At 40.0% G+C, this 144,179-nt stretch overlaps 2 protein-coding genes across 3 annotated transcripts in view; both read right to left on the minus strand.

Annotated features, from left to right (window-relative positions):
* The window catches only part of NMT2 (N-myristoyltransferase 2), a 33,069-nt gene extending 31,721 nt beyond the window's left edge, over nt 1-1,348 (minus strand). The window contains exon 1 of one of the 2 annotated variants that reach the window (XM_018075479.2): nt 1,159-1,348. In XM_018075479.2, the coding sequence (XP_017930968.1) occupies nt 1,159-1,277 (119 nt within the window). In that variant the 5' untranslated portion in view covers nt 1,278-1,348. The remainder of the gene's footprint in view (nt 1-1,158) is intronic. The other variant, XM_018075478.2, reaches the window with a different exon arrangement.
* A 10,220-nt stretch (nt 1,349-11,568) lies between these two features.
* Nucleotides 11,569-99,832, minus strand: FAM171A1 (family with sequence similarity 171 member A1). Its single transcript, XM_018075163.2, has 8 exons — nt 99,652-99,832; nt 48,806-49,033; nt 42,874-42,966; nt 37,698-37,856; nt 32,542-32,718; nt 18,913-19,029; nt 16,310-16,424; nt 11,569-15,673 (listed from the first exon to the last, which is right to left on the minus strand). The coding sequence occupies exons 1-8, from the start codon at nt 99,830-99,832 to the stop codon at nt 13,972-13,974; spliced, it is 2,772 nt and encodes a 923-aa protein (XP_017930652.1). The 3' UTR covers nt 11,569-13,971.
* Between the last annotated feature and the right edge of the window lie 44,347 nt (nt 99,833-144,179).

A 144,179-nucleotide genomic window follows, 5' to 3' on the forward strand; every position in this document is an offset into this window, starting at 1 on the left:
ATCAATCAGAAATTCACGAGGAAGATATTTGTGTAGCAGTGTATAGATTAACCTAGTTCTATTTTGGGTTACTCCAGCCACTCCTAGTTGCGACAACAAAGCACTTTCTCTGCAATCACGTTTTCTTAACCTCTCAAAAAAGCAAAAGAAGTAAATTTAAAAGAATTCGACCCTTAAAACACGTTCCTTCCACTTCCCAGCCCCGAAAGCCCGCAAAGCAAGCCAGACCTTTGGCACCCTGCGCCCGGACAGACGACACTGCAGGCAGCCCAACAGCTGCCGGGTGCCAGGGGCCGCATCTATGCCGGATGCCTCTCTGTCAGCTCCCCAGGCAACTGGAGACACCGCCTGATCCACAGCGTGGGAAGATTTAAGACGCAAGATTAGCGGAGATGGAACTACAACCAGACAACGGCGTTTGCCCCGGCTAATGCCGCGGTAAAACACGCACTCTGCTCTCCACAGCGTGTGGATCTGAAGGTACCATCTCCTTGTGGACAATGGGTGACGGCGAGGAGGAGCGTCTGCAGGGCGGGCTGACACAGGCGATGCCCGGACAGGTCTCCGGCCGGGAGGGGAGCGGGGGGTGGATGTGGCTGTGGATGTGCGCGGAGCCGCTCGGCTGGAACCACCCGGAACGAGCGAGGGGCACGGGGGCATCTCCCCCGCTACGGGGAGGCGGGGGAGGGGGGTTTCCTTGACGGCCAAAAATACCCAGAAACGCCCCCAAGCCCTGAAGCGCCGACAACGAGGCAGGATTCACCCTCCCTTTCACGACACAATTTCAAGGCGGGTCCGGCGGGAAAAGCGCCAGTCCCGCCGCCCCCTCACCACGGCCGGGGCTCGGCCCCCCGCCTCTCCCCTTACCCAGAGGGGCCACGAGGCGTCCCACACCCGCTGCTGCGGGCGGGAGCGGCCCGGGCAGGGGCGGCGCTCGGCCGCAGTCTGGCCCAGCGCAGGCGCCGCGGAGCAGCCGGGCCGGGCCGGGCCGGGCCGGGCCGCGCAGGCCGCCCCAGGCGGCAAGGACCGCCCGGCGCCCCCGCCCCGCGAGGGGCCGCTCCGGGCACCGGGGGGAGCCCGGCCCGGCACCGCCAGCCCGGCCGCTGCCGCGGCGGCGGACACGGCGCTGTCTCCCCGAGCCGTGCCCGCCCGCCCAGCGCGCCCCTACCCCTTGCGTGCTCGGTCTCCTCCTCATTGTCGCCGTCTATGCCGCAGGTGTCCTGGTCATCCAGCTCCAGGCTCTGCTGGCTGGCCGCGGACTCGCTGTCCTCCGCCATCACGGGGGAAGGAGGGAGGGGAGGGGCGGGGAGCCTGTGAAAGAACCGGGGCGCACGGGGCAGACGTGGTCCGGAGCAGCTCCCTCTAGCTGCGGTCCTTCCCCGCGCTGCGCTGCACCAGGAGGAGGCGGCCGCCGGGGCTGCCCGCGCTCTCACCGCCGCGGGGGCCGGGGCGGGGCCGTGCAGGGGGAGCTTCCGCGCCCTGCGCTGCCCTGCCCTGCCCTGCCCTGCCCTGCCCGGCCGACCACCCGGGTGGTGCTGTCCATCGCTTTCGGTCCCGCTCTGGCCTTCTCGTGTCGACATCCAACCCGCCCCCCGGCCTTCCACGGGCCCCGGCTCCCCGTCCCGTGGGCGCTGCCCCGCAGCGCGGGAGCCTCGAGGAGCGGCCCCGGCGTGTCCGTCCCGCGGGCCCCCTGGGCCGGGCCTGCAGCCGCCGGGCCTCGGCAGCATCGGCGCGAGTTCTGCCGGTCCCCGTGTTTCCTTCCCACACCATAAACACTCGGACAGCCAAGTTATTTTCATACGTCTCCTTAGAGCCTTCCCAGTGACTCTACTCTTGCTGCTAGATGTAGACAAAATATCCAGTTGCTTATGGCAACAAACTGGAAGAAAGGAAGAGAAAAAGGCACATAAATTACTTCAGATGTAGCTCTGCCTACCTGCTCCCACTACTGTCAGCCACCAAGGAACAGACCAGTGTCTACACCATAAATCCCAGCTTTCTGGATCTTTCCCCATTCTACTTCTCCTTCCAAGTTCTCCTCTGCTTTCCATAACAGAATATGATTGTGGGTCAGTCATGGCTAAACAAAATTATGAGGTGACTGTAAGTATATGAGTATAGGCCCAGATCCACAAATGGACTTCGCTGGTGCTATGTTTCACTTTTCCTAGTTGACTCCCAGAGCAAACTCCAGGACTTAAAACAAAGCCCTACAAACACAAGTTGCTGCTGGTGGAGGCTGCTGAGACCGTCAGGGTGATCCCAGCACGGTGGCCACTGGCCACCAGCTCTCACAGCACTTGCTGTTTTCCATAAGCCTTTTGTATTTCTACAAGCTCCATGCTAGAAAAACTGGAGTTGAATGGTAATGATTTGAACCCAGGAAAAGAAATAAAGAGCCACTTGTGTTAATTATTTGAACTATCCTGATTTTCAGGGTCATATCAAACTTTCTGGATGAGATTCAGAATTTCTGAATGCTTGCTTTGGCAGTGCTGCCGAACATCACATTAAAACATAAAAATAGTGTGCATCAGTTGTGATTTCTCCTAATCTCCACTGCCCCCTGGAAAGTAATTTAATATGAGGAGGCTATTGCTTCCTCCCATTTTTATTTAAGGTGGTGTTATATTTTGCTCTATCATGTATTGCAGGTGACATGTCAAGTAAGAGATCTTACTGGCCAAGCAGAAGACAGCTGGATGTCCCTCCTACTGTCAAACTCTGAGGCCTTGTGTACTGTGGACCAGACTGGGGCTGCTCTGTGTCCCACTGCACTTGGTCCTTTACAACTTGTGAGTTGCCACAGGAACTTCTAATTCAAATGCATAAGGTGGAGTCTGTAATTTACACTCGGCCAAGTATGACCTCCCAGTGTCAAGCTGTCACTGTAGTTCAGGGGGGAAATGTGCCTACCATGTTATTACAGTTTGAAATGATCTTTAGGAGTAAACCTTCATTCAGTTGTAATGCATAGGAGAGGAAGGAAATCTCAAAACAAAGGCACAATACCCAATAGTTTTCAGTAACAAAAAGCAATTGTCCCTTGGCCCAGAGAGAAGTTAATCCAGTGATTACTAATGACTTTTTTCTCTCATAATAATGTGTAGGAGAAAGCGAAGAACAGTATGTCAATGACTAAACAGCTATATTGAATCACTGTGCTGGAGAAGCTGTGGGTTTAACCATCTTCTGTTCTTTACCACATTTTTCTTCACTTCATTGAGACAAATAGAGTATAGGAAGCCTGAATCCTGACTCTCATTGCAGTTCATAGTGACAATAAAAGAGGCAATGTGAATCTCTCCCAGCAAGCTACCTGTTGCTGTCTCCTGCTAAGGGGTCTGCCTGGAAGGGGGAGTATAGCTGCAGTATAGCTATTCTATACTTCACAGCATGCATGAAGAATATCCTTATGGATAGTAGCTTATATCCCGAGAGGCACAACCGAGATTACTATCCAGATTTGACTGTTACAAGGTCAAATGACAACACCGAATTGTGCTTTGTGTTTCATGAATATGCGACTTTTGCTTATACCACAAGTAGAAAGGTTGACTAGAAGCGAGAGTTATGCATCTGTCCTGCAATAAGGATTTCTAATGTAGCTTTGCATTTCTGAAATTACCAGACAGATCCACAGAGCATTTAAATTCACTTTACAGAAGCTGCTCAGAAGTTACACTACTTGATAGATGTTGGCTATCACATTAATGATGTCTTCCGAAAATTGAGCAGCAACATAAGAAAATGTACCTCTGAATTTCAGGACCCCACATGGCTCAACCACAGAGAGTTAAAGGAGTATGTACCATTAGGACAGTGAGCAGCAAGAATGGCTTCTGCTGTGCCCAAACAGTCTCTCTGTGGGGATCTGTACTTCCAAGATCTCTGTTGCTGTATGTGGATATGTCCAGGAACTCTCCAAAATGCTGCATATGAATACTGCAGACACAGCCCACAGACTCACACCAGTCTAAGCACACCATCAAAAGTGATCAGAAATGCTTCATTTTAAATTTACCAGGTAAAGAGCCAGCGTTTGTGAAGGTGTGAACTTACTGTTCTTAACTGATTAAAAGACCTCTTCCTAGACGTACAGGGAAGATAAAAGCCTTTTTTAATTATTTTATAAAGATTGAAAAGAGGAAAGCACAGTCATTTTACACAAAAGCTAAAAAATTAATAACAAAGGAAAACAGACTTCCTTTGGAGGAGATACGCTTCACTTAATACTAAACAGCATATCATGAAATCAATTAAAATAATTCCAGCATGTCATGAATTATTCATTGCTTGGTTATTTTCATAGGTCTCTTTAGAGCTTTCACAGTGACTCTACTCTTGCTACTAGATGTAGACAAAATATCCAGTTGCTTATGGCAACAAACTGGAAGAAAGGAAGAGAAAAAGGCACATAAATTACTTCAGATGTAGCTCTGCCTACCTGCTCCCACTACTGTCAGCCACCAAGGAACAGACCAGTGTCTTGCAGACCCATCACACTACCATAAATCCCAGCTTTCTGGATCTTACCCCATCTACTTCTCCTTCCAAGTTCTGTCTCTCCTCTGCTTTCCATAACAGAATGTGACTGTGGGTCAGTCATGGTGCCTGTAATTCTGAGAGGCTTCGAGCCACCTCAAATGCACGAGGTGACTGTAAGTATATGAGTATAGGCCCACAGATCCACAAATGGACTTTGCTGGTGCTATGTTTCACTTTTCCTGGTTGACTCCCAGAGCAAACTCCAGGATTCAAAACAAAGCCCTACAAACACTCAAATACTTTGGGCATCTCAGTGACAACGTGAGCTCAAAAGAACCCTGAGCTACTGAGGGAGGAGCCATCTAAGCTTGGCGGTAAGAAATTCTGGGGATTGGGAATCCTAAACTCCCAGGGCTGAACATATTTTTCAGATCTCACCTGCTGTGTGAACCATCAAGTAAGATTGTGCAGCATATGGTCAGGGTTGTACCTTCCTTCCCTCTGCTCTTCTGCGACTGAATGAAGCCAGCCAGGCACACACACTGTTTCTCTCAAGCAGCCAGGCATAATCCAGACTTGTTTACCTGCCTAGTGACAAGTATTAATTACATCCCTGTCAGCTAGTGATATATAATCCAGCATTCAGGCTATTGGCATCGTCTGATTTGTCTATGTGTTTTGTGTATTAAACACTGCAGAAGAAAAGTACCTGAAATTTTCATGCAGTCTTAGGATTGCTCCTACCTTTGCACATCACTTTGAAATATTCGTGACATTTATAAATTAAAATGGATTTTGATTGCAAGTAATAATAATAAACAACTTGGCGTGACCATTTTTTAATCTTGGAAAAATTGGAAACAAAATTGGAAACAAAACCGATCTCATTTGAAAATTAGCTAATAGTGTAGTGTTTTCCCTGTTTTCTAATTCACGTGAAAAAAAAGTTATGGAGCAAACAAATATATTTAGACTTTGTTTCATACAAGTGCCTACTAGTACTACCTCACAATGGTTTTTTTAAGTGCCTGCTCTTTATGGTGAAAGCTTAAATAGTGTGTTCATCAATTCTAAATGAGGCAAGGAAAAGAAAATACAGATTGAAAATAAACAGAACAAATGCACCAAAACAATTCTCTGTTGTTAACTGTTACAGTTAACAACAGGATAAGTAGAAATGGTTAGGGAATGAAATGAGCTTGTGATCCCCCATATGTTGCACACTTGTATTCATGTGAGATGACATCTCTGATCTTTATGGTTTCTCTCACCCACTTTACCTCTTTTTAGCCTCCTGCTGCATACCACGCTTGGTGAGCTGCAGCCTCGCCCGTCTCCCACAGCCCACTTGCTGATGGCCTGTACTGGCTGCAGCATTCAAACTGGGGGACAAGCACTCTCAAAACATCCCACTCTTTCTGCTACACTCTCATTCAACTTTTTTTTGTGTGTAATTCCATTTTAAAATGCAGCTCATACCACAGCTCTTCTATTTTACATCTTACCGTTGCACAGCATCATTCACTTCTCCATGCTGGTGCTTGCACTGGCAAGGGCTGTGGGTTATACAGCATTGAAAAGGGTTAGACATTGACACGCACAGAGAAAACATATTGTAGCATTAAAAAATATGTATGATAAATACAAACCCTCATGCTTAAGGGTATAAGTGATAAGGATAGAAAGACTTCCATCCTGTTATTATCGCTAGTGGAGATTTCTTCCCCAGTTTTCTGAAGCATCTGTTTTTGATAACTGTTGGAAGCAGGATACAAGTTTTAGATAACACACAGGTCCAATGTGGCTCCAGCGCTGCAATTCCTCAGTTCCTAGGGTCTCTAGCCCCAAAAGGTAAAAAAAAATAAAAATAAATCATGCTTTACCTGAAAAGATATTTAATAATCAGAACTGACACAAGTAATTACAACTATATAAATCTTTTGCATTTTTAATGTCTATTTTTATTCTAACTAAGACCTTTTTCAAACTATATATGTGAGTGAGAATTAGTGGTGAGAGATTCTTTGACGAAGATGGTGTTGACACTGGTGCTGCAAAAACTCAGACCAACACTCAGCAATTACTTCTGCCCATCCAATCTCCAAATCAATCCAATTTACTCCTGTCAGTTCTGCAATCAGTTTTCTCACCAGCCTTTTACAGTTCCCCCTATCAATGTACCTGCTGTTTCCTTCTCTTTGCAGGGAAGCTGCAGATACAGCAAAGATGCTTTCTTTCCCTCACTCTGGATGAAGGGAGTGATAGATACACAAATTACTCTTCATCTCTTGACCATTTCAGTATTTTTCCAAAATAAAGTTTTTTGAGTTTTCTGTTTGTCTGTTTCACATAGTTCTTTACCTCCAAACAAAAAGGAACTCTTTCCTGTGACAGATATAAATTTTTTCCTGCTGGAGTGAAGAGGCTACAGCCTGACTACCACTCTGAATTGTAACAGACTACAACTATTAGGGTGCTCCTACATGCCCAGTTTGCCATAGGGTATTTAACACTGTTAGACATCCTGGAATGGAGATGAGAGTCTGGAAACCTTCAACCTTCTTAATATTGAGTAGGATAGTTCTCAAACTTCGGGTCTAGAGAAGGAAACCAAAAGGTCTGGCTATCCCCAAAGAAATAGTATGTCCATCAAATCCTGTAGTATTCATTACGTATTTCCATTAGCATAAACAACAAGCAGACCTTGGATGAGAATAGTATTTTTTGACAATCAGAATGCTCCCTGTGGTGACAACCTGCTCAGTCACAGTATGTTGTTACTTCTGGGTAGATGCTGTATTTCTCACATTTCCATGATAGCCAACAGAAAATAATTTCCAATGTTCTATAGGTTGCTCCAACTAGAAATATTCATTAACTTACAAATCAGATAAAGGGGTAATGCTAATAAAGGTTCTGCATGCCTTCTGGGTGGTTAAAAACAGACTAACAGGATGGCTCAGTCAGAATGCACACCTACTGCATGGAGAATTACACTGAATTAAGAAGTGTCTCATAGACACAGTGTCTTCCCTATGATGACAGTGGGAAGTCAGACTCTATTATAACTCTTCCATTTCCATGCAATTTTTTTTTAGATTTAACAGTACGATTTTACCCTTCAGAATTTTATAACTTTGTGCAAAAGAAAAGCCTTTCTCAAGTGTGCAACAATTCCAGAGTAATTTACTTAAAATACAGATATTAGACAACCTTTAATCACAAAACTTAGACATCAGGTCTAGGCTAGAAGGCAAGTGTGAATATATCTTGTGGAAGCTGAAGGCACAGGCATGGCAGAAACTCAGCATCAAGCATGGTTTTGACCCTGCAATGTCAGACCACAAGGACAATTAAGTTAATTAATACAAGCCTTTATGGGCTCTTATGCCGGTTCTTCCAGTCAGTCTAGGTGAGCAACCTTTATTTTGGCATTGCTTGATGCTGAAATGCTGAAACTAGTATTTAATTTTATAAGCTTTATAAACCTTTCTATTAAATGCATTTATATACATACTTGTGAATGTGTATGCATGTACATGCATGCACGCACGCACACATTTATGTAGGTATACTTTCAAGGATTTCAAAGAACAAAAGACCAATCCACCTGTCAAGACAAAACCATTCCTCATATGGGGGAACTTGGCTATCACGTTCTGCTTCTCTCATTTTTATTGTGTTATTTAATGCAGAACTGTGAGGTGTTAAATACAAGTTAGAGCAAATAGCATAGTTATAAAGATGCAGATACCTTGAGAAAGCTCACTCTCGCCAAGGCCTAAAAGTAGCTTTACTGAAAAGTCTAATATTGCAGTGTCACATTGTATGTCCCATTGATATTGGCCTCACAGCATAGCACAAAACTGAAGGCGGGATCAGGGAGTTGCGTTTATAGAAGGAGCATTTCCTGAAGATAGGGGAGAGAGAAGCCAAGGTCCATAGCCTCTCTCATCTCCAGGGACAGGGAACACTGGGAGAAATGCCCAGCTGTAAGCATGTAAGTAAGGGAAGTGTGGGCACGTCTCCTGCTGTGTTACTTTCTTTTTTATGCAGATTTTCCTGAGTTTGCCATGTGGTTCTGGCCTCTTCCTTTATTGATGGAAAACTCCCAGAAAAGATGTGTAGGGAACAGAACCTACCTGGAGCAGCTTGTGGTGCATATGCTACAGCCAGAGCTGTCCTGCTCCAGTGTAAGAGCAGGACAGTGGTGTGTTTCTGCTTAGGGAGAGAAGCTAAGGAGCCAACATTACTGGGAGTGGGCTTGTGAAAACATGGCAAGAGTTGGGGAGAAGACAGTCCTGAGGCTTTTTAATCTCCCTACAACCATTAAAACCCTTTAAAAAACAATGTTTGTAATCCCCTGAGCCCCTTGAAATAATTTCTTCCAGCTCTGATTCCCAACATCTCTTGCAGCAGGATCAGCTGTTTCTTTGGAAGTGGGATTTCTCATCTCACAGCAGTATTTCAAGTACCATTTCCTATCTTTATAAAACTGGGAGGAGCATTCTTCCATTTGTTTTACTGAGGAGTCTGTATTTCCAGTCATGTGAACACAAAGTCCTTCTCTACAGAATTACAAAAATAACCTGTAAACAAGTATTTAATTTGTACCTCCCTGTTGCCATCTCATTTTCCTTCCCTGTGTGTCATAAGTTTTCAAGGCAGAATAGCTATTTAATGATAAAACACACTAACTGGCACTGTTAATTCCTAGAAGAAAAGCACGTCAATAAAACAAGAAGTACTTCAGTTGTGTTAATAGACCAGGCACCCCATTTTGCAAAGTAATAACCTATAGAAATCAGATTACAGCAATAAAGAACTAGATACCCTTTCTGTTATTACTGACAAATAGAAAACGGTACCTGGTCTCAATTTACCAGTTGGAATTACATGAGTAATATAAAAAAGTGCTCCTCTGTTCTGAAAATGATACTTGACTTGTCTACCTGAAGCTCCAATTCCAACTGAGCTGAAATTGGAATAGAAATGAAAATATCAGATATGATGAAAATACAGTGTGTATATAGATATATATGTATCACATTATATGATACATCACAATATTATGTATTACAGTTCATAGGTATCTATATATGTGTGTAAGGTTAGCACTGAACCTGACAGCTTACATCTGTCCGTAAGCAGAAGAACAGGAAAAGAATAACTGAGTTGCTCTTATTTTTCTCAACTTTGGAAACAATTAGTAGCTTAAACTGTTCTTACTTTATTTTAACCTAAAACCAAGGTGCTATTCAGGAGACAGAAGTGATACACAGCCATCAGTGATGAGTGATGATGCGTTTTGATTTGAATGGAGATGTCAGAAGCTGAATCCTGCCCCAGCTAGAAGGCTGGGCAAGGTCTCGCAGCTGAGAGGGATCTCTGCACTTGGACTGACAGCAGGCCCGGGAAACAACTGATGATCTTGTTCCAGCTGCCTTGTGGTGTTATTGATGTTTTAAACTGGGCTTATATTGAAATTGTAAACTGTGTTTTACACACAGTACATATGGAGAAGCAGTTCACCACCAGGTGGCAGATACAACATCTCGAATTTCAAATGCTGAAGACCCAAATGGCAGCACTGATTCAGAAAAACCTTACCCATCACCCATATATTTTAAAAGAGCAAATGGACACTTTTCTCATTTGACCAAGTCCAAGAATGTACTGGATGGATGCTGCTATGCCCCATGTTACAGACTATTGATAGTTTAAGAGGTACCATGTTTAATAAATTTTAATTCCCAGATGAATTGTTGCTGGTTAAGAAAAAAATGCCTTTTTGGTTCACTAGGGACCTTTCTAGAGAAAGAGTAAATATCTAACCCAACACTTGCTCATTTATACTTGTACTGTTCTATAGGCTAAACCTTACATGGGACATTTAATTACCAATTTCAACCACGTTGGTTTGGGACAGTGAAATAAAATTAGTTCTCTAGAGCATTCATGAATAGAATGAAAGGTAGAAAATGAAAATATTGCCAAGGTATTTCAACGTATTTGCTTAAATCACTCTACTAAAGCTACTCAGTCCTTCCTGTAACAGAGAAAAGCATCATGAGCAATTTCCAAATGCTGGGCTTCTGTTGTAATCTATCTCAGATTAGTACCACAATTTTGTATAATTTGTGTAACATTTTAGATTACAAAAGGGGCAAATTAGATCCTGCTCTAGGGAAAGATCCATTTTTTGTCCCTGTATTTGCAGAGGGTTTAGTATGCTGGTACCCTGACAAAGCACTTAATCAAGTAATAAAAGGTCATTACTGTGATAAGTCAAGGTGCTTTACAGACAGTTTAATAGGATTTGAGAATCAAGTATTTGAGCAGGAACAAAGTGGGAACTGGGGGACAACCACCAAGTAAATGGACTCTTAATGAGTCCTAACATTTCACAGACTGTGATACAAATGGACTTTGAAAACCTGTTCCTAGTGTTTTTTTTAAGACCAACATATTTTCATTATTTTTGTAAGCTTTGTCATTACAAACTCTTGCATTTTTTACCCACTAACACTTGCCATCATAAAATAAGAAAACAGTTGCTTTTCTAGATGATCTTCTACATGGACTAAGATCACTTGGAGCTGCTGATGCCAAGACCTAGTCAAGTTATGCTTTGTTCTCTCTGTTCTATAAGCTTTATTGTTACTTGCTTCACTGTGCAATTGCAAAATACAAGCAACAAAACTCATTTGTATTTTACCAAGGTATCTTTCAAGGTAAGTTTTTGAAAATTAAAGCATGGAACTTATCACTGGATTTTAAGATTAAGCAAAGCATACAGTGAACACACTCTAATCTCAGCCTGTTATCTGATCTGTGTTACTTTGTTCCAATTACTATGGCTCAGGTGTGTTGGATATATTGAGAAATACGTTTCATAAACTATATATTCTGCAAAATCAAACTATGAGGTGGCTGGTGATATTACAACAATTAAAAAGTGCTATTTTAAAGAAAATCTGCAACATACCCACGTTGTGTTTGTTCAAATATATTTGCTGTATTAGGACCACAAATCATCAAACCATCAAACTATGTGTTTTGAACATAAACCCAACACAATTAAAGAAACAAATCACTGCAATTTAATAGCAACAATCTCACTTTACAAGATAGTAACGATGGAAACTTTGCAAAGGAATGTGAAAAAAGTACGTAATTAAAAATGACAGATTTAAGACAACAGAAAGTTGAAAATTAAATAGCACAATAATTCTAGTATGCAGAAATTTTAACCAGAATGTTTACGCAGTATTCTGATTAATAAGTGACACTGTATTACCAGCACTTACTGACATCTGATATATACTATTCCTTTAAAGTAGTATTTTTCTGTTCAGTGACCTGGCACAGACTGACAGTAAGTAACCCAGAGCCCAAAACCAGTTCACAGGTGGTCAGTAGCAAAAAAACAGAGCAGGAAAGGACCTGGAACACACATGATAAGTAAAACATAACTTACTGCTAATATGGTGATGTCAATATTCAATGCACTCCACAAATATTCTAGATTTCTTTTACAATACATACCACTTCCCATCATGAATGAAAGCAAAACAGAGGTGATAGGGCTTTGTGGATGGAGAGGAGCACTGGCCTGGGAACTGGGAATTGTAGTTCAGTTCCTGGCTTGAGATCAGACTCCCAGGTAAGACATACAGTAAGATGAAAATTACAACACACGCCTCTAAGAAAACCTTGGAATCCACTGAAAATAAAGCAATGAATCTGAGTTGGGGCTTATTATTAAAAATTAAATAGGAACTATATAGCACTTTCTCTAGTCACTTTAGAGATTACTTAATAATTAACTTTATTAAGCATGACTGCTGCTAATGCTGCATAAAAATAATTGAATGAAACATGACAAACTGAATGTACATGAAGGATTCCACAAAAGTGGAAGTCACATTCTTTTCCTTCTTTGAACCCAATTTATAACAAAGTCAGAAGAGTGCAATAAATGTGAGTACCTACGGGAATCACAGAAAAAAAACTGGTCCCATGGAAAGTGCGACTCCACAGGGAATTTTGGTGATAGCAAGATTTCATTTCCAAAGTCTTCAGTGATACTTAAGCAAATCATTAGCACTTATCAGGATATGGAGGATGCTTTTCTGAAAAGGGGTCTAAATTTCAGTATGGACTGAAGTTCATGAGAGCTGCAAAAGAAAGTGTGTAAGTCACACAAGCATAAATATGCACATGAAAAGTAAAATCAAAGTATTTTTCTTATTAAATAACATAAAATAATGTGATAACCACCAACAGAGGAAAAAATCCACAAAGATATTTTTTGCAGTTTATTTTCAATTATAATTTTTGGATAACCAAGCAGCTCTGTATGGAGAAAGCACAGAAGAGTAATTCTGGCACTTTTGGAGAGTACATTTTTTTTTTCCCAAAATTTTTCTAGACACATTCAGTCCACTTGCTCGGTCTATAGTCCATTTTATATGAGCATGATTAGCTCATATGATTCCAGAGGAAACTAACAATATATACAGTCAATGAAACTATCTTCTTGGCTACTCTGGGCCCTTTAAAATGTCTTCTAAGTCTATCCTGGCTAAACAGAATCCACAATATACATGATAACTACAGAATACACTGTTTTGAAATGAGAAATGCTCAGCACAAAATGGGGCTCTTGGCATGCAGCTTAAAATAAAAGGTAGAAGTTCAGAAGTTTATAAAATCTCAAATGGGGTCAATTAAAAGGACTTAGCAAAAGAAGGGACTGTTCATTGTTACTGTAAAAAAGGCACTTTGAGAAAATGGGACCAGAATTGGAGGAATCTTAGTCGACACAAAGTTCAGTTTGGTTTCATAAAAAGGCTTCAATGCTAAGGGATGCTACTCAAGTTTCCTGCAGTTGTACATTAAAATAAATTGCTGAGTAGTTTATAATAAAGGACATAAAATGTTTACAACCAACTTGTAAAATTAAGAAAAGCATAGTATAAGCAAAATATTACTAAAAGCAGCAATGCATAGCCTTTCATTGAGATAATGCACAATTTTGGACACCATGTGTCAAACTCCTGTTTTTAAGATACTTTCAGTAGCATTATCAACATAAAATTGGCCTACAAAAAAAAAGCTTTACCAGCTCCCATTCACAAGGAGATTGAGGTCATAAACCAACCAAAACAATTTGTCAGTCTTTTCGACATCCTGGATGACCAATATCAAGTATATGGAATAACAATCACACTCTTTGTTCAGCTATCTCACCGGAGACAGCCATTAAATCAGAGGAATGATTTTAATTCTTTTCTAACATTTACACAGTAATGCATTGAAGTTCTTTCAAATGTTGCTCACCACAGTTTGTTTTTATCTTTTCTCTCCACAATAAAAAAAATAAAAAGGAAAAACAAAAGAAAAAAAAAATCAAGCACTTCCACAGAAAGGATATTTGGCAATTTTATACTCCACTGAAGGGTGGATTTTCACAATATCTCACTTTAGATTGAAAGTCATTAGTGGTCTTTCCTCTCGTTTCTGCCAAGGACTCTTCTTATCTTCACCTTGGTCATCTTCCTCATCCTCCTCGTCCTCATCATCATCTTGAACGGATGTTCTGTGTTCAGGACTAGTTAATGGCTCTGGTTTGGTATCCACAGTTCTTGTTTCCTCCTGCAGGCTGGGCAGCTGCACACCACTTCTCTTACTGGTGCCTTCCAGGAGGCATCGGAGAGCATTGTCCTCAGGGCTACAAACTGCTGTTCCACACTCGCTGCCACTTTGGTCCATATCATCCAAGTACACAAGCTGTGTGTAAGCTGTGCTATCTGAAGCCTTCCGCTCTCTCTGCTGGTGCTCCTGCACTGGTGGGTGACTCTGTGGTGCAGACAGATGATCTCCTCTTCCCTTTCGGACAGATTTTGGTTCATTCATGTCAACACCAGAGTCCAAACTGGCATCATTACTCCCATTTCTACCAGCTCTTTGGAGATCGATGTATGAATGTCTAACATGAGCATTTGAACGTCCATCTAGAGAAACAAACCATGCTCGAGGATGAGGCAATGGCTTTCCACCTCCTAATTCCATCAGAGCCTTTTCTGTAAGAAGCTGCACTTCGCTATTCATTTGAGCCAAGGATGCATCATTAAGTGAGGCAGGAATGGAAATAGATTCAGACATGGAAGCATTTTGCTGACTCCACTCAGCTGCACCTGCATCTTGCAAATGTTGCTGAGATATTGCTTGGGATGCCAGCTGCTGGGGTTGCAGCTGTTGGGGGGGATGTGGGAAAAGCCTTGCATGAGGGTTAGGAAGCTCAGCCTGAAGTCTTTCTATATCAATCTGCTGGTCAGCTGGGACAACCAGAGGCTGGCTAACAAAAGGGTGTTCTCCAGGCAATTTCATGTAATGACCTGGGATGACCAGTGCAGGCAAAACCTTTCTGTAAACACTGTCATTGACTTGGTCAACAGAATTGCAGCAGATTAACTGACCTGGTCGAGGGAAGGATGTGGGTCTTTCAAGGTGATCAACTGAACGAGACATCATACAATCAGTAGGTCTGCAGTCCAGCAGCTCTTTTTCAGGGGCTGAAGGTGTGGGGTATATTTGTTCCTGAATATTGTATTTACTTCCAGTAGCAATATGGTTCATAGATACTTGAATTTCTCTCTCCTGCTTTTCAAACAAAGGCTGAGACAGCATAGCATTGTAACTTCTCCTATACTCATCTTTGATAGGGGACTCATAGCCTTCAGCTATTTCTGTAGATTTTCTTGTCTTTAAAGGAAAACTATCTGCTGATTTGTGGTAGTCTTTTCTTAGAGACCCACTGGGAGTCAGGTCATCCAAGGAAATTCTGCTCTTGTCTTTCTCCTTGTCAGAGAGCAGTTCCTCTCGGGAGCTAAACTCCTGGGAAGTACTGAAGGAGTGTTTGAGCATAGGTGTATGCATATCTGCTTCTCCACTAGGTGACACCATCTCCATGTGGACAGCACTGATTAATTCCTTTGCCCCTGAGTTTTCCGTGTGTCCATTGCTAGCAACAGACAAGCCACCAGGAAATTCTGACTCACGACGTGAAAATATTAAATTTATATGGGACATTGAGGTTGCTTGATCCTTCTTAGAAGCATCCAGTGCTGTTGAAAGTTGCAGTTTCTTATGATGTTGACGTGGTCTTAAACATTTTCTTCTATAAAAGTCAGTAACAAAAGAAGTTACACATTTATGACTGTTGTACACAGAAACAAAAGCACTGAGAGTGTCTTAACAGAAGATTTTTAAGCAGTGATTAGTATTAGGGGAATTGAACTTTTATTACATAACCTAACAATTAAAAGCTTATCTCAGCTGAAAAGACAAAATTAAAGAATAACTAACGTCAATTGGGAAATATCTCAAGTACCAATTACAAATTAGAGCAAATGTCTGGAGAAGGCAAATATAAAATCACTCATTAATAGACACTTGCTAATAAAAGTTTAATGTTCATTTTAATATAAGGCTAATATAAAGATCATTTGCAAATGCATAACAGGTACAATGACAGAGATCTTGAACCTATGCCCATGTTTGATAGGAAGTTACACAGACAACACAGGTACAGATGTGTGTGATTCATTCAACTACCATCCTACCAAAGGCAGGAATCTTATGTAACCAGGAACACAGGAAATTTGATCTCACTATTTCTTTCTTTTCCAAGTTTTGCTTGCTTCCCTCCCTGCCAAAAGTAAAAATGTTTCAATACGAAAGTTTTTTAATTTCATAAGCACAAAAAAGATTGTATTTCTAACATGAACTAAATAATCAGGATGGTGAATCTTACCTGCAATAATACAAAAGAAGACACAGCAAGACTAGAAGTATGAGAGCCATCCCTCCTAAAATTGCCAAAAGAAACATTGTGTGATAGCTGGTAATGTCGTGTGTTACAACGGGACCTGGAAGGCCAGAAAAGAGAATTTAGAACTGTAACAACCTGCAAACATGAAAAGGAAAAACATTTAAACAAGGAGAGGGACATCTTCCCTTGTTATCAGGGTGCTAAGCAACACTGCCACTCATAGCTCTGGTGCCTACTGAGCAGACCATCTCTGGAGGAGGGAGCAGGTTGTGGAGAAAGCATGTGCTGGTTTTCATGACTGCAACTTCAACTAGATCATTCTGTGGAAAAGCAGTTAGTTTCAATGGGAGCATGCATCAGTGAATGCTGCCTTCCAGGTCCTAATGCTGACACAGTGTGCCAAAGCTCTCACAGCTGGACAAAAGTCATCACAGCATCTTCCATCACCATAATGCAAGTAGCAGCACTGTGGGCAACAATTCTGTGTAACATCTGTGGTGCTTCACACTGAACAGTACATACAGTGCAGTATGGGATTTGTTGGAAGATGTATTGGTGCTCTAAAATCTAGATCAAGCCAAGCCAAGCAGATCTTCAGTAGCTTTAAAACAGGCCACTAGTGAAACAGCATTGTAATTCCAGTTTTAAATAATGCTTAGTCAATGTTCTAACATACAAAGGAACGCACGCATGTGGGCAACATCTGTTCATAATTATGCCTGTGTTACCCGGTTGGTTTGTAAAATCCTTATGATGATTTTGAAATAAAGACCCAAATTTTCATCTGCAGGCAAGGACGTAGGGCATCAGCTGGCAGACTAATGTGCACGTACTGTGAAGGATAGAAAACTTGGCCAACTTGAAGGTTCTAGGTCATGAGGTTTGCAAAACCTCATCTGTGGATCTTGAGTGGTCTGTAGAGCCACTGCTAGGAATACAAAGCTCATTTTTGCCCATTTTTTGAGATATGAAATCAAACAGACTCAATTAGAAGACAGAATATGAAAAAATACATCAACTCATTAAAAATATTATAAATTATATTGCATTTGGGAAATCGAAATATTTATGCACTCTGTCCCACTACTACCTTTACATAATTGATTGTTACTGTTGCTTCAGGACATTAAGCAAAAAGAAGATGAGATAAATCACTTGAATTTTTCATGAAAATGTTGTTTCCATTGCAAAAAAGTTTTAGGAACCCAGATCTAGCCCTCAGAAAGAAGGAAAAGTAAAATAAAAACAGAAATTCTTCCAAACAAGTTAAACTGCAAGGACAAATAAGCCTTCTCCTGTTAAGAGTTACAGGCCTTGTAACCTTAGAGTTACAAGCACAATTTCATGACTAGTGTAACTTCCTTGCAATCTGGGACAGAGCTATACTGGGAAATGTTTGGCTCAGAGCAGTTCCTTTTTCTTAAAGTATGATTATTTCATAAAATTCCATTAAATGCAATATGATAGCTTATTCAGATCTGCACCTATCTCTAAACTCTTTTCAGCAATGAATCAGATGAATATTCCAGCAGCTTCATTTAATAGAACCTCAAATAAAAAGCTTGCATATTATGAAACAACTTCATGCCCTATATGAGTAGACTTTAAAACCTGTCCTCATGTAAGAGTTTGTTTTGTTGGTTAGATATAGTTTACTTTGCTTGCATAGCCAGGGCAAGAATGTTTTCATTTCTACTGGATTAGGTTTCCAGCCAGAAAACCTAAAAAAGAAAATCTGTGAGAGGAGGAGTTTTGTTTTGTTTTGTTTTTTTTTTTTAATTGATTGGCTCTTTTATACACAGAGGTATCTCAGATTATTGGTGGCTGAAGAACTACTACCAAGAAATCTGAGGCAGCCACAGAGAGAGAAAAAGAAAGAGCAAGCTGCAACATTAATAATCTCCACAGGCACAGAAGCACATATAATTAATGCCTAGTTCAAAGCCATTTTCTACAGTTATGACAAGAGGCTTGCAGATGGCAACCGGTCAGCTCATCTACTAATGCCACTCTAATACACTTCCTAGAACTTCTGCACTAAGTTATTCATGGTGTAAACTTATCAGTCACTGAGATGACACAAAGCACACGTCAGGGCAAAATGGGCATCTTCAGTGCAAAAGGAAAAAAGTGACAATCAATCAATCAATCAATCAAACCATTAGTAAACGTCTAACCCAGGATGATGTTGGTTTTAGGTGAATCCGTATCTCTGTGAGCTTCTGTGCAGAAACTTCACAGCACCTGTTTTTCTAGATGCTGCTGTAACACCAATACATAGATGCTGTAACTCCCCTCATTTTCTAGCAATGGCTCTACCAGGCAGTGGTGACATAAATGCATCAAAGAAGGAACACTTTCAAAAGTTCCCCATTGAAATGACTCAGACATTTTGACCACGAGGGTTGCCCCCCACAATCCCATAAAGATTTAGCCCGTTACTTTCAGATTTCTGTTTTCTAATAATCCATTATTGATCAAGCTGTGGCATCTCAGATGAGGTCATTCTGAAAAATATAAATATTATATGTGAATAAATAATTACTCAGTGCTGCAAGTATCAATAAAATTCAATTCCATCTTACCTGGGATAGTAGGTGACATAGCTGCAACCCAATAGCCCAGCTGAGGTGCAATGTAAGTCCAAGTCAACTGATTTCCTTCTTGTTGTACAATGCCCAAACTACTCTTCAGCCATGTCCCTGTAAATGTAAAGGTTGTAGGAAGATGTTACAGGTATACTTACACATTCCTCTGTTAAAAAGTGGAAAAGCAAGAGGTAACAAAAGCTATCAATAAGCTGTAGGGATTATGTGTGTTGCTGTGAAATGCAATTGTGCCTTCTGGTCACTGGCATTTGAGAGCTCCCATAAGTAAGTCCTCCAGGCCTTCACAGTAGCAAAAAAAACCCAAACAAAACCATTTAAGATTAAATAAAACTAATAAATTTTCAAAAACTGTTAAAAGAAAATATTTATTGTCATATTAGATTCCTCTATTTTTGAAGAAGCATATTCCTGAAGCTGATTATATATAGACAACCCACTTAACACTGTATTTCAAAAGACATCGCATCTCCCAGACCACACGTGAGTTCTGCATACCACCTTTCTACCATCTCTGGCTGCAAACTTCTAGAAGACAAGAAAACATTTCCTAAAAATGTTAGGTTTTGTATACAGAAAACAAGCTTATGACTGTTACTGCTAATGACTGTAGAATTACATTGCACCATCACTTTGATTCAACTCCATTAGCCATTCAGAATGCGTGTAGTACTCCCAGGAACACTGACTGGTAACAGATGATGAGTTTTTTAAAATATGTTTCTTAAAGGAAATGAAATATATCTTTTTAGAATTATCAAATGATAATTTCAAGATAAATAAGACTAAAAATTTTAAAGCAATGTGTTTAAATTCATTTAGTACTCTTAAGTAGTCCAGATTGACAATCTGCACTAGTTGAGAGCTGTTCTACTTCCTGAAGATTAATTTTATTGTAAGAATTGGGGTATGAAAAAAACTTTACAACTGAATCAGCTGAATACCTTTTTGTAATTCATTAAGACCCCTGATTCTGGGCCTGTAGGAGAAAAAAATCACCTTAGTTTCTGATGTATTAAATGTCCAGAATAGCTTGTAGACTGCCCTCATATTTCTTCTCTTTGAAAGAAACACAGAATTGCTGGCTTGGACACTGAGAGCAATCACTGAGAAGCCACCCCTGGTGCCAGTCAGTGCTTCCCAAAGCTGCAGTCCTGGCTTGGCACCTCCAGTGGGTACCGTAACAGAGGGCATGACCTCCTTAAGGAGGTTCTTCACACACTTTGGTGGCCACTACCAGTATGCTGACCTGTGCAGCACAGCTCTCTATTTCTGTGCAGAGTGGGGGGGGGGGGGGCAGAATGCTGTATTTCCCTTACTCACTTCAAATGCTCACTTGAAAGGTAAGCTGCATCATGTACTTGTGACTCTCCTTCCTTTAAATAAGTCTCCTGCATGTAATTCCCGAAATGGTGCTTTTCATCAGACAACACTCAGGACTAAGCAGCAGAATTTGTGGATTACAGTCATCTGAACACTTAGCAGTGAGTACAGAACACAGTACAGTGAGTGCAGAAGAGATGCTGCAGTTGTGTTTGTTTTTCTTAATACTGCCAAGACCTTGATAATTTCTTCTGTGTTCCTTAGATTATCCATCTATGCCAACCCTGAACATAAGAGAATGGCTTTTCTGAGTATTTATTTCTTCCCTGTTACTGATTTTTCCTATGTAAGACCATCATCTTAGGCTAATAATAAACCCACCTTAATATAGTGAAAGGTTTAGAAAAATACATGGTTGAGAGGATTTCTAGTTCTAGGTGACTACTATTGCCAGACACAGTGACGGTATTTGCAACCAAACTGAATTTGTTGTGTGCAACAGGGGAAAGGAATTTTCATTTTTCCAAGTATCATTTCTAGTTTGTACAGGGTAGCAATAATCTGTTATTTCATAAAGAAATTCACACAGGACAAGTAATTTTAATTCACAGTACCAAAAGTACAGAAATCTGCATACATAGATTTGCACATGTGGCATCTGAAACTGTTGTAGCCATGAGTTTACCTCTTTTAGGGAAACATTTTCAGGAAGAATAGAATGAAATTGTCCAGTTATGTGTGAAGTTTCTGGAAAAACTAGGAAATGTAGACTTCTTTTTCTCCACTAATGTGGCTGCTAACCCATCAGATTTTCTATCCATGCAGTTTTGGGGAAGATGTCATTCTAATAGCCCTGAACCATAAGGTGAAAAGTAGCCCTTAGGGTTAAAAATTGCATATATCTTGTATCTAAAATGCCATTTGGTAAAAATTCTGTAACCTTGAACCTTGTAATTATTTTTTTTCTGCAAGATTCAGACAATGAAAATATGCACCAGCTATTCAAATACACAACGATGTGCAACAAAACTTCAACAGAGATATAAAGTGCTGATTAAAAAAAAAAGAATGGAAGGACCTGGGTGATGAATTCATCATGTTTCCTATACTTTTCTTACCATCTCTAAGCCCTTTAAATTCACACACACGCAGAACACAGACGTATGCAATTTAGCAAAGTTCGTTATCTTTGTTGCCTATTTTTACAGCTACCTCCTTGAACAGAAGCTATTACTGATTCCCTCACTAGGGGGAACTTGTGTCCAGCATGCCTTATCCACATTATACTGCATTCCAAAGAACACAGTCCTCCTGATGCCTCCTTAAAAGCCTTCTGCTCAGTAATACTCTGCTTGCATAATGCAGTGATCAAGAAGCTAACAGAGGCTGCACTCATCGCTTCGAGCAGAGCTCTGCTGCCATCCTGCCAAACAAGCAGCTGCTGAGATTGCTCATATTTTAGCAACAGTAGGAATCCCTGTATTTGCAATGGAAGTAAACAATAGTCCACTGCACAAGGTCAGTCAGGTTTCATGCTTGTCTTCTGCTCACTTGGGTCACCCGTTTCTACTAACCACTGAACACACTCAAGGCAAGTACTGGTCTGTATAAACCAGGGAAAAATGTAAATTCCCTCCCTCTGTTATGAATCTCTCAGTGAAGAATTTAAAAAGCATAGCACATATAGCTAATATTGGTCATCTTTAAACAAAAGTGATGAAGTTTTTGTTGACCATACCCTATAAATTAGTATATGATGACAGAAAATAATTACTTTTCAACTGACACTGTCCCACATTCCTTCCTCAGGACAACACCAAGTGTGGCTTCCTGGGAACAACGAATTCTCATCATCTCCATATTTCAATACTTTCCTGGTCCAATACTTCAGTGCTAAATTCTCCTCTTAAACTTTCACCATCTCTTACCAATAGTCCACTAATAAAACAGAGCATCCTCCCTGATGCTCTGAATGAGAGCATCATTCAGATGAAGAGAATAAAGAACTTCATCCTTCACAACAGCAGTGACAAAACATGCTTCAGTGGAAACAGTTGAAGCACAAAGTCCTGTATTGTTTCTCTTGTGATCAAATAGCTGAAAGCCAACCTAGTATTACTGGACAGAACTGACATGCTTCCAGTATCCTGCAAATCCATCAGAGCATTTCCAGGTCTCTCTCATATTTCATCCTTTATAGGTTCTAATATCCCGGTTGCTTTTCAAGTATCATTAAACAAGGAGTGCTCTTGTAGCTCCCTACATGCAATGCCTTGCTGTAATGACTAATGTTGGATCTTCTACCAAGCAAAACCCAACTGCATGGTACTGACCGTGCTCCCAGCATTTCAAGCTGCCTTAAGTGACCAAGAGTGCATTGCTGTGCAGCCTTGAGAAGGAGTTCCCTATCCTATTCCAGATTCTTCCTTGGAGTGGGAAACAAGATGTTTTCCTGTTCTAAAAATGAAGCTAATTATCCTGTGTCCTCACATACTTGCTGCTGTAAGCAAGGGAGGAGACTGAGGGGCAGCGAGTAAAGAACTTTGCCTGTTTTTCTGTCCTTTCCTATGCAGTAGCCTGCAAACGGAAGAAGGGCAAGCAGCATTCATTGTTTTCTGTGTGGTCAGGATTACAACTGCAGGAGAACTAACCAAGAGGATTTAGGAGGGAAGAGAGGTCTTACCATCCTGCATGGCTATGTTATAATAATTTAATTTGTTATTCTCCAAATATCCTATAACATCTACTTTATCCCCCAGCCAAGTCAGCACAACCAACAAGTTTCACTGCTTATTAAATTTTACACTTGATGTGCAATAACTGTTAAGTAACAAACAGTACAGGATTATATAAAAAAAACCAACCCACTGGTAAAAATAGCTGAATGTAATGGAACTGATAATTTTTGTTTAAGACCGTGTAGTTCCAAAGAAAACTTGTCAATGCATCTTTGGAGCAGAAACAGCAAGCCCAGTACAGTTTGTAAGCACTGCATGATTTGGTCCAATTCACCATTAATTCTTAAAGACTGTCTGGTGCTTCATGGAAAACTTCTATATATAGAGACATTTTTGCTTATAGATCATTTTTACATTTCTCTTCCTCTTTTTCCTCTATTACTGCTGAGTTTAGCCAACATGCTGATCCAAGATTCAAGTCAGAGGAGCTGTCTCCTGGCTCACACTAATGGCAGGGGGAGAACCTAGAAGTTTAACGCTTTCCTCACCAAAATGATATTGCCTGTTACTAGCTTTTTGGAATAAATGGTGTAATTTAACAAATTTATTCTTCATTTCTTCTTAAAAGTTTATAAAACATCTACCCATCACTCCTTTGCATATGGAACTTAAAGCAAGGTAAGAGAACACTGCAAAGAATATAAAAATCAGAGTACTTTAAAGATACACAAATCAAAAAACAATCAGATAAAGAAAGCTGAGCTCCATCTGGCTGCAGAAATATCAGAAACAAGTCCAAGATTTCAGCAGAGCAGGAGAAATAAATTCTGCTAGAGAGAAGCATCTTAATACTTTGCAGTAACTTTGATACTGATGAACACATTTATTTATCTCTGGAAGCTTTTAGGATTTGCCAGCGGGGACAAGGAGGGGTTATCATGAGTAAATTTAACAGTAAAAAGTTTGCACATTAAATCTCCATTTCAACACACCTTCTGCATTAAAAATGCCTTTTTGTAATTTAATTTAATTTACTTCTGAATCAGACTGAAAAATGGCACTTTCAGCAAGAAGAGTGCCCAGATGGGCAGCTATTGCAGAGAAGCCATTACAGAACAGCTATTCCAGACTATTTCCCTGCACAATCAGGTCACTGCACGTACGGCTGCTCTGCCCAGAAAATAGACGTCCTGTTGTCTTCAAAGACACCAACTATTCAATGTGACAGCTTGCTGGAATCAGGCAGCATGAATGGATCTGCTTGTGTGTTCTAGATACAGGATGCCTCTGAGTAAGACATTGCTTCCGTATTTTAGAGGTAGACCTTATGATTTTAAATTAATCTGTAGTGAAATCCAGGGAATCGTACGCCTCTGTGGCTTCCATATGTGTGACTGTGCATGCTGACAATCCCACGCTGCTCCAGCTCAAGCAAATGGCAAAATTCCTACTGGCCTACGTGAGGCAGGATCACTTTGTCCAGGCAGGGCTGCCACACCAGGCCATCTCCTTTAGAGATGCCTATGACTCTTGTTACAGTCAAGAAGAAAGGAGACAAACTCCCCTCTTCTTGTCTTCTGGTTGTGAGGGGAGTTTGCTCGCTGGCATCTCAGCACAGAGCTTGGGTCTCTGGGAAGATATATAATGATGATTACTTCAGGTTTAACTTCCCAAGCTGACCATTCCAGAGCCTCCTAGATCTGCAGGGACTTCTGCTGATTTTGACTGTGTATTCTTTCTATCACTGATCAAAACAGTTCTGGTAAATGACTGTCAGAGGAGTGTGTTGTAGCCAGCAGCTTCCCCTAAGGAGAGTCATAAAGCCTAAATATTGCTAGTGTTTAAATATGTGGTAGCTATGGTGGTTTATTTCCATAAATTACTTATAGATGTGAATTTTTTGTAGAAAACTCTCCCACTGATCAAATACTGTTTGCTTTTTATGTTGTTTCTTTAAACTAGCAGTAGGATCATCCAATCCCACTGAAGCAGGGAACCAAAACTGTGCTATTTACAACATGAATTATTTTCATCCAATATGTTTGACAAATAAGAGGATTTAATTAGTCAGAGAGCAAATTAAACATAATCCCATTATATGAATTTATTTTTATTCACAAGATTATCTTCCCTGGACAAAAGAGCTTTGGAAAGAAAAGAAAGATACTTTTAAGTGTACTACTAAATAGCATAGATGTTTTAAGTAAATATTCCTTAATGAGAAGTGCTTTTCCTTCAGCATTGATCTCTTCTGTGATGTCTACGATGTCTTGTAAGACTGCCCTGATTAGGCAGATTCACAGTTAAATGGAGCTATAGGTGTCAAAAGGAATGAAGCAGGTTGTTATCAGACAGTGTGGGACAGCAAAGGAGATTCAAAACACACTAACAGTGCTTCTAGAAGTAATTAATTTAGACACTTCAAATGGCAGTGTTATTATGAAGAGTTAATCAAGGGCAAGTTTGTGAAAATAACTTCCTAAAGCATGTTCTGACATACATAAATTGTAGCTTTTCATTCCACCAGTTGAAAGCTGCTTATCAGATTTCTTCTTCCAACCAAAAATCACCTCTAATCTGCATCAGCAGGGGAAGTTTTACTACAGAAGGATGAGATTTTTGGTTTTATTTCTATTCATTTTCTAAAAAGCTAAAAGCCACTGAAATTGAAGTTGAAAAATTCCTTCTTGAATATTGGTAGAGCTTATTGTCCTCCTCGCCTTCCCCTCTATACACCTGGGTTTAAAAATTCATAGTATTTAAGTCAATATTACAATCTTGCTTTTGGGGTTGCTAGGCGATATCAAAAAATAAACATCCCTGCTCTGAGCCCATACTTTCATTATTATTCTACTCTTACCTTTCAGGGCTAAATTCTGCTCCTGTTCTAGTAGCACCATTATTATTTGGTGTACTATAAGGTAAATGCTTTTACCATCATACCTTGAAGATTTTGGCAAGGAAATCTGATGGTTTGATTTACTGCTCATGTCTGAGAAGCTCTGTGGGTTTTGCCATCTTTTCTCATTTTTCCCCTTAAAATCACCTGTCAAGTGTTTAACAAAAGAACACAATAGTTTTCAATATTTAATAGTCTTAATTACATTTGGGCAGAAGGCAGGGCATGTTGTCCACAGAACTGTTTGCATTGCTTTGGTCCTCTCAGTATTTCCTTCCAGCACGCCAGAACAGAAGAGACTTATTAAAGAAAATTAATTCCATACGTAATTACTGGTTAACAATTGTATCTCAAAAGGAAAAGCTTAGTTATGCTTGCTGCACCACCATCCCTCGATACTGGTATATGTGAAAGACACCGCCTTCAAAATTTGCTTTATCACATTATTAATCACATTCAGTCAGTTACTGACAAGATTATTAGAACAACTAATAAATAGAAGCACAAAACAATTCAAAACACTGCATGCCTTTTCCTTCCTTCAGCCTCACATCACACTCACATTCAGCTTCTATTTTTCAAACTGGAAGTGGAAGCAGATGCATAATGGGATTTGATCTATCACAAGGCTGCAGAGGAAGGTTGTCCCAGGTCCTCCTCAGCCTCTTCCAGCCCCTCCCAGACACTTCCCACTCCTGCTCTATGCACTCCTGCTTGGATTTCCACCAATGCCTAGGTCCTCTTCAAACTCTGTAACTGCACAGGCACAAACGTCTTTTCTCCACTTCGGAAGTTTCGTTGTCCACCTCTTCCCATCTTCTGCTCCATGGCTTCTGTAGGTGGAGCTACAGGGTCATGTACATGATACAACACATAGCATGAAAACCTGCTCCCAGAAGCCATGGGATTTCTTTCCAATTTTATTTCCTTGACTACATATTAGTAGATTATTTGCACATATCACTACACTTTGGCACCAACCTGATTCCTTCAATGTCCCCTTAAGCTCCACCATCATGCCATACCACATCTGCTTTGCCATAAATGCAACTCAGATGGTATATGGGGTTGGGAGAGGATTAAACAACTCATTCACATCACTTTCACATGTGTAAGCCACAACATCCATTTTAAAAACCCACATATTAATAAATAAACACAACTGTCTCCTATGATCCTCTCCAGAGCAATCATGATAGTGAAAACATACCTCAGGGAGCTACACTGTGAAGGACTGGAGAAAGAGCTTCTTTTCCTTTCAATGATGAGGTCTGTCTAATACTGTGCAATTATATCTGCACCTATTATGTAGACATCGTACATGGTAAAAAGCTGGATTTGGTAGCTGCAATTTCTATGGCAACACACAAAATATGAAATTCTTTGAGAGCAGTTAGTTATGAATTTGTATTCCTTAGTGTATTTAGTCTTAAAGAATAATTTAACCTTCACAGCTGAGATAAAAAAGGAAGTCGAAATCAAATTGTCAAGGAATTTGTAAACTACAGAAATAGTGGAACTATGAGCTTTTGTCATTTTCTCCTTGCAATTTGCAAAGAAATCTCCATATTACCAGTGAATCTGGTCTAGACCCATGTGTTCTGGAGCTGATTATATGAAAATCAAGCTTTTGGGGGTGAGGAACGTGATTTCCTAAGCATGTCCATTTCTTACACATAGAAAACCCAATGAAACCCATGGAGAAGTGCATGAAGTCCCAGGTCGTGTGTGCAGCTGCCTGCAATCCAAATTCAGGCCATCTATCCAAGTTCAGGGGCTCACACTCAGTGTCAGATCAAGAGACGGACTGAGAATGTTTCTGTTAAATGATTATTTTCTGTCTCATGCAGGGTATGAATGTGGTGGCAATCAGAAGTTAATTACATTCACAACAGAAAGAAACACATTTTATTTTTAAACTGTAAGTCAATCTTTAAGTGGGTGGATTATTGTTGCTACCACATGGGAAGCTTAAATCAGAGAATTTTACAAATCAACTTATTTGCAAGCAATGTGCAGTGAACTAGACAGGTAGAGGTACAGTAATCCTCTTACGTTCTCTGCCTGACAGTAGCTGTCGCTCTCTCCCTATAAACACTATGAACAAAAAACAAGCATCTTGTCACCTCCATGAAATACAGGAAAACCATATTGCAGTCAAGTTTAAGTAGGCACCGATCCTGTTTATACATAAGTAAATCCCCATGACTTCTTTTGAGCACAGAAAACATTATCTTCATTTTGCTGAGGAAGGAACATCAGGAAATTCTGACTACAAAAATCAATGGAAATTTTACCAGTGAAGGCAGGACATCAACTAGAAAAAGCAAGTACCAGGCTTTTAAATGTATTTAGAACTCTATTATGGCATTAAATGCAGTCAGAAAGCACTGACCAAGAACAGCAGAGTACATAAAGTATTGTGTTTCATAAAGCTATAAAGAGTTTCCCAAGATACTCATCTCCATATTCTGCCACCACTTTACGATAACGCATGGTTGAAATTTCAGGCACTGGGGAAACATCCTTTTCAAGAAAGCTAGTCATTTAAAGATAACAAGGTCACATCAAAGATGTACACCAAGTGCTTGGGGAGAATAACAGAAGAACAGTATTCTGAACTTCATTTACATGTAGTGTGCAAGAAATAACACATTTTAGGGAAGATGAACAAAAAAGTGGAGGTTTGACCCCTTCCCTACAGAGTCCTTTGGCACACAAAGCTGAAAACAGCGTTCAGAATATTTTCCTGTTATTTGGTGGGATTAATAAACTAGCAGTTGCATCATATTAATAAATCACATTTCTGTAGTATGCACTTTGGAATATTTGGTAATATTTTGAAGTCCTATATACAGCTCCAATTGTGGAGCTAGAGGTCTAGGTGCCTCCATACCACACACAGGATGAAACTGAGGACTTAAAATGGAGAATAGAGTTTTGCTCACTGAATCCAATGAAAACCAGACACCTTAACATCAAAAAGACCCAAAAATCCTTTAAATGGGGACTGAGGAGAATACAGTTGAGCAAATGCTGTGTTATTCAGTCCAGCTGGTGGGAGCTGGAGATGACACATGAGGTACAAAGTTTCATTTCTACTGGGATCTGTGGTATTTATTTCTGACTGAAGAGGACAAGGCTAGAAAGAAGTCTTGAACAGAAATTTGGTGTCCAAGAACAGAGAGATTAATTATATTGCTGTAAATCCTACTGACATCAAGGCAAATATACAGAGAAAAAGTCATGATCTCAACCATCTGTTTATGGATAAAGGGAAGAAAGTTTTTCAACCCTCTTTAGATTTTGAGAAAAACAAGACAGCACTTGGCAGGGAAAAAACCCCAAAACCCTAGAAAACCTCACAAAGCAATCCTGATTATAGAAATGCAAATCCATTTCTCTAAGTTCAAATCTTTAAGTGTGTAATATGAAATAAAACCACTCTCCCACAGTAGTGTGAAACACAAGAGACATGGTACGTCAACAGCATGGAATGATTAAATTGCATTTTAGCATATATGTCTCTATAACATCAATGTGTCTGTGTTTACTATTACCATCACTAAGAAATGCTTCAGAAAACTGTGGTGCACCAACACAAGAACGAGGTTAGATTTACCCTTAACAAGGTTCATTCACCCTTAAAACATCTCCAGGGCATTGACAGCTGATCTTCATTTTATTAACTATTCCAAAAGGTATTACTGCTTTAATTTAATTTGCTTGCTGTGCACATAAGGCAGTAAGTTTGTTTCGTAACGAAAAATCTCATTTGGAACATTATAAAATAGATGCAGCAGATTGTCTTATTTTGATGTCAGGCTATATTTTCTGTCTGTGTGTTTCATCATGTGAGTGGAGCCACTCTCAGCATTAAGCAGACTATGCTGCTTCTCCCCCTTCTCTCCCAAGGACAGAAACCATGGTCATGAAAATACAGATTGTTTATGGTAAACATCCCAAAAAGCCATTAGTTATTTTTGGCAGCCATCATATGCCTCACTTTTGTAGAAACTATAAAAATCTCTGCACTTCCAATCAGATGCCTCTGGGTTCATATCAGTACATCATGAGGTCAGCAAAACATACGAGATTTTAAAGACTAAAATATATTTGCAGCATTTCTGTCCCTTCTCCACTCCCTCTAAAGTGAAAAATATTTCTGCTTTTTAGAGCAGAAATTGTTCTTCATGCAGTAATGATGACAACCACATGGTTTCTAAACAAAAACAATGGCTTGCACGAACAAGCACCCACTGTACTGCTAATACATGAGACAGAAGCACTGCGTTAGTGCCTGGTAATACAGTCATAGTTTTCCATCTCTAGCATTTATTCAATGTTCAGATACAAGTGTGAAAATTTAAGCCACTGAAAATCTATTAAGGAGAGACCTCAATATAACTAGCACGGAAAATAGCAGCCCTGAAATGAAAGACAAAATCAGAATAATAAGGTTAGAGGTCCTATCCTGACAAGGCACAGATCTGATGATGCAAATGGGTTACAACAACTTACTTGCCAGTTAAGGATTTCTCCAGCATGGAGCCATCCCAGTCATTATCCATCCTCCTCCTTTCACATCCAAGCACATCAGGGTGGGGAATGACAGGACACCACCATGTTCATCCTACACATGGCTACTTTGACAGCCCTTAGGGTGCTAATGTAGCCCGCACGAGATAGTGTGGCTGGTATATTCATTAAATTAGGCTACTCTAATTTAAATTGGTTGGGATGTGGCCAAAATTCTACTAGAACTGGCATGCTGCAGGCAGGGCTTAAAATGCATCTTTGTTCAAGATTTCTGGTTGCACGGAAAGATGCTTACTTCAGCTGAAGTGTGAGCTGGAGTCGAAGCATAAGGCCTTCAATATCTTCCTCTCCACAGCTTTGTGAAGCTAAGTGTCCCAACAAAGATTTTGTTTAGCAGTCCTCATGCCTTCTCCTTCTAAAAACACAAGTAGTCTAGTAGTTTGTCATGAATCAAATAAGGCTGGACTTGTCTCAAGACTGGGAGCCTCAGCCTGCAACATTAACTAAGCTGTATTGATCTATACTAATATATATTGCACACAATAGGATAACTAGCTCTTTATAGACAAAAGTAAAAATCATATTCCATACTAAAAAAGAGCTTTTGTGGCCTCACTGCAGGGGCATGGAAATTTGGCCATAAATGAGAAAGCTCCATAATCAAAATCAGAACCATTTTACTAGCAATAAGTAAGTAGCAATAAGGCAGGCTGAACCTCTAGAGCTGACAGGAAGGACTGTGGAAGGACTGCTTCTTCTGGGGAAAGTAAATGTGAGTCAGTCTTCCTTGTCTTTTTTTGAACAAGGGAAAACAAAATGGTTTCTAGAATCACAAATCAAAATCAGTTTCCGGAAGAATGTAGCGAAACTTGCTGCCAGGACAGAAGAAGAGTGTAATTTCCACAGTTAAGGGAACCTCAAATCCATTCACTGCACTCTTTTTCTACTATTCCATTTTATATAATATTCAAATTTATTTTTCATTAAATCCTGCTGCTTTACTCTCTAATACAGCCAGTTTCTGACAAAAGATTCATAGGCATACATCACCTTTTTCAGCAAACAGAGGGAGGAAGGAAGCAAAACCACTATTTTCCCCTTCACCTCTCTCTTCCTCCCTTCCTCCAACATGCTGCTTTCGTGCTCATTGCTCTGCTTCTGGATGTGATCATCAACTGGCTCAAAACACTTGCCTTACAGGGACAAAGCCCAGCAATACAGATCCATATTTCTGGCTCTTTTTTTTTCCTATCTTCCTGACTCACAGCATTTACCTTTCTTACCTTCCACTCTTCTGTTTCTTAACAATCCTCTGGTGTATATTTCAGAAAACATAGTGCAACAACTGAAGGTGGATCACCAGGACAAACTTACGCACTACTTAATCCTTTAAACTTTGAAGCTGTAAAGAAGGCCAGTACAGTATACCAGAAAGCAACAAAATAAAGAAAATAAATTAAAAAAAGATAGCTTAACTACAAATTTCTGGGAAAACTCCTGTTCACAATGGCAAACAATATTCTGCAATATAAAGAACAGTGCATTTTACAGATTTTATTGATTAGTCATTCTGTCCTTTCAAAATATCTAATGAATTTTCCTTCCTGCTTTTTTTCTTTTTAAAAATTCTTTTATTTACATTTAAATATTTTTTAAAATTTATTTACATGTACTTTCCTTGATAGTATTAGTCAATCTCAAAGTGATTTACAAAAGAAGTCAGTACTATGTTTCCTATCTGACAGGCAGGAAACGGAACGCGAGACAAGAGAGGGACCCAAGGTCAGATAGCTGGCTGCTGACAAAGATAAGGCAAGTTTCCATTTCTCCAGACTTCCAATTCAATGCCATAGTGAATACATCTCTCTGCTTCTCAGTCTGTGGGTGAAATCCAGTTCTCGCAAGATAGTTTTTAAATAAAATATTTAATAATTGCAAAATGGTGCATTTACAAAAAAAATTTGTCTAAAAGTGGCACACAATGCTAGTCAAGTATATTTGTATATATATTACTTGATAAGTAAAACTCAATCTTTGTTTCATTTAGACAGAAAACAGGTTTCTGTACACTCCAGTGAAGACCTTATTATATTAACGTAATAAATGCAGTGAGACACCAGATTCAGAGAAGTGAAGCCATCTAGGGAACCACAATGAGATGTTACCTACCAAATTTTTGGTCAAACCTCCATGCTGGGACGTGTGCATTGTGTTTCAAGTTGCTGTTTGCTGGCAGAGGCACTGTTACATAGATGGGGCCATTCACAGGGATGGGGGTCCCATCACTGCTGAGGAGATGAACGCTGACGGCAGTGACAGGGGTGAGGTCATACCTAGTGCTGTTTCCTGCCAAGAGAGGGAATGAACACTGTGACTAGAGAAGGTACCAGAATTTAGGATACACCCATGTGGTTCAACACCGCAGTAGTGCCTCAACACAACTCTCAAGGGATGGTAGCAGCAATCCTCCCTGCCTTACAGAAAAAAAAACCTCAACCAACCAAGCAAGCAACAAACAACCCTCCCCCTGCCAAAAAAAACCCCAAACCACAAACTCCAAGAAAGATGTATATGGGTCTGTTTTTCACTTAATTTTGGAAAAAATCTAAAGACAAGAAAACTACAACGTAAAAATCTCCTGCATATATTTTCTCCTCTTAATTAATCCTAAATAAATCTGTATGAGTATAATAGCCGTAATCACAACAAAACCAAATTATTTTACAAGTCTTTATTATAGCCTTACATGCATATATCATAACTAACAAACATCTAAATGAACAGTGGCACTGGAAGAATAATCGGTCACGTGTTTAAGAATGACAGGCTGCATTTCCTTTGGCCTTCCACTGCAAAGAACCTAAATGGATTATTAGGATATACAGTGTTATCTATGTAAGACTATAATTATTCTTCATGTTTAAACTGCATGCCAATGAATGTTACTTCATAACAACATGATTTAAAAATGCATTATAACCCTTCAATCATTTAACCAAATGAACCAATGACAGGCATAAATACCCCAGATGTATCTATGTACTCGGGCGACAAAAACCCAAACTTGAGGTTTAAAACGAAAGAGATCTGGAGCTCAAAGCAATAGTGGGAATAGTTTTAATTGGAAGATTTGGAGCTTCCCGTTTTTCAAGGGGCTTGAGCCCCACAGGCCCACGTGCCTGCTAAGAGCACCATCCCTGCTGCCTCAGTTGTGCTGGCTCCAGGGGCTCTGCAGCTGCTTGTTCTGCTGAGGGGCTCATCAGAAAGGAGGAAGAGGGGTGCCTGGCTGGCAGAGAGGGGGTACTGCCCCTGCTGTAACCCTGGTGCCTTACATTGCATAAACTGCCTGTGGGAGCACATTCACACCCAGCAGTGGTGGCACATCAAGGGGTTCTCAGGAACACCCTGCATCTCAGTGACAGTGTTCCTTAGGATAAGTACACCTGAGGGAATGGTGGGAAAGCAGTGAGACCTTTATGATTTCTCATCACAACAAGTAAGTCTCAAGGCATGGCCTTTACTAAATTTGATATCTCTGAATAACAGCTCACCAAAGTTAAGATATCACCAGGAAAGGAAGGGGCGGGGAGTGGTAAAGGGAAGGGAAAAAAAGGTGACAAAACTCCTCCGAACTTTAAATTCCTTGGATTTTGCAAGAGGCGCCAAACTGAAGAAATGGAAAATAACCACAAGGAACCTTGTATGTGGCTTATTTACTAAAGCATCTACTCTGACACACACTTTCCCCAGGTTTTTGGGCGAGTGCCAGTGTTGCATAGCTGACATGCAAGGGACACACACGCTGCCTTCACCAACTGTGAATGGAGGTGCAGATGCTTTTCTTACAGAGGGATTGAAGAGCTGAGAAAACAGGCTCTGTGAAGAGGGCCATATAAGAGAGCCACAGAGCTAAAAGACTGAAAATAAAATATGAGGTTTGAAAATTCAGCTAGGGCATAAGAGAAAGTTGCCAGCCTGCCCATGCATCTGTATATTACAGGCTTCAATGGTTCACAATATCATCCCCTAAACACCTTAGAATATGAAACAGTAAGACAGAGGAACGAAATGGTGGGGGAAAAGTTGTTCCTTTATTCCTGATTGTTTGATACACTGTCTCTGCCATGCACCTTTAGCTTCTGTCAAATTGATGCTTGTTCCCAAGACTTGGGCCAGTAAGGTCCTCAGGCTGGTATCAGAGAAATTAATTCCTTTGGCTGAGCATTGTAACCTGACCATGTTCTGGCTTATGCAAATCCCAACAGCAAAAAGGTAAAACTTCGGAGTTTAGATTAATATAAAATATTAAATCATGCTTTATACTTTACATATTTTTAGATATTAAAAGTTTTGAATTTTTCTCTTATTACTGTCTTGATAAAGCATGTATCTGTAAAAATGACTTTTCAGTCCCAGAAAAAGCATTCTGATGGTGAAACACTGCTTGCATCTTTTTTACTTGAGATGCACTGACACTTTGCTCAGTACTGGGCTGAACAAGTTATAGTACAAAATGAAGAAATTTCTGAAATCCACTGATCTCTAGCAAGAAGAAATAATTTTTCACTTTGCCACCTTGTACAGTATGTTAATGCTCATTAAAAAGATAAAATGTTTCTCTTTTCTGTTGTGAAGGCAAATTGAAATCAATGCTTATGAAACTCTCGCATCCTATAAAACTGATAAATGCACACACAGATTAAATGGGAACGGAACTTCAATAAATGTCAGCTCTCATTTATTTCTTGTCATTTTTGACATCTGGTGACCTGTAAAGAGCTCTAAAAATAATCAGAGGAGAATCCACTGTCACTTTGGACACGACTCTTTATAAAGAAACAAGCAGCCTACAAGAGCAGGAGGAGTAATGGTTTATTAGTCAGCTTGGTCCATTGATACCGAAGATAGAAAGTTTTGTTTAGTTGGGTTAAAAAGACAAGATTTTGTGAAATCATCCTACTGCTCTCCAGTTGGTGATTAATATAAACAATAAGCTAACACTACACAGGCTTGTCACTACTTGCAATGAAATTCTTCAAATTTTTATGTTTAGAACATGCTGATTCATGCATTAAATTTTCACTGCTCCATATTACTAATTCAACACCCAGTTGGGATTTTATGATAATTGTTGAAGTCATAGAGAACAGGTTTTAGCTAAAACTACTCTGGACAAATACTAGCCAGAGAACTGATCTGTTTGAAACAAATGAAGGGACCTCTCAAAAACCCTACAGATATGTAAATAAACTGTGAAAGCACAGAGGAGTAACTGGGGGGCATGGAGAGGTGGGAGAGAGGGAAGAGGCAGTGTTCTGCCAGATTCCCAAATTTCCCATGCCAATTAATGCTAGGTTTTTGGAATTCTAAAATTTGTACTTTTTTTTCTCTTGAGAACAGAAATATTAAAAAATCCTCAGCAGGTATTGACCTAATTTCTTATTCCTTCAGAAGTTTTCCAGGCAAAGTCTTCACTAAGTCACTTGGAGATGCAGACATAGAAAGTCAATCCAACTTTAGGGTTTTAAAGTGTCATGTTTCCACATCAAGAGAAACTTCTACTAAAGATCGAGGACATTTTACCTATATTATAGTATATATTACAATATCTTGTGTTTTGTAGTCTGTATTACATTATATGGAATACTACAGTATTCAGAAGACAAGGCACTTCTTGTGTTTAGAACCCCATTAAATGCCATTTCTTTGCCAATCATTTTGGTCTTTTGTGATATACTTTTACTTGAAGGCTAAAAGTCAAATCCAGAATCCTTATGCTCAAGTAAAAAAGTTTCTGTCATGCAAGCATACAGAAGACTAAAAAGCCAAAGGTGCACTCATATATTTTATAGGGGGATAGAAGGTAAAACAGGAGAAGGACAATATCATAGTTGTGCTGTTCCCATGAGATGGAATCACCTGAAGCCTTGGCAAGACCTGTTCTCACTAAATAAATGCAAGAATGGGTTGCAGAGTACTAAGGAAAGATTTGGGAAAGAGAAATACCACACACGTTGTCAACAGTTTCTTCAGTTGGTTTAGAGATAAAAGGAAAGGAGATGAGGAAGTAGACAACTGAATGAGATCAAATGAATTCTTTCATTTTAAAAAGGATAGAGATATTTGATCGTGTCTGAGTATGAAAAGTCAGAGAAAATTGGAGGTTGAAGATGAGAATAGGAAAATGACAGAGAGATAGAATGAGATAGGATAAGATGTACTCACTGGAGCAGACAGAAGGATGGGGGTAAGGTACCAGATACATTTCTCATAATAGAAAAGGAGATATGCAGATTTGTACAAAGGGAAGAAGGGAGAAGCTAGCAAGATACCGTTTACACACATGAGCCAGTGTTCAAAGTCACTTAGATCAACACATCACAAGTAAATGCATCCTGAGAAACAGCAGGGAGAGACCTCAAGGGAATATTCAGCCTGCTTCAAAGCAGGCTCAGCTCTGCCTATGCCATTCTCACAAGTCACTAACTCTGTCCAACACCCTCAATTCTACAGCTTAAACTATCCTCACCATAGCAAGGTTTTCCTAATCACTAGCCTGAATCTCTCTTGCTACACTGCATGGCCACTGATATCTTTCTAACCCAATACAGGCACAGAGAAAACATTATTCTCCTTGTCACACCAGCATTTTAAGAATTTGAAGGCTTTTGTGCCTGATTCTGCTATTTTTCTCTTATCTACAAAGCACCAATTATTTCAATCAAGACTGAATGAAAAGTGGAAGAATAACAGGCAGTTGCAGTCATAGAAATGTATCATAACTGTGAATTTAACAGTGGTTGTGTTTCTACTATGAATTTTCATTGTTTTCCCTTTGGTGCTAGACAAATTTGCACATCTGGGCTGGAAGCTAGATTTAAAAGTATCAACGAGGCCATTGAAACAATACAGTATTAAATCCTTGACATATAGGCATTTCATTTATTTTTAGAAAAAAAGATTAACAAGAATTCTATGGTATCCTTGAGTTAAATTCTCTCTTGTTCCTACACTTTAATCTTGAATCTTGTATGTGCACATGCAATGCATTTGGAGACTCAGCTCTGAACTATAAGTGTAACCAACTTTCCTGATCTCCCAAGGCCAAGGAGTTTTCCTATTTGCTATTCAGTGGCCCCATTTAAGGGATAACCGACCTTGCCCTCTTGCTCATTGGAACAGTATTTTGGTAGGGCATTTGAACTTAACATGTCACCCAAATTTGAAAGAACTCTTGCTGGAATGGGGAATGGAAAAAATTATATGACCAAAAGTCAAGCCCTGGACCAATATGAAATCAGAGCAAAACCAAAGTAGTGGGTTACCTGTTCCATTTCCATCTAATCCCTGCAAATAAGGGAAACTGTCCACTTCCCAGGGTGAACTGGCTGCAGTCAGATATGCTGTCAAATCACTGTAGCTAGTATTCTCTGGTAATTTCACAGATCTTCTCTGAAAGTGAACTTGTGGCTGAGTCCGTGCACCTGAAAATATTAAAAGTGACTTTATATCCAAGGTGGGCAGAATATTTAGGTGTTCATATTTATGGAAGAACTTGTACATTTTTTTCATTATAAATTGCAGTAGTTTGAGAAGGACAGAGACATTAGAAGGCTATTATGAAAAAGAGGGAAAACCAGTATTTTTACATTTATTTTAAAGTTGTCATTATTTCTTCACAAGTATTACAGACCAAAAGTGTGGAAGTAGCTAATGTCAGAAACTTTTCTGACTATGTTATTTCCCCAGATCACCTCCAATTTCATTACATGCTTCTTTTAATGAGTATAACTGTAACTAAAACTAAGTTTAGAGGTAGGGCACGTGATAGCTTAGAAAGGTATCGAGTTCACCATATTTGTTTAAATTTTATTTTTTCTGAAATAGCAAGATAAATGTACTTTATACTCTTTAAAATTATTTTCTAAGAGACAATTCTACCTGCAGGCTCAATTAACTTGTGTAATTTCTGTATTTAATTTTTACAAAACTTTGGCCATGATGGCTATCTCCAGAACTGAAACAATTCACTCTATTTAAATCACTGGAAGAAAAGATTCACTTGATAAACCTTGAGTGAAAAGATTTTCCATGTTTTCCCACACAAAGAACACATGTAAACAGAACCAGATTATTTGGCATGTAAGATTTCTCTTTTCCTCTGTCTTGTATACTGTTAGTGTTTCTTTAAAGATCACTAGGTGTTAATTGAAGGGTCTTTGCTGAAATATGATTTAAGACTGTTTCATGTACTACGCCTTTCATGTCTCATTTAAATCCCAGCTTATAAAGTCAGTAGTTTTTTTCAAAGGATACTCACCATTAATACTGTTTAGCAACACACAGCAAGACTCCATCTGCAAGTTTGTGTGCACAACATGCAAATTAATTTTTAAATCAAAAGCTATTGTATTCTCCAGAGCTCATTTTGCATACTCACAGAACGCTTCCCACACAGCACAAAATCAAGAGGCATGCAGTTTTTTTCTTAATTCACATTCGACTATGCAATTCAAAGATGTCAACTCAATATATTTCTGCATCTTTTACCCTGTTAGTCTCTGGCAGCACTTTTAGGTTACATGTAGCTTCACTGTGAGGAAGAATAGAGCTTGACTTGCTCCTAAGCTTTATAACTGCCAGTGTCATTAACCTAGAGACTGAAACATGTTCTTGCATAATTTTCTATCAGGAACTCTAGCTATGAGAAGACATAAAACTCAACAGAAAAAACCTTTGTATAGGCCAAAAAAATTTTTGTGTAAGTACCTCCAAAGAGCTGATCATTGTTTAGCTGTCATTTCTTTGACAATTCTGCAAGAAAAAGCTATAAAATTACTTTTTTTTTAATTACTGAAACATTTAAGTGTTTACAGCAAGCTTTCAAGACTGGTAGCATCCAAAGTGTTTAAAAGAGTCATTAAACAGCACCCATGTGACTTGGGAAGAAACCTCCCTTATCCAATTTCTAGACTTAAATGGAAAACAATATAAAACATTAAATAAATTGGCTGCAACAAACTCAGAAAAGACTCATCTCCTGAGTGCTCTGCAATGCTGTAGCAGTTTGCTGTACCTCAGGGACAGATTTGCTCAGGTACCTAGAAACCTCCGACCGCACTGCTGAGCAGACTCCTAAGGCCCATGGGGATAAACATCTACAGTAACAAAACAGGAAAAAAGAAACCTCAACAAAGAAACTGGCATTAGGATTATCACTAACAGTTCGATGTAAAATTTTAGGATTTTCTGCCTAAATCTCTGGTTAAGATACATTATTCAAGTAGTCAGGAAGTGGTATTATATTTCCAAAGATACCAACTAATGAAAAATTAAAAACAAAATAACTGTTGTTGAGTCTGTAATACAGTAGTTTATGGGCTTTCTACTAAAAAAATGGTTGGATTTTAGTACTGGGAGAGCCATGAGCTGCCAGACTTTAACTAGGTAAGGAGGATTCAGGAAGCCAACCTCAATGGCCTTGAATTCTGCAGTCAGCAAAAAGTGTTCTTACATCTAAGCCCCAAACCTGGCAGGAAACAAGCAGTGCAATCAACTTGGATACAAGCTTTAAGGGTGAAGAAAGAGCTTCCTCTGTAGATAGTGCATACACATACAATAAATCAGTGCAGAGCAGTTAACTCACACCCTAGATTAACAAACTCTTTCATACTGATATTCACCCAAAACCTGTCACTCATCCTGACTTTCCCCTCATCTTCTCAGTTGGGTCTCCCCACACCCAGTAAGAGACCTCAAAGGGGCAGAGGACCAGGAGCCACCAGTGAAAGGCTTGTGAGGGAAGGAGCTACTAAGGCTTTCACCTTCTCTCAACACCTTGCTAGAAGATAATCCAATGTACCCCTTTACCAGAGGTCATAGCGGACTTCGGGGCATATGTTTGGGGATAGACTTATTGAGGGAATTAGAAGTGGTAAACTGGAGAAACTTGTGCTGACCAGACTCTTAGAGTGTTTTTCAACAAGTCATCACTTATCATTGGAAGTGGATTACTAGTATTGCTTCTATTACTGAAGATACCTATTTTTTACTTATTACACCCAAATACATTCAAGTCTAAAATGGGCATGTGAGCTCCTTCCACTTGGTTAGTGCCGTGAGGTAAAGGACTGCTGAGCACTGATCTTCTTTAAACATCCCACTGTCAACATATCAGCCATGATTCAAATGCTGTCAGCTCCAGTTTGCCAGTGCACAGTGAAGATGTTAACCTCAAGGAGTCCCTGTAAGGCACCTCTTGTCATGCTGGATGTGTGACATGTGGCACAACACTAGCATTTGAGCTTTAATCCATGTGAAGTAAAATGTGAAGTCTCACTAATTCATTATGTCTCATGTTTCATAGGTCAGAGGCAGACAGAGGGTCCCCATACAGCTCCCATTCACTGAATGCTGAAGTTCAGCTCATCACTGTGCTGGTATTAAATAACTTAAATGACCCAGTGGCTGGCAAGCTCCATCCCTCACAATTACTGACAGAGCACAGCAGTGGATTGTAATGCCATCATGAAAATGAAGCTGCCTGCATCAATTCAGACAAACTTCTCAATTGCATAATAAGTTGCTTGCTTGATTAATTATTCAAATGCAATTGGTAACTTACTGTACTAAGACAGGCCATTCTTTCCCTTTGACTGGTGCTTCAAACACCAGTGTTGCCAGCCTGTTCCTGGTATAATGAGTTCTGGTTTGCTCTCATTTTTGCATTAAGGTAATTCCTGATCAGCTCTTTTGAAGCAGCACGAGGTTACTGGGAAGCAAATTGGAGAAATAACAGAGAAAAACTAGGTCACAAGGATTTTGGATCAAGACTAGAGAGCCTCCATTCAAATACTGGAACAATGTCTAGGCTGTCTTTCATTTAGGCTTCATTACAAGAGAATTCTCAAGAAAAGAAATGTGGACTGGACCTATAAAATAGATTTTACTGGGCAAGGCTGAGAGTTCAAATTCCAACCCTTAGAATACCCGAGGTACCAACTTCTTCCTCTTTTTCTACTATCCCAGCAAAACCAGTTATATTATTCAAATTTAAATATATTGGGAACACACTGGATCAATTCAATGAAGGGAGAAACATCATGTGGAAAATATTTAGGAGTCTCACTCAGCTGTTAAATGTCCTTCTAGTCCTTTAAAAGTATCACCTATTTTTTGAAGGAAGCTGTAAACATGAAAATACTGTCCTTTTTCAGTTAATTGTATAATATTAGCACATTTGCAAAAGAATAAGAGTATTTAATGCACCATGATAGTAGAATGCTGTTGGTAAACAATGGTTCATGTTTTGCCTAATGGAAGCCCTTGTGGTTCAACACAGTTCACCGTCCATCTAATTTACCCCATTAGACAATGTCAGGTCTCCAATTGCAGAATATATGTACAGCAGCTGTGCTGTTCTCCAGCTTCTTCTGAGCATTCCATCAGCTACCTAATTTGTTTAATGCTTTTTCAACTCCAGTCACATCTAGTGCTACCATTAATGAAAAGCCTATTGCATCTGGATGGTTTCTAACTCTAAAAAAAAAATGTCAGGAAGGCATAATTGTATCATATTCCCTCAGATAAAACAAGGTTATCTTGGAATATTATTGAGGGCAGTATTCCCTTGTTTATTAACTATCCAGTAGAGTTTAAAATGATGGTAAGCATAAGACACGTGAATAAGACACCATTTATGCACAATAAGAGTGCTCACAGAAAGGAGGTCCCCTTGTTCTGGTTCATCAAGGTATCTTTTAAAGCTTCTGTTCTTTTGTTAACCTCAGCTATCACATCAATTAGACTATTTTAGGTTGGATCCCTAAGTCAGATGAATATTGTATTCTTTACTGTGCAGTTCAGAAAACATTGTTCATCTGACTGATACTAAAGTTGCTTTACCATCTGAGTTTGGCCTTACAAAGAAGATTTTCAAACTTTATTTTTCTAAAACAGTAAGTTTCATCCTGTACTATGTGTGTTTGCAGGCAGTCTGACAAAGGGTCCAAGGAAACACTTAAGAAAAACAAGTTTACACAGGGTATACAACAATGCAGATACAATAAATTTTCAGTTTTTCTGTGCCCAAAATTTTAAGTCATTCACACTAGGAAGCAAGAAACAAAATGGAACCAAAGAAAATTCTTAGACAATAAGAACATCACAAAATGTCTACTGCAAGGATGGTTAAATGAGGCTACATGAAAAAACATCCAACAGATAGCGTACGAAATTTAATCTCTACCTCTCAAATAGCACACTGAAGTCCCAACTCCTTTATTACCATGTAACTTGAATTCTCTAGTCACAGCAGCTAGCGATGAATTCAGCTATTAATTTGGTAAAACCATCCCACAGAGAAGCATTCCTCAGGGAACTGAGAACTCCCCACAGAATACCAGTCTCACCCACAGGACAGAGCTCAGAAAGTATCAGGCTGTCAGGCTTTTTGTTTAGTGCCCCTCAGATTTCAATTCCAACTTCCAAAAGCCAGCATACCTTGAAATCCTGAGACTATCTGGACTACATCATCATAGACCATCAGAGTAGCTGAGCGTTCAGGAAGAAGGCCGAGGCTCAGTGAAGAGAACACTGTGGGAGAGAAGGGGTTTAAGTGGGATATATTTAAATTCTTATAAACATAACCCAACAACAGCACTTACTTTCTTCTACATTTTTGCAAAAGCAGGCCACAGAAACTATTAAAATCATATTGTATACGTGACAGAAACCACACACACTTTCTAAACCAGTTACATTGCCAGAGTAATTATTATTGAACTAAACAACATGTTCTGCGCTTTGCCTCCTGCACATTCTGCATAGTAGCTCAAAGTACAGAAGTGCACAGTGTAAAGCAGGGTTTCATGGAGCAATTCCCAGCTCCACAGAAAGACATGCCATTACATAAAGAGAAGAGAAACACTAACTAAGTCTGGCTGATTTATTTTTCTGTACAATGGCTATACTTCTTACCTCAGAAAGATTTTAATGAAACCTAACTTTTAAGTACTTTGAGATGCTTACATAAGTCATACAGAAAGGCAAAGCATGATGAATAAGTCAGAATAATTTGCTTTAAAATACAGCATGTCCTTGCTGAGTCACCACCTACACCAGAGAAGTGCTATATATATAGCAGAACTACTGTCATCCTACCAGTGGTGCAAAAGGGGACAGATAAATGATATTTGCTGCAAGAAGTCTGCCTGCAAGGACCTCCCTTTGCAGTGGGTACTGACATTCCTTACGGGGGGCTGTGTCTATATGCACACACATCTTTGCAGAGTGAAAAACAGGATTTAATTTCACGCTGAGTTCTTCAGACCCAAAAGACCAGAAATCTGGAAGGAGTTAGCCACCGAGCACACCTGACTCCCACATCCATGAAAACAGTAAGGAGAATGACTGCCTACAGTCTACCAGTGGCTTTCAAAGACAGAAGGAGAAGACTAATGCAGACCAGTAATTTTTGTTAACTGGGCAGCATCCTACATTTGCACTTGGAAAGTATTCATCCCAGTCTGAAGTGACCACAAGCTGAGGAAGACATTCCCAGAACCAGTTAGTAGAAGAACAGTGCAAACTCTTCTGATTTTCTGGAACTTCATCAATTTCCCCTAAATTATTACATATTACTTAATCCAAGAACCACTATAAATGTTAGCTACCAACAGGGAGACTACTGTTTTTCTGTTTTAAGAAATATATTCTCTTTTTAGAGATCAGAAATTTTAGTGTTCAGAAGAAGTAAAGGAGAAAGGAGAAGAAACTAGGAGAAACACACTGATAAGAACCACCATCTAAAAGATGGTCTTAACAATACAAATGAACATTAAAATAAATTAAAATAAGTTATTGCAAGTACAGCTGGAATTTTCTTTCCAACAACCTACATGTAAACAGATATACACATCAAGCAACATAAGTAAGAAAGCCTAGCATAAGTAGCACTAAAGCCACACAATTACAAAATTTGTTTGTCTTTACTCCAGTAACTTAATTTGTATGAAGAAAGCTAATATAATTTAGACACCCTGGGGAGCTCAATACAGTAAACTATGCCAACATCTTCTTTCACATATGCCAGACTATAATGAATATATAACTTCTAAACTTCCCTAGGGCTTTTCTGCACAATCATTTCTCAGCATGACAAAGACAGAAAGACATAGTCTTCAAGGCCAGAAGGATGACAGTGATGATCCAGCCTTATTCCTGTATAACTACAGCCTTCCCTGAATTAATTATTGCTTTAGATTCAACAGCTGTACCTAAACTTGAAAACATGTGGTAGAAAAACTACCTAAATTTCATTTACAGGTGTCCAGCAGTGAAGAACACACCACAACATCAATGTTCCAGTGAATAATTATGAGCGCGGATAAACTATGTGCCTCTTTACCCATCAGAATTTATTGAGATTAGATTTCCAGCCATTTGATCTTTTTACACAAGCCCTCTAGACAGAAGAATTCTCTCTTACCAGTTTCCTGTTCTCTATGAGGGTATTGATAGACTATGATCAAATTACCCCATGAACTTTCTCTCTAGTGAACAAAATAAATTAAGCACTTTAAAGTCCTTCCCTGTAAGCCATACCTTCCAATCTTTTAATCACTCCTGATAAAACTGCAGTTTTAAACATTCTCCTTGAAGCGTGGATCCAGAAGTGGACACACATTTCCCTGAGTGGCTGCACCAAGGACAAGTCCTGAAATACTATACTCCACCTTCTCAGTTTTTACCTTATTTTTACAGCTAAACTATTCCAGATGAGCTCCCTCTCCCAAAAATACCATGAGCATCATCCTCTGCCATGCCTTCCCATGACTGTCCTGGGTTAGCTGGGTTAGAGTTAGTTTCTTCTCTGCAGCTGGTAGAGTACAGTGCGTTGGATTCAGTATGACAATAATGTTGACAGCACACTGATGTTTTGGTTGTCACTGAGTAGCGCTTACTCTAAGTCAAGAACTTTGCAGTTCTCCATGTTTTGTCAATGAGGAGCTGCACAAGAAGCTGGGAGGGAGCACAGCCAGGACAGCTGACCCAAACTGGACAAAGGGATGCTCCACACCACAGAGGTCCTGGCCAGTATATAAGCTGGGGGGAGTTGTCTGGGAGGGGTCAACTGCTGCTCAGAAACGGGCTGAACAATTGTATTGTGCATCACTTGTTTTACCTGGGTTTTACTCCTCACTCTCTTTTTGTTATGTTTCATTATTATTATTATTACAAAATTTTACTTTATTTTAATTATTAAACTGCTCTTATATCAACCCATGGTTGATAAAACCCTTTTATGATTCTACTCCCCACCCACCAAGGCTGGGTGGGGGCGAGCAGATGCCTGGTACTTAGCTGATTGCTGGAGTTAAACCATGACACTGACCCTACCACCTAGTCTGAATTGTGCTGTCTCAGCAACTGCCCTCTCTTCACTGCATACACTAGTCCAAAAAAGTGTCCTTTTAAATAAGTATTACCCATCACAAATGTATTCTTCCAAATTATTTACAAAGAAAAATCTATGCATAGTTAAGAGCAGACTGATGAAAACAGCTTCCATCACGAACACTTCAACAACTCAAGTGATGTTAAATTAATGAACTGTTAAGAAGTGGAATCATGGCTCTGCTGCTAAATATTTTAATGGAAAAGCGATCTTAATCTTTTCCTCCTACCATTTATCACTATGTAAATAAATAACCCTCCTGCTTAAGTGGCAAAGAGCTAGTAATTATTTTGGTTAATATAAGAATAGTTCATTTTTGCCAAATGAGAACAGAAAACCCTCGATGCTTACTTCTTGAAGGTATCACAATTATATCACAAGTTCAGTGGCTGCACAGCTTTTCAGCATAAGGTTATAACTACTGCATATTGATTGTGATGGGAGAATCCTGATCCTTTGGCAAAGTTCTGCTGCAGTACTTTACACATTACCATCTTATAGCTTTCAAAGCTACTCCCTGCTCGTGGTTATCATTTCAACATTTGAAGTAAATATGTCCATAGTTCATTTCCCAGAGCACACAGGATGGCACACCAGCTTAAAACACTGCCATGGGTAGCACACTGCTCCGAGTGGGGGATCTGCTCTGTGGGTGACAGCTCCTAGAACTGTCAAAAGGCATTTTCAGGAAGTGAGGATCCAGCTGTATGGGTGTGCCCAGACTGCACAATGCAGAATGAAAACTGAGATATGCTGCCTGTTCCCCTTCATTCAAACCAGCTTGAAAAATAACAATAAGACAACTTGCTCATTTTTCAAAACTTCTAACTTCTAACTACTATGCTGATTACAAGCATGACAGGCCTTTAAATACAGGGCATTTAAATACAAACAGTTATTGGAAAGTTTTTTAAAGACTATAGGCATCTTAGTCAATACAAGAAATAATAGCCTAATTATCTTGGGCCTCAACTTTTATGCCACATCCCTTTTCAGGACATTCTAAGAACAACCCTATTAAGTCTACACGGGGTGTATCAAGTTGTAACTTGTTGTTTCTTTAATCTAAGAAAGGATTAAGTTCAAGGTACAGAAAGCAAATGAAAGGATTCTACTTCTAATTAAATCAATGGCAAAGTACCTACCGGTTTCAATGGGTGAGAATCTGAGGTGAAAGGAATCTATTTTCTGAGTTAAGCTCATGTTTCAGCCATGGAAAGAAAGATTTTGTGGAACCTATACAATTACTGCTCTTTAAACTTCAATGACTTACTAAAACAAAAATGCCCTGTTTCATTCTCTTCCCTCAAAACCAATATTTAAGAAAAAGTAACAAGCAAAAACCTAACCAAATAAACTCCAGGCTATGGAAGAGTACATTGCATTCAAAAGATCTAGGGTATGAGTAAGAAAGACGAGAGACACAAGGTAAGAAAAGGTTATTGTATGCTTTAATCATTTAAGATTGTCTTAAAAAAGCACATGAAGTATGCTGAGGAAGATGCACTTCATCTTATTTAGATAGAAAAAAAAACCCAAGGAAATTTCTGAACAGTGACAGAACAATTATAGCTGAAAGGGATCTCTGGACGTCACCTGCTTCCACCAAGCAGAGGGGTATCCAGTAGAGGTTTGAATGTCTTTAAAGATGGAAATTTCATAGCCTTTCTGGGTTGTGAAATTCCAATCTTTGACTACTGCTGCTGTAAAGAATTACTGCCTTTTTTTTATTTGAAACTCTCCTAGCTGCGACTCATTTCAGTTACTTCTTATTCTTTCACTACACCCCAAAGAGCCTGGCTTAGTCTTTGCTGCTCCATTAAGTAGCTGAAAAACATGGCAGAATACAGGACAGAAAACGTAGAAGAAGTCAGTCTTATCTTATCTGAAGCAAGTGAATGCAGATAAGTAAACAGCATGTTGAAATGCCTAAAGCATAATTCTGAGTTTGAAGAGATTCACGTTCCTTTCCCCTTCTGAAAATATATTTGCTGCTTGACCTTGCAGCAAGTCACGCAGTCCTTCTGGCTATGTTGATATTAATAAATAAAATAGAGCCAAGGCATGGAATTCAACTCTGCCCTGGGAACATGTACACTATTTAAATATTAGTGCACTTAAAACCTGTCATGGCTTTGGCCCAGGCTAATTATCAAATCTGAGGTGATATTTAGGTGTGATTTGGGTACAATAAAGCATAGGACCGTTCCCAAATTACTTGGACTCTGATTGTGGCTGGGAATTAGAGGAAAGGGAGATGAAACTAGGGATGTGACCTTCATATAGATGTTACATCTCAAGGGTTGAAAGCCACCCTCAATCTCTTCTATTTAGAGGGACAGAAATAAGTTTCATGACTCAGTTTTCCCTCACATACAACTAATGTCAAGTATCCCCCTTTCCATACAATTTTGAGGCATTCTGATAAAAACTGACATGCAAGTATTACTGTTATATTTGTTTGCCTATGGAAGAAACAAACCATGCTAATTAAGTTAGTAAAAATCCTTACATCTGGATAACATAACTGCAGATTAAAACTGTCCTATGGACATGGCCAAGAACTAAAAGGGCAGGACATTTTTTGTACACTACAGCCTACAGTGCAACAGTTGTTGCTACACCTTGGGGGAGAAACAAATGAATGCCTCGCAGCTGCTGAAACAAAGCTCTTGGAAACAGAGTTCCCATAAAGAAGACCTGGGATGGATTTCCATTTCCTATGGAGCTGTAAGAACACCAACAGTTGTTTGAAAACTGATGTAGCACTGTATTGAGGACAAGCCAGGAGGAGAGTGAATCTCTGCACAGCCCTGATGCTGCAGTTTAACTGAGGAATAAACATTACTATTTTTGAAAGGCGCAGATGTTTCTCCTCCCACCCAGGATCTCAAGCATTGATACACATCATACAAAACTGTGTAACTTCCTTTAGATGCAAAATCTTACCTCAGAACAAAAATAAAGATCTCTTACCAGGCAATCTTACAGGTTTCCATGGTGCAGAATTTGGCACATATGCATGTTTACTAGCAGTCACTATCAGCTGATTGCCCAACTTATACTGAAACTTGAGGAAGGCAGTGCCATCTGCTCCTGAGGTTCCAGATGCAATGGAGATCTGGTTGGTAAAAATCTCAATGAAGGCTTCAGTTACTGGCTGATGTGTGCTGGCATCGCTTACATGGACCTTCAGCGTTACTTCTGTAATGACAAACAACCACAGCAATTATCATCTGAAAGCTTCTGCAGGAGGCAGAAGTTAGAACATGCTGGCACACCAGTGACTGGAAAGACACTGGGCTCTGACACTTTGGTGCCACAGACAACCTCTTGTACTGGCCTGCAGTTCTCCATTTCAGGCAGGCAATCTTTAGAGACACTGCAGATTCTGTCACAGGGAAGACCAGATTCTGAATTATTGCCCGACTGCTAACTTCAACTGTGGAGGCATCTGTATTCCACCTGTGACCCACATGTAGTTGGGCAGCACATCACCAGGGGCAGCCAGTATTGCTTTTGATGGGCAACACACCAATCACACAGTACTATTGTAATTCTAAATGTGTGTGCTATCAAACATCATGTATTAGTCACGGATGGCATGTAAGGTCCCTACTTTGCTGGTGCCTCTGCTCCTGCCAGCCTTCTCCAGCACCAGTGGGGAGAGGGAAAGGCTGGAAGTGGGCTGTGCTGCCTCACCCCTTCCCCAAAACAATTCTCTCCCTGTAGCAAACAGAGGAAATCTGCTGTGACAGAAGCCCAAGAAAGTGGGCTTTGAAGCAGGCTGTGCTACAGTGGAGAACTCTGGTGGGAGAGATTGCCCCAGCTGGCACAAGACTTCCCTGGTGATGTCTAACCAAGGTGGTGAAATCCCACAAGATCAGGTCTATGTCCTCAAAGCACAGGACAACTAGGTGGGATACAGAGTGCTAGGAGTGAGGAAGAGAGGAACACTTCCTCCTCCTCTCTGTTCACCAGCCCTTTTTCTGTGACATTTCTGCCCAAATGTCAGAGCCCCTAGAGTGTCAGCCTATCAGCCCTGACACTACTGTATCATCTGTCCCCACATACTACTGGTGAACGTGAGAAGCAAAGAAGTGATGGTTAAGGCAGCCAGGAGAATCATACATCTTGCAGATATGATTCAGAAGCTAACACAATGGACTACATTTTCCTTGAGTAATTTGCCATTTTTTCCAGAAACTAATTACTAGTTTAAATGTTTCCAGATGTACAATACTTGCCCACTCCGGGCACTCCATGCATTGTGTCACCAGGCTTTTGTAACATAACATGGACTGGCTTGTGCAAGACAGTCCCTCTGGAAGACATTCCTCCATATCTACAATTATTTTCCTGTGCTTGCAATAGTTGCTCTGCCTCATGCTTTAAAGTAGCAGCTGTTGACTTTCTGCAATAACTATGACTTAAATGCAATGATCCAATGCCTCTACTGAGACACTCCTTGGTTTTTTTTTTCATTTCCAGTTGCCTTGTTTTCCCAAATGAATACCTCCCTCCCTCTTTTCTCTTCTCTCCCATTCTCCCCTTTCTCTCATTCCTACCCTAATTTTTGAAAATTCTGTTGTTCTTGCATGAAGTCCCCTACATCAGCTTACTACATTCCCCAAGGTAGTAGAGGGTATTTGCCAACTCTCTTTTTGTGTCAGGGGACTTAAATCTCTCACAAGCAAGATGCTTACACTCCATGCACAACTCATTTCTGCATGTGATGCCCAGAAAAAGAGAGCGTGACCCCTTTTTCATATATACTTAAAACCAATACACTGATTTCTACAGAACAGTATTGGTGGTACAGTTCTGTTCTATTACTACTGTGCCTTACAATTTTAAGAACTTGCATATGGCAAGACAAAACACCAAGAAGAACAACAAGGAACAAAATCTCTGTTTTGAGTTTCAATAGTGAAATGACACAACTGAGTATGCTGAGAAACATAGTGTAACAGCATAAAATTTTAAAAGGATGTCAGAATTTAATACAAAAACATCAGCACATCTGTCCTAAAGGCATTTGAGCCAGAAATATATTGGGTCCTTTTATAAGCTGAGACCCTCTGTCTGAATCCTGCAGTACTGAAAATACAAATATTGGGCAGCCTTGAACAAAAACCCCATTAGAGAAAGTCATCATCATCACAGCCCTCACTTTAGAACTTGGCAACAGAGGATGCCAATTTAGATGGGATCAGCATGAAAGACATTCTAGCTATTAAAGATTCTGGACTTCTTCCCAGTTTTGCATATAGTAGTCAAAGCAAACAATGTATATTGAAAACCTGTGTCCATACACTGTGGTGCACACATACAGAGTGCCTCCTTAGAAACCTTGCTTTGACCACCAAGAAACTTGTGATGTCTTGTGCATGTGAAAGGCAGCCACATTAATCAAAGGAGGAATGCATATGTATTTATGTATTTACAAACTGTACATGTATTTACAAACATGAGGACAAAAGGCAATATAAATTTTAATTTTCAAAATGTGCAGGAACTATATGCTTAGATCCAAAGTCAGATAGCTGTGCTCTTAGTATTTTCCACTTTGAATTGCCTAGCAAAGAATGCTGAAGAACAGATGAGGTTAAGAATAATGGGTGATGCATTAAAGGGGAAGCAAGAGAACAGGACAAGCTGAACATTGCTGTTAGCAATTTTAGTAACACGTTAGTTTTCTAAAACAACCACATATAAGAAGCAACCAAGAAGCTCTGGAATATTAAATATTAATTAAGGAAGAAGGTAAGAAAACAACAGAAGTATCAAATCTATTTAATTCTTTATAGACAACCAAAATTCTAGAATAGAGACTACTACTAAAATTGATTAAGAGATAAAAACTGATAAAATTCTTTTGTATACACAAATCCATGTCTCTCTTCTCAAATCAGAGAGCTAGCCATGAGTATCTCCAGTAGGAACTTTCTTTATCCTTCCCTTCATAGCTATGTAAAGATTTCTGTCTGCATCCTTCTCTCTGGTAAGGAGGGATTTAAGGGTTTCCAAAATCCTCTTTCCAAACAGAAACAACAAAGGTCATCATCCAAGATGGAAGACTGATGTCCTGAAAGGCAACAGACTGGAACTGCTGTTCCAAACCACAGTTCCTAGATCAGACACTGAGCTTTTTTCTCCTTCTTTTTGTTATTTAGACTTGTTTTTTCCTGAGAAGATAGAGAAAATTCTAGCACCCTGAACAACCCTAATTCCTTTTCATGTGTTATCTTCCCTGACATACGTGTGAAATGTATACTACTTGCTTAATTCAGAGCTTTCTCCCACACAACAGCTCCCTTTTTTTCTTATCTAATGCAGCAGTAAAGTCATGAACATTAAACCTGCATTATCACTGAAATTTCCACAGCAACGGAATAAAAATCTTAAAACTGGAGGGAAATTGTTGAAGAAAACATCATCTCAAACAGTGATATGATGAGAACAACCTATAAAGAGAGACAGTCAGTTTCATAATTGCATATTCAGACACTTCTTGAAAATCGGGAGGACTGAAGGAGGGAAATAAAAGAGAAGGGTAGGGGCAGCAAGTGACCCAAGATCAGTCTGACCTCAAATTAAGAGGGAGGTCTTAGACTGAAACATTAGGTATAGTACAAGAAATTAATTAGAAAAAGCTGCTTAGAAGACTCATTATTAGCTGAGGAATAGAGTGTTTAAAATATCTGGCAAATTTTTTAGTTGGTACTCTCAGCAAAACAGATATATTATTCTTGAGTTTTACAGCCTACCACAGCAAGGAGGTCACAGAGAATTAAGGACACATGAACTCAGAGAAGGAAGAACATCTGCAGTAAACAGGGAACACGATGGAGGCAGGGAACTGAGAGCACTGCAGAAGATAAACTCCGAGAACATGAACTGCTAAAGAGAAGCCTCTTTCATTCTCCCACAGATTTGTCATACTGTTGTATGTACAGCAAGAATATTTAATTACTAAGTTGTGAAGGAGCTTTGCTCTGAGCTACTGGTGAGGTCCTGGAGGGCAGAAGGGGACATAAAGGTAAAAAGTGCTGAAGTTTTTTCATTCAACAGCAAAGCAGAGGTGGCTGAGGTGACAGACCCCAGCTGATGAATTAACCCACGGCAGCTGTGATCTCTCTCACCTCCCCAGACAAGCCAGTCACATTCAGGACAGGCTATGCCTGAGTGATAGCCCTTCTAATGTACCTGGGTCCTGACCGGTGTGGTGTGAATGTGACTCTTTCAGACCTTGGCTGTCCTGGCACATGCTGTCCTGCTGGCTTGCAGTGCAGCACAGGTGGGCACAGGTAGAGAGGAGAGTCATTTGCCTGCACCACTAGCATGTGCCCTGTCATTATATTCTTACAGGAAAGATTCATGTCCAAAGCAAGAGCCACTTACGATAACCATTCATTTCCAGAAAATAAACCACAGGCAAAGAGATCCTTCCTGGATGGGCAAAAAGCCTGCGTGTCCCTGTCTAGAAGCGCAGGTAGGAATGGGCCACTTACAGATGTTAAATAGTGCAACCTGCAATTCTGCTTCAAAAACCCCAAAGCAAAGCAGGAAAAAGAGGTTAGTGGGAAAACAGCAAATAAAACCAGCAAATACAGGGGTAAATTCCACAAAGAGATCAAGGCTGATGTATGTGTATGCTCAAGCAAGTAAGTCTTTTCTCTTACAGTCATGTTCCTTTGTCTTCTTTCAAGCAATAACATCTTGTTTTTCAAATGAGTGCAAACCAAAACTACTAGTTACCATGAAAACAGCTGCTTACTGTGTAACTTCCTCTCAGTCTCCTAGTACCAAATTTATTGTAAGCTATATAAAAAACTCTAGTATCTTCAAGGTTATAATTTGGGAAAGTGAAAAAAAAGACAAAAAACCCCTTAAATGGTAGCATTCTAATCCAGAATCCCATCTGTCTTCTTAATCTGATTTTGAGATTTTACTACGTCTAAACTTTCTCTGAGCAATCCTTCCTGTGCCATCTGCTATATGAACCCTATTGCCTCCCCTGAAATACAATTAACCTTAAGACAACTACTTTTGCAGTTGTAACCCCTTCTTGGACTCACAACTGCTCTTTATATTGCTGTGAACTCTGAGTTTGGGAATAGTTTCCTTCAGAACTGGTATCCTCAGTGCTGTCTTCTATAACCAATCCTTGAATAATGAAAAGCACTGGGTTTTGGTGGTTTTGGGTTTTGGTTGGTTGTTGGTTGGGTTTTTTTTAAATCAGTAATGTAACATAGAAAGAAAAATCCTGAGCGATCTGAGCAAAGGCAAACTGTCAGATCTCAAATACTGGAATAAACAGAGAAAAATTATGACACAGATTGGAAGTCAAAGATCACAATCCTATTCAGATCCCAATTCTGCAATTTGGTTTCTGTGCACACACCCCTCTGTCAGGCAGACTCCCACTGACGTCTGCTGGACAGATGATCTCTTTTGGGAATAGGCTGACACAGGCAGCCGTTATCACTTCGCTTTTCCTTTGGGGGTCCTTTATCCATGGACAATGTCAGGATATTACCAAAGAAAGAGATATTTAAATTATCTAGGTTTTGATTAGAAAAAGAAAACTTCCTGCTCATTTGAAAAATGCCATTATGAACTTTATTTAAAATTGTATCCTCTGCTCTGACTGAGCTTACTGGCAACATGCCTGGCTTTGAATCCTACATGCCAAATGGATAAGCCTTTCTGCCTCTTAACCTTTTGCCCATGTGTGAGGTCAATCCTCAGCCAAACAATAGGATTTTCATTTATCTAAAGAAAAACATTTTCCTAGAAAAAGGAGTGTTCCCCATCCCCTAGCCACAGATGCCAACTCAAGCATCTACATATCATCATATCTTTCTAATGTGCTGCATCAATAAGGCTCTACCGACAACCACACTTCAAAATAGCAGCAGAGTAAGTTCATATGAAGAAAAGGAAACCTGTATGTAACATCCCTCCAAAAGTACACAGGTACCACCTCAAGTGGCAAACTAGGCATGCTTGCAGAAGATTGACAGCAAAGACAATGGTATCCCTTGTTCAGAACCAGCTCTGGTCCTCATTACAGGAAAATCAGCGGTGCTACACAACTTTCCCATCCACCACAGGTGACCAAGATTTCAACTGGAGTGAGTGTCTGCCACTGATTTCCAGGGAATCCAACCATGCAGAGGGCAGAATGCAGGAAGTCTGCTCATTGCCCGTTCAGTGATTCTCCAAATTATACCAAGGCTGCTGCAGTCCTGGCATCAAGAAGAAAGTTCCTTACTGCACTGATCAGAACTCTAATAAGGACCACACAACAGGGCTTGGTTCTCAGATCCAGATTTAGAAAAGATTTAGAAAGCAGAGGTTCAGAGAAGAGCCACAGAAAAATCCAGGGGACCGGGAAGCAGCCCTAGGACTGGCCATCTGAAGAACCTGACCTGTTATTGCACGAGAAGGCTGGATCACTGTGCATACCAGGGAAACCGTAAAAAACAAGTCAGCTGAAGACCTTCAGTCTTGCTGACAGGGACAGCCAATAGCCAACAGCCAAAACCTAAGCAAATTCAGGTGCAACAAGAAAACAGGTTACTAGGTGGTGGATTCACTCAGGCTATGGGAAGATTTATTTTCTTAATTTTTTTAATAGCTTTAATTTTAGTTCTAGGTGTTTAATTAAGGCTTAAAATTAATGTTAAGGGTTAAGAGAATTAAGGCTTGATTCTAGAACATTTATGAAGCCAGCCCAAATGGTCATCTGTGGTGCTTCTTTTTAGCACAGCAATAAGAATTTGCTAAACACTTTTGTGCTTTACAGGTCATGGGGAAGACTATCAGTATGGTCCTCTGCACACTGAGTACTTGCAGTTTGATGTCTATAATTTTAACTCTCACACCTCAGAGGTCAAGAAGAAACTTTCTTCCCCAAATGCACAATTGACTGATTTCTGGACCCCTCAGTTCAGGAAGGATATTGAGGTGCTGGAGCATGTCCAGAGAAGAGCAATGAGTTGGGTGAAGGGACTCGAGCACAAGTCCTATGAGGAGAGGCTGGGGGAGCTGGAATTGTTCAGCCTGGAGAAGAGGAGGCTCAGGGGAGACCTCATCACTCTCTACAACTCCCTGAAAGGAGGTTGTAGCCAGGTGGGTGTCCGTCTCTTCTCCCAGGCAACCAGCAGCAGGACAAGAGGGCACAGGCTTAAACTGTGCCAGGGGAGGTTTAGGTTGGATATTAGGAAGAAATTCTTTACAGAGAGGGTAATCAGACATTGGAATGGGTTGCCCAGGGAGGTGGTGGATTCACCGTCCCTGGAGGTTTTTAAGATGAGACTGGATGTGGCACTGAGTGCCATGGTCTAGTAACCATGGTGGTGTTGGATCAAGGGTTGGACTGGATGATCTTGGAGGTCTTTTCCAACTCGGTTGATTCTATGATTCTGAGTTTTCCTTTTATTCCTCCCCCTTGCTCTTCCTCAGAAACAGCAGAGACCTGGTGCAACCAGAGCTGACACAGAGAAGCCCCCATGTGATGCTCCAACTGTTCATCTTGCTCATCTCAGCTCTGCGGACAAGCAGGAGCCCAGGTTGTGAAGGAGGCTGCTCTCACATGGCACTTGAGGCTTTTTCACCCTTCTCTGCAGCACAGGTTGATTCATCTGCATTTCTCATCTAATATTCCTTGCTGCTGCAAGTGCCTCAGGCATTGTTGGCACTAGTTCCTCTAGTGCACAAGAATTTAATTTCCAGGGGACTGAAATGGTTTATCTTAATTATCCATTAATTAGACTTAATCCTCAGTATTCGAATAAAGCAGTGGTCTATGATATGAAGGTCAGACAGGTGTCCTCCTTGCCTCTTTGGGTTTAAAATCTATTAAACAAAGTATTTGGAAACTAAAATCATAAATACATCAGTTTATCTCAAAATACATTAACTCCTAGGGATAATGCACACACATTTTAATAAAATGTCACAAAAAGAACTCTAGTATATGAACTAGAGCAATTTATGCCATGTACAGTGACAACCAGGTTACTACACAACCATGTACTCAAAGAGGAGGGAGGGGCAGTTGTAGGATAATAAAATAAAGACATTCATCATGCAACTGTCCAACATTTAAAAGAAGATTTGCATATTCTGACCTGCTAGAGCCTAGAGCATTACCACCAAAATTAATTTCTTGGGAAAAAAGGTAGGAATTTGCTTTAATTAAAAAAAGTGGGAGCTATATGCATAATGCCCAGATGAGACTCTGATACCCTATTGTTAAGTGATTAAACAAGCATTTATAATTAACTTGAAACTCACATGGCTATGAAACTCATGAATAGCAATAGTTGCATTAACAGGTCTGCCTTTGATCTCTACAGGAACTGTGCATGACACAAACTAATTTCATTTCCAAACCTTGTCTCTTAGACATGGAATTAAATAAAATACTGTCATGGAGCGCAGATGGAAGTTGAGTTTCAAAGCTTTAGCTTGCCACATGCATAATGAATTCTTTACAAGTCATGAAAAAGTAATCCCCGCTTAAAACCCTCTTTTTTCATAATAGAGTTCTTTGAAACTCTGTTTGGAGATCAATATGGAATGAACAGTTAATGCACTGATATTTTCCAGTTGCTCAGCATTAGAGTTCTCCACTGACTCAAACAAGACCACAGCTGATTTTGCAACATCAGCTCTGAGGATAACATGACATCAAGCTCAGCCACTGTGCAGCTCCAAGGAATTTTAAACCAACTTTATACCTACTGCATCATCAGTCCAGTCTGGCGGGGAGCAGAAAGGGAAAGATTGGATTTGCTTAGCCACAAGTGGATGTGTTACATTTTCTCAGAACAACTTTATCCTAACTCTATTAATAAAACTATGCATCTGATGAAAGCAATTTAAAGTAGATGTATTCCATGTTTAAGTGATCTAATATGCAATGAGGTAGGGAGGTGAAAGTACTTTTTTTGCTCATTTCCAAGCAGCTTTAATCTTAAATTTAATCTCTACTTATTTCCAAAACCTGTTGTGGAAGCAAACCTAGATATAACATTGGAAGAGTGTATTTTTACTGAAGTTGTTGTTTTTAAACAAACCACTGTAACAATTGAAACAAATCCATCTCAAGTAACCCTCCACATTCCCACTGCAGCCTGCAGTGCAAACTTTTCTCAGTACTCCACTGATGTAAACTCATACAGGTACAGAGGTAAACTGTTGTGTTAAAATTCTATATAGGCACTTGCACATTCCCTTTTTTCAAATAAGTCAACAGTCAATTTATAATCAATTGGAGAGGTTATCCCCAGCTGGCAGACAAGAAAATTAGATCATAGGTGAGACTACACATGGTGACAACCTCATTTCTTCAGCCCAGCCAGCCTGAGCAGACAGCTCTGCAGGGTGATGAGGAATGCAGCACTACTATTCAGCCATTCCACAGCAAAACCAGGAGCATCCCTTCCCATCTCTGTGGCCTGGCCATGGACTCCTGCTCCTTGTCTTGTGGTGTCCTACTGTTCCCTGGACCTGTCACTGTGCTGGTTCCATTTACTAACCCAGCACAGCACCGGCCTAACGTATCAAATGGCTCAATGCCAGGTTATCAGGTTGAACTGCTGAAGCAACACAGCCTCAAGTGCCAAAATCAGCAGAAGAGGCAGGTGTGGGGGTGGAGAGTGGTGGCCAAATGCAACACTGGCAGAGGGAAAGAAGGGATTCAGGACCATCCCTGCTGGTTCATGGGCAATAAGGTTAGCTCCACTGTACCCCTACAGTCACTTTGGAAGGGAAGCCTGTCCATCCCCTGATCTAGGCAAGGTTGAGGTCAGTATTTGACATGAACAGTTGCAGCAGACCTTTATTCTGCATTACTCCCAAATCCCATACTGATTCCCAAATGCTTCCCAACCTCTACTGCAGCATACTGGCACCACAGTAGTTAAATTTCCTGGCTCCATAAGGACAGGATGCTTGTGACAATGCCAGGAAAGGGTTTGATATGGAGCAGTGAGGACTTCTGCACAGGCACTACACAGTGTTTACAACCGCTCTTGAACACTCAAAAACCTCTACGATCCTGTTGGTATTTCTGGCTGGTTGGACGGAGGAGGTTACTGTTGTTTTCTCCTAACTGTAAAAGGATTGCTTTTATCAACATTTCTACATGCCACTTGCTGTAACTTCTATTTTCTTCTCACTATAGCACCTGGATTTAATCACCACCCAACTTATCAATATTGAAACTTTCTTACTCTCCAAAAATATTTACTGTATTTCCATGTTTTCGAGATTTTTCTGTTCCAAACAATATTTAAATTTCCTCATTTGGACTAGCTTAAAAATTTAATTAACCTGTGATCTTGATCTTCTTCTAGATAATGAATAAGAACTTCAAATAAAATAGGACCCACTACAGTTCCCTTCATCCTAACACAGTAAAACATCTGCAGCTTAACACACGGCCATTTATTATTGCCCTTTGTCTACTCTTTCATCCAATCTCAATCACACAGCAGAAACCTTCTCATCCAAGTCAATTAATTTTTCAATTAATATTTTTGAACTAGGCTGCTGTACTGTCTGTATTTCAGCTATGATGACTGCATATATATGCAGAGAATACATAACTGACTCAGCAACCAAAACTTGCATCAGTTTAATTACCATAACAGCCACGGTGATTTTAATTCTTGGCAGGGGATTAATTTTAGGGCTGTTAAGATTTCATGAGAAAAAAATTATAATCAGACTAAAACTGTGAATTTTAAAAAGTTACTTTCTATTCCACTACACTGGAAGTCAATTATGTAAATCAGAAGTTACTGGCTCTTCCACAAATTCACAATCATAATGGGAAGGTACAGTTACAGTTACACTTGCAATATTCATCTTTCTTACAGACTCATTGTATATAAAAACCAAAAAGTGACACTTAACAGGGGTTTGATAAGCTGCTTATACACCTTATATCGCTCTCCCTGATGGGAAGAGCACTGGAACATACCTTTGTATTTCTTGGTCACCTCGTAGCTCTGATTCCCAGTGGTGCTTATCACATTCCAGTGACTACCTCTGTAGCTAGAAACAAAGGTTTGGAGGCCCATGAACCAAGCTTTGGGAATGTGTGAAAGTGACTTGGAGAAGTGTATTTGTTTGATGCCTTCCTAAAGTGGGGTCTGAAGGGGATGGCACTCTGCTGAAGGACTCTCGGGGTTCACAAATCAAAATGCTGTAGATCAATGAATCACAGCTGATCAAACAGATCGGTGAATTATCTGTTCTCTTTAGAGATCAATCTCAGTGTGAAGTGCTGTGACTGGCCAATAAATGACAGAAGAAGGCTGAAAGCAGATGAGCAAGGGCCAGGTGCCCTGAAGCTCAGGGAATAATGCAGGGTGTGACTGTGCACAGCTGCTGAAAACAGAGCTGACTGTATCTCAATACAAATGGGACCCGAGGGTGGCCTTTGTCTTAGATGAACGGCTATGTCATTTGAGTGAATCAATGGACTACACCACAGTTGAGTGGATCAAATCTTTCTCCAAGTTCATTAAAAGAGTGGGAATGTCTCCCAGACCAGCATGGGGAAGGCGTGTATACATGACTCCGACCAGCAGAGAGTATAAAAACTGAACAACTAGCAACACAAATAAATTCAAAGGCAGCTATGGGCTGGTTTCAACCCACATAGTCCTTCTTGGTAGATGGTGAAGCCCAGCACTGTGATGGTGAGCATATTACAGAGACCAGCAACATGTGCCACACAACTTGCTGTTACTGTATTTCCTATTAACATTGGTATTGTTATTTCAGTATATTTTGTATCGTTGTGCTAAATCAAAAATCCCACATAATGTTAAATATCTCCAAATTTGATATTACACGTTCTACCCTCCACACATGGCCAACCTAAGAGTCTGGTCAGAGCATACAGGACTTTGGCAAACATTTCCATTATTTACTAATTTGTCCATTTGGCAACATAAAGGAGTTAGTGCTTACACTCTGGCATAAACTCATCTTAGGGATTTATAGCTGTAAACAGCACTCTGCTCAAGGTCTCTCCCTCAGCACAGAATCTCCCAAATTCTTTCATTTTACCTGTCTATTTCTTATACTCGTGCTGCAAAACACACATCTGCTTGTAAGTAACACTATCACACAGGGCTGCTGGTGTTTCCAGTTTGACAAATACGGCCACTCTCCCATTAACAAGCAGACATGTAGAACTGAAAACATTCCAGCGGTGTGCTCTGCTTCCTTGGCACAGGCAGCAACATGAATATTTTGTACGCCACTTAGTCTACACATTAAGCAAGCATTTGTATTAAAGTATTATACTGGTTTAAACAAACAGCTGTATGTTTGGAAAGTGATCTACTGCAGGCAAGTAAGGCTTAAAGAGGAAGCAGGAAGAAGGCCTTTCTAAATACCCAACTCATACAGAGGCTAAACTTATACACAGAAGCTGCATTAAAAGGATGTTAATGTTGGTGGAATTTGCTGGGAAGCAAATGAAAAAGTAGATATACAAGACCAACAATCAACTTCTGAAAGGGCAAAATACGCTTTATGTGCCCAGAATAAATATAATGTTATTAGCACTTGGGAACACAGTTGAGTGGTGAACATGGCAGTGCTGGGTTAACAATTGGACTCAATGATCTTATAGGTCTTTTCCAACCTTAAAATTTCTATGATTAGCAGATGAAAGGTTCACATATGTTATGCATATATATGTATGCTAAGTTAAACTGACACACAAGGTACAGCTAATCACACTAAAAATGACAGCTTTACTTAAAGTTTCCTTGACACTATCAGTACATACCACTTCCTCAAAACCCATTCAAAAAACAAGTTTACAGATACTTTCTTGAAGTTAAGAAAATATATATTTCACGCAGATATATCATCTCTTTGTTTGTAATTAATTCTCTTCTCACATTTACAAAGGAACTGCTAAGAAAAAATATATTCAACAGATAGCCAAGAATTTAAAGAAACCAGCCCAATAAATTTAAAACCTATTCTACCATGTTTACTCATAAATACAACTCCAGTTGAGTATTACATGAGTGTTACAGGTGTATTTATTTCAACACTGGTTTAATAACCCAAGTGGCCAGTTGGTCTCACGAGGTTGCAAAATTACTTAAGGGAAGCATAAAATGACAGCAGATTGCTATTACTGCTCAAAGTCGGCCTGAATTCCCAGGTAGCCTTGTGCTACCATAACAGCATGACTGAGACTTTCAGCCAGCAGCTGGACAAGCACAATATGCATAATTCTAAAGATCACAGAAAGTGGAGAGGTTAGGAAGTCCAGCAGCCTGTTGGAACTAGAGGTCTACTTCGAGGATGCTGACAATCACTTGAGTTGCCTTAGATGTTTACAAAGAGAAAAGAATTTGGGTCTACTACCCCAGTACAGGATCAGCCAAAACACCACAGCAAAATAGCAATAGTTCTGATTCTACATAGTTACAACAAAATTATACAGGCACATTAACGTCTTCTACCCACAAACAAAACAATTAAAAATCCAATTGCCTTAAATGGCAACATAAAACAGTTTATCTGCAGACTCAAGTTTCTCCCAGAAATGACAGAGTTACGCTAATGCCAAGATGCTCAACATGAGCAAGAAGGATTTCAACTTCAGTTTTGGACCACTCAATCAGATATTCCCTTCCGAGTTGGTAGTTAAGTAAAGAAAAGTCAAGGCAAGTAAAAATCATTACTAGCTAATGCAAATGAGACAATCTTTAATATTTGAACTTTAAGTTCATCTTTCCAGCCATTACATGAATATTAAAATTACGCTGAAATTATTTTGTGGTTATATTCATACACAGCCCAAAACACTTGGGGTCACAAACAGCACATAACAGAAAGACAATCACACAGCTAAGATACTCATAGTGTATAGATACTCATTTAAAACATGGTAATTCTTATGTTATCTGCAGTACCAAAGCCAAGCAAAACACAGTTCATGTTCTTTTCATTGGTATGCTTACATATAAAACACTGCTGCCTACTTTGGAGGCTCGTTTTTGGAATTCATTCTTGTTACTGCCATGTTAAAACTGTGGTGAAGTGGGTGGAATTACTTAAAATCTCTTTTCAACCAGGAACCTCAGCCAAAGTGTTTTCAAGAGCCACTGCTCCAATTCCCTTGGTAGAAAGGACTTTTAAAAAATGAAATAGGTAACTGTGAAGCATAATGGATGAGATTTCATGATCCACTTAGGGATGCAGTGCTAAACTTACTGTCAACACAAACAGTGGTAGCAGCAGATGGCTTTGCAGGCCATAAGCTACTTTTGAACCATGCCTATCCTTTTCTGCAAATTAGAGGGGTTTCCTGGAAAAATGCCCTGGGGACTGCCTGTTACATCAGCTCTAACAAAGCCTGGACTCCAAAGATGCTGCCTTCATGTTGATAGTTCTCTGATTTCTGCTGCCCAGGCTACATCACGTGCAGAAAGGGTGTGTGAAAGGCAGCTGCACTGCAAGCCCTGAAGCCTCTCTGGCAGGCAGAGCCATTGCAGAGCATCTTCCCAAGGCTAGGTCCCTGGAGCAGCGTAAGAAGGTGCTCAAGGCTGATGGTCTCTCACCCAGGAATCCTGGTCTGGGTTACTTTCCACTCTTGTGCTGAAGACTCATTTGGCTTAAAACCACCACCTCTTTGGTATAATGAGCTGCTGCTGAAATAATTTGGATAAGATGACAAGATGTGTTCAGTACCTCAGCTATGAATTTTCAGAGCTGTTTGTGAAACACTTTGCTTCATATTTAGGTACCTTTGCCTTGCTGTTCTCCTGCTCCAAGACTCCCTTACTTACTAATACACTTTTTTTTTAAAGGAAAAGGAGAAAGGTCTGCTGAATTCAATCAAGTGATTAATTTTAATAACCTCAAATAAATGCATTTACACTAGAGCAATATGTCTTGTTTAAACTTCATTTTATTTAAGTAGCAGTGACAGCAAATACGTTTAAATAGCAGACCTGCCACATTTTAAAACCAAAACAATAAAACAAATGTACTTTACTTTGTCTCTCTCTGCAAAAGTTTGGGACAAACCACCCCAATTTTCACATAAGACTGTATCAACCTGCAGAGAAAAACAGGCTTCAGAAGTTCATTCTACAAAACATATAGAAATTTGAAATTGCTTTTTAAATTAAGATTGTTCATTTTTCACCAGCTTCATTGCAACCCTTGCTACTTTGCTCCCAAAAAGAGTCCTCCTAAAAAACGCATCCTGTTTACACTACTTACTGCAGCAACAGCAGGCAGGCTGACTCCAGCAACTGTAGCAGCTCAGTTGCAAAGGTACCAAACCTTTTTCCCAAATCCATTAAATCCAGAGATAAAAGAAGCCCACTAAATCATGTAGCACAATACGTTGAATATCTGGAACACAGTATGATCACGAAGTTCAGAGCAGCGGGATGGCCCTTTGGTACACCAGAGCTCTGGAACTCCTACATCCAGGGTGTGGAAATGCAGGTTCCAGCAGACTCACACAAAAGCAGCATCTTCCTCTCATTTTGTTTGGGCAGCCCTAATTGCTGTTGCCTATCACTCAGTTGCAACAGTTAAAGATGTTAGTTGACCTACTCCCTTTTGAGGAAAGCAATCACCTGCCAGTCTTTTTGGTTTTTTTCCCCCCGTGGTAGCTTTTTTCAGACTCTGTACAATGCCCTTAAACCTACAGATTACATCAACAGAGTCATAAATGACACCTGAAAAAGAGCAAGTCATGAGGTTTACCAGTGTTATACTGCCATTTTTACTGTTACTGGATTTTTTAATATATTTTTAATAGGATCCATAAAAGCAAAAAGGCTAAAAACTACTGCCGAATGATGGAGTTTATTAAGATGGCAGTGGGGTTGCTTCTTGGTTTAGGGTACTTAAGAAACAGTCACAGACTCTATTTAGGAAAAGGAGCTCTTAACTCAGAGGAAAAAATAGTACAACAGGGGGTGAAAATGTTACGAAGATAGAGCAGCATCTAGCTTTTGCATGAGTTTAATTAAAGCCCATGAATAAATTTATTCTGACAGTTTGTTAGCTAGCAGAGGATCTACAAAATGTTTCATGTTCAGTGGGACTTTCACCTCCTGTTCCATAAAAAAGAGATGAGTGAAGGAAGGGCCTTTGGTCTGATCTGGGATGAACAGTAACTGGACTCTAACACCATAGGCATGCAGCTAACAGCTGAAAGCCTGCCTGGTTACCTGCTGTACCTGTCACTTGGGTAAAATGGGAGGGGACAGGAAGACATGGGAAGAGGTGGACAATCTCCATCCACTGCAACAGGGAAACGAGAATGAGAAGAGATGCTTACAGGAAAGGTAAAGGTCCAACATAAGGGCTTTTCTTCCCAAATACTAACTCTCCTTCCTTTAGAAGTCTTTATCACATTCCAGTAATTCCAATCAGCTCTGGACTGACTGCTGCAATTTGCTCTTACTTAGGCTGGCTTTACAAATGATCCAAAAGTATTAAGAAAAGCAAGATGCAGAGAAAATTTTTCCTTGTTGCAGTAGTGAAAGATTAACACCTACGTGGTGCCACAGGCCCTGCTTGCTAATACACCCATCACTGCACTTTCCTTACCTGCCAAGTTCTCTAGACAGAGGTGTAAGGCAGCAGAGGCAGCACAGAGCTCTGTTCCCCACCCACAGCCAAGAGCAGCTGGGCTCCCTTCACTCTGCTGGGGGGGCTGCCCCATCCCCCATTGTTGGGCCTACACACTTCCTTGACATCATCCAAGATTCACTCCTCTTCCAGCTCTGCCAACAGATACAACTCCAGACACTGCCAACATCTGTTTTGGGTCAGAACACCTTGGCCTTTTGACTCCCATTTCCCCTTTCTCTTTGACATCATTTGCTATGTTTTATTTATTACAGCAGCTGGCTGTTCAAGTTTAAGATCCTCCTATACATGTGGGTTTTGTACATGTAAAGTATCTCCCCCTGCATGTGGGAGTGTTGGGGGAGGGAAAAAAAAACCCAAAGAAAAGAAAGACAGAAGTTGAGTATTTCAAGCCGCTCCCTTTGATTTGCAGAGAAGTACATCACTGCTGTCCTGAGACACTTCAGTCCAAGGGCTGTAGGCTGCTATCATGGAGCCAGGTCACAGAACCGGGGAGCTCCACAGCCAGCACACTCTCCTGCCTGCTGGGTCACACTGGTCTCTTATCTCCCGCAGATACCACTCTCACCCTGCCACCCGCAGGGCTGTCAGCTACCTGCCAAAGAACTGAGATGGGCAGGAGAGACCAAATAATCCCAGGCTCTGTTGAAGAGGAGGCTCAGGGGAGACCTCATCACTCTCTACAACTACCTGAAAGGAGGTTGTAGCCAGGTGGGTGTCAGTCTCTTCTCCCAGGCAACCAGCAGCAGGACAAGAGGGCACAGGCTTAAACTGTGCCAGAGGAGGTTTAGGTTGGATGTTAGGAAGAAATTTTTTACAGAGGGAGTAATCAGACATTGGAATGGGCTGCCCAGGGAGGTGGTGGATTCACCGTCCCTGGAGGTTCTTAAGATGAGACTGGATGTGGCACTTAGTGCCATGGTCTGGTAACCACGGCAGTGTTGGATCAAGGGTTGGACTTGATGATCTCGGAGGTCTTTTCCAACCTGGTTGATTCCCATTGCAGCAGGATAGGCTAAGAGATACAAACACTTGTTCATGCACACATTGTGCTCTGACGTTGCTTAGGGATTGCAGGAGTATTACACCCCTCAGAGGCACAGAGTGACTCACATCAGCACTGACTCCACATCATGCAAGCATCAAAACCAGCAGCAGGATATTTAGAGAGGGGAAGGTATATCAAACAGTGTGCCCAGAAACCACCAGAGTTGTGCACAAACACCAACTCCAGTCTTCTGTCATGGGACCTTAGGACATGCCTTGGCTCCCAGATCTGTATGCACTGCTTTGACAGATCCCAATCCCATGTTGGAAGGAGACCCAGGAGTATGCCATCCCTCTGACTTCTGCAGCTTGCTTTCCACAAGATGAAATTTTGAAATAGCTATAACCCACCTGGGTCCCACCCCAGCCAGAAAAAGCACATGGTGGACTCTTCTCCCTCTGAAGCTTTGGCATAGTTTGTGTGACAGCACTCAGCAGCTGGGACACTTGCAGTTTGCAAGATAAAACCAGAGCAAGTTGCAATGAGAAAGGCATCTAACAGTAACACAGTTCTTGCAAACACTTCAGCAAACCATAGGTTAAGTAGTGACATAAGTGCTAGAAGATGATCTACAAATCACACTTTGTGGGGAAAAATAATAATAATTAAAAAAAAGAGTCAAATGGAAAAGATTTGTCACTTGGAGAGAGGAATGGTGGTGGAGGACATCTTTACACATCAGCAATCAGATATGAAGCAATACCCCAAAATAGCCAAAGTGAAAACGAGTAAAACAGTATGCAAAATGTGTGTCATAGCTGCTTTTTATATCCTGCCTTGACTCTAAAAATCTTTGCAGGTTCCTTTGAAGGTAAAAGACTACAGATTCTTTTTTAATTAGTTTAATTATGTTCCTCATGGACAGTGAAATATTTTCTAGCTTTTACACAGGAATTTTCCAGCAGAGTTTTATCTGGAGCGTTCACTAGTGTCGCAAAGGACAACTGTAGGACTCTCACTTGCATGTTCAGCTACTTCAGAAACCACAAGCTCCACCAAGTCCAGAAAATTAAGATGTCTGAGTACTCAGTGCATGTACACCTCCATGATTCCAAAGGCTGTAGGGATTCATGCTCCTATGACATCAGCATACCTTTGGGAAGAAGTCACGCAACATTTGGAGTGTAAGTTTAGGCTCATATTTTTGAATGCTCTGCCTTTATCTAACAACTAACAAATTAGTTCTAAATTGTTCAGAGGTTAGTACAAGAAGAAAATAGTTAGTTCTTAACACTACTATAATTTTAATTCGAAGTGCCAGATGCCATATAGAAAATGAAGAGTTTACCAGGCAGCTGTTTGCCTCCCCACCCTACTCATGACCAGCTGACAGACCACCATAAATGAGCACCCAGAAAAGCAAGCTTTTAAGATGCAAGCACATGGACAACACCTCCAAGGCCAACAATGCCAGAAGTGTGAGTAGCATTGCCTATCATATCTACCTTCTACAGACTCATAAGCTTCCTTTGCAATATTTTGGCTTTTGCTATACTGGGATTTTTGAAAGATTCAAAAGTGCCATCAGTGAGGACAGCTTATTAATAAACAGAGATTAATCCAAGCTTTATACCACAATCTGAAGATTTAATAAACCTGTGTTTTTAAATAGAAAGAACACACTTAATAAATTCATACCAAAGAGCTTCAAAAACCACATAAAAGAGAATATTTACGATTATTTTTATTTATCTGATCTGAAAAATCCTACATTAATTTCTTCACTGGAGATTATCTTTAAAAAATAATAATAAAAAAACCCTAAATCATCTGACGTGTATGAAAATTACTTCCTAGAATACCACTTCAATAGTAATTTTAATGTAGTAAAACCAGCTGTGAAGTTGTGACCAGTTTTCAGCCTGTGTTCTGCCTATACTTGGATACAGAGTCAGGTAGAAAGGTGACTGGCTAAAGTTTTATAAGGAAGAAAGGATGACAAGCACTCCTGGGGTTTGAGGGAATGGGCAGACATGAGAGAAGTTTCTCAGTTCTCAACACTCCTCATATCAAGGAATCCGGCACGTCTAGTCAAAGTGCTCTTTCTCACATTGCTCCTCCAGATAAGTGTGACAGAGATGCAACAGTATGACACATGGGACCAACAGGTGACTGCAGGCAAATGGACATTTCTATTAACTGCCTTTTTTTTTTAAATTTTTTTTAAGAGGTTGATAAGAGCTTGATATTTAGTGAACTGCGTGGTGACCACATAGAAGTATTTCTTCATTGTGTTGAAGGGAAGACTGACTCCCTGGCAACTATGTTCACAATGCCTCTTTTATCCAAAGCTAGCTCAAGAGGGCTCACAAAGGGGTGAGTGGGCTGATGATGACAATCTCTTTGCGAGAACAAGCAGGAATCTGGTGACGCACTAATCACTGCCTTGATTTTTTACTGCCGAACCCCTCGTGTGCCTGTTTCAGAAGCTAACTCTCACCCTGCTTTGCTGTCACAGCAACACAGAAATCATCATGTGGGAGTGCTGAAAACAGATTTCCTTTTATTGCTGAAACCAAGAGAGCCAGCAGCAGATGGGGAACCAGGAACCACTCTTCTACCATCTCGTGGACTCCCCACACCCAAGTCCCAGAGATAAGACACAATCTGAAGCTTACCTTTATTCACCCTTAAAACAACACATGCACACACACTCCTGACCCCATAGATAATACTAGACAAGACAAATACTCCTGGACTTTTCTTGTGCTTTGAGGAGATGGCTGATTTTTTGAGCAGAGGCTTAGGTTCACTCAAAGACCTATAAACTTGCACAGCACCTCAGTGAAAAACAAAGACTGTTATTCGGGTTTGGACTTGCTTTGCACAGAGATGCTGCTGCCTCTTTTCACTTCACAGAAGAAAACACAATGAAGGAGAAAGAAAGGCTGTGTAGATCACTGAGACATCTAATTACACTTTGCTTTTTTAACTTGTAATAGATTTGCAACTTTTTGACTTTTTGACAAGTCTACAATGATAGAGTTTTTCATTTTGCATTATAAACGTTCACAGTCAATACTCTGACAGCTACTGAAACAGATAATAGGTTTCTGAGATTGTGGTAATGTAGAAAATTCAATCTGTGGGTGGTGTTTTAAAAGTAGCAGTTTCCCTCCTGTGCTCATAGGGAGGGGAAGGTAACAGCAGGACATGCACTAAAAGCCCACTGCTGCACACCAAGTGCTTTTGTCATGCTTTATGCCAGAGGCAGAGTAAAATGTGGCCACCATGGGAATTCAACCTATTCTATTAGCATACACCCTCATACATTTTACAGCTACTAGTGACACTACCACATTGCTTATCCTGAAGTTCTATTTTCATGCAGGAGAAAGAAACAATGTTTAAGATAAGTCACTTAGTAAAAAAGGAAACAATTAACTGGGAAGTTTCTAAATTCCTTCAGCCAAGTCAGAATTGAAACATCTGAAAATCAGAGTATCCCTTAATTTGACTACTGCAGTGTATTCTCTTAATTAGGATACTATTTTCCTACAAAACTTTGTGGAGTTCGTTACACTCCTTATGCATTCCATCTTTAATACAAGCACTGGTTTAGGAGCATAAAGGAGACTGAGGACTAACTTCCTTGCAGTTAAATCAAGAAACCACAGTTTCCACTTCACATGGGCTTTCTTCAGGGCTGGAATACTCCACCATATGGTATCAATAATAAGCTAAGAAACCCAACCAGAAAGGCCTTAATCAGACTACAATTTTAGACAAACTTTAGTCCAGCATTATTCAATTTGGTGGTTGTTTAATTGTAAGTGACAAGTAAAAACTTATTGTATCTGACATTTTGAGGACCAGAAGATTCCAGATGTAGCTCAAAACCAGGAATATTTATTTATCACCATATGAATACAATGTATTGAAGAATTAAAATATGTCACATCTCAGGATGTATCCAGCAATGTGGTGTGGCTGCTGGAATCACACCATCCATGCACAGCATGCCCACTAATAAAAAATTACCTTGATGTAAAATCTTACAGCGACAGAGCCAGAAGCAGAACTCTGTGAGGATCCACCTTTCCCTCTTGCCGACCTCGGGGGTTGTCAGACAGTGCTGTGAGCAGGACAGTTGCACCACAATGGTCTTTGGTGGCTCTCCAGGTCTCCTGAGGTAGTTCCCCATGACTACAGCTCCTCAGCGGCTTCATCACCACAAGGAAGCAATAGGACTGTTCCATGCAGGACTGGTACTCCCTGACATTGCACTTGCTTTTCAGATATTTTATCTTATTCTGACTTCTTTTCTTCATGGATCAAAAATGCTGCAATTATCAGACTAAGCTCCAAGAGCATAAAAATTCTGCACTGGAGACATAATGAGGGGGTTTTATATCATCTGGTTTTTATTGCCAGAAGCATTCAAATCCAACATCTTCAGGGAAGTTCAGTATTTCTCCAGTGAGAATGCAAAGAGTATAGGATCCTTATTGTGGTATTTCTATTTGCAAGTAAGTTAAACGCCCATAGTAGCTTAAAACTGAGATTGAAAAACACTACACATACCTAACTTGAAGATATATGCAGAAAAATCACAAGGCAATTGGAAAAAAGGTTTGTAGTCAAACTGTCTCTCCAAGAAAAACTTGGTAAGCAAAGGGAAAAGGAGACTGATTGAGCAGCATTGCCTTTATTTAATTAAGTTCAGCTGTATTAATTTAACAGATGTCAAAGACAGCAAATCATTATTTGTCAGTTTAGAGCAATTTCCCAAAGCAATCTTTAACCCTCAGTGGTATTATCCCCTTTTGCTTTCTGACCACTACGAAGTTGCTAAAAATGTACTTTAATTAGCCTGTTATCAATATTGATAGCATTATGAAGGTGAAAACAATGCATAAAACCCACACAGTTTACTAGGAAAATTATCCACAGCAATGAAATGAGGCACTTTTCTAGTGTTCAAATGTTTCAACTCCAGCTTTCCTAGAAGCTTCATGAAGTCAATCCACAAACATGCAGGTAACAAACAAGCCTGCCTACTAAATTAAGACTCCTGCACTTGATTTGCTCCCCTCGCCTTTTAATTACACCTAGAAAAGAAGGTTGAAATTTTAGTTGCAAACATATATTTTTTGCCTGCAGTCCACTATGTTTAAAAGAGAAAGCAGAGTGGATGCTGTATAACTTTATATAGCAAGAAACATGCCTCATTCAAATTTTGCTGCAGTACGTTACCTTATTCTAAACCATGGTGAAAGAGAGATCTTGCTGAAAGATGTCCTCAGAGAAAACACAGTGAAAGAGCAGTATGGAAAAGACAGAACACTGAAGCAGCCTGGAAACTGGTTTAAAAAGCAATTTGTTTTTTCTCCACACTTAACAGAGAACATTATCTTCATCAAGTCACTTTTTAAAATCAATTGGATTCCATTTCTCCTTAGTGCTTTCATTCCTGATGCCTCCTAATGACTGTATTTGCACCTCAACTTCCTTTGACATTTGATTTAATATACACATTAAATGTTAGCTGAAGGTGAAGGTATCTTACCTAACAGTTCCTGTATATGAATATAATGGATATATCATCTTAATCACAGTCAATCCTCCCTCCCAAACAACAACAATCAAAAGAGCCTGACCACAAGTAGAAGCAAGAGCTGTAGCACTGCATTAGTTTACTACAGTGTCATAAACAAAGGATAGTAGTGGGCAACACTTCAAAATACAAATTTTTCTACTGTGAGAGTCCTCCTGTCTTCAATCTGTTACAGTTAAATGTGCGTGCTCATTAAAAGCTTGCTTTGCACAAAGAGGGCTTAAAGAGCAATGAAATGTTCACTTTCAAGTAAAAATGTGATTGCTCACAAGTCAACATATTACAAGCAAGCAAAAAGGCAATGTGATAACACAAAAGCAGCACCACTTACCTGTCAAGAACAATATAAATCAAACCCACACTGCTTAATTCCATTTTTTCCAAATACTACATATAATCTTTCACATTAAGCCAATTTAAATTGGCTTAGATGACCAACTTGGTTTTTGTGGCCTTTTTAAAAAGTTTCTTTTTTAAAGCTGTTAGCTGATTTAATCATTACAGTAAATGACAAAAATTTTGGTAAATTGCCATAATTTTTTGGTAAATATTTTGGAAAGTTATTCAATAAATGCCTTCAATTAGACTTTTGTCCTGAACGTAGAAAAGGCTCACTAACTACATTAGCCTGCATTTATAAACTACACAGTACACATGATTTCAGACAATCTACTCACGGAAGAGGGGGCAAAAAAACTACATAAGGGAAGACAGAGTAAATTTAAATCTTCAGAAAATGTCTTCAATTAACTGCATGAATATTTGACTGCAGGGATGTTTTTCTCCTGGGTATATAACATACAAGAATACTGCAGCTCTCAACCCCTTATCCCTCATCTGCTTTCATGTGTTGGGCTGGGGAAGAAGACAAAAGGAACAAATGTACAGTTTCCTTCTCTTGAGGACAGAAAGCTCCTCTTGGCACACACCACTGGAAAACAGCATTGATGCAATTATCACATGGAAGCAAAGTATACAGAATTTCAAGGTGTAATTTGATTAATTTCCGAGGTTTTTAAATGGTCGCATTTTTTCTCCAAGATACTAAATTCATGTAAGAACTAACAAAATTGGCATTTCAAGCATGTTAACTTGTAATGGACAGAACTCCATATTCAGCTATATCAGAACTGTTCTGAGCTCCTTCAGCAATAGCACATATCCATTTTAGGACTCCGGATTAGGCAACACACATCACAGAAAGGATGAATATCAAGGAAAGGTTGGACTCAATGATCTAAGAGGTCTTTTCCAACCTAGTTGATTCTATGATTTTGTGAAATGAACCATTAAGTCAGTCCTTTTCCTCAGAGGAACCTTGGCAAGAAAGATCTGGAGGGTCTGCAGATCTGTCCATTTAGTACCTCTCTTGTTCTCTAATTGTATAAGTGCTATCAGAATATGACCATACTGTCTGGATAGGAGGAGAAAGACTCCATTAAGAATGTTAATATTCATAACTACTTTGAATAAAGACATTTATTCTTTTAGTAGCCTCGTGATCACGTGTAGTGATTCTTCAACTTTATAGGAAGTAATGCTAAAAGGAGAGGTCTACTTGGATTAAGGAGTACTGGTTATCACTTCTTCCAAGCCCTGGCTTGCTATGAAAAAGAGTGAGTGTGAGCATGTGTGCGGGGAAGCAGGGAAACCAGCTATAAATACTGATGCATCATGACCTTCATGAGGTTCCAGATGAGATTCTAACTTGGTCTAAAGTTACTTCATTTTTTCCAGAGAGAAAGATCTATTTCCTCTCTCTTCTTATGCCAACTACAAGCTTTTTGCTCCCCTACCTCTTAGCAGTATCATTTACATAAAAAAGCAGCAAAGAGTCAAGCTCTTCCTTGGTTTAAATTGCTGCTTCTCTGGTGCCAATCCTACAAAGACAGTCCAAATTCTGTATACACATTATAAAGAGGCAAGATTGGGGGTCAGTATCACTGCAATATCTACAGTGTATTAACCAGAGCTACAGAAGAGCCGAACACTTGCAAGGATGGGTAGATTAAAAATGTACCAGTAGTCCTCATGTGTCTACTCAGTAGATTCACGTTCCTGTTATGTCATGATAGTTGTTTTAATGACTTTAAATATCAACTTTTCCATATTCCACACATCCCAATTATCTTGCCAGTGAACGTATCTGCAGCAGATTAGAAAGAGCACAAAACGAACACATTTGCTGGTGTAAGGAGACAACTAGACATCCCAGTTCCAGCCACTTGTCAGCCATAAGATTTTTGAAAAGAGCTTTTTCTCAAGATAAGAAAACTATCTAATCAGAAAACTCTTCTCCAGGCAGTTCTGGGAGCATATGAACTCAAGTTCAATGTAAGCCACTGTCAAGTGTGGTAAATTGTATCTGGACAGCAAAGGGAATATCTACAACAGAGCACGAATTACCACCAACTTCCTCAACAAACCACTTAAAACTAGATATCCTCTAAACTCGCCAGTCATTTTATACTTGTTGAGATATCAATAAAAATGAAGCAAAATATTAAAATGAACCAACTCCACTATTGAATGATCTCTTTGAAAAACTCTATTGTCCTCAAAAAACCAAACATTTTGCAATTATTCCCCTACTACAATGCAGGTTACAGTGTCCTTTAACTGACAACAAGCGAGGCAGAGAATTGACTAACCCATTGATTCCTGTTTGTGTGTTTGAGATGGGTTTTAGCCACATATATTTAGGGTTATCCAGAGCCAGAGGGTAGGTACACTGCACCTGATAGATCCTCTGTGACAGAACTCAGTCACTGCTTTGACTAAAACCAAGTATCAACGCTGGGAAATGAGGCTGAACCACTAAAATGTGCCCTCAGGCAGTTTGGGTGGGTTTTTTAATGGTAGCTGCAAATATTAGTTTACAGATCAAAGACTCCTGAATGATGTATATGGTCTGAACTCAAACCAGTAATCCTATAAACTGCATTATCTTTTGTTGGGTCCTGCAATTTACTAGTGTGACTACTGAAATAATTAAACCTATTCACCTGATTAAACCATTATATTGACACTCTAAAAGGCCATACACTCCTTTATACTTTTAGATACAGCTTAATCTACACTCAGTCTCAAAATACACAATTATTACAAGGCAATTAGAAATATTTCACTGTGGCTTGGATTTAAGTAAATCAGACTTTAAACTAACAGATATATTTTTAAAAAAATTAATTAAGGAATGGAAATAGGATTTGCCACACCAGATCAGGCCGCTACTGTATCTAACGTGGTATTTGCCTTTGGCATTGGCTCAACACTGTAGACTGGCAAGAAAGTTACTAAGTCAGCCTAATTAAAAAAAAAAAGTTGCATAACATAGACATATGAAATTAAAAGAACAAAGGATAGGGCCAAGTGTACTGTCTTACATAAAATCATGTAATGAATTATGCATTTGTCCAAGAGCTAATTCACTGTTCAAGGTTATATCTCTGCAAGCAGTCCAAAGAACAATTAAGAACAGTGCCAAAGTATTCTCACAAGCACTACGAGTGGGAGCAAATTTAGAAATACAACAGATAATGGTATAATGACAGATGGGGCTTCGTCTGTCAAGCACTTTTAAAAGAACTAATGGAGAAAGAAAATTTCCAGTGGGTGCAAGAAGAGACATTCTTCAGATGGTTCCAGAAGGGACATACCCATGGTATAGTTGCATTTAGTAGGGAAAAACCTCTGCAGACCTTTGATCCACTCCACTTCCCCATATATATATATGGGCTGATTAACAGACTCTAGTTAAAAAACTTAATTAAGAAGGGAAGGATATTTTTTTTAAAAAAAATCAAGTCACACACTGTGTAGTGAGTGGTGATGGTGCCAGTACAGCTGAAAGGTGGTGCAAAAGAGAGATGAGTGGTTGGGTCAAGAACAGTGGAGTTGTATCCCAATTTTCATGTATGCAGAAATAGCATATTCATTTTTCTTACATAGTCTTGCATTTTGGCAGATGAGAATAGTTACAACATATAACCTTTAAGATGTTTCATGGTTATCAAGAAACTTCCCATGATGGAGTTATTTGGATAACCAGGAAATAACTCCCACATCCATTTTACCACAGGAGGAAAAAAAAAAATTTCCAGGCCAAAAGTTGCTCAAGGTCAGACTGATTTAGGTGACAAATCTGCATTTCTCATAGATAGACACAGCAGCAAGCAAGGCACAAGACAAGGCCACACAGCAGAAAAAGAACTTTTTCTTAGTATCTATTTTTACTGCAATTTCACTTGGGTTTGGTTTTCAACTAACAACCAATTTTGTCAAGCCAAATGTAAAAACGGAATATTTTTTGGCTGAAAAAGTGTTAAAACATTAAATACTTTCGAAAATAGCTAAATAGTTATTTGCAGTAACTTGGACAGACTTAGCTGTGTGTGAGACTTCATGATGAAGGGTATTCCATAACCCAAAGCATTCTTGCAAAATACCTGAAGGAAAATTCCCACTAAGAACCACGAAGAAAAACTGAGCTAAAATAAAATATTACATTTTAAATGTGGATGTGAAATAAAGGCAAAGGAGCATGCAAAGGAGATTGAATTTCCCAGGATGAAGTACAGCATTCCAGAGAGAAAGACTGCTATTAGCTGTTCTCCACAGCCAAAATCTAGAGGTTTCTGCTGCTCTCCTGTGAAACTCAGTGACATAATGTTCCCAACTTAATACTTGTCCCAGGGTCCCATCCTAAACACTACAAATGGCAAAGAAAAAATTACCATTTCTGGAAGCACTACAAGCTTCTTGAAACAAATCTGATCACCTCCTCTCAAAAGCAATCCAATTTGTATAATAAACAAGTTGAGCTTCATTAAAACTTTATACATTTGCACAAAAAAAAAAATCTAATGTTTCTACAATTCTGAATTATCTTGGTTGCTGGTCAAAACATCAAACTATAGCTAAATATGACGTTAATTATGACGTTAATTTATCACTCAAATGTTTTACACAACAAATGAGTACACAAAGAAACCCACAGACTAATGTTCTTCAAACAGATCTGCTGAAGAACACAGGCGTTACATACATTTCATTCCATCAACTCAAAAGGCAGCATGTGCAGCAGTCACACCTTTGTGTGATCATATAATATGCATTTAACAGACATTTAGCTTTTCCAAAAATTAGGAGCTGCATTTACAATTTTGCTTTGCTCTTCACGTTCCTCTTGCTATCCAGTGGTGGTTTTGTATAAATGTTTTAACAACAACCAAACCCACCACAAACAAGGCAGCAAATTTTTCCATATTCAACTGTTGTTTACATCAGCCCTGAAATGCAGTTACAGTGTTTTGCTTTTCAGTTCCTTATCCAACACATTAATAACTTTCCATATGCACTGAGAATAAAACTGTAACTATTTTCAACAGAGTACAAGTTTGTTTGCAGCAAGAATGGACAAAAATTACTTTGAAAAAAGTAATCTCTATATAGAAATTTCATAGAATACTAATACAATCCCTAATTAGCTGCAAAACAAGTACAAAAGGAATTGTAAATCTCAAGAAATAAGAGAGTCACTTTTTCAACATCCTGTGTTGGTTTTAGTTTTTTATTTAAATACTGAGTCACCTCAGGTCATTTTTAGGCAAGGGGTTTTTTTGTATTCCATCAAAAAGCAAAAATTAAAAACAAAGAAAAAATAATTTAGCTGGATCTTCATTGTGCTATTACTTTTTTGGTGTTTCTATTCTTTTCAAACTTGTTCTTAGTAAGAATGTTTTAAATTAGAATAAAGGACATAAAGGAGTCTTGTGGGTAGTCAAATCCAGGCCTCTGCCACCAGAAGAAACATAAACCACAAAAAAAGCTCAAGTTTTTCAAGTTCCATCTTAAAAAAGTAATTACTCATCTTCCACACCTACACAGTTGGCTGCTGTATCCAACCCCATTCCTCAATGGCTATTTCTTTTACCTGCATATTTCTCTCAAGGCCAGACTGTCAACTGTTATTCTTTCTTTAAACAGGTCCTTTCTATACCTGCAGAGAGAATCACCATTCACTTGTCTTTGATGACTCATAAAATGCTCTGTGATTGACCAAAACTCTTGTTTCTTCCCCTATAACTAACAGCTGATAAGCCTCCAACTTACAAATTAATGTTATTGGTCCCAAAAGACACTAATTCATACTGTAATATAGTTGCTTCATGTTGTAAAGAATTTTTCAAAAATCAAAGCTTTACAAATGTCCTTATTAGAAATGTGAATGAAAAAACACTAACACTAGCACAAACACTTAGCAACCATTCACAGGATAGTGTGTTTGGTCACACAATAATACTTTTGCAATGCCAAATGGAAAGGAAGATCCTTATGAAACGTTACTAACAGCTTTGTTACTGTATGCACAGAAAGGTTTGGGCTCCACAATCTTAAGAGGAACAACACTATTATCCCATTCAATATTAACAGAAACTTATGTGCAATGTTAACATGTTAAAGAAGAAAGATCCAAAATAGCTTTTACAGGAGTCTATCTATCCAAATTTCAGCTTTGCAGAAAACAACTAAAACAGTCACAGAAAATTCTCTGTCACAACCATTTTGCAAGTCTTACAGATAAAGAGCAAAAGTAGTATAAAATGACAGACAATTTCCCTAACAAAATAAAGCAACAAGAAACACAAACAAACAATAATAAAAAAGCCCAACACCAAACACAACTCAAGGAATCTATTCTTGAAGCCAGGCAGCAGGTCATAGGGATTAACCTGGGGATGGCAGAGTCTGGCCTTCAGACAACCAGTTCAAGTAAAAAATATCAAGAAATCTTCCCCAACCCCTGACCCTCTTTTTTTTTTTGAGGGATACACAGCTGACAGTACAGGAATGCAGTATTAGGTCATTCAAAGGAATTAAAAGTTTTTTTTAATTCAAAGGCAATCAAAAAAAGAACACAGCAATCTGTACTAGAGGAAAACTAAGTTAATTACGCCATGAGAAAAAAAAGTATGACTGAGCAAGCTCATGTGTAGTTCAAAAGCCAGGCAGGAATGAACATTATAAGAACAAAAAATAAAGTTTAATAATTCATTTATTATCTCCAATCATCACACACTGATATTTCAATGATTATTCAGGGCCTCAAGTGCCTGTTTCCTCCTTTCTGTGTAAAGAGAAAATACTGAATATGATGGAGTTGTGCCAGGTGGCACAAACTGATAACAAGAGAATAAAACCAGTCCCACATGGCTTCACCAAGCTGTGAGTTCAGGCTAGCAATGGCAACCTTTTCCGTATAGGTAAATAACATTCCCTTATGATCAGCCAAAAGAATAAGACAGCTTCTTGAACAGGGTCAAATACTGCTGTAACAGCTGCTCACAGCACACACCAAAGGTGTACGAAACAGTGTAATCACAAACATCAGCAGGAGATGAAGATGCTCATGCCCAGCCTGCATAGCACCATCCCTCATCTGAATATTATTACTCCTACAGCTGAAGGATTGCAGAGCATTACTTGAGCACCTCATCTCTATCTGTGCAAAAGCAGCCAAGGAGTGACTTCAGGCAACAATACTGCTGACAGGTTTTAGGTGAAAACCAACTGAAGTTATCCGAACTGTGGAACAGCAATCTCACAATAACTGCTGACTCTGCCAGACCTGAAAGAATAATATGATCATATTTTAAACTGTAAGGAGGAAACAGTATAAGGAATATGTTATAAAATTGCTTATCAAATAAGACATAGATGCCAACACATATGGCACTAAAAGCATACAATCAGGGCACCACCACAGCTCAGTGTATATTAAATTCTACACAGCCAGAGCACTGGATAGACAGATGCAGTGTGAAAACATTGTTCTTGAGACCAAAGGCAACTGTTAAACATCCAGAATTTCTGGCAGTTCACCTTGTATCTTTGCCGTTCATGTTTTAACAACAATGCTATGAAAGCAATACAAGTCTACTCAAAATAACCTGGCATACTGTAAACTTCTTGGCTTTGGCATGGAATTAACAATTTTGAGGAAACATGCAAGGCTTGATTTCCAAGACAGATATTTTCTACTCAATAAATAATCAGTAAAAGTTTGATAATTTTTCAAACACAGAACTTTCCACTCTGGTCTTAAGAGTAGCAGCACCTTCCAGCCAAGTTCAACTTGGAAAAACTAGCTTTTAATGTGGCATAATTGTGTTCACAGAATTACAGAATATGCTGAGTTGGAAGGGACCCACAAGGATCGTTGAGTCCAACCCTTAGCCCTGCACAGAACCATCCCCAAGAGTCACACCAGGTGCCCGAGAGCATTGTCCAAATGCTTCTTGAACTCTGTCAGGCTTGGTGCTGTGACCACTTCCCTGGGGAACCTGTTCCAGTGCCCAACCACCCTCTGGGTGAAGAACCTCTTTCTAAGATTCAACCTAAACCTCCCCTGACACAACTTCAGGCCATTCCCTCAGGTCCTGTGACTGGTCACCATACAGAAGAGATCAGTGCCTCTTCCTCTCACAAGCAAGTTGTAACTGCAATGAGGTTTCCCCTCAGTCTCCTCTTCTCCAGGCTGAACAGACCAAGTGACGTCAGCCCTCCTCATATGGTTTCTCCTCAAGGTCCTTCACCATCTTCATTGCCCTCCTTTGGACACTGTGTAAAGCTTAACATCTTTCTTATATTGTAGAGACCCAAACTCCCACAACATTCAAGGTGAGGCTGCCCCAGTGCAGAGCAGAGTGGGACAATCCCCTCCCTCAACCAGCTGGCTTTGCTTGATGGCCCCCAGGACACTGTTGGCCCTCCTGGTTGCCAGGGCACTGCTGACTCATGTTCAACTTGCCATCAACTTAGAACATCAGGAAACACTTTTTCACTGTGAGGATGACTGAGCACTGGCACAGGCTGCTCAGGGAGGTTTTGGAGTCTCCATCTATTGAGATACTGAAAAGATGTCAGGAAATAGTCCCAGGCCACTGGCTCTAATTGGCCCTGCCTAAGCAGGGCCCAGAAGTGCCTTCCAACCTCAATCATTCTGTGATTCTGTAATCGTAGTTCCACACTGTTTCAGCGCCTTCCTTTCCCCAATGTAATGGATTAACCATCCTTATTTCCCTCTTCAGCTTGTCTCAGCATTAACTTAACCAAATTCAAGTCAGAGCAATTGTACTGAGGTATGTGCAAGTCGGAAAACCAACTTTGTCAGAGACATGGATAAAATCTTTATAAAAGCCTCTCTGCTGTTTTTCAATTTTACAGGACCATGTGCAAGCTACATTCATTTGGATAACACCATAGAAGGAAAATATGAGGGATTATCAGGCTCTCACTAGTTTATTATCAACTGGATAGGAATTAATTGCTTTCTTTTTTGAACACCTGTGGCTCTGTATTGCTAAGGGTTTTCAGTATCTCTGTTGGTAGTGACCCCATGTGCCCAATCTTTAATCTGTGAAAACTTTAATTTTTTTTTACCTTGTTTTTCTTTTTTTTTTTTCTAACATGAGGGTATTTGTACAACTGCAACTTTCACTGAACTCAACCAGATGGATCAAGCTGTTGGGTTACACCCCCATCTATCCACATCCCTGCATGGCAGTGAAGGCCAGCAAAATGCCTTATTCCATGAACTATGACTTCACTATTTCAGTCACTCTTGCAGATAAAAAGTATTGAAAATTTTGCACTGGATAGTACAATATTACTACTAACAGTGAAATGCTTGGAAATATCCTCTGATTCACAATGGTGAAGTGAAGCAGAATTCTGTTTTAAGACGAGGTCAATCAGATTCAAGAAATGCTCACAAGGCACTTGCTATGGAGATGAAAATCCAGTCTGTTCCAGTACCATACTCCCACACTTTCATAGGGCTCATGATTCATATCCAAAACTGTGTTCCAAGCATATTTAGGTCAAACACAGAAGTTAACATATTGCTGCACTTCGTTACCTTTCAGTGTCTACAGAAGGAGATGTGGTCACTCTTGCATACCACCTGTAATTTCTGCAGTACTGTGTTCACAGATCGGATGGTAGAGGGGCCATTTGGTGTGATCCACAATATAATACTGTGGCATCTCACCCAGTCCCCACTTCTGTTCTGCATACAAGCACCAACTGCAACCATGCATACAATCTACTCACTCTGAAAACAACATGAAACGAGACAGACTCCCTTTACTTCCAGCTAGGAATGATTTGCTTTTCATGTTCTGCAGGTAACAATCATCCTGCTCCAGACTGAAAGCAAAGGAGACAAGGTAGACCTATGAGACCAAAGAAGTGGGGAAAAAAGTTAAAAAATAAAAAAATCAGCAACCCAAAAAAAATCAAGTACAGGCTATTGCTGGTGCCTATAATAGCTTTCAGAAAGTCAAATAAACACAGATTACTAGCAAGGAAATCTGAAGTTTATGTAATACACAAAGTCTTGAGACTATTAGCAAAAATTATGAAGTGCTCCAAAGTCTACAAATGGTCCCCAAGGAAATAATTCTAAAATAATAATAATAAAAAATTAACCAGAAATCACAAATTGCATTTTTTCTGGCATAAGACCCGTATATTTCTTGGAATTAAATATCTGTCTTTTTATTAAAAACATCCATGTCTGTTCATGCTGGGTTTAAAACAAGACCGGAAGACATTTGCTTGATTAACACCCTTGCTATCATGTTTTAACTCTTTAAAGAATCACACAATAAAAAGTCAGCATCTGATTCTCATCAGTTCACAATGCAGTCCATTTTTTTTATTAAAAAAATATTAACTTTATTCTTCATTCGTAATATAAACCAAGAGAGAAAGTAAAGAGTTAAAGCTGTTTGGCAGCTGTTACTTTAAACTCCTTTGGGTTTTACAAATTGCAGAGCATGTCAGTTCCTCCACCCTGGAACTTTTTTAAAACACCCAAGCAGGGGAATGTCATAGCACAATCATCTGCCATCAGTACAACAGTCAGAGATATGATATAGCAGAGGACCTCCTCCTCCAAATATGTCACTTGTAATAAATTATGGTGTAGCCAGGAGCTGATTGAGACCAGACAGACAGAGAAATAAAAATTAAGAGAGTATGTAGAATCAGACATGACCTATATAGAAGTGACGGGTAAGGCTGAAGAGAGCAGTATGATTTCTTAGAGGGAAAAGATATATGGAGAGGAGGGACAATGACAGAGCCAATGACACTCCTCACTGAAGGGGACAAGCAAAAGCATAAAACCTTGAGCACTGTTATTAAAAAGGAGCAGTCTGAAGCAGTATTCAAGCACACAACACACCAGTTTCATGTTAAAGGTGCTCAGAAAATAAAGATTAACATATGGCATTAAAACACAGCCACAGCAAATTTGGATCAGAGACCAGGTCAGCATTGCAAGACCTGCCAGGCAAGCACCACATAATCAGAGACTGTCTTTGAACAGAATGCCTGGGACAGAACGTTTTACACAAGTAAGAAACGCTTATGTTTAAAATTCTTCAAAGAAATGCCCTTTTTCCCATAAACTCATCTTTTCTGCACATATGGAGAAAGGCTATTCCATAATACAAACATCACATCACTACATTAAGCCCCAATGTCTGGGCAATACAAACACCCTCTCAAAGCAGAAAAACCAAACATGAATAAAGTAGCTAATATTAAAAGATAGATAAAATGCTACCCCATCGTTTCATAACCTTGCACTAAATTTACCTCATCTATAAAAACCCACTTCCATCAAGTCCAAGCTGCCAACAATAACTAAAGAACAGTAAACTACCCTCCAATCTTGTACTCAGTATTTCAGGATAGTAGTTCTAAACCAATCCTGAGCATGTCAGCCTTTGGCAAATTAGGGTGGACACATTCCTCCCTTACCAGTTTAGAACAAGAACCAAAGCCAGTAAGACAAAGATAAGTACCTTTCATGTACTCTCTTCTCTTTTGTTTACCTCTTTCAATCACTTGCATTTTCATGTGAACTTTTTTCCTCTGTTTCTACCTTACTTGCTTTTCTCTGTTGCACAGCTGACAGCATTAGAAGTGGTCACAAAGTAGAACTTCTGCTATTTAGCTCCCTTTCTTTTAGCAATGGAGAACACTAAAAAACGCAAAAACTTGACAGATTACAGCCCAGAAGAACCTCAGTCACAGGCTGGGGCCTTCATGCACTACTGCTGTTTACAGATATCTAACAGCCAAGCAAGAAGTTACAGCAGCGGTAGGCAGTGCAAGCCCAGCATCTGCAAGAACTGAGAGCAAAACAATGAGACACTTGTTACAAGCTCACGCAGCAAGGCAAAAACAACTGCACAGCAGCCACCATTCTTCTGAATGGAAGCCAACAAGATGATTGCCTTTTCATTTCCCCCAATGAGTTCACAAAATATTCATAAGAATCATCCTTCTATTTTAATTATTGCACAGATTCATGCAATCTGGATGCAGAGTTACTCAAAAGGCAGCAGCAGCAGGGCTGGGGTGAGCATGAAGAGCAGGAGCACAGCCTGCTCATTGCTGTATGTTCTGCCATACCAGCCCACAATGAAGAAGTTGCAGTTTAGGATCCTCAGTTGACAGAAAGCCAACACAACAGACCTTCTAAGTCTGGATGCAACATGCCAAAAAGAAGACAAAGGACTGGTCAATACCACAAGGATAAGAAGCCACAGGATATCGCCACGGCTGTCAAGCCAACTAATCTTCCCTCAAGTATGAACAACACAGAGAAACACAGTGCTCGCTACAGCCCCATCTATGCACATCCCTCTGCGGTAGTAAAAGCCAGAGGAATGCCTTATTCCACCTACACAACAGGCATCTCTCTCCAGGAACTCCTGAGCAACCAAATCCTTCTCAATCGCTTCTGACTGGGATTAAGAATCTGGGAGAAGAAAAGACACATGGATGAGAACATTTCAGAAGCCGAAATACAGATGTATTTCAAACAACCGGAAGGACAGGTTGAAACACTATCAAGTTTTCAGGGACAACTAGCTGCTTTAAGACATGTAGATGTGGCACTCAGGGACATGGTTTAATGATGGACTGGGCAGTGTTGGGTTAACTGTTGCACTCAATGATCTTAAAGGTCTTTACACATCTAAGCGATTCTATGATTCTTTGAGTGAACACCCAGGTAATAAAACTTCTGCAATGAAGAGTTGGAAACATGGGTCAGAAGCAAGTTCAAGTGAATCTGACAAACCATAAAGTATCTCCAGAGTTGACACAAGGACGGATAGTCTCCAGAAACAAGAATCAGGAAATAACTAAGCAACTCTCAGCAAAACTCCCCGATGAACTATTCATCTCCTTCATACTTCAGCCTGAGTGTGCCCCTTGCTCTAAGAGAGCCATAGAAGCATACTGAGGAGGACACACATTCATCTCCTCTGAAAGTCAAGATCATCATTACTATGTGAAGAAATTCTTGGTCACTTCACCGAGGCCATTATCTACACCAAAGCACCAAAGCTGCTGGCAACAGAAGTCCTGTCGTCAAAAACGACAAGTGTGGCAGAAGATTCAGCTACCAGATATATTCTGAAAGGATGGTTTGGAGTGTTTACAAACTAAAAAAGATCAATATACAAGACACATAATTTACACATTTATCTAAGTAGGCATAATTTTATTTTATATTTCTGATAAAGAAAAACGACAGCCTATCAGTTCCAAACAAGTATACAGAGTGTGCAGGAGCAGTTAGAAGTCAAGGACCTACTATCACTACCAAAGAGAAGAATCTACCAGTACGGATTTTCAGTAATGTAACTTGCAGAATGAGACATTATTCTGTCACTTTTACCTGTATTAAGAATATCCATGAAATTCCCATTCTCTCATTATGAGGTATTGTGGCTCTAGTTGAATGTCTTGCCTTACTTTGAGGTAATACTACCTTGGAAGTATGCTTTTTATTTTTCCTTTGGTCACAAAACCATCACTACAGAATCACAAGGCTCTAGCACAAAGCACCACTGCTTTGGGAAGAGAAATGGAAATACATGGAATTCACACATCTGATTCATCACTTGGTCAATTTTAGGGTGTTTTAACTACCTCTGGAACTATAGTTATCTTGAAACAGATAAAAAAGATAAACAGTAGGTCTGATCTCTATTTTAATGCTAAGCATACTTGTGTTTCTATAAAGGATAATTTTTAATAGTATCAAAGGCACTATCACAGCCTAAAGGATGAATTGTCTTGAACTATTGGGATGAGAGAAAAAATTTTAAATTATACAGTTTTATGTGAAAGATCTAAAAGTATATCTGAAAAAAAGGTGGATTTTAATAATAAAGTTGCTAATTTGTAAGAACTCCTGACAATAGTATACAAATACCATGAAACTGCAGGAAAAAAAGCCAACCAGAAGCCAGTGATGTGTAATTAGAGGTCTCAACAGACTGTTTAAAAATCCTGAACACGGAAGTACACATACTCATACACTCAATTAGTTCGCATGCCTTCTATCTGCTAGCAAGGGTTTATTGCAAATCTATTGCCACAAACAGGAAAGAACAAAACACATCTGTATGCATTTGCAAGCCAAAGCTGCTTTGAACAAAGCCAGGGAGCAGAAAAGACGACGCAACTTCTGGTGTTATTGAAATAGCCACAGCAATCCAAGGACAAAACTGAAGCCAAGTGTCCTGGAGAACACATTAATTTCATAGAATAATGACCATTTACAAAGGACCATCACTGTAAATTGTTCAAAGTACAGAATATCATGCCGTGAACAAATAACCGAAAATGGTGGAAAATGCATTGCAGTTTTACTACTGTGAAGTAAGCTTTGATTCATACCATATGGGCTTACAGGACAAACATGTGTGCATGTCTGCACATGTGTGCATGAGTGCTGAGGTCTCCAACGCGCAATTGTAGCCATCCCAGTTTCTTAGCAGAAGTAAGAAGACAGGAGGATTCCAAAAAACAATAAATTCATAGTTTTTATAGAATCAGTCAGGACAACTAATCATACTGACTCGCTATTTTGGTCTCAGAAACCCGGTAATTAACTAAGACAAACTAAGGTGTGAAGATAGCTAGGTATTATACTGATACTAGGTATTATGTTCATATTTGGTCTTCTCTTTACAAGGTTTTTACAAACCCCCTAAAACCTAACAAAACCAATCACACCAGTACGTGAATAATTCATGACAAGGAAAGGGATCAATGGACTTATTATTAAGTTCTTTTCTTTTTCCCTATTTTGTTTAATGTGGTATAAAACATACAGTCTTTTTATTTTGCCCTCCGGCTAAGAGGTCCAGTGAATGCAGTACATAGCTACCTCATAAAAATCATAGATCATCAGTCTAGGTTTAAAGCACAAAAAAGTGAAACCAAATACTATACTAGAAGCAAAGGGAACATTCTTTACGAATGCAATTAGTTATCAGCAAACTGCCTGAAATCAACATTTATCAGTGTTGCCTCATTCTTTGAATTAAAATAATTGCTTCCTACGGCATTTTCTTGTAACTACAGACAAGTACTAACTTTTTAAAAGCACCTTGAATTTGAAGGGTTTTATCCTCCAGCTGCTTCAGAGCACGAAATGAGATTCTGACGTTACCTGTAACATCAAGTTTGCAAGTACATTTGAAATATAATTTATAAGCAGTCTTATAAACTAATCTGTAGGTTGTCTTTCATCAGACTGAAATAAAGCTAAAAATTAAGCTCACCTAAATAGAGAAGGGAAGGTGAGGAAAAAAGCAAGGAGAAAAGGAAGATGTATCTTAGGACTTGTAGCTGGAATCCATTCAAATTTCATTTCCTACACAGGAACTTTAACATGCCTTCCTATCATCTTTATGCTTTCTCTTTTTGCCTCCTTTTTTTATCTTCTTACTTTCTTAACATATATATATGTTCAGAAACCAAGCTTGCCATTCATTCTGAGGGCAAGTGGGTGTGTATGTACTTACACAAAAAAAAAAACAACTCAAATTTGAACATCAGTGCAGCAGGTGGGAGCTGCCTGCCTCCCCAGGAGGCTGAAAGCAAGCTCAGACAGATGACACACCACTGTGCTGCCCACTACCAGGCACCTATATGGCTTTACCCTTTACACTCATGCAAGTGCAATGAAGAAACGCATGGAACTGCAAGAAGAAGGTGAATAAATCTGAAAAGTATTTCACAAGGGTCCAAGTAGAAACTCCATTACTGAGTATTGGTAAATTCACTAAAAGTTCCCTAATTGTTAAAGTAAAAATGGCATGAATTAAGACCCAACTGTTGCGTGGCCTTGATTTACTTCCCAGCCCTGACCTAGACAATAGATCATCATGGTCACTGCACTTTCTCTTTACTCCTGACTTTATTTTCTGCAGAAGACATATCTTCCTCATCCTGTGACTAGAGAGCAAGAAATGAGTGTTTCTTCTCCTAGGAAGATACACTCTTTTATTAATTCTAGCTTTTATTATACACTCAAGAGGTTATAAGAATAACTTAAAGATGCAACTTAGCAAGAGAAAGTGCTATTCCTGTTGGCAAACATACCCACCTCCTTCAAAGCCTTTGGGCTGTTAAAAGCTGTTTGGAATTTTAACAACATTTGGAGTAACTAAGGCTGCACTTTACTGTCTCCACAAAGACACACCAGAAAGTAAGCAATGATCTGCAACCTGATACTGTCAGATACCATTTGTTTATAGCCAGCTCCAGATGTAGCAAAGCTCTTTCAGGACAGAGTATTTAGAGTATATCCTTACTATCTGTTAACCTTATAGCAGTAGACAGAACTGCATGAAGTAACAGTGAGGCAATGAGATTTTCTACCCCATGTCAGCATCATGGTCAGGGAACACCGCTGAGCATTTGCTTTTCCTCCCATTCAATATATTCCTCCTTGGAAACACTAACATCACCACAGGCACACAGAGCACTTGGACTGAAGAAACATCTGAGGGAGTTTAGCCATAAGAATTTTAGCTTTAGTATTTTCCCCCATGCAGTTAGGCTAGGGGTAAGGGAAGATGACTCTTGATCATTCTGAGCAGCTAACTGATGCAAGACTTGATACCTGAATGAATTAGATATTAAAATGCATCTTTGTTTATGTGCAATCATCCATGGTAAGCAAAGATTCTCTATTGCTCTGAAGGAACCTACAGGGCTATCACTTATTTAAGAGTTTGATCTTGAGAGCTTATATATACTCTTTTTGGATTTTTCTTCACCACAAAAGAATTTATTAAAGTACGGCGTATTCTTAAAAGCATGCGTTAACTTGCACATGGGAATAAACATTACCCCTCTAGGACACCACCACAAAAACTCAGTTACCTAGACTCTCACCCCTCAAAACCCAGGGATATTTTTCTGTGCATAGAAAGTCAGCTTGTGACATGACACTACTCGGATCCCTTTTCTAATGACAACATCTGCAGAGAGGGCTCACTCAGCTCTTTCAACAGCAATAGTAAACCACACCTTAAAAAAAACAACAAAAAAACCAAATGAAAGAAAAACCCCCAAGAATCACTGAAAGATTAATTACATACTCATAGGTAAAATTACTAATTAAAACAACATCTCCATCAAGATTCTGAACATAGCTAAAGAATGTCAAGTAGTTTTTGCTGATGTAAAGCTTCACAGAGTAGATATTCAAAGTTGAACTAAAGATGGAAGCCTTATCAAATGTCTAGAAAAACTAATAGTTTTCAACAAGAATTTTAGTACATCAGGTTCTTTTCCTTCAACAACTGATTTTTAAAGTACTTTTACTAGTTTAATATTCCAAAGCCTGCTGCAGCTATAACTCAACAGCTTACAGCAATAAGTAAACTGGAAATTCATCCCATTAGAAGTTCTTACTCCTACTGCTTCAGGCTGCTTGAAGAAAGTGTATCTTTAATTTTCATGTAACCTGCTAATGTCAATACCTACATTAAGTAAGCCTAATGCCATAGTTCCCTCTAAAAAGTTTTAATTAGCAGTATACTAAATAATGAAATAACTATCTTATAAGACCAAAGGAAATTTGAACCTTTGAAGAAAATGAGTGTCTTCAAATTAAAGTTTTTACAGTAGGGAAAAAGTAATAGTCCCACACATAGGTATACCACAGAACAAAAAAAACTACAGCTCTCCTTTCAAACATCAGTGTTCAGGAGTCCTGTAAATCATACATCATGAACCTAGAGACTGGCTCTAACTTATTTGCCAGGACCACATGCTGAAATAAGCTGAGTTGCAAGAATATTCTGGGTACTAGCAGTAAAGCTAAAAGAGCAAGTATATTGCTGTTTTTCACTGTGTCTGTCAATGTTGTTAGCACAAGTAGCTTTTTTAACTACTGTAACATTTGCCCAGGTCAGCATGCTACTCAGCAGGTTCCAGAAGTTGCCAGGAGCATGACTCAGAGGGAAGTAAAGCAAGCAACTGTTGCTCCCATCTTGAGCTGATGTCTCCCATCCCGCAAACACAATGCAATGCCTGGACAAGTTTATCCCCTCCCGTCCTTGTCTGCCTCAACCCCTGCAGACCATCAGCCCTGTCTCCGGAGCTCCTGGATCCATTTATTTCCCTAGCAATGCCTGCCCAACTCAAACACAAACAAGGAAAGGCCATGAGCAGTCCCTAGCAGGCTCTCCTGCCTGTCATCAGCAAAAGCAGTCCAAGTCTTTCAGGACAGGAGAGGGAGGGCCAACACAAGGACAGAAGGAGGAAGGGTAGGATTAGGAACGAAAAGTTCTTATCTCTCAGCAGACACTCCAATCTAAGAGTCATCACTGCAGAAGTGCAGTGACTAAGGAAAGCAAGGCAATTATCTGCAGGAAGGTGGGAATCTCTCCAGCTGACAGACAGATCAGAGGAGTAACTAGACACTGTGAGGCCTCATGTGCTAATTACACCAAATCATATGTTGATGCCTAGCTGGCAAAGTTACTTTACCAGAAGGCTATTCTAAGTGCCTCTACTGCTCCACCACATTTCTTTGGCATTCAAATGGGCCAAAATATATCATTTTCTCTCAAGCCATTCAGAACATCCAGGTACTAACCCATCTGTTACCCTACAAATGGGAGAAACACTCATGAGCACTACATCTCACAGTTCACTCGAGTTGAAACTGTGGATGAAACTCTGTTTAAACTTCCATGAAGGGTACAACGTGGAATATCCCAGGCAGAGACAAAAACCTATTCTGACAGAGACATAGACAGTTGCAACTGAAAGTGTCTTAAATCATGTGGCAGGACTCAGATCCAGGTCTGCCAGCATTAACTGCTACAGCGCAGTTTTTTGTCTCCTGTAGGCAAATTAGTTTTTAAGAAATTCTTTATGCTTTTACTTCGAGCAATGAGGTGCTATCTTGTTTTCGGACAATAGTAATTTCCTTTAAGCAGTAACTTTTAAAACAGTGAACTTGCTAAATATTGTACCTTACATATTATGTTCTAGTTCTACAAAAAAATTTAGTTATGCATTCACGGGCACTGCTGCCATGAAGTCCCTATTTTCCTTTACCACCTCCTCTCAGCCCTTTCTTCTGCACCAGCAATAGCATTTGTATAATTCTAATTAATCCAACCAGGGAAATGATCCAGGTGAAGAGAGAACTGGTACATACAGGAGTTTTCAGTTGGATAACTTCCTTGATCTGGTTTACTACATTGATGCCAGTAAGAGAAAAGAGATAAAGGTGAGAGTAACAAAGTAGTTTAATCCAAAATAAATCAACCCTTGGGAATACAAAACTAATTAAAAGTACAGCAAAAACAGGTAGACAAGTCCAAACAACTCTGCAAGCCTCCATATTTGTTTCTAAAGATTTCTTTTTGTTTATTTACTCCTGGGAGTGAAACACCCAGGCATAATAATAGGCATAACAAACATAATGCTACAAAGACAAATGATTTAGAAATGTAAATAGACAATAACTCTTGTTTGAGCCTTGAGAAACACAAGATAACCCAGCCAGGTAATCCAAGAGTGTGTTCCTTTACACAGTTTATTACATTGTATATATTCCGTAGCTCAAGGCCAAGCCAGAGGGCAACACCGACCTCATGAAACTTTCAGTTACAGTATCTGAGGGAGGATTCATCTGACTAAATGAGGGCACAAACAGTGTTGTATAGGCGGCCACGCTCGTCAGTAGGGATTCACACAGCAGGATTCCTCTGACCAAATGTACTTAACTCCAGGTTACAGGAATGATACTCAGTTCCATTAGCTGAGAAGATTAGATATTCACGTCTGTAAAAGGACCGTGGGTGACTTGCTAAGATGCAGACGCTGCAGACACCCAAGTCAGACGAGACACCTCCTACCCTGGACGACAACCACATATCCCCGTGTGAGGAATCTTACATCCACATAGCAAGTACACACAGAGATGACATCTTTGGATCTTAATCTTTCACTTTGCACAACTGTTCATGGTATGGTGAAGAACAAGAGGGCTGGATAAAACTGCTGATACATTAATTTCCTCCCAGCAGCAGTACAAATGCAGCATTTACCTTAATATGGTGTTTTCTTACCAAGTCTCACTAAATCACTTGAGAAATACTTGTTGCAGTATTAATATGTGCCCTTGCTTATAAAGGATGAAAGACACTGTGTTTTCAGTCATGACAATCACAAAGGTGGGATGAAATAAGAGGGAGCACCAAACACCAGTATCACCTCTGTTAATTACTGCAGGAAGAAGAAAGGGCACTGTTTCCTTTTACAAAACGGGAGTACTTTCTGCCTCTACCTCTTATTTACCTCAGCATTCACTGACTGTCAAGGCAAGCTCCCCTTTACTGTTAAAAATTGCTATTGTATTACTTACACCTACCCCACAGTATAGCAGCTCTCAGCACTCCTGCAGCTAGAACTAAACTTGAAGCATTTTGCACCTTATTGGATTGAGTTCCTTTGTTGTCCCCAAGTCAAAAGGATGCTGCTACTTCCTTCCCCTTGGCTTCCCCCCATGCTCCATTTCCTCTCTGTTGACTGCAGTTGCCACTGTGTCTCCTCAAAGTCAGGTTCCTACAGGGCAGAGAGGCTGAGGGTGGCCCCTACAAGTCACCCCAGTTCCACCCACAATGTGGTGTCCATTCTACTGTTATGTGCTCTTGCCTCCCCATCTGAAGAGCAAATAGAGCAGAAGAGAGAGTTTTCCATGGTGCAGATTTCTACTCACAGTGACAGGGAGGTTTCACCTCCCAGTGCACGAGGTGTACAAATAATGAATAAAGACAGGATTTCGCTCCCTAGTATGCCTCCACAGTATGGCACAGGCAGTGACAGCTCACAGAACTGCAATAACTAAGAGTAGGAACAAGTAAAAGACAGCTTCGGTGTTGGATTTCCAGGGACTTTTGTGTGCTGCCTGCAGAAACTGCTTCTATTCAAAACATACTTTATATCTACAGCAGCTCTGCTTAAATACACCCAATCCCTCAAGTAGCAGGGAGCCAAATTTAGAGACTATACTGCATATAAATTAAATTTTTCCTTCAGTTCATCTCAAGATCTCTTGCTCTCCAAGCTAGCAAGAGTGGAATGGATATATCTGAGTCAGAACATCAGCATTTTACATTAAACGAAAACATTGCTCTATGTTGAAATATACTTAAATACTCCTTTCAAGGGCTCAGATTCGCCATTATGTCAGCTGTGACTGTCTTACTATTTTAAAGTGAAAGATTCGATGCACTTAGTAAAAGCAACAAGAAATTACAGTATGCTCACATTCTTACGGCTCTATAATTAACAAATACATACATATTTTCCAGTTTCTAATAAAACTAAAATATTTTTACAGTATTTGTAAAAAGCATGTGTATAATGCTTATTATCCATGCACAGCAAGCCAGACATTGCATTAACTGAAAGCTTAATGTAAACCAGCTTTCAGGAAAATGTTTCTGGAATTTCTGAAGTGAAAAAAAAAGCACTCTGTTCTCTTTGTCATTTCCTAAAACAAAATGTTTTAGTGTTTATTATTAGTGTGTATTATACCTAGTGTTATTAAATCAATTTGTTCTAGTAAAACACAACAAATTTACACAGGTTTCTTGCCTCCCTTATTTGTGCTCCCTGGCAGGTAAATGGTAAAACCACTGAGACCTGTGGGAGAAGCAGAATACCAAAGCAACAGCTCTCTCAGAAGTTGCCTTTTTTCATATCCGAAGGCAGAACAGATATATACTGGAGCAAAGGAAAATTAATCTTACAAAAATGCAGCTTGCATAAGGTAACGAGTGTATACACCAGTAGAAATACTGAAAGTGCACACGTTGATTTCAAGTTGCAGGTATTTTTTAGAGATTACTTTGTTTGCCTATGGCTGACTGGAAAAATAACTCTCTCTAAATTATACGCTTGAGATACGCAACAATGTATTGATCAACTGTACTAGAGCAATTTGAAATGTGGAAGAGAAACAACCACACTGCTATGCAATGGCCAGACTTCAAGCAGGGTTGTTGAGAAATGCCATTAAAGCTGAACCACCAAGCTACCAGGTACTGCACAAACCTATTGTGACAAAACCTATGCATTGAGTTTCCTTGCCATGCATTTCCCTCTTGGTTTTCTTCATGCACCATGACTGGTTAGTCATTGCCAACAGAAGACAAGAGTAAAAAACTACTCTGAAGTTTGTACTAACAGGAAGCAGATTGACATTTCTGTTCCTCCATGCACCAAAACCATAAGAGATTTCCACAGTTTTCCAACAAATCTAAATGCACAATCCTTCTTTCTCCCCAGCACACAAATACATATAGCCAGGCTTCTGTTAAACTAACAATTACAATTAACAATGATAAAATTGCATTTTATTGCTACCAGAAACCTCTCCTGCAGAAACAGGAGTGCTATTTGCAACCATTCACCTGGCCAAAAGTTGGCACAGAAAGCAGCTGTTACTAAAATTTCATGAACCAGGTTCTAGTCTCAAGCAGGAAGAGGCATCAGTGTGGGGTTTAAAAAAAAAAAAAAAAGACAAGTGAGGAGGAAGGAAAAAGGTTAGTTTAACCTTTGTGTTAGGTAACAGATGGCAGTTTACACCATCTAAAGACGCAGGTGGACAAATGACCACAGGGAAAGCCAGCCTGTAAATTTGCCATCACTTGACACGTGCATACAAGCATTATTTAAGGTAAGCTGAATCACTTACTGCAAGGTACCACAAGCTGAAAGAGCAAACACAAATGTTTAGGAGAAAAAGACTGCAGTTTTAAACCCTCAGATCACCTAGGTAACTTGTTCATCTGACTGAGAGAAATCAGTTACTAGGCATTCACAGGCATTAGCAGTTCAAGGGAAACAAGAAAAAAACCCCCAACAAACCAACCAATGAAAACCTAGTGCTTACCTGGATCTGACAACTGATAAAACCAAAAAATACCTCATTCTCATGAAGACTTTACAATACTATCTAGTACTAAGTAAACAATTTGCTCCTCCACTAAAATAAAGCAATGTCCTTTGCACTGCTTTAGAGCAATTTAGCTTCTATTCTGATGAGTCCATTTGTGGTCTCAATGAAATAAATGTTTGCATTTGAAGGTCGTTAGTAATTTGCAGAGAAAATACGGCAGTGCAAGAGGAAAGACTTCATTTCTGCATCATTTAAACTCTATCATCATGGCTAAAACTGCAAGGTTTGGATAACTGGCTTTAAAAAACAAAAAAGCCAAGAACTTGAGGGCCTCCTCACAGCTGTTACTGTGCTGTCCAGAAAAGAAGCCTTGCAGAATGTCCAGCTGAAATGGTTGTGAAGTTAGCTTCCACAATGTCAAGTACTGTAATGGCTGCTTGCAAGCAGGCAATTCCAAACAGCAGCACTCAAGCATCAACGCTCCTGTCCTCTGTGCACACAGGGGGAGGAGATACTATGAATTCTGACTAAGCAGCAACAACTGAACTTTTATTCACTACCATACTGGGGAAAAAAGTATCTGCCTTATCTCATTCTGGGAGTGTGACGGTGGGACATCCTGAGCATATTCATCTACTGGGTGCTATTTATTACTCAAATGTTATTTTATTATTCATAACTTCTTCTAACTAATAAAATAGGAAGATCAATTAAGATAAGAGTTAAAACCAATACCCACTACAGCAGACAAAAGTAATACCAGATTTCTGCACTATGACACAATATTCTAGGATTTCTCTTAAAAGAGCCTCCCCAGTATCTAAGAATGAATGATCCTCATCTTTACTGAGAAGCAAAGTTTGTAGGCAGTGAAGAAATTTAATCCCTTCTCAAATTACACTGATTTTGCTTACATTATCCCTGGGTTAGTGCTACCTCTTCATAGAACTGTTAAATTCCTATTTGCCAAGGTTCCCTAAGTTTAAAAGCGAACTGTTCATATGAAGAACACGCACTGTGTATTTTGTGTACTCATCAGAAAAATCACCAATGTCAACAGCACTGCAGTTTAAGGGTTGGCTTGGAGTTTCTTAATTAAAATTGCTACACATTCATTTCAGCATTCAAACAAGTTTAAGCTCTGGAATACCTGATAAAACAATTAAAAACCAACTAAAAAAACCAACCAACCAAAACCTCAAAACCATCATTCATTCCTAATCTGAAATACTTGTCAAGTTTTATGTATTTGAGAGAAGTTACAGAGGTAAAGCCTTACCAGTCCTAAAGTGTGCCTTCATGGATGTCTAATGACCTCTGTGCTGGGGCTCTAAGCACCAACACCAACAAAAATTAACAACTCAGCTGTGAGGATTTTACCATATGAAAGAAAACAAGGTACTGAAAGTTAGAGGGTACCTTTGTGACCTTCAGAGGCCACAACAGAGCTGCATAATGAATCAAATAAGGTAACAGTTGTGCCAAAGTCATTCAATTTTCTAAATAGTGTGCTAAGTGCAGAGCTTAATTACCAGTACTTTCCATATTCACAAATTACATAATCAGTCTGGCTGAGGAGAATTTGAAGCTGGGACTGTCTGAACATCCGTCTGAGAGCAATGAAGGAGAGAAATGCTTGATGCAAAGCATCCCTCCTCATCCCTTCCTTAATCAGAACACTGACTACAAATCCTACCCTTCAAATAGCTCCAAATCCAAGACTTATTTATTTGGTCTGTTAACACAGACATCGAACATCTTAACTGTGTCTCATCTAATCTGTTCCACCACAAGGAGGGTTCTCCACCCTAGTCTTATGTAAACTGTCCAACAATAAATACTGCAGCTGAAGCAATTATTCCCTAATGGCATCCTCTGGCTTTCTCACATCCACCTTTATTCCAATCCCTTGGTTTTTAACTAGTATATTCCCAGTCACAAAGGGAAAGCCAGTCACCTGCAACCATCCCTGAACTTTCACAATAGCCCTTCACCTGTACCTACAGCTATCACCAAGGTGCTAAAAGGGCAAGAGGGAAAAACAGTTGTTTTAGGCTTTACAACCATTTAGCACTTCCCTTCTGTGCTGTGTGTATACGTATTGGGAATGTACCTGGTGCTAAAACTGTTTTCCACAGAAAGTGTTCACACCTGATATTCAGAAACTTACTCAAGGCTACAAGCTGGTATGACATAAACTTTCAAAAAGAGATTCACAGTAAGTAGCTGGTAACTAGAGAGCAGAATAGACTTTGATATGAGATCAGTTATACATATCCTCTTTTACCAATGTACATGTCCAAAGACTAAAGATTAGGCTTGTAATTGGGCTTTGGAAAATGAAAATATCTCTGAAAACTCACATGTTCTTACACGGAAGATAAAATTAGACCATTCTATTTAGATAAGAATGTTCTCTACTCACTGACATAGCTGCTATTACTTAAATAATCAGTCATCAGTCTTGATGTAGATGTAGCAGCTACAGAGACAAGCCTTTCCACACCATCTGAATTGAGTTTGACAACAGCAGATGAAATCGACAGGGCAGTTGAAAGGCACTAATTTTGCCAATAGCTCACCACTTCGATGGCATACGTGAAGGAGATCTTCCATATTATACAGAAATTACAATAGATTTTTATATTATCTTAGTATCTGAAGTGATAGCCTCATGGGAAAAACACAGCTCTGGTTTTCTGGTATGCTTATAAATACACTCAGTATATCCTGAGTTTAGTGGCCTTTGAGTTATAGTTTAGTACTTTTTATCCAAAACTCCTATTGCTTTGTCCTTTAAAAAAAAAAAGGCAGAGTCTGACATTACATTTAATGTTAGACTGCCTAGCATGGTAGGTTTTTCCACAAGACACCTTTACCTTTTGACTACTCTGTATGAGAGCACAGGTCCACTTAGATTTTACTCAGTGTACCATAAACACAACCACCAAAAGAAAGAGTCCAAATAAGATTACCTCTAATGTCCTCCTTCTTGCAGCAAGGAATCGCTTACTGATTCTTACCGACATGCGAGGCAGGAAAGCTTTGAGGAAGCAGGACATCACCCTTCGCATGGTGCACTCCCACCCCAGCACAGTGGGAAGGGTGCTGCCAGCCCGCTGCCACGAAGGCTGAGCCGGCGTATGATCGGTCATCCCAGATGACACGTTTAGACACTTGACAACACCTGCCACAAGGCCAACACTGACCACCGGGTAAGGATGCACTAGCACGTCTCGTACACAAGTTTACAAGTTTTCTGCTTCCTGACATACCCAAGGTCCCGGCAGGCACGATGCTGCCGCAAGATCCCTGTCGGAGTCCGTCGGGAGGAGCCCGACAGAGGGGGTACGCTCCTGCCACCAAACGCAAGGCGGAGGATGAGCGGGGCACGAGGGTGTCTCCCCCCTCGCCAAATTTCCCCAGGACCGAGGGCTGGAGGGCAGGTGCACCTCGCCGGCCGAGGGGCTGCCGCCCCACGGCACAGGTGAGGGTCGGGGCAGCGCAGCCCAGGGCAGGACCCGCAGCCCAGCACAGGAGCACCAGGAGCAGCCCCAGGTGGAGGGGGAGCCCCCGCGGCCCCTCGGGCACGGACTCGCTGTGGCTTCTGCTCCACGCTCGGGCGAGGGCAGAGGACGACCCTGCCCGGCCGGGGAGCGTCTCTGCCCGCTGCCCAGGGGCGCCCGTGACCAAGCCCGCCGGCCGGCGGGAGCCCCGCGCGAACAAAAGGCCCGGCCGAGCCCGGAAACGTCCCGGGGCGCGGGCCGAGCCGCGCGCCAAGCGCGGGGGGCGAATCCAGCGCGGGGGGCGAACCCCAGCCCGGCGGCCGCACCGGCCTGCGCGCGCGCTAGCCCTCGCGCCGCCTCTTCAACGCGCCCGCGGTCGGCCCTGCAGCGGCACGGCCCGGGAGGGGAAACCAAGGGAGAAGGACGCAATGCAACAGCCCGGAGGGCGCCGAGGACGTGAAGGGTGGCAGGGGCAGCACAATAAGGCCGAGTGCGAGCCCTCTGCCCCTGCCGGTAACAAAAAGCTCCCAGGCCGCAGGCTTACCTTCGCCTCCCCGGCTGCGGGCTGCGGCTGCGGTTGAGAGCGGGAGAGGTCTTGCACCGCCCGCCCCCCCCTCCCCATCCGACCCCGTCCGGCCCCCACAATGCCAGCCCCCGCCGCCCCAGGGGCCGCCGCACAAAGCGGACCAGTCCCGCCGCCCATCCCGCACCGACCTTGAGCCGCCTCAGGCGCCCCTAAGGTTTTGGTCACCGCCTTCCACACGTTGCAGCCCCCAGCAGCAGAGGAGAAGCCCGCCGACTCTTGCTCATTTCCACCCCCGCGCCCAGCCGCCGCCAGGGAGTGGAATTCGCGCCGGAGCCGCCTGCCTCGGTAGAGAAGGAGAAAGAGCCGCATCAAGGCTGGCCCGCTCCGCCGCCTCCCTCCATGTGCCGTCGCTTGCCCCTCCCTGCTTTTCTCCGCTGCTGCATTGTCGTCCCGCCGCTGCGCCCCGGCTCCGCGTCCCGCGCTGTCCCCGCGGGCGCGGAGGCGGGTGGAAAAGAGGGGGAGGCGAGAGCAACTCCGCGCTCCCGCTGCCTGTCCGCTGGTTTATTCTTCATATTCCCCGCCGTCGCTAATCCCCCCGCTCTCCCGGCGGGATCGGCCCGGCTCCCCGCCCGCCCTAACCCTTACGCGGCACCCCCTGCCCTGCCCCCTTCGCGGCCGGCGGCGCAGCGCCCCCTGCGCCCGCGCCCGCCCCGCCTACCCCGCCCGGGTCGGGGCTGCGCCGGTCGGCAGCGGCTTCGACCGTCCCCCGCCCCCGGCCGGGCCCGCGCCCTGGCCGCTGCCCGGGCAAGCCGCACGGCCCGACCGCCCTTCGCCAGGTGCTGCCGCGCTTACCTGCGGCGGGCGGTCCCTGCCACAGGCCGCGCCGCCGCCGCTCTCCCTCCCCAGAACGGCTGCACAAATGGCCTCTCCGCGAATGCGGCCCCGCCGCCGACAAGCCGGCGGAAGGGACAGCGGGAAGCGGGCGCGGTGCCCTGCTCCCCCGCACGGCTCGGACCCCTGGGGTCGCAGGGTCCCCCACGGCCACGCGTGACCCCCGGCCGGGGCCCCCGCTACTGCTGCTGCTGTGGTATTTAAAGTGGGTTTTAAAAACACAACGAAACAACCAACCACAAAGCAACAGCAAATGCACCCATCTACTGGTTTTAACGCAAAATTGTTTAAAAAATGCTATTGCAAACTGCACGGGAACGGCGAACTCTGGGTTGGAAACGGTGGCATTGAGGGCTGAGATCGGGCACGGCGGCTCCCGCCTCGCCCCGTGCGGGGCACGGCCGGGGCAGCGCTGCGGACACTGCCCAGGGCAGGACAGGCTCCCTGGGGCTTCCTCGCTGCCGTGTTGTACCTTCCACAAAAGCATCTCTCGGAGTGCTTTTCTCCAGGCCAGCGGGGGCTGAACACAAGAGCACAGCCGTCACTCCTCCCTTCCCGGGCTCTGCTGAGCATTATGTGTCCTAAGGGAGGGAGAACAGGCGCTCCTCATGTTTCCTCCAGCACAGAGATTGGTGCTACGGACAGCTATTATGGCAAGTCTTTACACAGCTGTGCAAAGCAAAGCCTCTGCCTCACTGGCTCACGAATTTCCCACGATCTGTTCCCAAATACTGACAATGCTTCAGTTTGCCTGTAAGACTGAAGTTCGTATACCTACAAGTTTAATCTCCCCAAGGTGTCTCGATGCTTCAGGATTTATTTGTAATATCTATTTTTAAATAAAATCTGTCAATAAAATTGCAATGCATTATAATTGATTTTTAGAAGCAGTACACTTTTTTATTTTGTCACTTCAATATTTGGCCAGAGTAGCTATACCATAACCTACCACAAGGTTGTTCCTTTTATGAATTTTATGAAATTCTAGTGCCCCAGAAGTATTAAAACTGATTTTCCAGACTTTTTTAGAGGCACTACAATTGATTACAATATATTTCACTTTGGTTTTACCGTTTACTTTTTCAAATACATTTTCTGAGTGTTGATAAATACCATGTAGACACAGCAACTTTGTCTTTGTATCCTGAGAATCTGGAGGACTTATTTGTAAAGTTAGGTCCTATAAGAGAACAAGGTACAAAAAGGCAATTCTGTTCACAGAGAAGACCAAATGAGTGAATACAGATCATGTGATCTTACTCTTGCTTATCATAAACAAAGATTTCAATATTGTAAATTCATGGCATGTATGAACAGTTATCTTGTATGGAGCATGGCCTGAGGAGCCTAGTGGATTTATAAGAAAACTAATCATAGTTTAGGAGCTGTTAGTGACTGTGAGGCAACTCCTTCTTAAAGAAAGAAGGTTGGCCATGTGGCAAATAATCACATATAGCATCTTTTTTTGAGAACCTGTTTCCCTTTCTCTGGACGTGCATGAACTTAAATTAGCATAAATAGAATGAGCACAGAGCTAGAAATTTATATAAAACCTATTTCTGTCCATAACAAAAGCAGGAGCAATTTGTTACAGAGAGGAAAATGCATTTTTCTGAATATAGTTGTATTCTTTTCCTGAATATAGTTGTATACTTTCCACAAAAAAATAAAACAACAAAAAAAACCCACTAAAACAAACAAACAAACAAACCAAACAAAAAAAAACACCAAAACCAAATCAGACCAAAAAACAACCAACCCAAACCAAAAAAAACACCTCTCCCCCTCATGTCTCCCCCCCCCCCCAAAAAAAAAAAAAGTACAGATACAACAGTCCTTGCAACATCAGTGGATAACACTTAATGACTGGGCTGGAAAAGGAACGAGATATTGCACAGAGAAGACAAAGTCATAGAATGGTTTGGGTTGGAAGGGACCTTAAAAATCATCTAGTTCCAACTTCCCTGCCGTGAACAGGGACACTTTCACAAGATCATGTTGCCTGAAGCCTTATCAAACTTGGCCTTGAACACTTCCAGGGATGGGACATCCACAACTTCACTGGGCAACCTGTTTCAGTGTCCCATCACCCTCATAATAAAGAATTTCATCCTAATATCTCATCTAAACCTGCCCTCTTTCAATTTGAAGCCATTCCTCCTTGTCCTATCACTACAGACCCTTGTAAAAAGTCCCTGTCCAGCTTTCTTAGAGGCCCCCTTTAGGTACGAGAGGCTGCTATAAAGTCTTCCTGGAGCCTTCTCTTCTCCAGGCTTGAACAACCCCAAATCTCTCAGCCTTTCTTCATAGGAGAAATGCTTCAGCTCTCTACTCATCTTTATGGCTTCCTCTGGACTCACTCCAACAGGTCCATGTCCTTATTTGGGGGCCCCAGAGCTGTTCACAGTATTCCATGCAGGTTCTCATGAGAGTGGAGTAGAGGGCAGAATCACCTCCCTCACTCAACCAGCTGGTCACACTTCTTATGATGCAGCCCAAGGTACCTCTGGGCTGCAGATTTTGAAAACACAAGCTATATATTGTGCCACACACTCCCTGCATTATCACTCTGTATTTCAGACCAGATATATTTACAGACTATGCTGGGCACACAGGGCTTGTCTCCTACCTGAATAAGCTAAATTTATCTATATGATTGTATGGTAGCACTCTCATAAATGCACCCATTCATGTAATGAAGCTGAGCTATTCCTCCAAATAGCTTCTCTTGAAATGATCTTTTCTCCCTTGCTTCAGTGAGCACTGAAGTATCTAATACTGACATACTGGTAATGCCATTGATTCCTGGATGAAAACTCCCTGTGACACATGGGATAGTTGATGTCTCAGAGCTCAGTTCAAATCCTCCTCAAACTTAAGCAAATATCAGTTATACACCAGTCACGTTTTCATGCTTGTTTGCTGACAACCACTGGCTAGACACCCTTAAAGAAAAAAAAGGAGACAATTTACTGCAGCCTTAGTAAACACCAGAGGAGAGGTGTCAATAAATAACATTAATACAATAATATGACCAAAGTCAGGCTGTAGTGAGAGCTGAGCTCTGACTCTGGTCATGCATGAGCCAGCAGTGTGCCCTTGCAGCAAAGACAGTGAATGGTATCCTGGGCTGCATTAGACAAAGCATTGCCAGCAGGCCAAGGGAGGTGATCCCTCTCCTCTACTCAGCACTGGTGAGACCAAACCTGGAGTGCTGTGTCCATTCATGGACTCCTCAGTACAAGAGAGGTATGGGAAGAGTCCAATAAAGGGTCGTGAAGATGATAAAGGGACTGAACCATCTCTCCTATCAAGAAAGGCTGAGAGAACTGGAACAGGTCAATCTGGAGAAGAGAAGGCTCAGAAGGGATCTGATCAATGTATATTAATACCTGAAGGGGGGGTCCAAAGAGCTAGGCTTGTGTCAGTTGTGCCCAGTGACAGGACCAGAGGCAATGGGCACAAAATGAAACACAGGAGGTTCTCTCTGAACATCAGGAAGCACTTTTTTATTGTGAGGGTGGCTGAGCACTGCCACAGGCTGCCCAGAGAGATTGTGGCATCTCCATCCATAGAGATATTCAAAAGCCACCTGGACATAATCCCGAGCCACTGGCTCTAGGTGGCCCTGCCTGAGCAGGAAGGTGGACCAGATGACTTCCATAAGCTCATTCCAACCTCAGCCATTCTGTGATTCTGTGATTTCTGTTCAAAAAAAATACTTGACCCCTAGCATTGGAGGTCCAGTGGAAACTAGATGGCTGGAGCTATTTCTATCCCAAGGTGGGAATTTTTTCCTTTCTACAGCATTTCCTATGTGTAGCTACACACAGTACATTTTTACACTATACGAACAATATAAATTATATTTTAAATTGTACAAACACATTTTCAAACAGTTGACCATTCACATAATGAATACTAATATACTTGCAACATGACTACCTATTAATGTGGCTCTCTGTACCAATCATTACTAGACAGACATTTTCAATGAGTGCCTTGCAGAGTATACAGATTCCTTTGGAGTTAGGCTTATAGTTAACATTTGCAATTTTTAATTCTTCAGTTTTCAGACACTTTTGAGTGGTGTATTGAATATACTTAAGCAAAAAGTTGGGCTAATTAGTTCTTTTCTATTCTCTCTCACAACTTCTAGTACCGTATTTCTTGTGGTATTATTTCCACAGAGACAAATGTAAGTTATGAAAGCAGTGCTCAGACAGCCAACAACAAATCTATAATGGATTAACAGTTAAATATTTTCTATATAGCAAGTGAATTCATCGAACCAGGAGGTGCAAATGTTTGTAATAAAGGCATATCTCTATCGGGCTATTATCTAGCCTTTCTAGTTGGCAGCATCAGTCTGTGCATTTGAGAAGTGCTTTGGAAGTACTTTTATTATTTTTAGAAGAGTTCTTGTTTACCAGTGGAGAAGTTACTTTACATATGAAAGATCACACAAAACTAAACTTAAACCAAAAAGAGAGTAAACATCAAAGTACAAAGCCCTGAAGATTATTTTGCAATGCTCCTGACAAACTGAGACAGCTACAGGTTATGTGGTATTACACATTTTACATGAAAATTATAGAAGCTATTTATTCCTTAATATTTCAAAGAGAAAAGCAAAGTTTTATGGCCAAGAAAACAATAGTTAATATTCTTACATGAAATCTAGCAGTGTTTGGGTACTCCTGTTGTTTTAGTTGTAGCCATACTGAATGTGGATACCAAAACAAAATGCTGTCTTTTGCATAAATAGCTTTTACCCTGAAGTTCCCACATGCTGTGCCATTAATATGAGTCAACTAGTGCCTACACATGCTCATAAGGTAAAGAAATGCTTGCCTAAGCAAGATCTAAGTACTTGTTCACGTAGGGAAGTCAGTGTGAGACAGTTGTCTGTGAAACAGATCCCCATACCTGACTGCACATTAAATCCCTTGGTAGACAACTGAATGTGGACCAGCTCGAGGCTTCAACAAATATTAGAGCCAAAAGTAGCTTTTAATGCCCTATTTCTATATTAAATAAAATTATATGCATCTTGTGGGAGCTGCCAGAATAGGACCAGGCTGAGATATAAAAAAAAAAGCTCTGTAAGCATAGCATAAAGGTTGCAGAGGAGAGGCTAGTAGGGAGTCTTGAAGTCAGAATGAGGGTTTTAGGAGGCTGGGTTCAGCAGCAGAGACTTGCTTAATGGCCTTGATCTGTCATTACAAGTTCAGTACAGATTTTAGTCTTTGGGGGGAAAAAAATGAAACCACTTTACAAATCAGTACAAAACTGGCAAACATTGTTCCCAGAAACCATAATTTTACTAAGAATTTTGAAACAAAATTTCTCTGAAGTTCCCAAATCAATTGTGTCTTTCTGTGGCTTCCTTTCCTCCCATGTGCCTGTTACCTCTGCTCTCAGACCTCCTGTCACCCAGGACACTTCACTTATTCTCATGGTTTCAGCTACTGTCTGCATTTACCAAAAATCTCATCCATCTTTCTGCTCCAATTTTTTTTACTTCAAACTTTAGCTTCAAGCACATCAGTTTTACAACTGGAAATTATGACATTCTGCTCAAAAACCTTGTCATTTTCCTTATCATTTAAAACCTGTTTATTTTTCCCTCTCACCCAGACTTCTGAACAGCACTTTCTTGTTTTTTTTTCATCTTCTTTTCCCACTTGTTTTATCTCATACATTTATCCCAGTTCATATTTCTAAACTTTGCTTTATCCTAAACATACCTACTGCCACAATTAGCAATTTTACCTAATCTCTATTACTGCAGATTCTTCCCTATCCATTTGCACCTTCCCACTTCAACCTCTTTCCTTCTTTAATTAAAACTGAGTTATGGGTTTTTTGACTGATCAGAATTCACCCCTTACCTTTGTTTGGTGTCAATGCACCTGCTGACTCCAACAGACAGTGCTGCAATAGTTTGAATCATTGTTTCTTCATAAGAGCTAGAGACTTGCCATTTTTAAAGCTCAGGTTTTTTTCCAAATGCAATTATACAGTAGCTTAAAAATAGCTCACAGTTATTGGTAATTTGCAAATACAGAGAATTGTATTGTAATCCTGGAACCTCTGTAAAGTAGAACTTTCAAGGCTCTATCTAAGCTTTACTTTTAAAATATTTCAGATATTCATTCCACCATATTATAACACCAGTTCTTACTGGAAGTAATTTGGGAAATATTTTAATTTTTACTACCTAGTTAAAAAAACCCAAAGCATTGAGACAATTATTGATATAATTTTTCTCAAATGACTGTTCTGCTGAATCTGACTGCCACACACATCCCATCAGGGCTTAGTAATCTCTTAGACAGTCACAGCTGTGCCAGCAAATGCAACTAGTTTCTTAGCTCCCAGGGACCTGGCTTTGAATTAGCTTGTGCTAAACACTGTCCCTCCCACAACAATTAACATGGTGCACATTTCAACATCATTTTCTCCCTTCTGTTGCTAAACTCAAGCTCATTACTAATGTCTTCAAGCTCACAGAGTTTGCTACCATGTTGTTTCACGTGACAAATAAGTATTAAATTCTGTGATATTAGCATGTGGAAACTGCTCATTTTTTTCACATGAATTTATGCTTACAAATGGTTCTGATGATTTACTTGCTGTTATTCTGAGCCTTATGGTTCCCAGAGCTCATTGTCTCAGGAAGCATCTTGGTGTACTTGTGCCTTTTCCTTGTCCTGCTATCTCCCATCATTTTGGAAATAACCAAAAGCCAAACCCAACACCCTTAAGATTTCGCCATTCCCTGGAAGTAAAGATAATTGCAGTCCTGCTGTTTTCGGATTGCCCCTGAAGACCCGGAGTGCACTTGTTGTCTGTGCATAGCACAGTGGGGTGAAGCAATGGAAATGAGATTGTACATAAAACCAGGTGTCAAAGCTGCATCTGGCAGGGAAGGAAGGAAAGCAATATCAGAAACCTGTTGGAGGAAGGTGATCAACGGACTGATGAACAATAGAAGAGTTTTTGTCGGGTAGGGGAAGAAGAGATGACAGTATTCTCTATGCCAGAGTTTAAGAGAAAATTAAATTAGTCCTTGCTCTAGTGAAAAGGAGATAGCAGCTCTTTCTCTACATGTTTAAAATACAAATGCTAAACTTAAAAATAAAGGGGATTCACCTGCAGACTAAAAAATTGAAAGGCAATTCATTATTATATTTAAACACCCTTTTTTTTTTTTTTTTTTTTTTTTTTTTTTTTGTGGTCCACTGCTTTTCTTTTCTGAGTGCACTGAAACTGAACATTTTATGCAATCTAGATTCAGCCAAGAAGTTAATTACCATACTGGTAAATATTTATACACTTGTGCCAGGACTTCTCAGGCTCAGGGTTCGCATATCTTCCACTGTGTTTTCCTGTATACTTATTAGAAGTGCACAGAACTCTGTCTGCACTTTGTTTTATCCCTGTGTTTGTCCAAAGCATGTAGATATGGTATAGGCACGTGGTGTGATTCTTGGTCCTGTGCAGGGCCAGGAGCTGAACTTGATGATCCTTGTGGGTCTCTTCCAACTCAGAGTATTCTGTGACATGACTGAATAGTCATTTGAACTGTGATACGTTTCACGGTAAGTTTGCATTATCCTTGATATGCAGGAGATCATATTGACTGAAGCACAAATACAGAACCCAATTCCTGACTGCTAATTAAACCTGCCCCCTGTGCTGTTGATTACAAATGTACCAGAATTGAACATTTGCTGAAAATTTTATTAAATGACATTAAAAAAATAGGAGAGCAGTTGTCTCATTTGCTATCCAAAAATCCACTCTTCCCAATTTTTTGCAGGACTCTTTGTCTGAATCAAATGCTGCCACAGATTTCCAAGGGAGGGGAGCAAGAATGAGAGAAGGAGCATCTGCAGGTGGTTTTGCCTGAATTACTCATCATCTGGAAAAGACAGAATGTAAGTAATATGAAATACTGAAATGATGGGCAGGACTGTATTATTTATATTCTCCAAAACAGAATGAATGAAACTTTTCTGGGGAAGCCCAGAAGATGACAGGTGAACTCATTACTCATGTCTTATAATGTTCTGATTTTATCTAGCTGGAGAAAATTAGGATAAAAATGAGTGGGTTTGACCCAAGAAAAGTAGACAAAAAACTGGATCACATACTTGCAGAGAGTGAGAGGTTCCTAGGAAGCCCTGCATTTGTTCTGGCACAGGGATGTTATTTCAGCACGAGAGTGACTCAGACTAGTCCCAAAAGCGAAGCTGTCAAAATGTGCCCTGAGTTTGTCTGCTTCTGTTTCAGACTGGCTTAGTGCATACCATCCTGCTTTTGAGATGTGCTGGCTTTGGGTTGAAGGACTTCAGTACTTCTGACTGTCAGACACAGTGTTCGCAGGAATGTTTAGACACACAATTCCCATTAAAATGAAGGTTTCAGGTTGGTCATAGCCTTCATAAACACTACTGAAATGATCACCATAGGAAACTGTAACTCTTTGAATGGCAGGCCTAACTATGTAACCATGGCTGTAACCATGTAACCATGCATGCACATGTATGTGGCTACGCACAAACTATTGAAAATGGAAATCCAGTAATACCAACATGGAAGTAAAATTCATTGTAAAATTCAAGCGTGCTTTTCTTATATCTCCTCTCCATGAAAAGCATTTCTTTATGTGTTTGCAATGTCACTGTGGAGTGCTGTTCTTTTTCAATCCTTATGTACATATTGTAAAAGGATACATAGATATATATCAAGACACATAAATACATATATGTATGCATACAATGGTATCTATGCATGCCACTGGTAGGCATATATATTTATACATATACACAAGGAAAGTATTAACTGATGAAAAGACTTTCATTCTTTGTTCACTTTAAAGCCTATGGAGTTAGTTTAATTCTTTAAAAATTACTATACTGTGTAAAGGCACACATACATTACACTTTCAGCAAAAACATCTTGAAAAAAACAAAAGCTCATGTTCTTACTTTCCAGTCACTCAGGTGTGCTTCAGAATAGAGTCATGACATTAGAAGCAAAGCACGGCAGTGAGTGGAGTCCAGGCTAATAAACCCTACTGGGATAATTAGCATGACCTCCCTGCTATTGCCATTAAGAGACACTAAAATGAGGGAATGCACAAAAAAGAAAACAGAATTGGAAACCACCAGACAGACAAAGATGAAGTCTAGGGACTGGGAAAGTGGAGAAGGTGGTTGCAGGGAGTTCCGGCTACAAAAATATTGGGAACAATGGTTTCATATTCTGTAACATCTAGTGATCCCAGCTGGCCCTAATCCTGATGGAAAGGCTTTGTTTAAGAACTATAAAAAACTTCATTTTTTCTTAAACTATGGGTGTAATCTGGAAAGAGAGAGAATTTGTCTGATCTGAATTATGTGATCTTTGTTCATATAGTATTCCTTGGTGAATCCAGGGAACAATATGAGAGCCCTCCTGTGGCCAGCTGAACACCTGTAAATTCCCTGACCGCAGTCAAAGACAAGACAGCCCACTGGGTCATTACCTAGTGTCTGATTTCTTGTTCAATGGGAGTAAGTTGTTATTATCACACTATTCATTGTGTAGAGGTGTGCATGGCACTCTCAGCAATAAATCAAAGGTGACTGGCTTCAAGCACTGATCATCTAAGTTAGTGCACAGACATAGTGAAGTTGAACACAGAGGTAACACTAGCACAGAATATAATGACTTATTATCTGTTGCTGTAAGTCAGCACAACTTCACCAGCATAGGCAAAAGAAGATAAGTGGATTGAAGAAGAAGCCATATGGAATACTTTAACAAAAGGCAGCAGACTTGAGGTGGAAAGGATGTCTCTGAGCACCAGTCTGTCTTCATACACAATGCACTGACATTTACGCCAAGACAGAATAGATGTGAAATTCTGTGCTCTGACTGGGTATTTTTGATAGATCCCTTTGCACAGTGTAGATACTGCACAAGCTACAAAGCAGGATTCTTGTTAATAGTCTCCCACTTCTACACAACTTGGATCTGCCAAGCTAATCCTCATTCACATCAACTTGGTTTACAGAAGTATCAGAACAAAAAAATTCAATAACATAAGAAAGGCTGAGAGATCACACTTTAAACGTCCATAACTTTTCCAGTAAAAAAATTCCTTTTGCTACAGAGGCAGAAAGAGATTCTATGCAGCCTCTTAAAAAAGTGAATAGCTGGTCTAAGTACACAGAGAACTTAAAAGGTTAAAAAAGAACCACTTACTTTATAAAGAATATGAACCAAAATAATCCCTTTTAAGCTAAGAAATTTGACATCGATTTAGCGCTTTCATAATTATGAAAATGCCTTGCCATGAAATAATTATTAATTTATATAATCAAATTAAAGAAGACATACTGAGAAGCAGCAGCTTAGCTCCTCTGAATAGATGTACTCTGAGCTTAGGCTGAAAAACCAAGTGTGTGCCCTATGCAATGCAATGCATTACATTGCTGACCCCTTCAAATGGACATAGGCAGCCTTACACCTTGGGAGAGTTCTCAGAGATCATTTACTGATGATGATTTTTATTAGCATGAGTAAAAGTGGAGGAAAAGAAAGCAGCATTTAATCCTTTCAGTGCAACATTAATCAGTGTTACCTTCCATACAATCACCATTTTTTCATGTTTCATAAGTCAAAGCAAAATACTATTTGAATAATCTGTATTTAGTTTTTCCAGCAGCAGCTGGAAATCGCTCCTTGAAATTTTTTAGTTTGATGGTTCTTCCAGACTCCTAAATTTAGCTGTCTTTACTCTCCCTGTCAGGCATATTCAATGTGACAAACTCTGGTTCCGTACAAGAATTTTAATGTGTGAATTAAAATCTGCAAATCCAAATCAGTCCGAGTGGGGGTCTCTGTTGGTAGTACAGTCAGTTGATCAGTAGATGGTGGTGGTGCACTGTCACCTGATGCACTTGGCCAAGGACAGTACCCAGCTCTTAAACCATTTTTATTGTAGAGCAGTCCAGTAATAGTTTTGGAGATGACTGAATTTTTAATATATCAGAACATTATAACACTAGGAAGCGAGAAATGCTAAATATCTGCCTCTTACAAATGATGGAAAAGTTGTATTTTATTTCTTTTTTTCCACCTAGAATTTCAGGAAAATTCTAAACTTCCTTTTCCCACATCATTTAGCTTTTGCTGGTTTTCATATAATAGTCAAACCGATAGAAGCAAGGAGAAATATTATAAAGAGTGGGAAGATACCTAATGCAATTGTCAAACTTCAGAAATCCTGCCAGCGTAGTTATTTGCCACTTTGCCTCCCACATTGACTTTGTCACAGCAGCATCTTTCTGGAGGAGAAGAGGGGAAAGAAGGAGCCAGTTTTAGTCTCCTCCCTCCAGGCAGGTAGGATGGAGAGGAGGAGCACTGGGGACATCCTCTGCCTATTCATGTACTGGATTCTGGCGTGCCTGTATCCCTGAGGCTTAATCTGTTTTTACTGCTGCAGATGTTTTAGAGCTTCCTAGGGATGTATATGGCATTATGTATTCTGGAGTCAGTGTGCTTGTCATGGTGATGGACCGTATTGATCTTGGGGCCTATACTGAGAGTAAAAGAGTAAAAAGTGAAGTCTTGGATCAGAACCACAAATGAGTGAATTAGAGCTGCCTTTCTGAGCAGTAAAGTGCTGAAGCTTTATAGCAGGACCTCTGATGGGAGTGACATGTTGAAAGCATTATATGAAATATTGTAGACTAGGGGCCACATAGCAGGGGCGGATCAGATTTCCAGTTTGCCACCCACTGGCCAGGCTGCAGATTTGCCTGTTGCTGCAATGGGAATTAGCAGCCTGTAGTTATAAGTGCATACATATTATGGATGATTAGGATGTAGAAAGCATAGTTTAGCAGTAGAGTATATTTGAATATTGCTAGGCTTCTGCTTACAATTTTAAATGTAATGACTCCAGAACTGGGCAATGATGGGGCCATACTAACACTTCTAGTTTGTGGCTCACACATGCCATCAGAAACAATACTTTCTCAGTTCCTAAGTCATACTGACTAAGAAGAAGGAGAGAGAAAGAGTCTGACTAACTGAACAATCAGAGCCAAAAGAGCAATGTCATTTGGGCTGTTCATAAAACCTGTTATGGAGGTAAAACCAGATGTTAAGTCAAAGCTGAATTAGTAGTTGAGAAGATGGTGAGGAAACTGTTCCTTTTCCTCAAGTATTTGATGTCAGAAGAAGAATCTGGTGTCAGAAAAGAGAATTGAGGGGGAAATCCAGAAGACTTGGCTGAAAGCGTCTTCCAATATTATTTATTCTTATTCAGTTTTGGTTTTGGTCCTATCTTCACCCAGAAACAGAACTGCATCATGAAGGTGGATGAATCTTTACCTCCTCTCAAAAGCACTAGTACAAGGTGGGCAGAGAAACAGAAAAAAGTGTGCCCCAGTGCTAGCAGACAAGAAACAAGAAATGACCTTTTCAAATTTCCCCAACAAGGGTTGGATTACTGTTTCTTTCTCCTTTCCCTCCTCCCTACTTCACTGTAATTTTTCTATCACCTAGAAAGTATAAGAAATACATGTTTAAAGACGTAATATAAGGAGTCATTCCCATGCTGCCCCTTTTGGATTTGAAAGCTGGTAAGAATTTATTACTCAGTAAGTTAAATCTGATACTGTGACATTTCTGAGGGCAATGGTTATGTAAATGCATCCTTATACTGTCTCTGGGGTGCCACTGCAAACAAAAACCACAATCCCCACAGGGTAATGATTTCACATTTATGTGACTGAATACAGAAAATAGAAGATCATAAAAATAATCTTTTATGAACAGTTTCACCTTTATTAGGTCCTGGAAAAATGTGTATTGCTTCAAAATGAAACAGAGCAATGAAAGAGTGAGAAATTTAAATATTTTTTCATGGTACCTTCAAATATTAAAACCAGAATACAATAAAATACAAAGGAATTCAGTAACTTTAACTACCCAGATGTAATTAATTTTGCACTATGAAGATGCCAGTGCAGAAACAATATAGATGTCAGAAAAAATCAAGTCTTAGGATAAAATTAATATCTTAAAGAAAAATCATACCATGTCTTGCACTATAAGACTTAGTCATTAGTGAAGTTATTAAATATAGCTGTTTAATCATTCAATATAATTAAAATGATAGGTTAGCCATAGTCATGACAGTTCTGCCTTGATTAGAGTATATTATTCTTATAATCTGATGGTTTTCAATCTTAGAGTCATGAACTTTTCATAAACTGAGCCTAGAACCTCCATGTGGAGTCATGAGATTTTACATGCAAATGGCATTTTTAACCCTACGAAGAATGAAGAAAATTTACCTGTCTAAATTAAAGTATCTCCAGTCACCAGATGTAGCAAATAGTCCTTTAAGGCATATCGAAGTAATGAATATTGTAGGAGAATAAATATGTATTTGCTGTGTGTATATATATATATATTTGATGTAGTGTTAATGTTAGTTATCACACCTATCCATTTAACGTGAAATCTACTTTTCTTGTGTAATGCATGACAAAAGATTCAGGGACAAGGCACTGCCTAAAGAAAAATATAGTTATCAACACTGCAATAAAAACCAAACTCCCTCTGTTCCTTACCACCTTATAGGGCATAGTACTGCACTCCCTGATCCTGTAGATGATGCCTGTCTGTAAAGAAAGGCAGATAATAAAAGTCAAAATTTAATCCTTAACTTTGACTTGAATTTTGTAATTTATTTTGTACTGACTGTTTCCTAACTGAGAATGTTTCAAAGAAAGCAGGATGGATTATTAAAGGTGAATTTTGTACTTTCCAAAGCATGCTATGGGAGCTTTCCCGTTGCCTGAAGAGCTAATGAATTTTTCAAGACAATACTTCAAAAAAGATTGCCACTCAGCTGATTACCTCTTTCTGCTGCTGTTGATAGACTTACAAATAGTACTGGGAAGACTTCCAGTGCTTGGAAGGACTCTGCAAGGTTGCTCTTACTATTTTTCTGCCTTGGGCTATTCTCAGTCTCTGCAGCCCGTTCTCAGCTAGCTCTGTGATCCAGACCGTACATCCCAATTCATTCCCTAGGGAATATGATTCCTATGTTTCACTGCTCTACCTGTTCAGAAATACTTTCTAACATTTAACCTAAATCTCCCTAAGTGACATATAAACCTTTCTTTTTTTGTCCTATCCAACATGAACATGGCAAACCAACTACTTCCTTCCTCTTGCAGAAGCAATGTTTTACATGTTGGAAGCTTGAGGCTGTCTGCTTCCTCAATCTTCCCTCCTTTTGGCCATCAATCTTTCCAGACAGCAAATCATTCTTCCTGCCCTCTTTGGACTCCTTCTGGATCATCCACATCTTTTTCAGAGTAACTGGAGTTGCCAAACATCCCTTGTAATGTGGGATTTCCCATGTTTAAGACTCAAATCTCTCTTGCCTTTATTAAAAACATGTGAAATATCAACTGCTCTTGTATTTCCTCTTTATTTTAATAGGTGACATGGGTTTTGAGGTTGCAATATAGAAATCTGCAGCTGCTTTCCTGTCCCATTCTTGAGATCTGCCTTTAGCACCATAGAGTCATGACGTGGCCATGACTGTGACAGAAGTAAAAGTCAGAGCACCCCTAAAGGAGTTGGGGATGTCTGAAGAACAATGCACACCCTGAAGCACTAGGAAGGCATATCAGTGTTTTAAAATTCAGAACAAGAACATATCAACTCTGATATGCTGCCCACAGATATAATCCTCCTGCTAAGGACTCATCAATATAATAAGAGAAGAAATACTTCTATGTTTTGTAGAAAATGCTTTTGCTTATACAGCTCAGGAGATGACATTTTAGGTCCATGACTTCTGTTTGTCTTGGAATTCTCCCTGCTCTCTCCTCTGCAAAATGCTATCCAGCCAGTCATGCTCCATCCTGCATTTGTTCAGTTGCTTATATCTGATTACCTAAGCACCTTGTCTTTACTGTGCTTCATCTTTATCTTATCAGAACACCTTTTTAATATGCCTAGATAATTCTGATTTTTTGTCCTGTTTTCCATTAGTCTTGTTGTTTCTCCCAGCCTGGGGTCATCTGTGAATTTAATGCCTGCTCTCCTTTCAAGTATACACATTATTTTAAAAAAGCCCTTAAAACTAGAACCAGACCTTGGACAGACCTTTGAACTGTATCTGATGTATCTTTAATTTCAACAGAGAATTGTCTGCTCTGTTATTTGGAGCAAGACAGGAACAGAACAGACTCTATTCCTCAGACACCATTTCCATGGAAACAATGAGACACAGAGGTATGAGTTTGCTTCTTCCACTTCCAGATGTATGGAATTACTGTGGTGCTTGTAGAAGCCAGTATCAGCTCTTATCTCTGGAAGGAAGGACTGGAGAGGCAGTCTGAGTGTCCTCAGCCCTGTCCTCTGCAGGAGAAGCACTGTTTCATAAACAGATAACAAATATAGCTGGGCCAGAAGATAAGATCAACCCAAAGGAAGAACCATTTCCTCTCAAAGCTGAGAATAACCCAGCACTAAGACTGTCCTCTGCAAAATATCTGCTACAACAAATAGGAATGGTTTTTCTTGGGGTCTCTAGGTACCCTGAAATATAAGAGAGAAATTACAGCCTTTTTCAGCCTCTAAGACCTGTGACATTCAACTGCAGCAGTCTATCACCTCTGGAAATTTAAACTGCAGTAGATCCCAATTGCATAAGAAGTATTTACTTCAATATCTTCAAAATGTCTGGGATTTCTCATTTTATGAAGAGTTTTGGAGGAATCTTTTAATAATTGCTATGAATATGTATGAATCTTTCCAATCTGGGGCCTATCAGAGGAGTGGGGTTTAGCCTTTAGGAAATACTTGAACCAAACTTACTACATTTTTTTCCCCAGCATTCAGAGTGATGACTGATTTCAGTGTCAAAGAAACCTTTGCAGTTGACCTTTCTATTCCTACCAAGGAGACCTTACAGGCAGTGGTAAATTCTGTCATTCCACAAGCTGAAAAAGATACTGTTCATCCTTATCCAGTCTAAATGTCTTGTCAGGATCAGAAATATACTTCTAATTAGTTTAGTCCCAGTGCAAAGCTTCTGATAATGAAAGTGGGTGAAAGGAAGTGAAGAAAAGCAACCCAAATTAAGTTTTAAAGTTAATTTGACTCACTTATGTTATTTCCCACTTTATTTCTACCGTTTAAACCAATCGCTATTATTTTCCAGACCATTGCAAAAAAAAATAAATCCTTGTTTTCCCTTTTAAAATGTAGACTGTGGTTTATACCATCCACTAGCCAATTGTGAGAACAGAGGTGGCTGGAAAGATATGAAATGTATAGTCTGTGCTGATAGAACATGGGCTTGCAGGATTTATATGCACTCAGGGGCCACTTACGGGACTGTTTGGTGCCTGTGTGGCCAGATATGTGAATGTCATGGGCTATTTTTTCTTTGCAACGATGCAAGAAAGTAATAATTCCCACATTTTTCTCTCAGTGTCAGATGGAAGGTAGCTTTAAGAGCAGGAAGGCTGAGGATTGGGACCTCTAGTTTCTCTAAGGTGATATTAAAAGATTCTTTAACTCCAGACACTTTGTATTACTAAGCTCCTTAAAGATTTATGGCTTTTATGACAATCATTTTCCCCTGTGAAATTTCCTTTCTGCTTAAGTATTTACAGAAAGAAAAAGTTTTCCTTTTTCCCCCCTCAAGTCAGCAAAGCTGATCCTGTGAGGATTTCTGAATGAAAAAGGGAGATTAGTGTTTCAGGAACAAACCTTAACTCACTTTAGAAGCATTTACTGGACTTCCTGCCATGCCTCCTGTCCAGCTGGCTGGGCAGCCACTGCCCTGCCTGCCTCTGTGCTTCAGCTTTATTTTGTGGGAAGGATTTGGGGAAAACAAAATATCCACAAACAAGCTTTAAGATGCTTTACATCATAAAATCCCAGTAGAGATGTGATTGGTTTTGACTAAAGGAGGGAGCTTCACTTAATGGGATTAAGGAAATTTCAAGCTTCTAAGATCCTCCTTTTCTCTGCCTCTCATTGACAGGGAAAATAAGTTTAATCGTTGTAATTGTATTGCAGGATAATGCATCCAATGGCTTTTGACTCTGTGCCCACAGCTACCTCGGCCTCAGCTGTACAGAAGGGAGACAGCTGCCCTCGAGGGTTTTTATAGAGACCTGTTTTTTGCCAAAACAGAGAATATTTATTTTGATCCTTGGGCACACCTTGACATTTGCCTGAAATTAACAGCTCCTTTCTTATGAAATGTTGTCCTGCTGGAGGGGAACTGGGAAAAAAGTGCAAAACATCACCCTTTGTTGTACATTAGTTCTTCACAGAAAATGACTTCAAACTAATTTCCTTTCCTACTTCTTTTGGGTTTGGAGTATGTTTCACTGTGATAGTGATGAATCTACATAATGGGATCATACAACTATTTTGTTAGTACAAAGTAAGCTGTAGAAAGACAGGCAAACGTGGCAATCCAGCTTAAAAATAATGAAATCCCACACACCATTGCAAAAACTACATACATTATGTTTTTGAGAGTCGTACGTAGTGTTTGAGAGGGTCAGTCCTCTTTATCCTTTCACCCCACCCTACAAGTTCATAGCTTAGTTTCCCTGAAATATTTAGAGGTGGTATTAAAAGTGGGCTATTGGTTATTTTGAGACTGACAACTACATGATCAGTATCCCTTTCTTTTTTGTATTTTTTTCAGCATAAGTAATCTGTAGATGTACTTTTGGCATGTATGTTTTGTTAGCATAATTGTATCTTGCAGTAAGTTCATAGTTAGAAAAATAGCCCTACCCATAATGGTTTCCAAAATCAAACAGGTCATAGAGAAATGGTGTACTATTTTAAAAAGTAGATCAATACTTAATTATCTGCCAATACATGTGTAGTTACTTAAGGTTATTTGCTGTTTAACACTGTCAATGACCTTTATATGATGGGAAATTAAAATTCTGTGCCCTAAGGAGCTTGTGAAAGGTTGCATCAAGAGAAAAAGATGTGTTCATTAGTATGCCTTGTTCCAGTTTGAGGCAGAGAAAATATATGTGCCACTCTATGTACTTAAAACTTTTCTACTTTAAATTCTACTGCCCCAACTCGGTTTTATATTTTCATTTCTCTCTCAAAGTCTGTCTCAAAGTCTGCAGACCTATCTCAATGACAATCTGTCTTCATGGAGGGGTAGAACTGGCAATGCTGACGGTCCACAGGGATGCTGAACACACCTGGTGCAAGGTGTGTGTGAGCACTGGGGTCCTCACAGGAGCAGCCCACTCTGCTTTTGAACCACCTCCACCATGGACTGCTCTGTGCCCTCTCCTCTCTCCTTCTTCTAAGGGCCTCTACATAAACACACATGATTTCTCTGTATGTGTGTTTAATCTTTGACGTTTAATTCAATTTCTGAAATGATTAAAGAAATACAGTGGTTTTAATGAGTGTGTCATTTCTGGATGGATCTGAAGAGAACTGGATAATTTGTGCTTTTACTTTAAACGTTTTCAATGGAAACTTTTTTATTTTCAAAGGAAATATAAAGCTCACAGAAACTTTTCAACAAAGTGAGGTATTCTCTTCTAAATAAGTTTTCAGTTTTTCCTAAAGAGTCCAAAGTATTTGCCTTAGAAAGATCAAGAAAGTTGAAATTAATATTCTTTGATTTTGCTGCAAGACTTGCAGGAAGACTCAGGGATTTTTATGAGGAGCTCTGGTATCTTAACTGCATAATTTTTTGTGCAAATGAAGCTCTTGTTAAATGTTAAGTAAGGTTAAATCATTCTCTGCAGAGATTGCTAAGTAGTTTCACTTAAGTTTGGGCTTTCCTCGATTACCTGATTTACTTGTGAATTCATCATTTCAGTACTTCCCCAGTTGCCATAGATCTTAAACAATTTATTGAAATAAGCTAAAATTCCCAAATTAAAAAAAAAACACAAAAACAAACACCAAAACCAAAACAAGCCTGCAGCAATATAGAAGAGTAGCAAGAAAAGAAAAGGTTCTGACTGGGTAGGTAAAAACAGAAATTTCATAATGTATTCTTCAGAGTGTGTCCCACTTGCACATCATTCTTCAAGTTAATCAGTGCTACATAAATACCAAGAAAAAGCAGCCAACCTCTACACTTCTTAAAAAAAAATTAATTCATTAATTAATTTCATTAATATATTACATTTCACTGCTGTTTCTTCACTGTTCTCTAGCTTTTACTCACCCACAAGCCTGATAGAGGGGCCTCAGACTCCAAAGTACAGCTTGAATGATGCCTGAATCATTTCATGAAGAATTCATCTTCATGCTGGCCTGGTTCCTTGGTACTTACACCACCTAAGCACATTTTTAATCCAAGTATCTCCCAAATGTTGTAGTATAAGACTTGGAAAAATGCCATTTTTTGATCTCTCTGAAACCCTCCACAGATTATATGCTTCCCAAAGGAGGAGTTTTGTTATTTAGTTCTTGGTAATGACTCCTGGCCAATAGAAAAAAACAACTTAGGTTATATTCATACGGACAGGTTGAAAATTTGATTAGATATTGGAAAATATCATATCCAAAATGTTCAGTTTCCATAATGCAGCAGTCTCCCCACAACACCAGGAGAGAAGAGATGCAAGTCGAGTCTTTTATGTAGAAAATACTTGGCAAATATACAAGCCTGCTGAAACATCCCTTGAGAGGCTAAACAAATTTAAACTTGTAATTCTCTTACAGCCTTAAAGAAGGCATTTTCTCCCCTAAATACCATGTTGAAATTCTACTTTTAGCAAATATAAGTTACATTTTCAAAACTGAAAGAGAAATCTCTGTGAATAAATAAATCTCAAGAAGTATAGCTACAGGGCTAAAAACACAGGCATTTCACCACTTAAAAATTTCAAGAATACAATGTTTGAGTTTAATAAACACAAAATCATCTGCAAGCCAGATTAGTAAAAGGGTATGCTCTCCTGCCAAACTTCAGGGAAAGCTCATATTTTCAAGAGTTCATAACTCCATTTTAAAATGTTAACAACTGTTTTCCAGATTTCTCTTTGGTATACAAGACACAGCCCAGAAATCCTTCCTTTTCATCAAGTATGGTTCAAGTATGTTAAGGGGAAAAAACCCCCAACTTTAAATATATTTACAGAGGGTTCTTTAATAACACTAAAGTTCTACCACTGAGAACCATTGTAAGATATAGAATGCAAATAGTTATTTTTATTTGTACAAACTGAATAAACAATGTTAATTATATAAGCACCTAGTTTTGCATACTACTTTTCAGCAGTAGATGTCATGAAGTCAGATGTCATACGCCATGTTAATTAGAAGAGCATCTAGTTCTGTGTAGTGCTTTTTACCAACAGTTGACAAGAAGTCAGGTTTGAGTCCCCTGATCTGCAATCAAAGAAATGAAGAAACAAGTTGAGTGACATATAAGCTGATCTACGAAACCGGCAACAAACTTCGGAAAATCACCGAGGGATCTTTAGTCCAAACTGGATCTGCTCACTAGAAAGCAAGTTACATGTGCAGCAAATAGCATAATTCACTCTCTTCACACTCAAACTGTGTATTACAAAGGTCTGTAACCCAGACTGCTCACTTAAACAGGTCCAGTCATGGGCACAGCCATGGTTTGCTCTGGCAGTGATCAATAGCCCTACATGGCTCCAGGGAGGGTTTCATTGCCCTGCCAGGGGAACCAAGAGTCTGTCATCCATGAGCTTTGGACATGCCATGCTGGTATTTTTCTTTAACAGTAACAGGAGATAATTATTATACTGTTGAGGTATTCTAAGAAACAGGTTTCAGATGGAAATTTTGCAATTGACCTAAAAACCTAGATATCTAGATACTAAACCTACAGTATTCAGTGGTACAGAAATTCATTTCCCACTCATCCCTCTGCAAAACAAAGCAGGGAACAAAATCAACCAGTATTGTGCTTCCCCTGAACACCTCTAATGGTAATGGCTTTGTAAAACTCTCTTGTACAGTATCTATTGAGCATAAGCATCGTGCACTTCCTACAGCAACGTGTCATGTGTGAAATTGGTTTTTGTTGCATTTTGTACTTCTTAACCTATGAAAAGAAATATTAAAAAAATAATTAAGTTCTTAAAAAAAAAAAAATGAAGTAGTGGTCTTATTCCTTGCTGCAATATAAAGCTGAATCTTCAGTCTTCAATCACCTCTGTGAGTTTATTCACATCCCAGCCTAGGTACGCCTGGGACAGTAATGAAGGAACATCTGTCTATGTAGAGCATGCAATTATTACCCATTACAAAGACACCACTGGAACAGAGATATAATTAATTACAGTAAATTTAGCACCATGAATTGAAGGACTTGACTCCCATTAGCAAACAGGGGAGGGAAGCTCAGCAGGCAGATAACATCTTTTATAGACAGGAATCATATAAATGGCTATTTCACACTTATTTAATCTTCAAAAGCACTATTAGGGGAAAAATAAGTTGTTCCTGAAAAGTAGACGAGCTATTTGAAGACATCCAGACACTCCCATACAGAGTTTGTGTTTAAGAGAGCCCTGAGCAGCCAGCACATCCTGTGATCCAAGCTGGCAGACCTGCTGGGACAGGATGGAGCCCTAAGATGCACAGCAGCGCTTCCAAGATGTACACCTCACCCCTTTGGATGTGTGTCAAGGTAAGGCTGTGCCAGTCCACGACCCCTTTGCACACAAAAGGCTCTCTGGGGTGAAGGATACCACCAGGATTTCTTTTTTCATAGTCTAAGAAATATAAATTGTAACAAAAGGCAATTTCACACATGGCACGTTGCTGTATGAAGTGCATAATGCTTATACTCAGGAAAAGGATGCAGGACCACACAGGCACCCTTCCTAGGGTTTAAAATCTTCAGTTAAGTTCTGAAGTAAAAATCAGTATGGGATTATTGGTATATTGATATTCTCTGGAGATAACAGCAGCCACCAGAGTGGGTATGTTCTTGTGAAGATTCCTGAAAACGAGACTACCATATTTGGGGCCAAAGCATTATAACAGCTTTCCCTTTATTTTCCAACTATGCAGCAGGACTAAGCAGAAAACAATTTACTGGGAAAACAGCAATGGCTTTGAGATGGAAGTGTAAAAAACAAAATTCCAGCCCACTCTACCATAACTAAAACCCCAACCATTCAAAATTTTATCTGTGAAAAGATCTAAGAATTTATGTATGGAGTGACCATCGACTGCTCCAGCTAGGCTGGAGGCTAAATGTTGAAGTTTCTACACTGAGAACACAGCTAGAAAATATCATAAACGCAGTCTTTACCCAGGACTGTCTCTGAACCACAGGCTGTATCAGAGAATGTAGAGCAGGAAATACTTCCACAGATGAAAAGGTCTGTTACATTCCTTAAAATATTGGCATCTCGTGCTGGAACCTTTTTCCTCTAATAAGGTACAGGTGAAGAGAACAGCACAACCATGAGGAAGGTCCCCTGCACTCTCTCTGCAACACTATTGTCAGGGAAGAACTGACAAATGTGTAACTGCTGAGCCTTTGATCCAAGACTGAGTATTTGATGCTGAGGATTCTGGCAATGTCTGGAGCAAGCAGCAGTACTCTTTTGTATAGCCACTTATTTCATAGCCTGCAGGTGTGAAAACATTAGCTTAAATCTTAATGGTAACATATAATAAAAACAACTATTGACTTTATCAACATGCAAGATACTTTTAAAAGTTATTTTGAACATCTTTATCTTCACAGATAGCTATATTTCTATTTTGCTTGTGAAAGAATATAATTTAGGTGCAAAATGTTTCACTTAATTCCTCTCTGATACTACAAACTTTTTCTTACTTATATATGTAATGTAAATTGATTATAAGCACCATCAGTTGCAGAATTATGTAATGTAATCATTAGTTACTCAAAACACACCAACATTTCTCCAAATTATTGTAAGTCATGTAAGGGTCTAAGTTAGCTGCTAACCCTGTGTGGAACTGAAACTTGGGCACCAGGGATTTTGTCACATGGTCTAAGTGTTTGTTAAAAATGACAGAAGGAAGCAAGACATGGAAAAAAAGATGTAAATTCAGAAAACTAAAATCTTGGTATTAGTCCCCCAAAATTAAACCCATTGTTTCATTTGGTAATTTTCCCAGGATATCAGTTAAAAGTCAATGTAAGTGTTCACAAATGAAGCACACATTTTGAAATGCTGCTGTGTCAGAGTCTCATCTTTTACCCCAGACTGCCAGGCTGTGCATACTAAATTGTTTTGGCTTTAGAGATGACACTGTCTTCCTCATCTTTCAGCCACAACTTCAGCCACATCTTTTCAGCCACAACTTCTCCTTGCCCAACTAGAAGAACCACCAGCAATACCAATTGCTGGCCTGGCAAGTGCATTGTCCAGATCAAAATGGCTGAAAAATTAGTGTTAGTGATTAAAGGGAAACAGGTGTCCCATGGCAGCATCCACAGAACTGGCTTCTATGTTTTTCTATCATTAAGGGGCTAAACAGTGATCAGTGTCTGACTCCACAACTGTTTTCTTGGACATTTCATAATTCCGATATCATTCCCCCAAGAACCTGTCATAGGGGGCCATGTAAATGAGAAGGTGTATTTAAAAGCCTGTTGTTTTACGAAGCACTCAGAATCATGTTCTGTGCCCTACAGTTACACTCAACCCTTCCAGGACAAGTAAAATGTATGTAGCAAAGTCAAACTGGGTATACACAATCACTTGTAGTTTCTTTAAGTGAGGCCACCTCAGAGAAGCAAGAATAATGGTCTAGGAAATGCTGAAGAGACTTTTTTCCAGCCAACATGCACAAATCTACAGTTACTTTGTTCCCAGGAGCCAATTTTCCTGTACCACATCATGAAAATTGTTGCTTAATTTGGCCTGAATTTTGGCATACGTCTAACACTGCTTTCCTAATGTCAGTGTTCATCTTAGACTATTGTTTCCTCCACTAATTACATCAATATATTCTTCATAGCATAGTTTCCTGCAACAATTCAGGAACTACCACTCTGCTAAACCAGAATGACAATCCAGTACAATCCTTCCCAGTCTGAATTTATTTCTGCAGGATTTCACCAGCAATTGCAGCCTTTGCAAATCTTATCTAACACCATCTCATCTCAGTAATGTTCTAAAATCAGATTCATGCACATGTAATTTATATTTTTTCCTTGGCTTTCCTGCAATTTCCATCCCGTAGCAAAAATAGCATTTGTACTTCTGACAGCTCTCAGAGTTTGTACCTTATTTGAAAGTCATGTATTTGCAGATGGATAAAAAGAATCTCTGCATTTTAATTACAATATTTGCAATGTCCCTTGTGGCAATGGCAACAGCCAGTTTCATCTAATGATACTTTCCCATAAAGACATGGCATTTTTACATCCATAGACCAACCTCTATTTATTTAATTTCTGATAGCACCTCTTGCACACATCCTTTTAATGTCCAGTTTTCACCCTACTGCTGTCGAAGGTCTGTATTAATGCAATTTATTGAAATCTGCTTTAGACAATCTGGGTTTGCTCTTACCATTGCTGGTGAATCCCAACAATTTCGTCTAGCACCAGTCCCAGATTTTCTCCAGTTACAGTCATTTTGACACTTCATATTATCCTGCTTGTTTTAAGGGACCCACCTGGAGTTTAAATCTCTAATTGACTGGAAAAGCTCTTCCAGCCTTCAGGAGCTCTGTATTGATCTAAATGGTTCAACTAGTCAGGCAACTAACCCCAAGCAAGTCTCAAGGTAAGTATGGATGGATGGGAGCCCAGGGGGACAGGAAAGACACTGGGCTGGAGAAAGAGCTCCTGGTTGTAGGCAGACTGAGCTCTCAAGTGTCCTACCTTTTCATGTGCATTGAAGAATTCCAGCTGCTGATACTGTCAATAGGCCAGAAAAAGGAGCAGCTGCAAGAGAGGGAAGAAGGGAAAAGGACTGTGTGGGACCTCCTGACTTGAACCCACACTTCTGGAGTGTAAATTTTTTCCTGCCTTTCCCCTCCTATACTTCACCCATAAAAAATTTGATAACTATGATTTCATGCAGGTGAAGTGAATTTCACTTTTAAGGCTTGAAAGTTGTTTCATTTTCAAACCCTAAGGTTTTACAGTGAAGAAGTGGAAATGAGCTCTCGGAGATTGTGGGTGTGATTTTACATGTGTGGGGTTTTTGGGCACTCAGGTTCAGAAGCTGGCTTTTTAATACTGCTGAATGAACTCCAAACTGAGGATTGCAAGCTATCAGGTGAATGCCATAAAATGAAATGCAGTCTCTGTAGGAGGTAGTTTGTCTTTTAAATTTTACATCTGCCAGTCGTAATAACATCCTTGTAAACCTAAAAAAATTTCAACGTTCACATTATTTTGTCTTTAAATACAAAACATAAATTAAAACCCTATTCTAAACCCTTTAGTTTATTTATTCATGTCTTGCAGAATAAGCTATGAATCCTCAGCATGTATAATGACTATAAAAGAGAAACTGTAATTTCCTATGTAGTTAAATTTTTTCCTGAGTACTTATTGCTTATCTAATGTAGTTCCATAATCTAATTATTACATTTCCAAAAGAATGTGTTGTTTCAATAACTGAGCTCTTGATTAGATATTTCTCTTGTAAAACAATTCAGAACTTTCTGTTCTAATTTTTTTCCTACAATGTAAGACTGCATAGATTGCACATCTAATTGGACATATTCATGTTTTAGCAGATTTCAGTTTTTTCTTCAAAAAGCATTGATCCTTGTTATTATTTAAAATATGTTAATATTTTGTAGACAACTTTACAGCTGATTTAGACGGGTCTGTAAAAAGAACTGTAGCCCTTCATGACAGCATTATGCTTTGGGGACCCTGTGGGAGGCTGGGAAACAAGACCATGGGCTGCTGGGACCACAAGTCTGCTCAGACAGACCTTGCTCCCAGTTGGGCCAGAGTGCTGCAAAGGCTGGGAATGGTTCTTGGACACAGGAAGCCTATGGGCAGCATAAGAAGAGCCTGGGTTTGTTAGCTACAGTATGATCCAAACACAGTCAGGAGAGATGAATGTGTGGTGGTCATTTATCCCTGGCTGTGGAATTGGCTTGCATGCTCCAACATGGGCTTTGGTTTCCCATCTTGCAAAAAACACAGTGTATGGCAAGACAAAGAGGACTGGTCAAGCCATACATACACAGCTCACACTGGTAAGAGACTTACCAGTCTGGATGCAGGAACTTGTTTCAAGTCTGATTATTTAGATGTTGCCTAAGGACTACAGAGCCCTGCTGCTTCTTTCAAATTCCTCATTTTCCCTTGCATAAAAAAAGTTCAGTCCTTGAAAATATGTGGTGGAATCTTCCACTCCAAGCCCTCCTTGCTGCAGCTCTCAAGGGATGGCCACTGCTCTCTGGCTTACTGATTCTTTATCTAGAGGGAAGCTGTTCTGAAAACACTGCTTAATAAAAACATGACATCTATCATACATAGTAAAAATGAAATAAAGGGACATCAGAGAGCAAACATAAACACTCCCACAGACCTCCCACCACTGTAAAATAATTTATGGGGTTGGAGCTAGACTGGCATACTGTGCCTTTTAATGTTCCAAACTGGCTTACCAGCACCTATAGTTTCCTCGACTGTTTGCACAACAGTCCCAGCTCTAGTTTCAGTTCAATAAGTTACTTTATTTGGGCCCTGCTCTTAAGAAAGTCTCAGATGTGGTCAACTCTCCCTCACTGAATGGAAAATTGTGTTCAGGTATATCAGAACAGCCATCATTAAGCTCACTTTAAGCATTGTGGCTTTTTACAGAATAGTCCCAAAAGAAAGAGTTTAACTGTTACCACTTCATTTTTTCCTTTTTGAAATGTCTCTCACAAATCACTGCACAACAAAAATCCATTTTACACAAATAAGCCCAAACAGAACAAATAAAAATAGGCTATGTACAACATTTAACATAAACCCCAATACTCATCTACCTCTAAATCTGTAACTTTATCAAGTCATATGTGAAACTACAAAACTTTCCATCTTTTCTCCTACAGGTGGTACATAATACTACACTTTTCAGTGGGGCCCACATTTTTCTTGCCTTATGAGATTTTTTTAATGTTTTTATGGCTCTCCCATTCAGAGTTGTTTTTTTTTTTAAAGAATGCTAATAATAGGTCCCTTAGAAAGTCAAGTCAATAGGAAAAAACCTGAATGGAAAGAGCAAAAAGAGGGTTTCCATTACTGTAAAAGCCTTTTCTGAGGAACAGCTCTTAGTCCAAATGAGAAAAACTCAGGCAATAAGTAGAGGAGTCAGTCTGCATACACTAAGTCCCTAAGAAGATACAGCTAGATGTGGTGCCAAAGAAATGTCTATTATCTTCTTTTACATGTAGAAAAGTTTATGACAAAGAATGAAAGGAGAAAAGTGATACAGAAAGAAGGTGCTGGTGGCAGACTGGGCCCCCAGAACAAGATTACTGGTGTTGCAGTCAGAGATTCACAGCAGGATAACCACAGAGTATATCAAACATTTATGCTGAAGAATTTCTTCTCTGCTGTTTTTTGACACCATCATTGCCATAGACTTTTTTTTCCCACATGAACACAAAATCCATCAAAGGATGTGAGAGCAAAAGGTCAACTGAAAGCACTCCTACACTTGAGTGATAAGTGGTTTACGCTAAGACACAACCGAAAGGTGGTTCTAATATATAACATAATATTGGGCTGTTACGAACATAAATCTGATGGATACACAATGAAATGCTCATTACAAAATCTGCATCACATGAATGAACTGCTTTTACTTGAATGCTCTTTCCTAGCTGTGCATGTCTATTTGTCTATTAAAACGAAGGGTGTGGCTGCCCTGAGAAGCTGCACTGCAAAAGGAGTCGCAGTGTGCATAAAACCTGCTGCTGTATCATTGCACATTTTTCAGCACTAACGAGAGAACACTTGAACAAGAGTCTGAAAAGAATTTTGTTCCATTATAAATTCATAAACTTTGAAGCTCAATTGATTCTTTATTCATTTAAATCCACTGCAAAAATAGGGCTGGATCCAGTGTACTTTGGACAGAGGGGGAAATGCATTGGCAACACATCATCTCAGAGAGTGTTTGCTGTGCCAGCAGAGCCTGAGCTGATGGGCAGAGCCACACTACCTAAAGCATCTGGGGAGAGGGAAATATTTTAATGAAGTCACAGAAGTTATGATTGGCAATCTGGATCCAAATCATAAAGTAACCAGTAAAAGCTTTTCAGTAAAATTCTCTTGTAATTAAAATCCCCTACGTTCAAAAGGAAAAAAGAATGTCTTCCTGCATTCTTAGTGAAAGCCAGGATATTGGAGTGTCATTACCTGAAAATAAGTAGGCTGAAATTTTGAAAGCCTCTGGTGATAAATATAAAAGTCAGCTTGCAGTGAGCCAAGACCAGACTTCTTGTTGATAATACAGCTAAACAAAGTAATACTTATTTGATTAAGTGTGGCCTGGAATTTTTTCTGTTTGCATCTCTCGAGTCACATAAAAATACATTGTAAGTTAAAAATCAGAATAATTAAAGTAATGGCTATAAAAGTTGCTACTTCTTTTGCCAGGCCATTTGGAGTGTTTTGCAGTAAAATAAACAGACATTGAAAATATAAACACACTAATATGAAAACAACCTCTTAACATTTGAAAAAAGAGCCATTCGAGAAAAACACAAAAAATAAAACAAACCATCAGAAAGATGAAAAAAGAGGATAGAAGCAAAAACTATAAATTATGGACCAAATGTGACATAGCTAAACCATCTCTGGTGCAGAATGTGAGGACAGCCACAAATGCCCAGTAAGATGTTGTCTTTTGACAATGTATAGGAGAGGGGTAAAGCGCTTACTGATGCCATCCAGTGCTAAAACTCATGAGAAAGACACACCTTGAGGTTGACCTCTGTCATTGCAAAAAAGAAGGAAATGAGAAAAGATGAACATTAACATTAACCACAGAAAGTTCCTGTCCAAGAATAAGCCCTAAGTAATTCTGTGACACTAAACACTCTCATGAGCATCACTCATTCACCTTTCTTTAAAAGAGAAACAAGCCTTATTTGTCTCTTCAGTAGTTCTGTGAGGCCTGAGGATCTCACCTTATGAAATATTTAAGCACTTGCTTAACTTCAAGCATTTAAACTCAGGCCAGGCCCAGAGCAGTAACACGAAAATGAGTGTGCAGAGTGAAATGTAACATTTTGTGCAACAGATAAAAACAATGTATTGTTTTGGTACAAACTCTGATAAAGAACAAATTTTTAAAAGGAAATATCAATATTCTGAAATTAAATTAGATCCAGATCTGAGCTTGATTCTGTGTTCTGATACACATAGAGAACTCTAATGAAGTGAATAAATGTCATTAATCTGAGTGTAACACTGAAATTAGAAGACTGGGTGAAGATCAATTAGCTGCCTCAAAAGAGAAATTGAGCTTGGCAATGTAAGGATTGACTAAACATAAGCATGAAATTATCCTCATCACTCGTAGCACCAAAGCACAATAGAGTCTTGAAAGACACGTCTGAGCTATGGATAGAAAAACCTGATCAATGGTGTTTTTATAGAAGCTGTTCAAACTTTCGTTAGGAGGAACTTTCACAGGAGGAACACTGGGTACTGAGCGTACTGAGGCCTAGACTGAGTGCAGAGTTTCTGGCTTCAGAGTTTCTAGCTTCAGAAATTTAACTCTTCATAAAATGCTAACAGCACTTTTCACTGGCAAGTACCTGAATGAAACCTTGAGTAGCTTGAGAATACTCAGGCTAGAGTGCAGTGTCAGAGACATCACTGTACTTTTAAAAAGTCCTGAGAGCCTGGGCACACAAAATAGGTTTGCTTCCATCTATAAAATGCCTGAAAGATATTCTATTTGAATTTTACACAGTAAATTATCTATAAGGAGAATTCTGGGAACATTTGATGCTCCATATTCTTCACTGCCTTCATGACAGTTCTGCTTTCTACATTTTAATCCATCTTCCCCTCTTAGGATCACTTATTTGATCTCTCTACCCCTAGAACAACTATGGTTACCACATTTGAGGTGGTTGGAGTGAATTATCACACAGTCTGCCCGGGCTTTAGGCATGCATTAACCCTGAGGGAGGGATGGGGGGATACAGCTATGGGGCCGTACATGCCTCCTTCTTCTGTCCCTGGCTCACACTGTACCAGGAAAAGTGCTCTCAGTTGTGGAGCTCCTGGTCAGAAGAGGTACCCAATCTTGAGTTGGTTAATTTTAAATAACCTCTGCTGAAGAACGGTCAGGGAAGATCTGTTAGGTGACTCCAAGAGATTGGCCTTCTCATGGTTTGGCACAAAGAGAGACAACAATTACAGTAGAATCCCCACATGCCTTGATCCTAAAATCATGGGGCCAAATTTATTCTCAGTGTAGCTGTATTGGCACTAATGAAGTTACATCTGGGATGAATTTGGCCCTTAGCCTGTGAAAATGGAAACCGTATAAATATCTATTGCTGAATTAATGACAATGCTGAGCAGTAAGCAATTTTCCAGTATGTTCCAATACACAGTGGTAGTAAATTGTTTTCCTTCTTTATTGGCAGCCAGCCCTGTTTGATCAGATTGCTAGAAGGTGGGAAGTCTCCAGAAATCGTAGTTGCTATTTGCTCCTCAAACACAGTCTCTTTTAGGGCTGGAAAATCTGATTGTATGTGAACCTGTGAGGTACCAGCAGAGCAGCCTCCCCTGACAGGTCTGCTTTGCACAGCAGCATCCAGACTCAACCACTACTGTTTTCAAAAGGCTGGGGTTGGTGGAGAAAGCAAAACTGATATCCTGACAGAAGGGGAAGACAGGGACAGCTCCATAGCTCAGTATGGATTGCTTGAATAAAAATAACAGTTGCAGAACAACTGTCAGTAGAGAAGAAAAAAAATCTGTAAGAAGAGAGTCCCACTAAAACATCGTCTCTGCCTGAGATGGTAAAGCCTGGAAGAAAACCTCACCTCAGCAAGCAGGATAGGTGGAGAAACACCTGTTCCCGCTGCAGCTCCATTTAACCCTGCACTCTTGAGAGCAACACCAAATGCACAACTGGCTTTGCAGGTCTGTGTGAGGTGTAGATGTGTTCATCTCCCTGCCCCAAGTTCTCAGTTTTGGCTGGAAGGGGATCTGTTGCCATCTCAGTGGACTTTTCCACTGAAATCAATTTTGCTCTGATTGCAAGATACTAGGATTCTTTGAGTTGCTGTACAATATATCAAGGGAAGAATAAAATACTTATTCTAAAAACAATTTAATATAATGTTCCCAAATGTTGATGAAAATATGATTTTAGAAAAAGAAGAATTTCTATCCATAGAAAAAAGGTATTCTAATAGTCTCTGTTTTTTAACCTCTTTCTTACCAGCAAAAAGAGTGGCTTCTGTCTCACATTTAGCCTTGCACAGAAATTTCAGCTGGAGCACTGAAAACCCGTAGTATGTGCTTTTGCTTCACAGTAACCATGCTCACATTATTATGATAAAAATGGATGTATCTTTCACAGCAGTCACCATACCTATAAAGAACACCAATGGCAGTAATATCTCTAAAGACCTCAAACAATATAATGAATTATAAACCATTCTAACTTTCCTTAATCGGAGTGAACCTTTCCAGGTGTTCTTTAGCCAGATCACTTAAGCAGTCTTCAGGTTTATCTACAAACAATGTTCCATTTGCTAGTTTATAGTTTCCTGTCCTTTGCCCTCTTGAAAATGTGAGATTCAAATCTGCTACTTCTTAATCTTCAGGAATCTCTTCCTGACTCTTGTGAACTTCTAGAAAATGTCAGTGAAAGGATTGCAGATGTGCCTCTCCTGAAAACTTACAGATATACATTATCTGGACTTCAGGCTCTGTTTGCTTTTAGTACACCTAGAGTTTTTATAGCTGATACTGCTGTTATCTCTAACACTGGGCAGGCTCTCACCCTCCCTTTCCTGTCTGCAGACAGCTACAAATGAGCTGCTCAACAAATGTTGTTTGCTATCACCCAATATCTATTCCTCACTATCATTTTTCATTGACCCCATGATTATACTTTGTCTGGTGTGTATATATATACAAGATCATTTAACATTTATCACGCTAACCACATATAAATTCCAGAACTGGACAGTTGTAAGACATTATTTTATGTGGAACCAAAGTCACTTATCTGAATGATTTGCAGATGTGATCTCAGAGCTACCTCCGAGTGCAGCGGGAGGAATGGTTACTGTGACCAAGAGCCTTCCCCTCCTGCTGGAGAGGGACCACTGTTTGCAGTGTTAGAGTCAGCCTCAGCCTCAGCTGCTAAGTAGTATGATAATCAAGTTATGCAAAGTGGGCAAAAGAATCTTTTGATGGCATAAATAGGAACACTTATTTTCAATTCCTTTAGGAAAAAACGAACTAATTTTGTGCTTGGATGACTATACAAAGAAGTACATGGTGGGTTTGAGACGCTTCCATTGATGATGACTCTGTCACTTCATATTGAGGTTCTCCATGTGATTTCTGGAGCATGTTGGAAGAGCTGACAGTGCCCTAATTGCTCAATAAAGGACTTTAATGATGTCAGTGGCAATGGGATTATTTTTAGTTTGTTTTTGAAAAGGCTTGATATATTTTACCTTCCTCAACAGTTTCCTGGAATTCTACAGCTTGGGTTTCTACACAAAATGGAGTGTATTTTGTATTTACTAACTCCTTTTCTCGTTTATTCTCAATATTTTGTCTGTTCCATATCGATAATAACCTGCAGCATTCAATGAGGATGGAGAATGTAAAAAGTGATTAGTAAGCCTCAAATTTTGTCTGTTTTTTAAGAGGTATCTTAAAATATAGTAGATATATTTAGCATACATTATAGGAACTAATTTAAAAATCATGACTGACAAGTAAAATAATTTCTACTCATTGTGATATCCTTCTTTGTAGTTGCCAGTCCAAAAACATCCCTATGTAGAACTACAGTTCATTGTTTCCAGGTAGGCATAAGCACCAAAAGCCAACTTATTTTATTTAGATAAATATAATGAATATGTATTTATTTCCATACCTTCAGTGACGGATGTTTATTTGTGCAGCAACAAAGTAGTGATTGCCAGTATGAAACGGACCAATTGATGTAACTTGTGTGCAGCCACACAGCAGACACGAAGTAAATCGCGGGGGTAATATGACTCTCCTGAAAGGACTGACATTTACAAGAACTTAGCCTTTAAATGTTCGGTAGGTGTACAGTGGGATGTCATCACATCTTTTCATTTTTCTAATTTTGTTCTGCATGGCTCTCCTTTGAGAGAACCTTGCTTTATACGGGGTTTGAATAATAATTACAGATGTGTTGCCATCTGATAAGTGACATGGTTTACGGATTAAGGGAAAATTTATTTTATAGTAATTAAAATGTAGTAAAGTCAAAAGATTTTAAAAGAAGTTGACTCGCAGTCTCATTATACGATTTTTTGCAGTTCATCAAATTTTATATTCATGCAGTAAATGTGGCTTTTCCCATACAAAAACAGCAACAAAGTTGGTCATAGCCCATCAGATAAACCTATTTTCCTCTAGAAACACACACCCATGACTTTGCTTCAAGGTGTCTGTTTCTCCCTGACAAGAGTCATCTTAAGTTTCATGATAACAAATACGAACTGTGTTTTACAGGTAATATTTAAGCACGGACATTTGATGTGGGCTCCCGCCGGTTGCACTGCGGGGCCCGCACACCGTTATTTTCGCTGTTTAAAATGACCGAGGTCCTTACCGCCCATCCGGAGGGAGAGCAGGGCGGACACTGCGGAGCCGGGGCTCGGCCCTCGCGTCCCCACGGCCGGGGCTGAGGGACCCGCCATGCCGGGCACCGGGGGCGGCGCGGCCGCCGGGGGGCGCTGCAACACCGGCCATGGCGCGGCCGCACGGCGCTGAGGGGGGAAGTGCGTGTGGGGCTGGGCTGGGCTGGGGCTGGGCTGGGCTGGGCTGGGCTGGGGCTGGGCTGGGCTGGACTGGGGCGGGCTGGGGGGGCTGGCTGGGGGCTGGGGCTGGGGCTGCGGGACTGGGGCTGGGCGCTGGGCTGGGGCTGGGGCTGGGGCTGGGGCTGGGCTAGGCTGGGCTGGGGCTGGGCTGGGCTGGGGCTGGGGAGGGCGCCCGAGGGCAGCGCTGCGCCCTCCTGTGCCCTGTCCCTGGGCGGACAGAGCCGTGTGCCCGCAGAGCTCCCCCGGGGCGGTGCAGGCTCCCCCTGCCCGGGGGTGGGCGCAGCCCGAGCCTGGTGGCAAAATGTAGGCAGAGGTGGGCACCAAGGACAGCTCTGGGCCTCAGGGCAGGCATCCCGTTTTGTTGGTTCTGGTTTGAAGATAAAAGCAAATTCTTTGGTCTCACCGAATCCATTTAGAAATTATTTTATAGCTTAACATAGAATGTTTGTGGAATCGTCAAGGTTGAAAGGGACCTTTAAGGTCATCGAGTCCAACTGTCCATCCAGCACTACCACTGTAACCCCTAAACCACTAAACCAGATCACCCAGCACCAGATCTAGGCGCCTCTTGAACACTTCCACTTCCCCAAACAGAGGGGTTAAGGGGTGAGAATGGACCTTAAAGATCATCTGGTTCCAACCCTCCTTGCCACGGGCAGGGACACATCCCATTAGACCATGTTGCTCAGAGCCCCATCCATCCTGGCTTTGAACACTGCCAGGGCTGGGGCATCCACAGCTTCTCTGGGCAAACCTGTTCCAGTGTCTCATCACCCTCACAGTAAGAATTTCTTCCTAAAATCTAACCTAAATTTCCTCTCTTTCAATTTGTACCCATTACTCCACATCCTATCACTACAGGGGAGGTGCTCTAGTCCTCTTATCAACTTCATGGCCCTCCTCTGGACTTGCTCCAACAGTTCCATACCCTTCTTATGTTAGGGACACGCTTCTGTGGGTGTGTTGGTCCGTTTTGCCCTCCTCTGCATTTTTATATCTCACTCTAACTTTCTTGCATTTTTTATTTCTACTCTCGAAGCAAACAGAGAAAGTGCTTTCTTCTGTTTTGAGTGCACTCTTTAGATATCGTTCCAAGTATTTTTATTTACTTTTTTTTTTAATTCCGCATATTTCATCTGTTTCTTATTCAGAGTGAAAACAAATACTTGAATATTATGTCAGTTCCTCTCAACTCTGCTGTTTGACTGTGGTTACACAGCACTATCTGAAACATCCTTGAGGCAGTGAAGTGGCTCAGAAGTGCTGTTTACAGCCCCTGACAGAGGCCCTGTTCCTCTTACAACCCCATTTCCACAGCTGACTAAACCAACCACAGCATAAAATGGAGGTTGGGGTCATTTGTGCTACCATCCTGGTCAAACTATATGTGGTCCAGAGTTAGAGAATTCTGACTTTCTGAATATTGTATTCACCTCCGAGAGTGAGTTGAGAGACCCACTAGTCCTGGGCAACTGGCTATAGCTGTCAGCTTGGTTTGTGGCCAAAGCTGTTGTATATCTTTTTATTTTAAATGTAACATTTAAATATTATACATAAATATTTAATAATTATTTTTTTGCCCCTGAAACTTCTTGAAATAGCATGAACAGGTAGAAATGAGATCATGTGTTGCTTGCTATTTCTAATATTTAGGTAGTTCTGCTGAGTCTTTACTTTAAGCTGCGCCAAGGAAGCACAACTTCATGCTTTCTGTAACTGAGGCTACCTTTGTGTGAATTAAAATATTTTTATTGATACTACCTACCTGCCATGAGTTACATCATCAAGGGAAGAGCTACTAAATCAGAGTAAACATTTAGAAATATCAAGTTCTGGTGTTTCAATTCTGATTTTTTTCTCTCTTTCACAACAATCATAGTATCAACTAGAGAATCCTGAGAGCTGTCCCTTGAAAGAAATCTGAAATTTCCTACAGTCAGGAAAAGTTTTCTACTTATGTTTTACATTGGAATACCATGTTATATTTGCTGTCTCTTTATGGGGAAACTGTACAGGTGACTGGAGAGGAAGTAGGACTAGACCTTGAGAAGCAAGCTGGAGCAGATGAGTCCGAAGAATAGCCTTGAAGAGATGAAAATTTAACTAAAAATATTAAGATCTTTTCTTCTTTTTCCAACTTAATATTGGCATGTGATTAACTCAGCAGTGTGTGATGCTCATGTATTTGATAACCTTGCGAAGAAGTTGTATCCATTTCCTATGTTTGACTGGAGTCATGGGGCCTTATAATGAACAATATGGAACTGTAACACAGACCAAGTGCTGGGAGGTGGGTGTGTGCATTAGGTGTGTCACAGTGCCACACTACTGTGATGGTGCAACTTCCAGATGGGAGCTGGCTCCTCTCCTGCCAGCTCAGACTGCAGGCAGAAAAAACATATGTCTGCCTGCACTCCTCTGCCCAAAGTCTCTCCAATTTCCCTGACAGTAAGCAAATGCATTATCACACAGAACATATGGATTGCCTTGTGCATTCTGGTTCACATTTGTGCAAAAGGTACAAATTTCCATATATTTCTGGTTCATCTTTAAAACAGCAAATCTTCAAAGTTTACTAGCTGAAGCTCAGCTTCTAAAATAGACTGTCTTGCTGCTGATTTGCTGGAGTTCATGTGCATTTTCCTTCTCCTGTAGTGTCTGGGGAACTGGTACTTCACTTGTTTGAAAAGGCTATTTAGGAACCGAGCAACAGTGCTAAGGTAATATGAAACCATTTTTGTCTTTCGTGCTGAGTGCAATGCAGCATATGGGTTATGCTATCTTGTGCAATGCATGACCACATACTAATATACACAGAAACAAGCTGAACTGGAATTCCAGTTCCCCACACTCCCATCTGAGAAACACAAATAAAGCCCAACAGAACATGATTTTGCCCTCCTGGCTCTACCAATAACCATCCCACATCCTCTAGAAAGTTCTTTCAGAGTGCATTTATAGGATAAAGTTTTCCCACTAAGAATTGCTGCAGGAACATTCTTATTGATCAAAACAAGAAATCAAGTGGCTGCTGCTTCTTGAAAAACATGAAGACATTGTTGTGAACATTGCTATAGTGTTTATAGGGGGAAGAAAAAAATAGCAGCCTTTTAGAGAGGTTTAACTCGAATCCCCAAGAGCAGCAGTTGCCTCCAGCCTAAAGCTGATGTCGTTTTTGATCCTAAGCCTTGCAATCTGAAGCTATCCTGTGGTTCTGCAGTTGTGTTTGTTTTGGAAGACACACAACAAATAACAAGAGGAAGGATACATGAGTTAGCACAGAGAGCTACAGGGAAAGTTGTTGCAGCTCCAAGAGGGGAGAACTTTGTGCATGTGGCCTCTGAAAACCAAAAAAATGTCTGTAGATAATATTTGCTTTTTCTACACTTCCTTGGGCAAACAAAAATAAAAGGCAGAGGGAAATGAGGTTTTTTAAAAACTATAGCCCTTGGCTACTACAGATCAGATACTGTTTTAGTCATTTGATCTACTGAGGAGGAGAACAGAAAGTTTTAGCCTCAAACTCCTAGAGAAGGTTGTAGAGCAGACAGGAAATCCGCACTGTAAATGGGAATCTGTTGTAAGCTAGTTGAAATGTTGAAGTTCTGTTCTGGGGGAGAAAAAATATTAGCCATCTGAATTTGCTTCCATCTCAACTGGATGAAAAGTTAGAATTCATACTCCCCCATACACCAAGTATTCCCCAAAGTTGAGTTCTGGGAATACCAAAGTGGCCTTATCAGAACATTTCATTTGAGTGAAGTCACAGCATTTTGTCTTGCTAAAGTCAACAGACTTCGTTTCAGCTTTTGATCTGGAAGTTCTTTGACACAGAGAATGATGGAAACTTGTTCTTTGGAGGATGTGTTGCTCCCTGAAAAATCCCATGAATTGTTTTTTCAAGCAAGCTGGGGCAGAAGTAGTTAATTGGAGTCTAACTCTGCAATGACAGGCAGCTTCATAGTAATCCAAAAGCCACTAAAGCATTCTAGTAAGGGGCAGTATTAAGAGTGGCAGCTGCTAGAAAATCCTTAGTGCTGGCAAGGAGATCATATATCTATATAGCTGTATATGTCTCTCTATATTTTTTTCTGATACAGTATCATGAAATCTATTGAAAAACTGATACATTTTTCAGTTGCATTTTAAATAAGCATGATTAAGCAGACAAGGTGAAAGAAAGCTAGTACCTGGGCAATTAATTGTGACTAGTCACTCGTTTTAAGTTGAAACTAGCAGTTGTTACCCTGAGGTCAACTCCTTTAGAAAATACCAGGATAGCTTTGCCAAGCAGCCAACAGCCAGGGTTGTGGGATGAAAATAAAAGTGTTACAAGAAATAATGATGAAAGTATTACAAGTAGATTCAGTGTTCATCAGTTCAGTGTTCATCAGTGGGAAGAAGGTGAGAAAGAGGCTTCAAGGGAATTATAGAGACAGCAAGCTAAGGAACCTGCAAGCAAGGAAGAACGGGATTCTGACTAAGAACAAGTGAAAGCCCGTTATCTTAGCCCAAGAAGTTAATCACTGCTAATTTTCATGAAAATAAAATCAGAGGCAGATCCAAATATTCACTAATTATTAAAGAGATAATTAAAAAAGGTTGTGTGACTAAGTGCAAGTGAAATTTCACAGGTGAGTGGGTAAGGGAGAGAGGGACTATTTGCCACAACTGATAAAAACAAAATGCACAGAACAAGCAAAAAAAGAAGATTGAGGACAACAGTGAATAACTGCAATTGAACTCTTAGTGGAAACAGACTAATTTCATGTTCTACAAGCGAAAGACATGAAATATGTGCTCTATTATCTGATCTGATACCAAGAGGAGGGCAGTTATTTTAAAGGAGATTCATATGGTTGATAGCAAGAAAGGAAATAAGGACAAGTTTAAATTAAGACATGGGAAACCAGGGAGTAACAAAATAACAAACGCTGTCAAGGAGATGGACTGGATGACCTTGCAGGTCTTCTCAATCACATGCTTCCTGGACTCCTTATGAAGAGAGCAGTCTCTCAGTAGCAGATATTTAAGATATCACATTAGTAGCCAACTTCAGGAGACTTGTCCAGCTACAAACAATCTGCTTTTCTGCAACCTCTTTGTAGTTTTAGAATAATGAAGTTACTAAAATGCAGCTCTGAGTTTCATCAAAGCATGCCTTTAAAATACTGGCAATAAGCAGAGGTGCAGCTTTTCTCTTCTTATTGCCTAAGTGTGGTGGTATCTGAGTTGTGAATAATTTTGGTGTTTTTCCAGCTGCTTTGTGTACTTTTGGCATAACAGGCATTACTGCTGGAAAACAGAGCTGCGCTTCACCCCCTAATTTCCTTCTCTGTTGGGCAACCCTCTCACTCAAATCCCAGAACCTGCACAAGAAGAATTTTAGAATCCCCCTTCAGTGAGGGTAGGTGACCAGAAGGACCCTTAGCCAACTATTTCTGTCTTTTATTTTCATGCAAATGCCAAAGTGTTTCAGTACAGTGGGAAATGGTCTTATTAAAACTCATGTCCAGCTCTGCACATGTGTGGACTAATCAATAGTAAAGCAAGTGCTTGTTCTCTCTCATCTGCATTAGCACCAGCCAGAGCAAAGGGTGATTCTGTCTCATGGCACATGGTCGCCCTCCATTTAGAGGGAAGATCAACTGTTACAAATAGACAGACTGGGTCAGAGGCTTTCAATACCCTTATGGCCCGATAGAAGGTGCAGCTCCCAGACTGAAATTCACTGAGGTGTAGAAGGCTGCAAAGCAAACCATGCACTTCTAGGACTGTATACTCTGAAAGCCGCGCTCTCCACTGTGGTGTAAGGTCAATGCCAGCACCAGCATGTCTTGCCCAGTGAAAGCATATGTAGGATATCAGTTGACATTGGCACTGCTGTGTGTTATTAATGATAATGGCACCTGTGGTTACTGACACCATCCTCTGCAGTTTTCTCTAGTTCTACTATCATCATCATCATCATCATCATCAAAGAACTGAGTACCAGGCATGCCTTCTAATGAAGGAAATACAGGAAGTGGTAGACCAATGAAGGACAACAGGAGTGTAGCGTCGGTTTCCTGCAGGAGCTTGTCTCTGTTTTGGTTTAAACAACAGACCTTGATGATCTGAAAGTTGTTTTTCCAGAACCCTTTGGAGAGAGAGGTTTTGTACTAACAAACTCCAGACAACGACTCCAGGTGATGTTTACTAGTCCTGTGGTGCATTGACTTGCTTATTAGTGTTTGTAAACTTCAGTCAGTTCCTCCTGGGTCTCTGAAAAGCTGCTACAGCCCCCCAGTGGTGCAGTTGACACTCAGCTCCTCCAATCTGTCCCTTGCTGGGACAAATCTCAGTAGTAAACTAATTTGAAACCAAGATCAACTATCAGAGAATTTGTGAGCAAGATGGAGGCACAGGCTAATCAATCTGTTGCAGATAGTTTGTCCAGCTTTAGCTTTATAAACAGTATGCACTCTGCTTCCTACCACTGTGTGAGGGTGTGGGAGACAATGTGTACAAACAGAACTGGAAAAGCCCTTGATATATACTGTCTTGTAATTGAGTATGTCCTAGAGAGGGAAAGAATAAACATTAGCAAACAATTCTGACTTTCTCCTAACCTTTGCAATGAAATCATCCTATAATTTATGGCTTGATTTTTTAAATTACTTTTTATTGGATGAACAAGCTCATGTGTGCATAAAAGTTCATCAGTCAAGAACACACATATATAAATATATATATATATATATATATATATATATATATATATACACGCACACATAAGTCTTAAGGACTAGGAAAAACAGGCTCCTTTTTTTTATTTTATTTTACCCACAAAAAAAAGCAGAAAGTCATGAAGAATACCTTGTGCATGAGTTGGAATACAGACAAAAGTGGAAAAAACCTGCTCTTTTTGTGTTTTATGGCAGTCTGGTATCTTTTTAAAGTTACATTTTTTGTGTCAGCACTCAGCAGATTTTAGGCGAGATAAACGACCCATTCTTTTCTTTTTGCCTCCTTTTTTTCCACTGTAGCATCTGGGACCTTAAAACTAGAAAACAACTCCAAAAAACCCCCCTTGTGATTTATCAGCCCTAATTGTATTGCAGTGGGGTTTCAGAGAGGAGATCATTAGCACACCCAGACATAAGGCAGATGTTCCAGTGATGACATGTCAGCAGAAGGAGTGCGTTTCTCTTTTGCCTCCTCCCTCTTTCTTATTCCTTATCTAATCTCATTCCCCTCAACACATTTGTCATTTATATCGGTGTGATGTTTGCTGGTGGGAGTGGAGGGGCAGGAGCAGCTCTGGCAGCTGTGAATCCAGCCCATGCAGGGTGTCCTCTGCTGTACCTGGCCATGGCACATCAGCGCACAGCATAGTGTGGATCAGGATGTTGACAAGGATTAATAAGGCTGCTGTGGATACACAGGTGAGTGGCTGTGTTTATGTGTCACACCTGAGAAGACCATCCCACCACAGTTAGTAAACATCTCAACTGCTGTCCTGGCTTCGTGTCCCAGCCCTTTCCATGAGGCCGTTTATTTGCAGGCTGCCTGGGTGGAAAAGGCTCAGAACAATTCAGTTTCTGCAGCACATTTATTTAAGCAAAGTATTATTTATGAAGATTTTCCATTAAAAAAATAGATGTCCTCTGGCATCAGGGAAAGCAATAAAGGCTCTAAATTATGTTCTCAATTCAGAATTAATCTGGGTGACTGGACAAGGGAGTAAAGAAAGGAAGAAACGTGAGCTTCAATTTGTAAAGAAGCATTTTTCCCCCAGCTACCTGGCAGTCTATGTTGAGTAGGGTAGAAGCTAGGGCACCTCTGAGTTTGTAAAGGTAAAGAATAAAAAATTGTGATTATACTTAGAATTTTAAAACATTTTCTTTAAGAAAAAATTCCAAGGAACAGAAAAGACAAGAAAGATCCCAAAAACCATCTTGATAAGAAATATTTCCCAAAGAAAAACCAATGGAAACCCAACCAAATCAGGATCCTTAGAGCATGGTTATATATAAAATCCTTCTCCTTCCCCCCTTAAACCTATGCTGCATGCAAGGTTTATTTTATTCTTGTCATGGTAAATAATTACATGGCTGCTTTCCATTTTAGGAGTAAAGGCCAAACTTTAAGTATGATTGCAGCAGTTTTGTGTCAGTATGTCTGTACGCACAGTTATAACACTTAACACATTTACAACAGAGATGTCATACAGAGGCATCCTATCTCCCACTACATTTTGTGTGTTTCTAATATAAGGAAGCCAGAAATGGGGCAAGCTAGAATGCTTATCAACTTCCAGTTTTCAATTTCCCTTTCCTTGTTCATTAAGAAAGCTGTGGAAGGCTTTGAGAAGAGCAGCTGCTCTCCCACCCCAGTCAAGATATCCACAAAGACATACTCATCCTCTTTCTTCCAACCCCCACCACATGCGGAGAGAAGGAAGGTTTTGGTAGCAGCTCTGACTCTGTGATGACAAAGGGATGCAATTTTCTTTTCGGTGCTCCTGAGTCTTTTATAGCTTTTATAGTATTACCATTAAAATCAGTGCCTCCAAAGAGGAATTCTCTTTTACATTTGACAAACAAGTCCAAAATTAACTTTTTGTAGCATAAATGCTCACAAGCTTTTCCTGCTCTCTTTGCACACCACACCACCTCCCTGAATTATTTTCTTCAGCATTGGTTTCAGAACAATGCATTTCCCATCTAAATGCATTTCTTTAAAGCAGAAGAGACACCCACAAACTCAGGGCCCAGACATGACCTATCTGGGCAGGGCAACCAATCTCCTGCTAGACAAGGAAACAGGGTTGTCTTTATCACTGGGACTGACTAAAACTGTCACTGTCAGTGGTACACGTTTTCTAAATGTGGGTAAAATGTAATGATTTATCCCTTCCTTGCTGGATGTCACCTCAGTAGGTCAAGAAAAGATTCTGCATTAACTGTTAGGGTTAAGTTAGTACCTCAAAAGGAGGTTGACATGGAACAGTTCCATCTGGAATAAATCCTGTAGTTTCCTGAGTAGCCCTGTGTTCTCTGTTGCTAATGGCTCTGGCTTCACATTAGTGTGTTAATAGTGCAGTGTGGGTAAGATATTTTTTTGGTCTATCAAGAAGCATTGATGGGAAATCTGCTCTTGTGTACCTGCATCTCAAAAATGAGACTATAAATGTGTTTGATAAAAGCTGCAGCAGTGATGAAAGGCAGAGTTCTTTAAGACATTTGATTTTGTAGGGTTCTTTGACTGCAAAGTAGCTTCAATCAGAATCAGTGTGGCTCACATTGGGTGGATTACCAACTAAATAGACAATATATGACAAATTATGATTTAGAAGCAGGACAACATTGGCACTGAAGTGTCTTCAATGAGTGAGTGTATTTCTAGAGGTATCCAATTCTGCTCCTGTGTTATTTAAAGTTTTTTATCAATAATTTCATAGGAAACACAAGCATTACTGTAATACTTATATAAAATACTGATATTGATATAACATTGATAGCAAACTCCCTGTTCAAAAGTAAAGTGTAAGAAGAGGAAGTAACTGCTGTGTGCTGAAGTAAAATAAATATGGACTGCAATTGAGACATGAATTTTCAATAGTGAGGACAGCTAAATAGCTGGCAAGTCAGAATATCTCTCAGATGAATTGAATAATTAATTCCTGCCTAACTGGATGCTCAGGAGATGCAAATAAGCACCCAAGCATGAAGAATGGCAAAATCCGAGGTACAGCATAGTCTTTAGATTCATCATGATGGAC

Source organism: Manacus vitellinus, unplaced genomic scaffold (assembly GCF_001715985.3).
Source record: "Manacus vitellinus isolate BGI_N305 unplaced genomic scaffold, ASM171598v3 scaffold_3_pilon, whole genome shotgun sequence".
Taxonomy (NCBI): domain Eukaryota; kingdom Metazoa; phylum Chordata; class Aves; order Passeriformes; family Pipridae; genus Manacus; species Manacus vitellinus.

Coding starts and splice junctions, on each gene's coding strand:
- FAM171A1 (XM_018075163.2), bottom strand. CDS start 99,832: ATGCGGCTCTTTCTCCTTCTCTACCGAGGCAGGCGGCTCCGGCGCGAA. Junction 49,034..99,651: donor GGCGCCTGAGGCGGCTCAAG/GTCGGTGCGGGA, acceptor TTGTCATTACAG/AAGTAACGCTGAAGGTCCAT. Junction 32,719..37,697: donor ATTAGATGGAAATGGAACAG/GTAACCCACTAC, acceptor CTCTCTTGGCAG/GAAACAGCACTAGGTATGAC.